General features: G+C 43.0%; 1 protein-coding gene across 1 annotated transcript; it reads right to left on the reverse strand.

Annotated features, from left to right (window-relative positions):
- Positions 1-30,256: 30,256 nt before the first annotated feature.
- Positions 30,257-107,457, reverse strand: SIAH3 (siah E3 ubiquitin protein ligase family member 3). The gene is made up of 2 exons (XM_050951536.1): positions 107,230-107,457; positions 30,257-30,972 (listed from the first exon to the last, which is right to left on the reverse strand). Exons 1-2 carry the CDS (start codon positions 107,362-107,364, stop codon positions 30,379-30,381), a joined length of 729 nt encoding a protein of 242 aa, XP_050807493.1. The 5' UTR covers positions 107,365-107,457; the 3' UTR covers positions 30,257-30,378.
- Between the last annotated feature and the right edge of the window lie 36,722 nt (positions 107,458-144,179).

Consider the following 144,179-nt stretch of genomic DNA (forward strand, 5'->3'; position numbering starts at 1 on the left):
TTTTAGCTTGTGAATTTTCCCTGTGCTAAGAGGGAGGTTTATCCCTGTTTTTGTAACTTTGAAGTTTTGCTTAGAGGGGAACTCTCAGTGTTTTAAATATTATTACCCTGTAAAATTACCTTCCATCCTCATTTTACAGAGGTACTTCTTTTACTTTTTTTTCTTCATAATAAAGTTCTGTGTTTTAAGAATCTGATTGGTTTTTAGTGTCCTAAAAACCCAGGGGTCTGGTCTGTGCTCACCTTGTTTACCTATCTGGTGGGTAGATTATTCTCAAGCCTCCCCAGGAAAAGGAGTGAAGGGGTTGGGGGGATATTTTGGGGGAAAAGGAGCTCCAAATGATCCTTTTCCTGAATCTTTGTCTAACTCACTTGGTAGTGGCAGCAGTACTCATCCAAGGGCAAGGAAGGATTTGTGCCTTGGGGAAGTTTTTTACCTAAGCTGGTAGAAATAAGCTTCGGGGGGCCTTTCATGCAGGTCTCCACATCTGTATTCCAGAGTTCAGAGTGGGAAGGGAACCCTGACAACCAGTCACCTGATACAGAGGCTGATTTAAGCAATAGGTTACATAGACAGTTAGTAGTTCTACAATTTCATATTTGAGTATCTTCAGAACTCTCGGGTGAATATCATGTCGTCCAGGTGACTTCTTATTGTTGAATTTATCAGTTTGTTCCTAACCCTCCTCTATTGACACCTCAGTTGGGGACAGTTCCTCACCTCAGTCACCTAAACAGAATGGCTCCAGTGTGGTACAGTCCCTCACGTCCTCTGCAGTAAAACCAATGCAAAGAATTATTAGTACCATAGCACCTAGAGATCCCAGTTCATGGACCAGGACCACACTCTACTGGGTGCCCTACAAACACAGAACAAAAAGATGGTCCCTGCCAAAAGAACTTACAACTGAAGTATCAGAGGGGTAGCCGTGTTAGTCTGGATCTGTAAAAACAGCAAAGAATCCTGTGGCACCATATAGACTAACAGACGTTTTGGAGCATAAGCTTTCATGGGTGAATACCCACTTCATCAGTTGCATGTAGTGGAAATTTCCAGGGGCAGGTATATATATGCAGGCAAGCTAGAGATAACTTGTCATATTATCATGTACAACTGAAGTACATGGCAAGAGACAACAGATGCATTTAGACAGACTGGCAGTGTCTGTCTCTCTTCAGACTGTTCTCTGCAAACAGCTCCTTGGTGACTGCTTCTCCCCTCTCTCTAGAGAGTAGCTTTTTCACTGATTAGTATCCTTTTGAGCATCTGGCTCACAGCTTTGGTAAAATAAGTTCTGTAACTTAGGCTGGAGCCAGGAAGGATCATCCTCCCAGTTAATAGTTCAGGAACTATGTGGCCCTCTCCCCCGCCATGTTTACCGGGAGGTTGCTTATCTGGAATTGTTATGTTGCCTTCCTACTAGTTTCCTAACGGTCCTGCTAATAACTAAATCAACATGTGTGTTCAGTAAACATTTCAATAATGCAATATAACCATACAAGTAACTAGCCCAATAACCAGGTCACACACAGATTTCATACATTACAGATCAGCCACCTGATGCTTAGGCCACTAACGTATCCCTTCCAAGATCAGCTTATAATGATGATACACATATATTTGATTAAAATCAGGGGTTGTCCCTTTCCTCCCTGCCCTGACAATGAACTTAATGATAACTTCTGTGACATCAAATCACTTACATGGTAACAGATTGTAATTCCACAAACACGGGTTTATGACTTCATTGTTGGATCAGGGTGGAGAAATTGACATGAAAATGTTCTTATTCAAACACAGATAACTGAAGTAATAGGAAGGGGAAGAGGGACAATTAATACTCAAGTTAATTGCTCTTTCTTAACTTTCCCCAAGTTTATTCCAGCGTGAAATTCCTTGTTTAAGGTCTCTTGGAGTGATCAATGTATGCCTTCCTAAAGAGCAATTTTCATGGAGGTTACACAAGACAGAAAAATACCATGACTCATTTATGTGATTGCTTTTAGCCAAAGTGCAGCCATTAGGCTTCTGATGAAGAACAGTCTTTTAAAAATTGTGCTTAATAACACTGACACTGAACTTTTCGTCTGCACAGCATGTTACAAACACTAGTTAATCCTGTGAAATAGCCAAGTTAGTATTATTATCCTCATTTTTTAGGGGAGTAGAGAAGCAATGAGGTTGTGTATAGAGCTGGTCAGAAAATGGTTTGCTTGTTTTTTTAATTTGAGGAAAATTTTTATTTTTAATTTAAAAAAATGAAAACATTTTGGGTTTTGGTTGAAATGTTTGAGGAGAGCAGACACTTCCTGGGCTTTTCTGTTTAGTTGAAAACCCCAATCTTCTGTTAAAAATTGTCAGAAAATGTCTAGTCATCACTATTTCTATGCCTTGCAGAAGCCTGCAGAAAAGAGTAATTGGCTTTACATCAGCAAAATATGCCCTATCTTGAAAATATCTTAGAATCAGTGTTGAAAACTGTTACAGGTAACAGCTGATATAAACATATACGTGTTCCTGGCTTCATGCTTTATGCTCATCCCATACTACTCTACAAATCTACTGCACAAATATTTGAGTGCTTTGCTGAATTGGACCCCAAAGTAAACCAGTCTAAGCACCACAAAGAACTCAGCTAGGGAAATGTAATATAATGTAATGAGGATTTAAATTAGTGCATTTCATCTGTGTTACCTAAGAGAATGATATTATTTGGCTAAAATGAAATCCTATGAGATTTAGTAAAAAACAAAACTCTAACAGGAAAACAACGTGAACATCATTGTGTTTCAAGGATGTGTGTTTAATCAGCTTTTGATTCTGCGTGCACTGAAAATTAGGGGCCTGTGAGGACCCCACAATTTTAATCAACTTTCATGTCTGAGGCTACAGCTGACAAGGAAAATATTTTCTTTGTGATCCATGTCTGCAGTGTTATTTCCTAATATGCTAGAAGTTAGCTGGTGAAATTAAGCTGCAAGCAACCAAGCCTGAAGCAATATTGGAAATGGCACTAGAGGTTACTTACAATACTGCACACCTTTTGGAATAATATAGTCTAGTTTAAAGGGCAGATGCCAAACTATATCCTTGCTATGGGTTTCCCTGCTTCCCCAGCAGCTTGGCTACATTATAGGTTCTCTCCCTTTCCCCTCAAAATGGAACTTTAAGTTTAAATTTCACAGTATGTTGGAAAACAAACAAAAACAAATTACTAAATAAATAGGGGGTGGGGAAATAAAATGACAGATAGCCACTGTCCCAACTTCCACACGTCAGGGGTGTCTACTTGATTTCGTGTGTGTTACAGTTCAACGTGGCCAGACCTATCTTGGTGTATTATAGTCATTGCAGTGCAGGCATGAAGACTGGCTTCCAGTTTTCACATTAACCCTTTGAAATCCAAAACGGAAAAACATAAAAAAGAAAAAGTCAAGTAATCACAGAGATAAAATGTAAGCTTCTTATCTGGGCTCTGGCCTGCCAAGTACACGAGCAAAATATACTTAAACCCGTATCATTTCTCTGAATAAACAGTAGCAATGTGGGAGAATTCTGAGCATGAAATTAACACATTAAAGTTTGACAGAGCTCATGAATGCTAGCAAGAATGACCTATGCCGAAAGCAGATCCCCATAGCAACACCACACCTGAGTACTTCGTCGTCTCGCCGGCAAAACTCTGAGTGATTGGATGTCTTTCTGAAAGATATGCTCCAGCTCAGCAACGAATTTGGGGCTCGATGCAAGAATTACTGGGTGAAATTGCATGGGCCTTTTTCCCCCGCAGGAGCTCAGACTAGATGATTATGCTGGTCCCTTCTGGCCTTAAAATTTACTAATCTATTAATCCGATACAGGGGTGACGGGGTGGCTGATGCAGGAGGCTTTATGTCAGCAGAGAGTTCTCTCGCACAAGGGGAATTCTCTACTGGCTTTCTCCAGCAGTGCAAACTATCATTAGCAGACCAGAGAATCTGGCCCTTACTGACTTCAGTAGAAATTACATTGGTATAAGGGCTGCAGGACTGGGGCCATGTGAGAAGATCTTCTGGGCGTTGTGCTCAAGGAATATCTAGAAATCTGTCTCTTTTCAAGCTGACATAAGATTTCCATTGTTTTCACTACTTTTAACTATTGTCATACAGCTTTTTGACCAATTGATTTAAAAAGTAGTATAGGGGGCTAGAGAGAGGTGTGGTCTGATAGAGGACTGGCAGCAAGACCTTTAGAACTTAAGTTCCACACAGTAACACTGGCTCCCTCTTTCATCTTGGGTCAGTGAAACCTCTCTGCCTCAGTTACCCCCATATAACATGGGGGTAATAATGTGATAGCAAATTATGTAGCTTTTCGTTATGCTGTATGGTTTGGATACTGAGAACTTCACAGCAACTGCAAGGATAAAACTCAGATCGTCCTACTCTAAAACCATCTCCCTTTATCAGTTGAGTTAAAGGAGAGCTTGCCAGCTCTTTCCAGCTGTCCAGTAGAGAGAAGCGATATGTACACACAGAGAGCTCGTTCATTGCAATACTTGCCTGAATTTGTCAGTTAATGTCTGTAAAGCACCTTGAAAAACTCCAGGTAAGTTTTATCATTATAGTTCAGCCCCTTACTTTTTAAAAGCTATGAAAATCCCCCTTGCTTGTGTCACATGCCAGAGATTTAATGGAAAAGCTATAGATCATCTGATAGCAAGCTAGGAACCTTCTGAAATGTGTGTATGGGTATTTGTGTGCCCATGCAGGCGTGTGTATGTAATATCTTAGTCAAAGCAGACATTTAATAACCCATAATTTTTGTTTCTCTTTCAGAAAAATCACCGTCCAGTCTCTAGTGCATTGTTCATCCTATTAATAAACATCTGGCAAACACAAGACATGAGTGACAAAATTATTCAGACTGAATATGGAATAAGACTAATCGTTACTTGTAAAAATCCTGCAAGCTGACTTTCTCATTAAAATTTCATTAACGTCTTTTTTCTGACTCTGTGAAATCTGGTATTTTTAAAAGCATCTCACTCTATTATATTTCCATTAACATCACCCATCATATTAATAGCTCTGAAATATGCACTCGTATGTCTGTGCTCTCAATGAGAAAAAAATCCAGAAACACAGCTATGCTGTGCAAAATAAATAATCATTATTATGCTTTGTATTCTTCCCAGGAACATACAGTAAAGACATCAGCAGGGTTCCGACCTGTTTTCAAAGTTGTCATATATTTAGAAACAAAATGGCACTAAAATATTATTACTGAGCAAAATCAGTATCTGGCGGACAAAAAATGTGTTAAGTGGATGCAGTCAAATGGCCAATTCTTTCTTTCTTCTTTGTTTTCCTTTCTCTTCTTCTCTCAGTTCCACTGGGAGCTGCCCCATTGCAGTACCCTTTCACCGGCTGGTAGGACAAGCGTTCATGTGAATGACTCTCTTTGGAACTTGCTTGTTAGACCTGTCAGCAGAGGTTTCTACAAGGGCAATGCAGCTAAGACCCTCTGCCCCTACACACTGATTACATCAACTCTGTGACACACAATCCTCCGCTTGATGAGCGGGCTCCCTCCCAAATCCCAGTTTACCCCTCTGAAACTCAGTCTCTCTCTTCATAATAACAGCCCCTTCCTCCGATACCACAAAGCAAATGAAACAGTTTGAAATGCTAAACGGTGGAAATGTACCCTCAGTACACATCTTAAAGGGTATGATTCGACTCCTGGAAAAGTCAATGGGAAAACTCATTGACATCAGTGGAAGTTGAGTCAATTTGTTAATTGAATTATGTAATTATGTTGTTGGCTGCCTGAAGAACCCTGACAGGCCCGATTCTGATCTCAGTCCAGTGCAATCCAGGAGTAATTTCAGTAGGGGTTTAATGGAGTTACACCAATGGAAAACCACTGTAAGGCTCCACTCAAGCAAAGAATTTAAGCATGTACTGAACTTGAAGCAAGGCAGCACTCACTCTGCAATCAGTGGGGCTTCTCGCATGCTTAAATGTCTTGCTACATCAGGGCTGGAACAGCATCAGAATCAGGCCCAGAGTGTTTAGCTCATGAAAGAAGCAATTCCATTTTAAAGATGCTCCCAATGATCAAAGATTGGTGGGAGGGTGGAGAAATGTTGCAAAATGCAGGGCGTTATTGAGCCAAACTCCATTTGCACCAACACTGATGTAAATCTGGAGCTAATCTAGTGTGGTCAGTGGAGTTACATGGAGACTTACATTGGTATAAATAAAAGCAGGACTTCACCCTCTGCCTTAACATAATGAAAAATATAGTGACCCTGAGGACTTGAAATACCTTCATTCATCCATCCTTTCAAGATGTGTATGTGCATCCTGTAAACAAATACAGTAATCCAGGAACACAAAGGAAGCCTGCACTATTATTCAAATTATTATGCAATCAGTAATGTTCACTTTCTTATACCTTTCTAAATAGTATGAGAGAAAAAGCAAAATCCACGTGTTCTGTCTCCTGGGAGGAGACGGAAATTTAACATGTAACCTAAGAGGAAGACAGAGTTATCAATGCTGAGACCCCATCTAATCTTCACTTTGCACAGAGGGATTAGGGTTAGAGTTATGGATTTGCAGTTTAATCAGAAGAGCCAAAGGAAATTTCATTATCTATTTTGGATTATTCTGGCCACTCCATGTACCCCTATTCCTCAGAATAATGATGAGCATTTGATTGAATCCCATCCCACTGATACCTCCAGGCTTTTATGACTTTATGAAAATTTGTAGTAATTTCAGCTGGTGTCTCTCAGTTCAGAACATAATAAAGTTTCCCCTCACAATTTTCCAGAAGATTTGGAAATTTAATTAAGGAACATTTTCTATGGACCATTGGGATGGCTGTTCCCATCTAATCTGATCCAAATAATAAAGATTGCACTCCTGTTTCAATTCCTGTTCTGAGTGACCAGAAAATATCATGGAATGAACTTGTCCTAGACACTACGGTATCAAAGCAATTTCAATCCATCTGGTCCAAGGATGAAAGTCTTGTTGGGATTTCCTCTGAGCCCTCTTTTTACTCAGCCGCCCAAGAGCTCAGTGTGACTCCAGCCTTCACACTCAGGTATCTTTATTTGGCATATGGCAGTGCTACGCTGAGTTGATCAGACTCAAATGCAGTGGAGATGGCTGCAGGGTACATCACACCTCCAAAGTTATACTAAACATCTCATTGCTTTTACTATACATTGCATCACACATTTTTGGATTGGCTTGGTTACTTTGCAGGAACCAATCCCATGCAGCAAGTACTGTCCATGCACTGTCCATGATTCGACTTCCTCTTTACCTCATTTCTACATTCCTAACATATTTTGTTCCTTGTTATCTAGTTCATAGCAAATATTTCCCTGCGTGTTCTCCTTCTTGTCTTAGTTGGCTCAGACGTTCTGTCTTCTTAGCCTACTGGCCTATTTACTTATCTTATTTAGCACAAACATTCTGTTTTCAACTTGATTCATTTACATCCCTAATTCTATCTTCCAGAAAATGAGTCCTCTCTCCATGTGTTAATTACTCATGTTGGGCCAGGCCTCAGTTCCAAGCCTGAACAAGTTCCCACTGAAACCAGCTGTCCTCATATAACAGCAGAAACCAGTTTCTAGTTATAAAACCCCCATAAGCCTGGAGCATCACAAAACATGTGCGGCTCCAATCCTGCCCCACTCTGATTAAAGAGGAAAGGGAGGTAGATCATAAGGCAGAAACATATTTCTAGTAATTTCTGTGGCCCCTTTATTTTGCTTTATAACAGAGTACTCCCAGTCACCTCAGTGAGAATTGTGCATGCTCACCACTTCGCAGGATCACACCCCAAAAGGCAGACTTACCATTCATTTCTGAGGCCTGGATCCTACAATTTACAATGTGTGGTCAGTCCCCATGTCGATGAGGCTCTGTGCACATGCAGGCTGCACTCAAATGTTGTACATTTGAGAATCTGGGCCTTTGATTATAAGCTGTTTGGAACATCATCATCATACATGCATGGTCTACTGGAGACTGTTGCACCAGCAAGAGTGACCATGGTTAATGGTGTTGCCACAGGCATCATGCAGTTAAGGTCCCAGATCTAGCTCAATCCCTCAACTCCACGAATCTCTGGGATGACCTTGTGGGAGGTAGGGGTCAAGGCGTGAACCCCTTCACGCATCGATGGAGGTTTGAAAGCACAATGTGCTGGTGTGTCTTGTCCATCCTGGCAACATGGCCGAAGAGCCTGCAATGCTGCTTTTGAATATAGTGTGCAGCTGAAAGAAAGACACATCTCTGCAAGACTGTGACGTATCTTGCAAAGTCAAACCACTTTGTGCTCAGGATTTGGTGCTAACAGTACCTATGGAATGTCTCTAGCTGCTCTAAGCCAGTCTACAAGAGAGTCCAGGTTTCTGATCTTTATAGCAATACAGGTAGTACACAGGTTTGATAGAGCCTGAACTTTGTCCCAGCACAAAGACATTTTTGCATCCATTAGCAAGACATGGACTTCATGCAGGAGGTGGTGAGACCTGTTCATCGAAGAATGTCCAGTTTGCTGTGACCACTTGAGCAGTGCTTGCAGCCTAGGTAGATGAAATGGTCAGTGCTCTTCATGGTACATGACCCCACTTGCAGTGAGCATTCTGGTGCCCCAGCTCTGAGGTGCTGGACCTTGGATTTCTGCCATGAGACATTCCACCTCAGTGTCTTGGAGACCTTGGAGAGCGGGGCTGAATTTTTCTAATTTCTCCACAAACAGGGCAGCATCATCAGTGTAGTCTTGTTTGGAAAACACTTGTTCACCAACCTTGATTCCAATGTGTGGAGTGACAAGTCCTAATATCCAGTTGATAGCTTGACAGAATAGTGCCAAGGCAAGAATGCATCCCTGATACACACCTGAGGTTATGTAGAAATGTATCGAAAGCTGTGACCTAACACAAAGGGACTGTGTTTTCCTATGTGTTTGTACTGCACCTAACACTGTTGGGCACTTAGCCTGAGGATAGCCCCTGGGAGCTACTGTAGTATATGCATTGTTGCCCCTTTGCTGAGCAGTAGCAGATTTTGGAACCAGGCAGGTTCCTATTAGGATGGTGTGACATGATTTGTTCTTGACAAATCCATGCTGACTGTTACTTTTCACAGTATTATCTTCTAGGTTTTTGCAAATTGATTGCCTGATTATTTGCTCCATTGTCTTTCCAGGGACTGAAGTTAAGCTGACTGATCTGTAATTCTCTGGGTTGTCCTTATTCCCCTTTTTATAGATTGGCCCTATATGTGCCATTTTCCAGTCCTCTGGAATCTCTCCCATCTTCCATGACTTTTCAAAGATAATCACTAATGGCTCAGATATCTCCTCAGCCAGTTCCTTGAGTGTTCTAGGATGCATTTCATCAGGCAACTTGACATGCAATACATTAGTACCTTTTGCCTAAAGGATATTAAATAATAATACGTAATGAGATTGCAAAATCAAAAGAGCCGAAGTTATACAGAAAAGCAGGCTCTCAGCCCCCTGGCTCCTGATCAGCAGCCCAGATTTCAGTCTCTCCATACTCCATACACAGAATGGACATAGGAGACTAAACTATTCATTCACCACTAGTGATTCTGTTAGTCTGTCTGTGCAATCCCTACTTCCCATGGAAAAAATCCCTGTGCCAGATCTCTGGAAAGAAGAGGTGGGGTGGGCCAGGAAGAGGCCACAGCATCCACATAGGGGTTTCAAGTAAAGAGGGAGTAAAGACCTCAGGATTTAATTATTTATATTGATTGTACACATTGAATAGTGCATAACCCCGGCCAGTGAGTGTTAGGGACCAGATACATTGGCTGCTTTGCAGCACTAGAACAATTGACAGCAGCCTGAGAGAAGTGGGTGTCTCTGGTCCCTAGCATATTAGCATTATACTTTCTCAAAGAAAACAGAATTCACTAGATAGCCTTGCAACTGTGCAATTGCTTTTGCTTAATCTTACTCATGTTTATGACCCTGGATGAAAGGCAATAAGTCACCTTTTTCCAATTTCTCTGCTATTGTTTGGTATAGGACTGAATCACATTCAGTTAAAGCAGTTTTTATAATAAGTCTTGAATTAAATTGAGTTTAAATTCGGTCTCTTTGCCTGTAATTCAGTTTTCATTGATGCAGTAAGTTGTTAGAATGGACGTATTCTGAACTTTACTGTATTTGTTAATGAGAACAAGGAAATGCCATTGGAGGAGCATTTCTACCATTGTATTTTAAATCCAGAGACATTCTAATTTCTAACTACTTTTCATTAGCCTGACAGCTTCAAAAGTCAGAGACCAAATGGACAGACACAGGAAGAAGGAATTTATCATTCCTTTGAAAAGAAACCCACTCATTTCCTTCTGAATACATTTCGTTTTTGTCTGTAGCTACGGAAAAAAACACTTCTTCCCTCTTTTACAGATGTCTGAAGCCTCCCCTATTACCTTGTCACTACCAGAAAATAGGATTTCTCACCTACAGATGGCTAGGAGGGAGGAGGGTAGCCGTGAACATTAGGTTGAAATTACTTGTCAAGTTTGATCAATTCGTAGAAAGACAAAATCCCTTTTGAAAAGGCATGGTTGATTTTTGAAGATTAGCAGTGTTGTCCTTCCAGCTCCAGTGTCTGGCTAAATTATACAAGGATGCAGTTTATTACATAAATGAAAAATGCATTTGCATGTAGATGGTACATAAATTATTTCATTCTGCTCAGGACAGGGCAATAAACACTTTCCCCCTCCACACATCCACTCCAGTCTGGACTTATGAGATATTTTGGTTTGGTTTTTTTTCTCTTTTTCCTTTTATTGCTTTGTATGTATTATTATTTGACAAGGCACTAGGGAAGGACTACATGAATCTATTAAAGATAACAAAGCTCCATTATGACCTGAAACTCAGGAAAGGAGGCAAATAAATCTTTTGTAATGTGGAACAGTTGGTCTCCAGTTCTTAAGGTAACAAAAAACAAAACAAAAAAAGTTGATCTCAAAGCGAACACAAATCTGACTCCTGCTGCTGTTGCAGTGCTTTCTTTTCACAATTTAGTCATGGCATGATCTGATGCATTAATTACCATTTGTGTGGCTTTGCTTATGGGAGCATTAGGAGACAATACCTGATTCATTACATCCTTGAGCAGCATTTCCAGGGCACAAGTACGTGTGTGAGAACTATGGTTTGTTGTATACTTTAAGGTCCATAGTTAGAGGCTGCTAATAGGCAGGTAGTTGGCTTTCTTTTAAAGGGGAAAAGCTACAAAATGTAGCCCTTTTGTTTAGAGCGGAGAGAAAAATCTTGATTGCAGACACTGACATCTATAATTTATAGCTAAGGTTGTGCCAGTCCTATTCCAGTAGAACCCACCCATTTCATCATTGTCATTGGAAAGGCCCCATCCTGTACCACTGAAGCCAATGGGAGTTTTGCCACCGACTTCAATGTAAATGGGATCCGGTGCAAACTTCTCTCCTGGCTGAAATATGCCTTACAAGACCTCAGCCAAGAAGACCATTTTTATTTTAAATTATTTTTTTATATGTCTGCTAAAACGGTGGACCAGAGCCAGTTGCACAAGCCCCTAACTTTAGTAATCCTAGCTTGCAAATGTCAGCCCATAACATTTCAGAGTTTGTCTACGCTGAAAACTTACCTACAGCCCTCATGGATGTGAAAAAACCCACATCCTTGACAGACATAGCTATGCTAACTTAACCGCTGGTATACACAGTGCTAGGTCAAAGGGTGGATTACCTTATAGAAATGAGAGAACACCCATAATGTACACATAGCCTCAGTATCCACATCTGTAAAATGGAAATAACAAAACCTACCTCACAGGTTTTTGAGGATTAACTGGGTGGGAAAACTGCCTTGGGGATATGGCCATCTCATTCCCATTCATTTTGAATGAGAAATGGCTGTCCAGAGCTCTAGTCTTTGGCAGTGTTGAAATCTTACCCTTAATATTTATAATGTGCTATCCCAGTATCATTAGCAAACAGACTGGGCCCAGATTCTACTAATCACATTAAAGTAGTAATAATAAAAAACCTTCCTGTTTGTAGGTACTTTCCTTCCTCCATTAACATTTTTTTTTCTAAAAAAACTCCATCAAGTTGCTGGACACATTAAACAGTAGAAAAAAGAAAATGAAACAACCTTTTAAACCGTCACATTTTTTTAAAAAGATGGTTCTAAAAGTGGGCCACACAGCGCCTTTGTAGCTACTTTCATTAGCATTCCTGGTTATTTTTAGCCTATGGTCTCACTGTGCGTGTGGAGAGACTGTATTATAGTAAGTGCATGCTGCCTTTTAGTCCCCTGGCAGCATTTCAATCCACAAAGTACATTTTTAGTACTGCCTCAGCGTTCTATGGCACTACATTTTCATTTGCAAACTGACAATTGCTCCACAGCCATCTGTGTATTAATTAGAGGGGGAAGTGGGGAAAACCAGCCAACCAACCAACAAAAATCAATTCATTCCTCCCACTTGCCATTACAGGATTGATCAATCCTTCAAGGTGCAACCTTGCTGGACTGGGCCTAAGATTATGCTAGAAAACCTAAAGCAAGGGCCTTCATGTGAAATCCTCTCCACCCAGTGCTTCATGGGAGGGTTACACTAACTCCCACCAATGCTGCACAGGGAGTTCACATGGTAACTCCTCCATCAGTGTCAGCTGTTACAGGCATGAATCCCCTTGTTCACTGAGCGGTTAGTTCCCTTAGCATGAAACTCACGTGTAGGCACAAGGGGATAGCAACTTCATGGCTAATGTGTCTGGGGTTCAAGTTTTATGCTTTGTTTTTCCTAGAGATTTGCATCCCTATCAGAGAACTGAGGTTCATCACATTTCTTTACGCACCCCACGTTAGCCTCCGTTCCAGTTATGATGCTCCCATTCATCTACCAGGACAGCTCATAAGTTTAACTCTTAACTCCCTGCTTTATGGAACAGAGACCAAAAGGTTACTGGAGTCCAATAATGCAGCCAACAGACACCCTCTGTCATGCTGTATCTTAGACAGTATGGGCAGAAACTGCCTAGTGTGTATGTGCACCACTGCCCTCTATTGGACAGAAGCAGACCTGCTCAACTATGCATAGACTCGTAGACTTTAAGGTCAGAAGGGACCATTACGACCATCTAGTCTGACCCCCTGCACAATGCAGGCCACAGAATCTCACCCACCCACCCCTGTAACAAATCCCTAACCTACGTCTGAGTTATTGAAGTCCTTAAATCGTGGTTTAAAGACTTCAAGGTGCAGAGAATTCTCCAGCAAGTGACCCGACCCATGCTGCAGAGGAAGGCAAAAAACCTCCAGGGCTTCTGCCAATCTGCCCTGGAGGAAAATTCCTTCCCAACTCCAAATATGGTGATCAGTTAAACCCTGAGCACGTGGGCAAGACTCACCAGCCAGCACCCAAGAAAGAATTCTCTGTAGTAACTCAGATCCCACCCCATCTAACATCCCATCACAGACCATTGGGCATATTTACCTGATAATATTCAAAGATGAATTAAATTGCCAAAATTAGGCTATCCTATCATACCATCCCCTCCATAAACTTATCAAGCTTAATCTTAAAGCCAGATATGTCTTTTGCCCCCACTACTCCCCTTGGAAGGCTATTCTAGAACTTCACTCCTCTAATGGTTAGAAACCTTCATCTAATTTCAAGTCTAAACTTCCTAATGTCCAGTTTATATCCATTTGTTCTTGTGTCCACATTGGTACTAAGCTTAAATAATTCCTCTCCTTCCCTGATATTTATCCCTGTGATATATTTATAAAGAGCAATCGTATCTCCCCTCAGCCTTCTTTTGATTAGGCTAAACAAGTCAAGCTCTTTGAGTCTCCTTTCATAAGACAGGTTTTCCATTCCTCTGATCATCCTAGTAGCCCTTCTCTGTATCTGTTCCAGTTTGAATTCATCCTTCTTAAACATGGGATACCAGAACTGCACATAATATTCCAGATGAGGTCTCACCAGTGCCTTGTATAATGGTACTAACACCTCCCTATCTTTATTGGAAATAGCTCACCTGATGCATCCCAAAACTGCACTAGCTTTTTTAACAACCATATCATATTGGCGGCTCATAGTCATCCTGCAATCAACCAATACTCCGAGGTCCTTCTCCTCTGTTACTTCCAACTGATGTGTCCCCAATTTATAACCAAAATTCTTGTTATTAATCCGTAAATGCATGACCTTGCACTTTTCACTATTAAATTTCATCCTATTACTATTACTCCAGTTTACAAGGTCATCTAGATCTTCCTGTATGATACCCCGATCTTTCTCTGTGTTAGCAATATACCCTATACTGTTAATCATAGAACTCACAGAAATGTAGGGCTGGAAGGGGCCTCAGGAGGTCATCAGCTCCAGCCCCCTGCAGTGAGGCAGAGTTGAGGAAACCAAGACCATCCCTAACAGGCGTTTGTTTGACCTGTTCTTAAAAACTTCCAGTGATGTGGGTTCCATAGCTAACAGAGACTCTGAAGTGATAGAAGACTGTGCTATATAAGTGGAAGGATCTCAGTTCCATCCGTTATCACTCTAAAGTCTGGGTAGCGATGCTGTGTAGCATAGTGACACCTGTGACATTCTAGGCAGCCATTAATTTGTTACAGTATAGATAGGACTTTTGTCTTTCAGGGTTTATTAATGTTTTGGGGGCGGGTATTTTTAGCAATTTTTTACTTTTATGTAGATGTCCAAAAATCAGTTTTTTTCAGGTCTGTCTCTTTGTATATATGGTAATGAATTATATCTATAATATATCTATTACTCATTACAGTAGTATATACTGTAATGAGTAATTTCTTTGTAACGTCCCTAGTGCACATTAACATAGTACTGCTTGAAACAGCACTCTGTTAAAGCGCACTAGGTAATCTTTGGTGCATACCAGCAGGATCTGCATGGACAAATTATTCTACAACACATTAGTGAACTTCAGAAATCACACTCACATAGTCTGCATTACTGCTCCAAGTAGACAAGCCCTTAGATATAATTAACCTTTTCTGGTGTTTTGCTGATGTTTATTGGCTAAACAACCAATTTATTTACTGGTTAAAACAAAAATCAGAAGCCCTGCATATAGAGGTATGGCCTATAAGTCTAAGGATTCTAGCCGGCCACAGCCCAAGTCAGCTAATTCTCTGTGATAGCTTTGTTTTATTTGGTTTTGTTTAATTATGGATTAATTGAACCAACAGACAATTGTTATTTGTCTGCCAAAGAAGATATGAGTGCAAAGCAAACATCATGGTTGTGCATGTGTTTATTTTTTATTAAAACCTGTATGTAAATATCTTTGTGTACAAATTAGGTCTGGCCATCAAACTCTCAGCATGTTGCCTAAGCAACCCTCAGTATCATAAAGACTGGCACCTCTGTTTTATTGTGTTCTATGGCAATTGATCAGTTCCATCTGCAGTTACTCACATCAATGGGTGTGCTTCATGTACATGTTCAAGGAAAGAATTTGGCCCGTCGTGCTCTTTTAGTGCCATTTTCATGAGTATGTGTGTGAGCGAATTAAAGGTGTCTCCAGTCCAGAGCAACTACATTTTCTTTCTCTGTTTTGCTGAATTATGTAAAATACCCTCGGTGCATCTCCAAGACAGGTTCTATTAGGATTAAGTAGTAACGACCTGGTAATTCATGTGGTGGCTGGGACTATAGCATGGACCCTGCTTTAAAGAGTGAGCTGAGGCTGCACCACTAAATTATGAATATTCACAGTGCAAATCTGGTCAGTTTTGATCATTCAGGGCTATTCAAGGCAATTTCTATCAGGCATCATGAAAGCAGGAAACAGGTTCTGGGAATAAGAAAGTAAAGAAAAAGATTGAGGTTAAAGTGAATTGACAGGCAATAGGATTAGAACTCCTGCCCAATCCTGATCTTGCAAATAACTAACAGTAGCCTGAAATTAAAGAATTAAACCATGAAGGTTTTCTTGACAATTGATCTGATAGCTTCAGAAGTCTATTCCAGGGGCATTCTCCTGTCCGCCCCAGGGAGACAGAAAGAACACCAAGCAAGCCACGATGACCAGCCTCCTTTTCTTTCTTCATAATCAAATGTGGAAAAGCTCTGTAATGCTAAGGAATTGTATTGCCTTTCTCGTTGTTTCCACACACTCAGCCAAAATTAGCATCTGGCTACCAAAGGGCCCAAGCTGCAAAGCTGAGGTCCCTATCTGGAATTTGAAATCCCCTGCACCAAAAGTGGGGAATGTGGTGTTGGATCAGAGGCTTTGGTTCAGCCTGAGAGAGAGCGACAGGGACGAGCCAAAGTTTGGGGATGTTTGGACCCGGGGTTTGGTTGTATCTATTGTAGTGGTGATGGTGACCCTTTTCTCTTAGTTCCAATTCTGATCGTAAATGAAGGGAAGATTAAAGGTGGGGGACAATGAACCATAAGTCAAGCTCTGCAGCCAGTGCACTGTTGCAATTGTTCTTTCTGTCGCAGTATTTCATTCCCACCATCTCATGATACAGTGCCCTGTTCGTAAAAATAATCCTCCAATGCAAGCTGGTGTTACAAGGAAAGAATACCAAATAGGTTTTAATGCTATTTTTCATGGCAGATATTGTGAAATGTTTTACAGATACAGATAGAAAGGTTTATTACTGCTCTTACATGTAATACATCATCATAAGGATTTCTAGAAAATTATATACCCCAGTTCAGATTAAGCAATTCTCTCTCTGAAATATCATAGCATCCTGAAAAAAGTGTTTTTCACAATACAATACATTAGATTAATACAAAATATTTTAAGATGGTAGTAGAAAATTGAACAAATACAAGCATATTCCAGACATTAGTAGAGAGAAAACAGTATGTAAGAACATAAGACTGGCCATACTGGGTCAGACCAAAGGTCCATCTAGCTCAGAATCCTGTCTTCCAACAATGGCCAATGCCAGGTGCCCCAGAGGGAATGAACAGAACAGGTAATCATCAAGTGATCCATCCCATCACCCATTCCCAGCTTCTGGCAAACAGAGGCTATGGACACCATCCCTGCCCATCCTGGTTAATACCCATTGAGGGACCTACCCTCTATGAATTTATCTAGTTCTTTTTTGAACCCTGTTATAGTTTGGCCTTCACAACATCCTCTGGCAAGGAGTTCCACAGGTTGACTCTGTGTTGTGTGAAGAAATACTTCCTTTTGTTTGTTTTAAACCTAGTGTCTATTAGAACTCATGTAGATATAATAAATCTCTAATATTTTCCTATGTCATTTATTCTCCTCAGGATCTGACCCAGAACTACTAACTCAGGGGTTAATTAAGGCCATACTTAACTGTAAGCATGTGCTTAAGTCTATCTCTATTCAGCAACAGGCTTAATCACCTGCTTAGATCCCATTAAAGTGCCACTGAAATCAATAATTCTTAAGCATATCTTAAGGTGCTTATGTGCTTTGCTATATAAGTGTCTTTGACAACATGCCCGTTTTTAGGCAGTGTAAAGAGAAAAGGATTCAAGTCCTTAGCTATTTTCCTATCCCATAGCAATAAAGACATCACTTGGGTTAAGTTTAGAGGTGAAAGCAACAAGTATAATGTTGTGGCGGGCATCTGCTATAGACCACCAGACCAGGAGGATGAGGTAGATGAGGCTTTCTTCAGACAACTAACAGAAGTTTACAGATCCCAGGCCTTGGTTCTCATGGGGGACTTCAATCACCCTAACATCTGCTGGGAGAGCAATACAGCAGTGCACAGACAACCCAGGAAGTTTTTGGAGAGTGTTGGGGACAACTTCCTGGTGCAAGTGCTGGAGGAACCAAGTAGGGGCCGTGCTCCTCTTGACCTGCTGCTCACAAACAGGGAAGAATGGGTAGGGGAAGTAGAAGTGTCTGGCAATCTGGGCAGCAGTGACCATGAGATGGTCAAGTTCAGGATCCTGACAAAAGGAAGAAAGGAGAGCAGCAGATATGGACCCTGGACTTCAGAAAAGCAGACTTTGACTCCCTCAGGGAACGGATGGGCAGGATCCCCTGGGAGGTTAATATGAGTAGGGGTGATGAGTCCAGGAGAGCTGGCTGTATTTTAAAGAAGCCTTATTGAGGACCAGGAACAAAATCCCAATGTGCAGAAAGAATAGCAGATATGGCAGGCCACCAGCTTGGCTTAACAGAAAAATCTTCAGTGAGCTTAAACACAAAAATGAAGCTTACAAGAAGTGGAAACTTGGACAGATGGCTAGGGAGGAGTATAAAGATATTGCTTGAGCATGCAGGGATGTAATCAGGAAGGCCAAAGCACAAATGGAGTTGCAGCTAGCAAGGGATGTAAAGAGCGACAAGAAGGGTTGTTATAAACAGATAGCTAAAGGTTAATGTCTCTTACACCTGGAAAGAGGTAACCTGAAGCACCTGACCAGAGGACCAATCAGGAAACCAGACTTTTTCAGGTCTTGGTGGAGGGAAGTTTGTGTCTAAGTTCTTTGTCTTCTGCCTGTCTCTCTCTCGGCTATGGGAGGATTTCTGTTTCCTGCTTTCTAATCTTCTGTTTCCAAGTTGTGAGTACAGAGATCATAATACAATAGGGGTTATTGTTTTTTTCTTTTGTATTTACATGGTATAGTTTCTGAAATGCTTTGAATTGTATTCTTTTTGAATAAGGCTGTTTATTCATATTTCTTTTAAGCAATTGACCCTGTATTTGTCACCTTAATACAGAGAGACCATTTTTATGTATTTTTCTTTCTTTTTACATAAAGCTTTCTCTTTAAGACCTGTTGGAGTTTTCTTTAGTGGGGAACTCCAGGAAATTGAGTCTGTGCTAACCAGGGAATTGGTGGAAGGAAGAAGTCAGGGGGAAATCTGTGTGTGTTAAATTTACTAGCCTGACTTTGCATTCCCTCTGGGTGAACAGGGAAGTAATTCTGTTTTCCAGGACTGGGAACGGAGAGGGTGGAGTCCCTTTGTTTAGATTCACGGAGCTTGCTTCTGTGTCTTTCTCCAGGAACCTAGGGAGGGAACACCTGGAAGGGAGAAAGGGGGGGGGAAATGGTTTATTCCCCTTTGTTATAAGACTCAAGGAATTTGGGTCTTGGGGTCGCCAGGGAAGGTTGTTGGGGGGACCAGAGTGCCCAAAACACTCTAATTTTTTGGGTGGTGGCAGCTTTACCAGGTCCAAGCTGGTAACTAAGCTTGGAGGTTTTCATGCTAACCCCCATATTTTGGACGCTAAGGTCCAAATCTGGGACTAGGTTATGACAAGGGTTTCTACAGGTATGTTAGTAACAAGAAGTAAGTCAGGGAAAGCATTGGACCCTTACTGAATGGGGGAGGAAACTTAGTGACAGATGATGTGGAAAAAACTGAAGTATTCAATGCTTTTTTTTGTCTCGGTCTTCCCAGACAAGGTCAGCTCGGACTGCTTCACTGAGCAGTCCTCAGTGGTGAAAGAACAGGTTAAGGACTATTTAGAAAAGCTGGACATGCACAGTTCCATGGGGCTTGATGCAATTCATCCGAGGGTGCTGAGAGAGTTGGCTGATGTGATTGCAGAGCCATTAGCCATTATCTTTGAAAACTCATGGCAATTGGGGGAGGTCTTGGACAATTGGAAAAAGGCAAATATGATGCCTAGCTTTAAAAAAGGGAAGAAGGAGAATCTGGGGAACTACAGCCTCACCTCAGTCCCCAGAAAAAAACATGGAGCAGGTCCTCAAGGAATCCATTTTGAAGCACTTGGAGGAGAGGAAGATGATCAGGAACAGTCAACATGGATTCACCAAGGGCAAGTCATGCCTGACCAACCTGATTGCCTTCTATGATGAGAAAACTGGATCTGTGGATATGGGGAAAGTGATGGATGTGATATACCTTGACTTTAGCAAAGCTTTTGATTTTGTCTCCCAAGTATTCTTGTCAGCAAGTTAAAAAAGTATGGATTGGATGAATGGACTACAAGGTGGATAGAAAGCTGGCTAGATCTTTGGGCTCAATGGGTAGTGATCAATGGCTCAATGTCTAGTTGGCAGCCAGTATTAAGCAGAGTGCCCTAAGGGTCGGTCCTGGGGCTGATTTTGTTCAACATATTCATTAATGATCTAGACGATGGGATGGATTGCACCCTCAGCAAGTTCATGGATGGCACTAAGCTGGAGGGAGAGGTAGATATGCTAAAGGGTAGGAATAGGGTCAGAGTGACATAGATATATTGGAGGACTGGACCAAAAGAAATCCGATAAGGTTCAACAAGGACAAGTGCAGAGTCCTGCACTTAGGATGGAAGAATCGCAAGCACTGCTACAGACTAGGGACCCACTGGCTAACCAGAAGTTCTTCTGAAAAGGACCTGGGGATTACAGTGAACAAGAAGCTGGCTATGAGTCAGCAGCGTGCCCTTGTTGCCAAGAAGGCTAACAACATATTGGGCTGCATTAGAAGGAGCATTGCCAGCAGATTGAGGGAAGTGATTATTTTCCTTTATTTGACACTGATGAGGTCATATCTGGAGTATGGCACCTAGTTTTATGGCCCCCACTTCAGAAAGGATATGAACAAATTGGAGAGATTCCAGCGGAGGGCAACAAAAATTATTAGGGAGTGGAACACATGACTTATGAGGAGAGGCTGAGGGAACTGATCTTATTTAGTCTGCAGAAAAGAAGAGTGAAGGGGGATTTGATAGCAGCCTTCAGCTATCTGAAGGGAGTTTCCAAAGAGGATGGAACTAGGCTGTTCTCCGTGGTGGCAGATGACAGAACAAGAAGCAATGGTCTCAAGTTGCAGTGCGGAAGGTCTAGGTTGGATATTAGGAAAAACTATTTCACTTGGAGGGTGATGAAGCACTGGAATGGGTTACCTAGGGAGGTGGTGGAATCTCCATCCTTAGAGGTTTTTAAGGCCTGGCTTTACAAATCCCTGGCTGGGATGATTTAGTTGGGGTTGGTTCTGCTTTGAGCAGGGGGTTGGACTAGATGACCTCCCGAGGTCTCTTCCAACCCTAATCTTTTATGATTTTATGATTCTTGGAAAGGAAAAAAAATGTAGAGTGCAGAAAATATCTTCATTATGTTTAGTGATGGAGAAACTTCAGAAGATCTGGAGGTCGAACTAAGCATTTGAATTATTATCTGAACCATAAGCAAACTGCAGAATCCTTTGTGCCTGTTTTACACACCATTCCCTTTTGATCCACTACTGCCAACGCCCTTTGCAGATCCAGGCCCAAACGCCCTTTGTTACTGTTATTAAGGCTCTTTTCTTTCTACCTTTGAAGAATTAGGAGAAGGTCCTAGTATGCCTCATGGCCACTTTGTAGGTTTTCAGATTGCCACATGCTTTTGAATTCCCTGCACTGGTATGCCCAGTGGGAATTAAATATATGTTAGCACTCAATGTAGACAAGGGTTGTTTCTACAGCGAAGCCTAGGGCTAACCATGACCAGCTGATTTTAAATCCATCAGTCCTTGTCTACAGCAGATGGTAAAGTGTTTAATATCATGTTAGTTACCCTGTGTTATAACACAATGTCATTTCCCATGGTAGACAAACGAAAGCCCTTTAAGGCTTCCTCATTACTGGTGATCTATTCCCCTGACATGGGAAGCACTTTGGCAGCTGAGAGGACACCAGACTATCCATTTCTTAGAGCAATCGAATCAAGTGGGTTTCAGCCACTGGGAGAAGAAAGGAGGCTGGGAGTGCCTGTCAGGGACGACCAGTGGGGTACTTTTCATAGATAAATTAGAAAAGTTTGGGTTGGCAACTGGGAGAGACTTGGTCTGGGGGCCAGAGTTGCTTGTGATGGAACAATGAGGAGATTGTTTACAGCTGGTAAGAGGTTGTACTAGGGGACCTTGGTATTTTAGGGATGGGGTCCAAAGAGGGTCTTGGGAAGTGGGCCAGGGATTGGATGCAGGTGAAATGGGACTGGACATTGGGTCAGGGAGTGGATGTGGTCACGGAGAGGTGCTGAAGAGGAAACATCTATGCTCAGATTCGAACATGAGACAGATGTTTAGGTTAAGGGAATGGGGAACATTTGGGGCTGGTTCTTCTATAGAGTTAATTCATCTCTAATTATAATATAGAAATGGAAACCTGTTCTGAGCTAGGATTGGGGACCTAATAATTAGAAGATACTTAAAATAAAACTGCTCTGGGATAGGTTAGAATGGCTGAAACACCAAGACGCTTTTCAGATCCCAACCGTCCACAATAAAAATAGAAACAAAATTGATGCCTCAGTGAAGGACTAATAACACTGTCTTTAACTATGAGAAAACAGTAGGGAAACAAGTAATAGACACGTTAGTGGCAATAGAAATGATCGCATGCTTCGTCCACCACAATGAATTCTGTCTTTTCTGAGAGGAGTTTCGGACAAACATTTATGCAGTTGAGGGGTCAGAAGGCCTGTAGTTATCTACAGGCCAACTGTGATGTAAATGGGAGCCTACAAGATGTTTTTAGGAATCATTCCTTCTTCAGAACAATTAAATATCAGAGCTGGCTTAGTCTGTGAATCTTTCATCAGACACTATCATGCTTTATCATTTAAAGTGAAAGGTGACATTGTAAAAATGAAGCTATGGGGTTCCATAGAACACATTGAACACACCACAGAACACATTGAAAGTTGTAAATAGATAACGGTGTGTGTGCATACATCTCCTTGGAATACCACATTCTGGAAATGAGGGTGTAAAATGCCTCTTGCGTCTCAAGTTTCAGAGGGGTAGCCTTGTTAGTCTGGATCTGTAAAAGCAGCATCGAGTCCTGTGGCACCTTATAGACTAACAGACGTATTGGAGCACGAGCTTTCGTGGGTGAATACACACTTCGTCGGATGCATGTCTTACATCTCAGTATCTTCATTTTCTCTCTTTCTGCCAGCCTATGCAGCCACACAACCAAATATCTCCCTGCATCAGTTAAGGTTAGGTGATTTGGTTTTTTAGCCTTTTCTGCTAAAATATGTTGCCTTTTATAATGTGTTGTATAGTCCTTAATTTCATTATTAAGGTGTACAGTGTTTATGTTTTTAGAGTTCATTATGTTAATCTAATCTGACTTTGTGCATAACATAGGCCACAGAATTTCACCAAGTGATTCCAGCATCAAGCCCATAGCATGGTTGAGAGAGAGCATAAATTTAAGAGGTTTAATAGGTGTTCCTCTTATTCCACTATAATGTACATTTCAGACTAACAGCCCCAGTGCTTAAAGTGCTCGGTTAAAGGGCACTTATTCATCTAATGGTTGTGCTTTTATATCCAGGACCAAAGAAAGGCGTCTGAGACTCACACTCATTAATAAAGAAGAGGTTTTGGAGAATCCAAGATGCAAATGGAGCATTCTCCTGGCATATATCCTGGATTCAAGTTACTTAGAACCAGTGCTTAAATTTTTCTGTGACTATGTCTTCACTGTTACATATGCTCGTTACTTCTTTCGAGTTAGCCTAGTTCAATTGAGATTGGCACACCTGAGCTGCTATGTTCACACTGGCACTGCACTCGCTTGTGAGTTGCACTATGACATTTGGGGGCACATTCCAGGGTTTTTTGCACTGCCGTAAGCTGAGCCTCTCAATGAATTCTTCCTCAGTGAATTGTGAGAGAATTTGTCCATCCCTTCTGGACACACAGGGGGAATGGTGAAAAGGCACTGGCTAACTAGTGATACTAGGCTGCATCCATATTGCAGAATGGTCACGTTAGTTGATGAGTTGTGCTAACTCAGGCTGTAGCTTGCATTCTCTAATGAACCAGTCAAATTGAATTAAAAGTACCATCACACTCAATTTAAGGATTTTTATGTGTGAACAGGACTCAAGAGAGGGGTAACACCAAAGTTGTAAGTCAAGTTAACTTGGCAGTGAAGACAAGCCCTTTGTCTGTAAACAAGGAATCTGATCTGTCAGGGAAGAAAGGCTCATGGAGGCATGGGTTTGAGGCTCAGGTTCAAGGGCTCCTAAGTCTGAGGTTCTGAGTTTTTCAGATCTTTCTCCTTTGAGGTAACCTCTAGAATAGAGACCCCCAAACTGTTGTCTATGGAGTCTGGATCACTCATGGTGGGCTGGGTGCTTACTGGTGATGCTTTCAGAACATGATGCTGGCTCCCTCAAGTATGTCTACTCCACAATTAGACACCTGTGGCTGGCCTGAGGCCGCTGACTTTGGCTTGCAGAGCTTGGGTTTGGACTGTTCAATAATGGTGTAGACGTAAACCCCAGCCCAAGCTCCAATGTCTATAACTCACGTATAACATCAAAATTAATACAACAGCACACAGCTTCCACTGTGTGCTTCTGCAGAAGCAAATACATTCAGAGAACAGTTACTGTGATGTAACGATTCTTTCTGAAGGTTAGATCATGCCTTTGGATATATATGTGCATCCCTAATGTCTTCAAATTGTTGCCTTTCTTTCATCTGTGGTACCCCATTGTCTTCAATGATAACTGAAGACAGGCTTTTGCCCTAACAACTCTTTCAACGATGCATGTGTCAGAATATGAGAGCCAGGTCTCTTTCTCCTATCTGAGGTGCGTATGTACTGCTCACTGGATTAAAAAGTAGTAAGAACTTCTGTTTGTGTCTAAATTAAACAGCTCTGTCTCTGAATACACACAGGCAGCAGATCTCTTGTGTAAGGAGATGTCATTTTGACAGTCATTTTTGGGAGTAGAACCCACATTAACACATGCTGTCAGATGCCGATGCATGCTCTTATGGTATGCGTGTTGTAGCATGAATGACATGCACAGAAAGGTAACCAGTGCAGCAATACTGGCTCTCAAGGCTTCACTCCTTAGAAATGACGAGCGAGGCACTCTGCAGTGATATCTATCTTTTTTTTTGAAGCAAATCATTAGAAATTTTATTCCAGAGTTCATATTCTCTCCTGGTTTGTTGGTTTGTTTATTGCTCTCTGTGTGTTTATTTTGGAGGGAATGTAATGTTACGAAGTAATGTTCCAACAGGAAGAAAACTATCCTCCATTTTGCCACCCAGAGCAGGATCCCCCATTATTCTGAAAGCAAGATGAATGGCTGATGAGACTTAATTGACTTATAAAGAGTCATCTATATATATATAGTGTGGGCTTAATTCTGGATGGGGGGGCTGGGATGGGCTAAAAGGACTAGTGTCCTCTTACTGAAGACCCTAAGGTAGCATTCTGTTGGTTAGAGCAGGGAAAGGAAGTCACATTTTCTAATCTGACTGTGGGCAATTCATTTGGCCCAGCCTTACAGGAGTGTCATGAAAATTTACTAGGCTAGGCCAAAATTCTACTCATGTACCTGTGACGCTGTACCCCATAATGCTTTATGGGAATATGACATAACTGGAATATGTTTTGTGCTGCCTGTGCCATGTAACATATCTCTGTAAAAGTTATGGTCTACTGTATCTATTCATCCTATTTGTACACATATATCACTTTGTACTTAAGATTAAGAATATTGGATGTGTACTTGCTTAGAAATCAAGCAAGATTTGCAAGGCATTTGGTCAGCTTCTTTAGGGAGGAATTCACAGGGTTAAGTACCCGATCAGGAAGCACTTGGGGAGCAATGGATCTTGGAATGCTCCAATCCACATAAAAAGTCTTCCTGGAGACATACAGGATACCATGTGGACAATGGCTTCTGTGAGTCATGCATGGACATGTGACTTGCCCAAGTGACTCCAGAATTCCATCTTGGAGCTGGACTTTGCATAAGAGTGAGGAGGGGGTCTTCACCCACAAGGGAAAGTCTATTTAAACCCCTGGGAGACCCCTCCATTTTGTCTTCAACTGGCTAAAGAGGGAGCCTCTTCACCCCCTCAGGATGCAGGGGCGGCTCTAGATATTTCACCGCCCCAAGCAGGGCAGCATGCCATGGGGGGCCCTCTGCTGGTCGCTGGTCCCGTGGCTCCAGTGGACGTCCCGCAGGCCTGTCTGCGGAGGGTTCACTGGTCCCGTGGCTTCGGTGGACCTCCCGCAGGCCTGCCTGCGGAGGGTCCTCTGGTCCTGCGGCTCCACTGAAGCCGCAGGACCAGCGGATCATCCGCAGGCACGCCTGCGGGAGGTCCACCGGATCTGAACTGGTGGACCGGCAACTGGCAGAGCGCCCCCTGTGGCATGCCGCCCCAAGCACGAGCTTGGTGTGCTGGGGCCTGGAGCCGCCCCTGGATACTTGGAAGAAACTGGAACAAAGATGTGTGAGTGATTACTGGACCCAGGCTAAAAGGAGATTAGTCTGTAAAAGGGAGCATTCTGGAACTGGTGAGGATCTTATCTGTATTCAGTTTGATTAGACATAGATTTGCACATTTTATTTTATTTTGCTTGGTAACTTACTTTGTTCTGTCTGTTACTACTTGGAACCACTTAAATCCTACTTTCTGTATTTAATAAAATGACTTTTTACTTATTAATTAACTCAGAGTATGCATTAATACCTGGGGGAACAAACAGCCATGCATCTCTCTCTGTCAGTGTTCTAGAGGGTCAGCAAATTATGAGTTTATTGTGCATAGGCTTTATACAGGGCAAAACGGATTTATTTGGGTTTAGACCCCATTGGGAGTTGGACATCTGAGTATTAAAGACAAGCACACTTCTGTGAGCAGCTTCCAGTGAAGCCTGCAGCTTTGGGGCAAGTAAGTCAGACCCTGGGTCTTTGTTGGAGCAGATGGGAGTGTCTGGCTCACCAAGACAGGGTGTTGGGGTCCTGAGCTGGCAGGGAAAACAGGAGCAGAGGTAGTCCTGGCACATCAGTTGGCAGCTCCCAAGGGAGTTTCTGTGATCCAACCCATCACAATGCCCTTCACCACGAAGGCTGACGATAATGGGGGGGGCACTAAGGCTGTTTTTCTCATTTGTCAAAAAAAGATTCTCACCCTAGGCAAGTGAGGAAATAGAATTTTACAAGGCTGACTTAGCTCAGCCTCAGTTTACTCATTACTAAAACAAGGATAGTTATCTACCTCTCAGATATGTAAGGCTTAATTCATCAAAGCTTCCAAAGGGTTTTGAGATCCTTGGATGGAACGTATGCTAGAAGCACTGAGTGTTCTAGTATAATATTAGTTCCAGAAGTGAAAAATCCAGGTTCTCATTTGTGAAACCAAGCCCTGGTTGCCTTTCAGCCATGACAGGAAAGGTATAAAAACCTATAGTAAGGCCATTTCAAGGATGCATGCAAACCAAATTTCACTGATTCTATTTGCCAACATTGTCTGATTTCTGCAGCATTGTTTTCCCACTGAAATAGTCCACTTCACCTTCACTTTGTGGCACAAAGGGTTGGTCATACATTTTGAACAATGAATCAATTAGAATGCCTTCTATGTCAGGGAATACTATACAAATCTGAAAACATTTGAGTTTTATTTAGCAGGTTACTCCAAAAGAAGCCATGTAAAGGGAGCCACTTAGATTAACCATGATTAATTTGGGGAGCAGCTATACCTCTTGTGTTCTGCGTTCTGTCATCCCCGCCCAGAATAGAAAGCTATTTCATTATCAGGTTCATATGCTTTTACCTTAGCATACAAAGGCCTGGGCTGGTTTAAGCTAGTGGAGCTGTATATCTATCTATCTATTTATCTAAATAGATAGATAGATATATTTAAGTTCAGTAAAAGATCATTTACCTGAGGAGCTAGAGACTCCAGTTTAAATCCACAATATACCAATGATTTATTTATTACTGTTATTTAAGAAAATGTGCAGCAGTTTCCAGTTCTGAATATTTAACTGTGCATAGAAAAAATAAGCTGCTCTGAAATTCCTTTCATTTTAGTGCATTAAAATATAACCAGCACATTCCAACCAGAATTCACTTAAAGCAGAGAACTACGCTACGGTTTACACTGTACCACTGTGACCCCATTACTGAGACTGACACTTCCTTTTTAGAAGTCATACTTCATTTCTATCCACTTATGAATGGCAGGCCCGAGCCTGTTGAGGAAATCTTGACTTCTCTTTGATTTTCAGTGCCACTAGCTGGGATAAAATCCTAGGTAAAGAGTCATTGAATGTCTGTAGCTCAGCATTATCTTCCTGGTATTCACCTCAGAATTAGGAAAAAATTAAAGGCAAGGTTCCACCACTGATTTTTATGGATGAGCAGAGTGGGGCCTGAACCAGACTGTTCAGATCCAGACTTTCCCATTGGTAGAGGGGCACTTGGATCTGGAGATTTTGGCATTGTTTTTACTAGGAAACAAGGCGTGTTCTTAACTTGAGTTAACTGACACATGGTAACTAACATGAGTAAACAGCTAGTGATGACAAGGCAGTTTGTAGTTTTCATGTGACTTAGTAGGTCAAAGTAAACCCTAAGTTCTCCCACTCAACCTAATACATGTGAAAATTACAAACTACCTTGTCTTAACTAACGTGAAGTAAAATCTTAGTGCACTCAAGCTAAGAACACATCTTTTTTCAAAGTGAAGATGTACCTTTAGTTTATCCTTCTATAAACAGTGGTCAGACACAAAGTTCAACTTCACATCTGTATCTGAACTTGCCTTAAATTTGGGGATCCTCAGGTCTAGGGTATTGGAGCTGATTCAGTACCAGAAATGGGTCAGAATCAAGAGCTATCACAGAATAATAGCTCTATGAAAAACCCACAAATTTTCATGACACTACTCTCATTTGGTTTCCTATGAACACTTTTGAGCAGAGGGGATATATAGAAAAAGGGGGGGAATGTAAAGTTGGAGGAAAAAAATATTCATATTGCAGGTAGATATTCCAGCTGTCACTTTAAAATCTGTATTAATGAGTGAAAGCCAAGAGGCTGAGGGCCAGGAACACAACAGCACAGTCACACTGCAACACTTCTCCTGGAAACTTTTGTGGGCTTTAGATTTCTTTTCTGAAAAATGCCCTTTGAATATTTGAGAAAATAAATGTTAAGCAATGAAAGCCCTCATTATAAATTATACATACCTTGATTTTAGAGACAGATTGGTTTTCCTCTAGCAAGCCAGTCACTCTCAAGAGCAATATGAGAATATAACTTAATTTGGTTCAATATGACATCCAGCTGGCTGGTGGTATCTGATTTAAAAGGTTAGATTTCCAGGCCCTGGATCAGTGAGGAGTGAATACTCTGTAGAGGTAGTGAGTTTTTCTTCAGTGGACGGAGTAATCTAAGGGATGAATGGCTCATCAGTGCCTGTTCTATATAATGAGAGGCCAAAGCATGTCTTCTAGAGTGTGTCTACATTGCAGCTGCCTGCATGCCTTCCAATCCAGGTAGATGGTATGTGCTAGCTCTGCTTGAGCGAACACAATAAAAATAGCAGCGTGGAGCTGCCCTAGTACAAGCCCACCCAACTCACTGGGTCTGTACTCAGGTGGCTAACACACACCACCACCTGTGCCACAATGTCCACGCTACTATTTCCAGTGCGCTAGCTTGAGCGACCATAGTTTATCCAGGCTGGGGGGCAAGCTCCCAGCTTCAGTGTCGACATGCCCTTAGACTATAAGCTTTTGGAGTAAAGGACTGCCATTTGTTATATGTTTTTATAGTGCCTAGCACAATGTGGCCCAACTTGTTTGTGGGCTTTAGTCTCCACCTCATTATCAGTGTTAAATGATCATGGCTGTTATTGTTGTTAATAAACAATAACTGTGGGATAAATATGATCTGCCATTTGATATTAGGTCTATGATTCCCCCCTGCCTTTAAACAGTGATAATGACTCCTAGAGGTGGTGAGTCATATGATGAAATGTTCTATACAGACCATCTGCTGAGGTCTGATGGAGTATTGCATGCTGGAGCTTGCCATCTTCTTGTGTAGTGTCTTAAAGCTTTGGACAGCTGCAAGTTGGTCCATTTTAAGCAAACTAACTGCAGTCCCCCACTTCCTATGAACTTGCTAATGAGTGACATCCACAAATGGGCCAAGCAGGAGCCTCTGTCCCAAAGAAAATATTTCACCTTACTATCAGGAACAGAGAGCAACATTAGTATTTTGTTATTAGGCAGACAATAAAGGAAACATATTTGCATAGTGTATCCAAACCAAGAATCCTATAAGTCACCCTGCTGGTTCTTTCCATGCTGGCAGTATCTGCTCAAGAGATTCAGTAGCTTATTTTGATGGAGACAACAACTTGATTATCACCCGTTAAAATGTGTCGTAAAATTGTATTAACAAAACAGCGAATACATTACACAAAGGCCTTAATCACTGGATGTTTACATAATGCCCACTGTGGCCAGATACGAAAGAGCACAAAAGACCTGAGACCCTGAAAAAGTCCATTAGTTCTGGTTTTCTCAAGCTGCTGAAGAACAGAGTTTTCTTCTTTACATTTCTGCTTCAGCAGTGTGAACTTTGCTCGCAGTTATTGCAATGCCTATAGCCAGGCTTCCATTATCAGAGAAGAGCTGGGCCAGCGAGGTGTTAAGGACAAGGCAATCGCCGTCTGATATGACAGAGTCAATGCATTCCAATACCGATCTCGGGGTAGCTTCCCACTTCAGGCGCCTCTGATTCCTGTTGAGCTCGAGCCTGTAGGTGAAGTTATCGGCTTGTGTGGGGGTGCCAATCAACATCATGGTGGCAAAGAACTGGGGGTGGCCTTCATATTTCTCCTGCTTCCTGAGCACAAGCAAAAAATGGTGGCCCAGGCAAGAATGCATTATTATCCAATCTGTTGGTGCAGGGAGGTGCATGTCTGTAGCCAGGAAAACAATCTCTGCCCCATGAAGGATGCTGATTCGATGCGTCTGTCTCAGGTGTGATACCACCACTTCTACATGGCCTTCCCATTGACAAGAAAACAGAGGGCACATGCAAGGAATCAGTTGCGGGTCGTGCACTGTCTCAGGGGGATGGTAGGAATGAAGGCTGCCTTGCTCTGTGGAGGTCTGACCGACTGCATGCCTGTTTGATACATACTGCAAGAAGAAAAGAAAAAAAAACATGATGAAAGCTGGGGATACCATTACAGGCACTGACTTGGAACATACTTACAGGGCCTGGTCCTGAGAGGTGCTGAGCACCTGCAAATCCTATTGACTTCAATGGAAGCAGAAGGAACTCAGCACCTTTAAGATCAGACATACCCACTGTGAGCAAGATGTGGACTTGTATAGACAGCAAAAGGTGCCAGCAGCTGTCTCGTTCTGCAGGGGAAAAGATAAACCAGCAGGACTGCAATAAATCATCTTAAATGAAAGTGATGTATGTGTTTTAAAAAGCAATTGCATTAGTTCAAGGGAAACAAATCTGTATTTTGTAAAAAACAAGGAGACTATGGGGCATTTTATGCAGTTATGGCTCTTAGAGCTCCTAACAGGGAAAGGCAATATTTATAGCTTTATTACCCTTTAATGAGACACTCTGGCAAACTTGGACTTTTTTTAAAATCTGAAATAGCATGTTGTATAACACATAATTTGTGAACCAAAATCAATTTTCATTGTGTATGATGGCCTCAGTATTTTTCTTTATGAAAAAAATACTTTGTGCCTAAATCTTGCTTTTTTTATCTATATATATCTAAAGGTGGACACACCGCAGATTGAGGCAGTGGCACAACAGCCCATGTACAGAGACACCAGCTCTTGGAATCCTGATGATTGTGTCAACATTTCAGCTTTCATTATAAAAAAATACAAGTTTCTATCCTCATGGTTGTGAAGAAACACTCAATTTATGTTTTTGAGTTTAATTGATGAAGTGACATCTACCTCAGTCTGCGGGCATCCTGAAACAATAGCTCTGAGTGATAGGAACTGTCTCATACATCTCAATGGGGAGCTAACTCCAAGATCCACTGCTCTGAGGGGACCTGCCAACACCTCCTCAGCATAGAATTTTGTGAATGACAGAGGAAAAAGAATGCAGTGAGTATTCAACCCTTCAAAGTTCGCTCAACACTCGTAGCAGTTTACTAATTGAAACCCAAGCCTCTTTACCCATTTTCAGACATGGGAGGTGTTCATGCACCAGCAAAAGCAATGAGAGACAATGAGCATGCTGCTACGGAGCAAACCATGTGCTGAAATGAATGTGTTGATATAATATTTTGACACTTTGTCCAGCAATACTGCTCATTTTAACACATTTCACCTGAGATAGGAAAAAACAGTGTGTATCAGAACAGCTATCACCCGCCCCTCTCCTGATTACGTCTCTAGTAGAACTGGGAATTTATCAGGCCATTTGGCGTTCGCTTGTGAATGTCAAGTTGCTGAGGCCTAACTATCCCACCCTATCCCACATTCTGGACTGAAGTCTCCTTCCATTATTATTTCCACTTTACTTGGACTTTGTCACCAGACATCCTGGGGGATATCCACTCATAAATTGCCCCACTATGTAAATGATCAATATTCACTTGAAAGGCATGATTGTATAGTCCAGGCTTTTCAGGCAGTTGAATTTTGATATGTAACCTCTAAAGCTACAGTGGGCAGAGAACAATGTTAAATATGCTGCTGTGTAATAGGTGGTACTCACTGAGACCCTGTACATCTACTTTCTTCGATATTTGATACAAAGAGTAATGGATCATTTAAACATGTACTGAACCGTCTAGTACTTGCTTTGGAGAATTATTACTCCAAATTATTATGTATGTATTTTGTTGTGTTAAAATCCAAGAATTTAAAATTTCCAACAAGATGCTGAACCAAAGACTGATAAATAACCAGCATTGCCTGGAAAATAAAGTAGATCATTATAAACTAATTAAGGAGTCTGCCTTGAGTTGCCTGCTTATCATAGAGGGATGACAAGTTCACACTTTAACCTGCATTTCTTCCTTCTTCTTATTTGGATGAAAGTTATAGTTAATTTAAACCATCTTTTGGCGAAGGAGGTTGTTGCGACAGCAGCTCATAAAAGGCCCTTTTTAAAATCACTGAACTGCTAATTGCTTCATAAAATGAATTCTAATCTTCCCATCTAATACAATGTGTGTGAGCAATTACTTTCACTCAGCAAATTGTTAATGCAACATTAGTGATTATACTAATTAAAACTAATGAACTCTTACTCACATGCGGATAAACCTCTCAACCACTCAACAAATTCCAACCGTCTATCAGTTTTATTTAACTTCCATTTTGGAAGATGGATCTTAAATTAACCTCTGGAATAACATTTAAAATTGGGTTTTTAAATGTAAAGCTTTATTAACTGTGTATAATTTCTCTCCAAAGATTACCAGAGTCAGAGAAACCATTTCCATTGAGGGTGTAATTGAATTTAAAAATGTATTCTCCTAATTTGATAAGTTACACTAGCATGGTGTATAATGGTAGCTCATCCATCTGAATCATAGTCAATGTAAAAAAAAGACATGTCTCTGCAAATATCATGCTATGACAATCATTCTTTAGTGGCTCAGGGGCTGGGTACATAATTTGTAGTGAATAATTTAATTTGCTGAATTTTACCTCTTCCTAGCTTTGTGAATTTTCCACAAACAAACTGTGAATTTCTCAAATGTATTCAGTATTGGAAAGGATTTGTTATATCATTTCAGTGAAGAATGCCAGGTTGGTATCTTGTTTCAGGTCAGATTAGCATGAAATACTGGAACTTCAAGATACGTTGATTACATGAAGGTCACATGGTGAGCTTCTGTTGTCTGACTGGATAACAACAATCCTTGGCATTGAGTTTCTGGTATGAATACTTACACGAATGAATTCAAAATTCACTTCTGCAAATATTTTGCAAGATTTGTTTAAAATCCATAGTCTCAATGAACATTCTTGCCAGAAAACTCATTTGCTAGAATATCGCCTAAAACCCTTGAGATTTAAGTGGTATATAGGCCTTTTGCTGGTTCTCCGCACTGGCATGAGTTGCACACACCCACCCACACACAAAGAGGCATGAATATAACAATAGTGAATTAGTTTAAGCGTTCAGATGAATACTTATGAACTTTTCCCCATCTTTGACCCACACAAATAGTTTCCTTCTGTCATGTTTTTTTTAAGGTAAGGCTTATTGGACTGGTTTCAGAGTAGCAAACGTGTTAGTCTGTATCTGCAAAAAGAACAGGAGTACTTGTGGCACCTTAGAGACTAACAAATTTATTTCAGCATAAGTTTTCGTGGGCTTATTGGACTGTGGTTCTCTTTAAAAACAAATAATCAAGTGCAATCTTAACTGATACTTTTGCCAAAAGGCATACTTATAAATACATGGCAATCTCAGCTGAATTGCAAAATAAGAGAGAGGATGTTTGGGCTTGTTGTTAGGATGAAGACGATCCAGGTTCATTTTCTGTCTCTTCCACACATTTTTTGTTTGAACTTGGGCACATCACTTAATCTCTCCATGACTCCATTCTCCAGCTGTAAAACAGGGATAATGATCTTTCCTGTCTTCCACCATTTGTCTGTCTGGACTAAATAGACTGTCAATTCTTTGAAGCAGACAGTGTCACCACAAGCGCATATACAGCACCTAGCACAATGGGGCCCCGATCTTCATTAGGGCCTGTTAGCACTGCTGGAATACAAATATTCTGAATATTTTAGATTTACACTAATGTATGTGAGAGAAGAATTTGGCCTCTGCTTTAGTAATGACAGAGAACTGTAGGGTTATTCGTTTCTGTTAGCTGACAGGAAAATGAGAACATCACGCTTAGTGAGCAGGGATGACTCTCTCTGTACCTGGCCAATAAGGATTGCTGACAGAAGAGCAACTGCTGTTAGTAGTCAGCTCTTTCTGGATACTTGTATAACTGGGTTTTACCCAGCGATCACAGCGTGCTTTAGAAACATTAATTAATTCTCACAAAATCCTGGCATATTTGCTCAGACAGGTCATGGGCCTGATTTAAAGTCAAAGTCAATGGGAGTCTTTGCACAGGGTCGCCCAGCAAATCAGTGGCAGAGCAGAAGATAAAACTCAAGAGTCCCAACACCCTGCTCTTCCCAGAAGACTGCACTCTCTCTATACTGCCATTTTGGCAGTAGATGTGATTTTTCTTAATTTTTGGTAATGCTTTTGACACAGGCCCATATGACATTCTCATATGCAAACTAGAGAAATGTGGGCTAGATGAAATTACTATAAAGTAGGTGCTCAACTGGTTGAAAAACTGTAGCGTAGTTATCAATGGTTCACTGCCAGACTGGGAGGATGTATCTAGTGGGGTCCCACAAGGGTCTCTCCTAGCTCTGGTACTATTCAACATTTTCATTAATGACTCGTATAATGAAGTGGAAAAAATATGCAAATGACACCAAGCTGGGAGAGATTGCAAGCACTTGGGAGGACAGGACTAGAATTCAAAATGACTTTGACAAATTGGAGAATTGGTCTGAAACCAACAAGATGAAATTCAATAAAGACAAGTGCAATATACTACACTTAGGAAAGAAATATCAAATAGACAAATACAAAATGGGAAATAACTGGCCAGGAGGAAGTACTACGGAAAAGGATCTGGAGTCATAGTTGATCAGAAACTGAACATGAGCCAAAATGTGATGCGGTTGCCAAAAAGGCTAACATCAATCTGGGGCACATTAACAGGAGTGAAGTATGTAAAACACGAGAAGTAATTGTCCCACTCTCCTAAGCATTGGTGAGGCCTCAGCTGGAGTAATGCGTCCAGTTTGGGGCACTGCACTTTAAGACAGATGTGGACAAATTGGAGAGTGTTTAGAGGGCAACAAGAAAAATGATAAGTCGTTTAGAAAACCTGACCTATAAGGAATTGTTAAAAAAAAAACTGAGCATGTTTAGTTTTGAGAAAAGAAGCCTGAGGGAGGACCTTATATCTTTAAATATGTGCAGGGCTGTTATAAAGAGGATGGTGACCAATTGTTCCCCATGTCACTAATGGTAGCACAAGAAATAATAGGCTTAATCTGCAGCAAGGCAAATTTAGGTTAGATATTAGGAAAATCTTTCTAACTACAAGGATAGTTAAGTACTGGAATAGATTACCAAGGAAGGTTGTGGAATCCCTGTCACTAGAGGCTTTTAAGAACAGGATAGACAAACACCTGCCAGGAACACGCAGGTTTATTTGCTCCAACCCCAGTGGAGGAAGCTGGACTTGATGACTTCTTGAAGTCACTTGCTGCCCTACATTTCTGATTTTTTGTGAAAATATAGGTTGAGTGACAGCCAAGTGCACCGTGATAAGCTGGAATTTTACAAATTGTTCAGGTGAGAAGCAGACACTGTTCCTTTTATGGACACAAATGACTTGTTTCCTTGGATGCTTGAACTTTTGTGTTGAATTACAACGGGCTTGGTAGACCCTCGCTCCCATATTTTTACATGTCAGTTAAGGCAGATAAAGTTCTCTTTGAATTAGACTCCCATGCCCTCCCCAGCCCCTGCACACCTCACCTATGACACACTTCACATGTTACTTATATATTTCTTCCCAGTTTATGAAGGATTTCTAGTTCTAAAGTCCACAATGTCTGAATTTTCTCCCTCATGCAGTTCTGATGTTCATTCATATAATCTGGGAGCCACACTATAAATGAAATAACTCAAATAAGGAATTGATTAAATGTAACCAATTTGCTGCTTGTCCTCCACTCTGTTACCTGTGCTGCAGAATCCTATTGATGTACCATTTAAAATCAATGAAAAATCAGGTTGTTCTTGGTACATCCCAGCAGAGCTCAGAATGTACATTCTGCATCAAATATGGAACTTGGGACATTCAGCAGCAGTCACGGAGCAGCAGTCAAGGAGTTAAAAAGTGTTTAATTAAATGCCATTTAATTATTAAAACCATATTTATTGAGGTTCAATAGTTACAATATAAAAATGACAGATCTCTAACAGTTCTTAAACTTCAACAAATATTTATCACCAAGTTATTAAACTTCCATAATAAATACACTTTCCACAAATGTGTTTTAAGTTAATTAGCTCTGGTAAAAGAGATAAGCCTATTCAAATCTCGAGATGGTGGGTGGAGCCCCCTTGAACAACATAATGTCCACCCCCCTTCTTGCTTTGGAGCAAGGACTTGAAATTTGGCAGGGGGGCAGCCTTTGTGTCAGAGATGTGCCTTCTGCTGTTCCTGTGACATTCCTCTCAAGTTTTGCTAAGTTATAAGCATCTGAAAAATCAAATTTGCATATCCTCAGAAGAGACTTGAACAGATAAATTCCCCCAAGATTCCATCACACTGAGCATGCACCAGCCTAAGGCGTAGTAGAACTTTCTCTGCGCTGCTGTGGGCTGGATTGGGACTGGGCACCAGTACTAAGAACAGGGAGCCTGTCCCTCATATGCTCCCATTCCCCTCACCTCCAGATGAGACCAGTCAGTTTGAGGAGCAAGTTGTCTGATATGAGTGCAGAGTGGACAAGATCGACTTAAGGGGGGAGGCGAGGCATGTAGAATGGAAGAAGGAGCCATGGGAGAGGATTGAGATTGGAATCTGGGGGAACTGGGACTGAATAGGTGTCATGACTGGGATGAGTACAATCTGACTTAGTGGTCAGAGTGAGTGTTGAGTGCCAGGCTGAGTCCAATACCAGAAGGTCAGAGTCTGAAAGAGGCCAGAGGGCCTATGAGGAGTCGGTATCACGAGGCAGGCCGGGTCAGGTTACCAGGAGATCAGAGTCAAGCAGCAGGAGCAGGTAGTATAAAGAAAGCAGTTCTAAACAGGAAAAATCCAGTTGCATGGACAAATTCCTGTTCCTCCGCTCAGTTTAAATACAAGCAGGGAGCCAATCGGATCCCAGAGTCCTCGGACAGAGTTCAGCTTCTAGTTCTAGCAACCAAAGGGGGTCACGTAGGTGGCAGGTCAGACCTTACAAGAGCCTAAGAGCCTATTCAAGACTCCCCAACCCCTAATGCTAAGAGGAAATGCTGGGAGTGGAACCTTAGAAAACTGGAGATCCCTGGCATAGGGGTATGGGACAAGAGGGGAAGGAAACAGATTGAGCTGTGGCTTGGTGCATGGTGCGGCACCAGTGTTTTCTGCATTGAATCCTCCCAGTTTGTTGGGTTGATGCCTCCCTTTTTAAGGTTTCAGAGGGGTAGCTGTGTTAGCCTGTATCAGCAAAAACAGCGAGAAGTCCTTGTGGCACCTTAGACACTAACCAATTTATTTGGGCATAAGCTTTCATGGGCTATAACTCACTTCATCAGATGCATGGAGTGAAAAATACAGTAGGCAGATATAAATATACAGCACATGAAAAGATGGGAATTGCCTTACTGAGTGGGAGGTTAGTGTTAATGAGGCCAATTCAGTTAGGGTGGATGTAGCCCATTCCCAACAGTTGACAAGAAGATGTGAATATCAACAGAGGGAAAATTACTGTTTTAGTGACCCAGCCACTCCGTGTCTTTTATTCAGACCTAATTTCATGGTGTCCAGTTTGCAAATTAATTCCAGCACTGCAGTTTCTCATTGAAGTCTGTTTTTTAAGTTTTTTATTGAAGAATGGCCACTTTTAAGTCTGTTATTGAGTGTCCAGGGAGACTGAAGTGCTCTACTACTGGTTTTTGAATGTTACAATTCTTGATGTCTGATTTGTGTCCATTTATTCTTTTGCATAGAGACTGTCCGGTTTGGCCAATGTACATGGCAGAAGGGCATTGCTGGCACATGATGGCATATATCACGTTGGTAGATGTGCAAGTGAACGAGCCAGTAGCGTAGCTAGTGGGGTGCAGGGGAAGTAGCTGCTTCCCCTCAGCACATTTTCAAAAAAGCCACATCTTAGGTGGGGTTATCATGGCGCCAGGGGTGGGGCCCACACTCCGCTCTGAAGCTTGGCCTGCCAGGCTTCCCCCAGCCTGCTGCATACCCGGCCCTCGCTGATCAGCTGTGTCTCCCAGCAGGAGGGAAACAGCTGATCCCTTGGCAGGGAGGGGAGGGGAAGAACTGAGTTCCAGCAAGCTGGGCTCCTGCAGGCAGGTTTTCTGGCTTCCCCTAGTGTGCTGCATAAACCCGCCCCGTCCCTGCCTTGCCGATTAGCTGCCTCCCAGCAGGAGGGAGACAGCTAATCAGTGAGGGGAGGGCGAAAGAATGAGCTCCAGCAAGCTGGGCTCCTGGGGAGGAGGAGAGGCTGGGGCCTTGGGGAAGAATGGGGTTGGTTGGGGCATGCCAACTGTTTATGGGGCCTGTGGGGGCCCACGAGCCATCAGCTGCTCGGCCAGGGTGGGGGCAGTAGGGTAGCTAGCTAGGGGAGTGTGAGTGCTTTCTGTTTAGCTGGTTTTTGGCCACCAGCCAATCATCGAGGGGAACTGCTCCTGGAGCAAGGGGCTGAGCAGCTGAGAGACCCCACCTCCTTCTCCTACCTGCTTCTTGTGGCACTGTGGCAGGTGTGCTTTCTCTGGCTCTGCAGCAGCAGCTCCTAAACTCTCACCCAGCTAAAAGCAGCCAGTAGAAGCAGCTGGTAAGTGTATTTAAAAGGGGTGTTTTCTTATGGTGAGGGTGGCTTGGGGGGGCCTGGAAACCCCCCAGCTGGCTGTGAGAGGCAGCACCTGGCTGCTGGTGGGATGGCTGTCTGCATGGTGGGGGGCAGGGAGCTCAGCCAGAGGCATCTCCAAAAACATCCCCTGCACCCGGGCAGCTGGACCAGGACAGGCATTAGTGGGAGGGAGGTGCATCTCCTGGTCTTCTGTGGGGTGTGGTGTCTCTGCTTGCCCTCCCTGCCCAGGCAGAGATGCTTGCCTCTCAGAGGCAGTGGCCATGTAGTGTGCTTGGTTCCCCATTCTTGGCATCTGGGTGACTGCCTCTTAGGGGATGAGGGGTGGAAGGGAAGAGGCAGTGGGGAAGAGATAGGGGTGGGGGATAGTCTCAGTTTTCCTTTCCTATCAGGGGAAATCTTCATAGCAGTACAATCTCTGCCTTGCGGGTGTGGATGGAATTGTCTCCCAAGGGAAGGCTGAAACGAACTGTCTGCTGTTGTGTTTGCCAGAGCACATGGACTAAACTAAACACATACTACAAGTACAGGCACCACGTTGGGGTGCAGAGAGAGGTAGCCTGATTTTCCCTCTCCTATCAGGGGAAACCTGAATTGTCTCCTAAGGGAAGGGCTTGTGATCATGTTGGGAGGAGGGGGAGGCATTGCTGAGTCCCAGGGTTGAGTAATTCTCTGGTGATGGTGGTCATTAAGTTATTAATTGTCATTCACTTGCTGCACACAATGGCTGGTGATGGTTGTTTAACATCCACCCAGCCAACTGGTCAATGCCTTGTTTCTTGGGGGTTGCCTTCTGTAACTTCTCTAATTTCATCCCACTCTCCTGTGAGTACAAATTCTGGTTCTAAGGACCTGGTGCCTGGATCCCTTTTTGCCTTGCACTGAGCTTGGGAATTAGCACCCTGACATGCAACTCCTCCTATTGTGCCAGTGTAGATCCTGCTGTTAGCACAACTATTTGCAGGTACCCTTGTGTTTAGCTGAAACTTTGGACTTAGTTTAGTGGGGATGGACTCAGAGACTGAGAGCTAAACTGACACTACTATCCTGCTGTGTGGATCCCAGTGCCCTTGTACTGTGAATTTTTGGCATGCACATGTGGCTCGGTATTTATCTCATTGTGCTAAAAGTGCAGCTTCCTTGGTGTGAAGATGACATTATGCTAAGATGAATCATGAAAATAGTGTCCTGGTGTGATGGTGGTCACCAGGGCCGGCTCTAGCCATTTTGCCACCCCAAGCACAGCGACACGCCGCGGGGGGTGCTCTGATGCTGGTCCCGCGGCTCCGGTGGACCTCCTGCAGGCGTGCCTGCTGATGCTCCACCGGAGCCCCGGGACCAGTGGACCCTCCGCAGCCACGCCTGCAGGAGGTCCACCGGAGCCACCTGCTGCCCTCCCCGCAACCGGCTGAGCGCCCCCCGCAGCATGCCGCCCCAAGCACGCGCTTGGCGCGCTGGGGCCTGAGCAGGCCCTGGTGGTCACTCTGCTGTTCATGTGAATCTTGCATTTTGTATGCTGGGTTGGTGTAGCCCTGTTGTTCCCAGGAAATTAGAGCCACAGGGTGGGTGAGGTAATATCTTTTATTGGAGCAACTTTTGTTGGTGAGAGAGAGACAGACGGACAAGCTTTCATGGAGTTCTTTCTTCTTCCTAGAGAAGAGTTCTGTGATAGCTCAAAAGCTTGTCTCTCTCACCAACAGAAGCTGGGCCAATAAAAGCTATTACCTGGGAGGAGGGGTAGCTCAGTGGTTTGAGCATTGGCCTGCTAAACCCAGGGTTGTGAGTTCAATCCTTGAGGGGGCGACTTAGGGATCTGTGGCAAAAATCAGTACTTAGTCCTGCTAGTGAAGGCAGGGGGGCTGGACTGGACTCAATGACCTTTCAAGGTCCCTTCCAGTTCTAGGAGATTGGTATATATCTAATTAATTAACCCACCTTGATATATACTAATCACCCAGCTTTCCAGGAGTGAATTTTCATGATGACATGGGAAGTGCTCTGACTGGTCCTGACTTCTCTATATCAGCCTTTCCAGCTTGCACTGCAGCCCAGTACCTGGGGGCTGGGTGCCTGCAGTGCTGAGACTCTGTGAGATCAGGGACTCATAGACTCAGCTGGGAGGGGAAGGGCACTCCTCCTTGGCCTCTCTCTCTTGCTGCCTCCTTTTCCTGAGTGCCTCATGATGCACAGAGCCAGCGTGGCTAGGTGCTGCACTGAAGAGTCTCCCAGTGCAGCCCTACACTCCCTCTCCTCCATGCGAACCCCCAACAGACCCTGCCCACCTCTGTCTGATTGTTTCTCTTATGCAGGGGACTGTGCTCTCCCCCCCCCGCAGTCCTTTCTGTTGCCTGCTTCCAGGGGCCACAGATTGCACAGCAACCCCCTTAGGAGAGATGAGAGGGGTTGTCCCACTGGGAGCGTGCGCAACCCCCCGCAGCACTGCTTTGTCCCATTATATCTGAATTCATGTTATATTGGGTTGCGTTATATCAAGGTAGAGGTGTAATTTGATATGTCGGGTGGTGTCTTTTTTTTTTTTTTTTTGTGTTTGCTCCCCCTGATGTTAGAACCTGGCTACGCCACTGGAACAAGCCTCTGATGACTGATGTGGTTAGGTCGTACGATGGTGTCCCTTGAATAGATTTGTGGACAGAGTTGGCAATGGGGTTTGTTGCAGGAATTGGTTCCTGGGTTAGTATTTCTGTTGTGTGGTGTGTAGTTGCTGGTGAGTATTTGTTTCAGGTTGAGGGGCTGTCTGTAAGTGAGGACTGACCTGTCTCCCAAGGTCTGTGAGAGTGAGGGATCTTCCTCCAGGATAGGTTGTAGATCCTTGATGATGCGCTGGAGAGGTTTTAGTTGGGGGCTGAAGGTGATGGCTAGTGGCGTTCTGTTACTTTCTTTGTTGGGTCTGTCCTGTAGTTGGTGACTTCTGGGTACCCTTCTGGTTCTGTCAATCTGTTTCTTCACTTCCCCAGGTGGGTATTGTAGTTTTAAGAACACTTGATAGAGATCCTGTAGGGATATATCTCTGTCTGAGGGACTGGAACAAATTTGGTTGTGTTTTAGGGCTTGGCTGCAGACAATGGATCATGTGATGTGGTCTGGATGAAAGCTGGAGGCATGTAGGTAAGTATATCGTAGGTTTCCAGTATAGGGTGGTGTTCATGTGATCATAGCTTATTTGCACTGTAGTGTCCAGGAAGTGGATCTCTTATGTGGACTGGTCCAGGCTGAGGTTGATGGTGGGGTGGAAATTGTTGAAATCCTGGTAGAATTCCTCAAGGGCCTCCTTCCCATGGGTCCAGATGATGTCATCATCAATCTAGCACAAGTAGAGGAGGGGTGTTAGGGGACGAGAGTTGAGGAAGTGTTGTTCTAAGTCAGCCATAAAAATGTTGGCATACTGTGGGGCCATGCGAGTACCCATAGTAGTGCTGTTGAGTTGAAGGTATAAATCATCCCCAAATATGAACTATTTCATATTTGGGGATGATTTATACCTTCAAGTCAGCGGCACTGCTATAGGTACTCACATGGCCCCACAGTATGCCATCATTCTTCCCTGACTTAACTGAGAGAAGAGTGTCAGGCCTATGTACACAGTGGCCAGCCCAGGGGCGTTGGTGTTTCATGACCTGCCCTTCTATACTGCTGATGTGGACTGCAGAGAGAACACTAATGTTATGGTGTCTGTCTTTCCAGCTGATCCTAAGAATCCACCCGAGGCAGCACTGGAACCACTCCAGCCACTTGAGATGTCATCTATAGTTTACTCAGGTCTCGCACAGAGAGGGGATGACAACTGAATTGTAAACCAAAATTTTGGTGCCTGTTTGCAAATCCCTATCACTGAAGACTCGTTTCGGTAGTTTTCCAAAGGATGTGCTGGCACAGAGGATCCTGTCTTCAATTTCTGTGTCAATGCTGGCTGTTTGGGAGAGGTGGCTATCAAGGTATGGAAAATGGTCCACATTTTGCAGAGGTTCCCCACTGATGCTGATTTGTGGAGTACAAAGAATAGTTTGTGCAGGTGAAGGCTGGTAGAGTACCTTGGTTTTCATGATGTTGAGAGAGACAGACCCAGGCTGTGATAGGCACCTGCAAAAAGGTTTAGTGTACTTAGTAGGTTGGCCTCTGTGTGTGCAAGAATGATGCAGTCATCCGCATACTGAATCAGTGATACCAATTCTTGTGATCTTAGATTTTGTTTGGAGATGTCGGCGATTGAGGAGTTGACCATCCATATGATACTCAATCCTGAGTCCATAAGGAAAGTAGTCACAGATGAGAATCAGGATCACAGCAAGGTAAATGGAGAGGGCTGGCGCAATGACACAGCCCTTCTTGGCACCAGTGTGAATGATGAATGGTTCGGTCTCTGAGCTGTTGCACAAAATGGTGGCAGTCATCCCATCATGGAATAGTCTGATGATAGAAATGAATTTCTGGGGACAGCCAAACCTACACAGCACTTTCCATAGGGCATCACGATTGATATAGCCAAAGGCCTTGGTTAGATCAATGAATGCCATGAACAGTTCCTGGTGTTGCTCTCTGAACTTCTCCTGAATCTGTCGTGTCATGAAGATAATTTCAATTGTGCCTCAGTACGGCCTGAAGCCACACTGTGGCTCAGGGAGGAGTTCCTCAGCCAATCATTCCCCATGCAACCTTTATTTGAACTCCATGTGTATATGCAATATGAGATAACAGCCTTCAGTTACATGTTCACATTTTTCCAGAGGAGCCCCACTTCATTCACTGCACAGATTGGATGGTGCTTACTTAATTCTTTTTTCTTGTTGTTGTTCAATGTGTGGCCCTTCCATGAGCCGCCTGAGGTAAGTGCTGCCTGGAGCCTGCACTTCAGCCCCAAGCCCCCTCTCACACCTAAACTTCCCAGACCCTGCACCCCAACCCCTGGCTCCAGCCCTGAGCCCCCTCCTGCACCCCAGCCCCTCATCCCCAGCCCCACACCAGAGCCCGCACCCCCAGACAGAGTCCTCACCTCCTCCTACACCTCAACCCCTGCTGCAACCTGAAGCCCATCTGTACCCTGAACCTGTCATTTCTGGCCCCACCCCAGAGCCTTCACCCACAGCCCACACTGCCTCCCACACCCTATCACCCTGCCCCAGCCAAGAGCCCCCTCTCACACTCCGAACCCCTCATTTCTTGCCCCACTCCGGAGCCCTCACCCCCTCCCACACCCAACCCCTTGCTCAACTTGGTAAAAATGAGCGAGGGTGGGGGAGAGTGAGCAAGGGAGGGAGGGGGGATGGAGTGAGCAGGGGTGGGGCCTTGGGGAAGGGATGGGTGGAGGCGGGGCCTCCATAAAGGGGCATGGCAGAGGGTGGGGCAGGGATGTTTGGTTTTCTGCAATCAGAAAGTTGACAGCCCTAAGCGAAGGAACAAAGCCTGGTGCCCAGGAAGCCCCTGGTGTGGAGTGTGTAGGGGCGGGGAGGGGGCTAGAAGGCCCCAAATGAACCTTCTTTCCTTAGCTGAGGCAGGCTGCTTAAGGGACAGAGCTCCACATCTTCTATAGAGAGGTTGTGATTTTTCTAAATGTTCCTTATCTATTATCTAATATACCTGATCTATTATCTAATATACCTGGTGCCATAGGATAAGTAGCACATTTCACAGACTATGTTCTTCCTGACATCCTCCTTTTCTCTGTTTATATGGGCCCCACCCTATCTCCCCAGCTACATAGAAACTATCTCCACTAATTCTCAGCTCCCATTTGACTCATAAAAGCTTTGCCACCCACTGTTTCACATCCACATGTTATTTACACCTACCAGGTAGGGAGTAAAGCTCTAAAGTTAACATGAAGAAACTAGTGATCCTTTTAATTCTGGGCTTCATTTAATTTCTTTTCTGTTCTTTTTAGCATGCTAATGAGATTTTATAAATCTGACGGATGAAAGAAAAGAGAGAGGAAAAACCCACGATGTCAAAAGCCAAATTTCCATAGCTGAAATTAAGAAATCCAAAACCAGAGCCAATGTTAGAGATTTATTTAAAATTTTAATTACATGAAATCCTATTAATTTATGAATGCATCAGCAGACTATCTTAAGTACTGTATATTAGTCAGGGGGTTGGTAGTGGAAGGAGTTATTTTCTCCACTATCAAATGGTGCTGAGAGGACAATTTCAAGCTCATTTTGCTCATCTCAGTTTGCAATATAATCAGGCATGAGACGGTGATACTGTGCTGCTGGAATGTGTTAAGGTTTCTAATGAGGCACCACTGTATATGGAGAGAAATCGCTGTTTTAAGCCTTGTTGGTGCTAGAGTTTTGCACCATTAGTAACTGAACCAGTAGGATCACACAAGAGGTATGCCCCAACAGTACTGTGTGCCCAAACTACTCATGCTGTTTTTGATGCAGGTTGACAGCAGTTTTGTTCTGTGTCCATGCTAACACTGTACCATATTCCCTTCCGGGTATCTATCCCTCAGTTCTTGTCCCATTTTGCTGAAGTGGGGACTTCTGGGAAATTTCAGCATGTTTTCTGGGAGCTGTGGTGGAAGACTTATATGATTTTCACTGAGGAACAATGGGAGTTTAAGTCCCCTGATTACTTTTACGATTTCATCATCCTTTTCTCAAAATGGACGCCAGGGTGAATGTTCTGCTCTGTCCCTCCTCAGCAAGAAAGATGTCTGCTGGAGCTTTTGAAAAGCATTTGTGAGGCAGCGGGAATGCAGATGAAGGATTTTCTGTCAGCACCCGTCTGATTCATGATGGAGCAATGTTCATGCACCTACCACTGCCTGAGTAGACAGCTCTGTGCTGTACTGGCAGTTGATCTTCAGTGGGCAAAGTGTGGCTTTTGGGTGTGCACTACAACCACAGGCAGGTGTGACTGAGTCATTCTTAAGACCTCGGATGAGCTGCAGTGACTGTCTGACATCAGGATATGGAAAGAGACTATTCTGTGCCTCTGTGGTGAGCTAGCCCTGATACTGCAGTGCCAGACCATGAGGAGGAGCTCCCCTAAATGTAGACAACTAATGAAAATTAAGAGAGATGAACACCCCTGTAGAGTGTGGTTGCCCCAGATAGCAATCGATCATCTGGGTACCAATTTGTGGCTGTGGCCAAAACAGTACCCACTGTGGAAAAATTGCATTTTGTTTTGCAGGGACATGTGATCAAGGTGGCCATTGTGTCAGATATCAAAGGGATGTAAATAGCTGAGGTTCCTGACCTGAAGGAGGCACTGATGGAACCTATGCACTCACACTAACAGAAAGGGGCACCATTCAGTGATCAGGCATGCCTTCACAGTATCACAGGGTTGGAAGGGACCTCAGGAGGTCATCTAGTCCAACTCCCTGCTCAAAGCAAGACCAATCTGCAGACAGATTTTTACCCCAGTTCCCTAAATGGCCCCCCTCAAGGATTAAACTCACAACCCTGGGTTTAGCAGGCCAATGCACAAATCACACAGATCACGGTGGAAGGTTCATGGGTATGCACATAGGGCTGCAGTATTGCCAACTCCAAAAATTCATGAGAGGGGGTTTTTTTATGTAAAAGATGGTGATCAACAGAGGGCTCAGGCAATGGAGCTATAGGGAGGTCTTTGGGATGTTTCCCGTAAATGCCTCCCAGTGGCTAGAGCACTGTTCTCATGAGGCACACTCCATCTGAGAGAGGAGGGAAAGAGATTTCTGGGATACAAGTTGGCACAAAGATTAAAAGAGCTTTAAACTAGGAATTGGGGGGAGACTGTTAGGAGATTCTGATGTAATCTCCACGCCTGTTTCCAATATTGAGCCAGAGGAAAATCCAGTGAAAGAGGATACAGCAATGGAGACAGGAACAACACAGAGTAGGAGAACAGACAACAAAAAGAAAGATAGTGCCAAGACCAATAACAGTAACAGTCAGCGAGATGATACTGATAGAAAATGACTATCCCTAGAGGGCAATTGGAAACAACTAAGATGTCTGTACACCAGTGCAAGGAGCCTGTGTAACAAAATGGAGGAACTAGAACTACTGATCCTGGAAATGAAACCAGATGATATAGGGATAATTGAAACATGGTGGAATAGTAATCATGGCTGGAATTGAAGGATATGTGCTGGTCAGGCAAGACAAAGTAAAGGTGATGGAGTAGCATTGTATCTTAATGACCAGACTGTAAAGAAATGAAAAGAGATGGGACAGATAAACCAAAACAGATTCTGCTTTATCTGTTCCATCTTTTTTCATTTCTTCTTTGGGGAAGAATGGTAACAGAGGCTACACTGGCATAGTGCTTGGGGTCTGCTACAGACCCCCAAGATCCAATTTGGATGTGAATAGAATCTTCATCAATATTTCTAATGAAATAAATACTACTGAAAATTGTGTGATTATGGGAGATTTTAATTCTCATATATAGATTAGAGGACAAATGCTACTAGTAACGATACAGCCCAAATCGTCTTCAGTGTGATAGCTGATAGATTTCTTCACCAAATAGCCACTGAACCAACAAGAGGTGATGGCATTTTAATTTGTATTGTAAGTAGTGAGGACCTCATAGAAGACCTAGGTGTACAGGACAACCTTCATTTGAGTGATCATGAGTTAAATCAGTTTAAACTAAATGCAAGGATAAATAAAAAATAGGTTTGCAACTAGGATCCTTGATTTCAAAAGGGCAAACTTAATTTTTTAAAGGGAGGCTGGGAAATTTGTTAGGGAAATTGACTGGAGTGAAGAATTCAAGGATCTGAAAGTGGAGAGGCTTGGAATTACATTTAAGTCAAAGTTGCAGAAACTATCCAAAGCTGGGTTCCACAATGATCCCTTCTGGCCTTATAGTCTTTGAGTCTATCAATCTACAGACCATATATGCTGCTTTATTTCCATGAATATATTATATTGTGGGGGTTTGGGCCAGTCTTTTTTGATTTTTTGAATTCTCCCTTCCCCTTGCCCATCGTGTGTGGCCAATCTTCCCAAATTTATTAATGTGACTTTTTTTGGCCCCCACTGCAGGTGTTCTTACCCTCACATCTGCCCATCCCCTTCATGATAATTAATTCTGCTCCCCAAACCTTAAATCAGTCTTGTCCCCCAGCTCTCCATCCATTCTGTCCTCACATCACCTCTTCCAGCCCCACCTCTGCCCCTCTTGCAGCTCCTGGGACTCTTCACCCATCCCCCTCCCTGGCCCAAGATGAAGGAGTGGAGTTGCAGAGGGTTCCCCTTCTTTTCCTTCTAGGCTGGAGGGGGCGTCAATGTTGTTTCCATCCCCACTGTAATTCTGGGGGACTATGCATACCTTCCTTTCCCTCAGCCAATGACACCTTTTCATAACTGACTAAATAAATATTGTAGAGATGCAGGTTCAGCTATGCACTCAGTAGGTGCAGGATGGGGATGGAATGTGCATTCAGAAGCTTGAAAGCAAGAAGTGAAGGCAACAGACATCACTGACTGCATAACATGCATGAAAGCAAAGGAGAAATGTTCCATGGAGTGCCAAGGCAGCCTGGTTGACATCAGCCTAGGCACAGCTGGACAGTGGTTTCACCTGAAACAGTTAGTGCAATCTGCTGCCAATGTACTGCACAAATTAGGAGTATTCTGTGCACGTTTTCATACTGATGATGGATTGGGCATAGGACAGTGGTGTGAATATAACCTTTAGTATAGGTTAATTTATGCTGTCATGCTGCTATTTATGCGTTAAGATATTCTTTATTTATCTTCTTCCCTTTGGACTCGACTGAGATTTTATATCTTGTCCCGGGTAAGGGGTGATGTATAGCCAGTTTGTCCCAGCAGCAGTGCAAGGAAAGAATTGTGCAGGGAAATAATCTACTGGTGTCCTTAACTAGCAGCTGATAACTCCAGAGTCACAATATTGCCTCTGCTCTGCTTCTTGGTGGTGCAGCCACGTGCTGCTTCTGACTTGGGCTGCACTGCAAAGAATGCCAAGTACAAAAATTAGGATGTAGCAGACAATTTGTTTCACTCTTTATTTGGTCTGTATTTCATACAGACCTTGTTACAAAGTGCAAAGCTATTAGGGCTTTAATTGAAAGCAAAGAGATAAAGTAGTTATGGGCTGTATATGCTCAGTTTGAAAGGGACATGAAGGGTTCAGGGGGGCCCTGGATCTGACCTGATGGTTTTCTGGTTTAGTCACACAGGAAAGACATTAATATGAAAGGAAAAGAAAAGGAGGAACTTGTTTCCTGCTGTGCTTTTAAACTTACCAGTTCAGACTGGCTCTAATAACTCATCCTCCAATATTCATTTACAAGTTACTACAGTAACAGCATGTCTGAGAGGAGAGCAGATTTATTGGTGTCAGCTGAGATAATTAGATCAAATCCACTCAGACAATAGAAATTCTTTCCTTAAATCAGACAATTTCCAGCTTTCCCAATAAGGTAATCTAAATGTAATATAAAACTCTTTCAATAACATGTCCTGAAAGTGCAGGGCAGTGACATAAAACTTTCATTTTTACTAGGATAAAAGAAATCCCAAACCAGGGTTTCCAAACCCCCTCATTGATAGAGATTTTATCGAAGGTCAGGCTTCTCTAACTGGTGTCCTAGGTTCCCCTTCTGAATCACCTAAACATGCTGGATTTGAATGTGCCACAGCACAGCATGCGCTGCTCCAAATTCCAGTTTTGCAACTGTCTTGCAGTCATAAGTAGCTGGGCCCACGCCATGAAGTGCACAGCTGAAATGGGATTTAATTCCTAATTCGCTAGTGTCTGGAGCAGTCTAGATTCAGTGTTAGTATTGTTTCAGTCCATTATAATGAGGGGCCTGAGCTGTGAATTTCATATTGAAAACTGCACTTCTCCAACATTCAGGGAGGAGGGTATGTGTTTGGGGTTTTTTCAAAATAGAGTTCAGGTCCATCTCCAGTCACAATTTGAAGTCATAAGGCCAAAACCTGGTCTCCGCTCCAGCCCCTTTGTTCTGTTCTACCAGTGCAAAGGGGGTCGTTAAGGATGCCTCCATCAAGAGGGAATCCCTGAGGGAGCAGAGGTGGTGCCACTAGCTCCCTACCTAGTCATCCATGGTGAAGGGAACTTGGCTAGCTGTCAGTGTCCCCTAGTTGGAGCACACTGCTCTCTAGTGATCCCTGGACAGTGTAACCAGCTTTGAGGTTGCTCTGTCTATGCCAGGGGCTGTAGCCTAGGGATCTGCGAGTGAAGAGTGGATTAAAACCATCTCTGCTCACTATCTTCTCAACTGCAGCAAGCAAAGCTCTAGCACAGCTGTGAATCTGGCCCATGGTTTGGAGAAACATAGTTAGAGTGCACACAACCAGTTGGTAAAGCTGAGGTATTAGTCTGCTAATCTGGTCCAACTGTCCCACAAGGGCAGAAACCATGGAGTTAAAGATTGTTAAAAAGAGAACAGAGGAAAAACCGTCAGGGTCCTAAATAATTGCACATAATCTTACATGTCGACTCCCTGAACTGCCTATCCCACCAGTGATGCCAACCTGAACTTCCTGTTTGTTTGTTCACAGGTCCAACAAGCAGCACTTTTTTTTCCCCTGTCCAACCTCTTGTACACGGAAAGAACACCCCAATTCTGGTCTCTTCATTCAAATCCCATGTTAAGACTCACCTTTTTCAGAATGTCCATAAGAAGTGAATCAAACATAGTTTATCTTTAAAAAAAAAAATCTTAACTGAGTTATCAAGATAACTAAACCGAGTAAGTATGTGTGAGATATCTTATTGCTGGAAGCCTTTCTTTGCTTGACCCAGTGCCCTCCCTCTTTGCTGCCCTCACTCGTTGCCTCCTGCTTGAAGTGTAAAATGTCAGCTCTTAGGGGGAGAACATTTTCTAGAAGAGCCTGATCAAAATCCCACTGGTGACAGTAGAAAAACTTTCACGATGTCCATGGGAACTGGGGTAAGCCCTAAGCCCCAGATCCTCAAAGGTATTTAAGCACCCAACTCCCATTCAAGATCTGGGCCTAAGTGCCTAGTATGCTAACATGATTTTGAGCACTGTAAAAATAAATATCAATTGTGAAAGAAAAGCTGGTCTTATGGTTAAACCCATCATCCGGGACTCAGGAGAGCTGAAGTCAATTCCTACATTTGCCAGGGACCTTCTGTGAGTTAGTCTTTCTCAATTCCCCATCTGTAAATTGAGGGATAATATTTCTTCCCTTCACCCTTTGTCTAGGTTCTCTATTTAGATGTTTTTCAGGGGCCAGACTGTCCCTAGCTCTGTGTATGTACACAACACCTTGCACAATATGGCCTCATGCTCAGTTGAGAGCTGTAGAAGCACAAATAATAATGAAATCGCCTTCGATTCAGCAGTGTTGGGGTGTTTTTTTCCTTTGTGATATTTACATTTTTTAGCAAGGGGTCAGTTTTGAGTCTATAGTACAAAATTGACCATAGTCAGTCTTTATAGTACAAGATTGATCATAATTTATCATTAATTCATTGGCTTCTGTAAGCGTGACTTGAGTTTAAGTATTCAGGGTTTTAAGAGGAAAAAACACTCCTCCCTATAAATATCTTTAGGTTCTAGAAACAAAAAACCAGAGTTCATGGAAATTTCACTCACACCATGTAAATTATGTTGCTGCATCATTAGTAAAACCTTTGTAGTGGAGAAGAGGGAATTTCCATGGGAACAGGAGTGATTTAAGCCACAAATATTTTTATTAGATTCAGAATATTAATCTACTCTTCTTCCCACCTCTCCTTTGAATTCTGTGTATAAAGCTTCCAGAAGTCAACTTGTTCCCAGGTAGAGGAGTGCAAGTAGAGGGGAATAAAGGAGGCTGAATTTAGTCAGAGAAGACAATGCTCCGCCTACACCAAGCAAATTATGGTTATTAATAGAGGGAAGGTTTAAGAGGTTTTATGTGTTTAAAAAAATTTTTTTTTACGTTAAGCAATACAATTGTGAAAGGTACCAGATTGACGGCTCTGGAGACTGAGGAGCTCTGTCTGCAGAAGTACAGCACAGACAGCCATGATTGTTTTTTCCACACTGCCCAGCCAAGTTGCCTCAAGCCTAAACTGGGGGAACCTGGGCCACCTTGTCAGCAAATGTGCCAACTGACAAGGGCATTTTTGTGATGAGGATTTTCCACCAGGAACTGGAAATTGGCATTTCATGTTGGAACATGAGGTGTGTCCTCATGGTTCAGTTTACTGCTCTCCCATTTCTAGTGACTTACATCTGGCAGTGGGCAATCTTTCATGTATCAAAGGAAAAATAAATAGGTCCTCAAATGGTGGTAATGTTTGATCATTGCCAGCCCAGGCTGGATTTTAGCTGGGAACCCGAAGGCGAAAGACTCCGTCCATATCCCACCCCGATCCTGAGAGCCTTTCACATCACTAGGTTTCTATGGTGTTATTTTTTTTTATATTCGGATATATAAACTTAACTTGCTGAAAGCAAAGTGCAAGTAACCAAAGTACAGGATCCGCTGCTTCAGTCTTATGAGAATAATGGAGTTTTGGAACCTCTCTGTTTAAATGAATTTTTCCTACTACTGTGCTTAATTTTTTCTGAAGAGCCGACAGTATGTCAGACACACAAAGGAAGCATGCATCTGACGAAGTGGGTATTCACCCACTAAAGCTCATGCTCCAAAATGTCTGTTAGTCTATAAGATGCCACAGGATTCTTTGCTGCTTTTACAAAGGAAGCACAGCTTCTATCCAGAGGAGTTTACCATCTAAACAGATGGACAACATAGGATGCTCTGGGAGATGCAGAGGAAAGGTCTATAAAGGAGCATTTATATTTGAAGGGTGAGATTTTTCCAAAGAGCCTAAGGGAATTGGGCTCCTAACTCCCACTGCCTTTCACTGGGAGTTAGGCACTCAGCCCACTGAGCTATTTTGGAAAATCTGACACACGTTATCCATCTCTGTCTCTAATGGGTGGGTGACCACATTTTGCTGGGGATTAGCATTTGTGGAAAAAGGCAGAACTCTTCCTGTTTCCTATTAAGCAGATTCTGTCTCTTATAAAAGCCTGCCAAGGATCTCCTGTTTCTCATGTGCAAGATTGTCTTAGCCCGCAGCTTCTAAAGTCACAGGAATGGAACATGGCCTCATCCAGACACACCGAGCTTCAGCCACAAGAGTCCTGATGTCCAAGCAACAGCTCTACTAAAAGAGGAGAAGAACTGGCCAACAAACAATTAGGTACATTACAGGAAGAGTTTTGATACCCCTACTGAGGCTGAGAAGTACCTTACTCCTTGAACAGTCCCACTGAATACAGTGGAGCTGCTTGTGGAATAAGGCACAACTCAGTATAACTATATGGAGCAGAATCTAGCCCTTAACTGTTTTGTGTGAGACTATGGGTTGGAAAGGGCAGCTATTGCCAATTTGCCTACAGCACAAAATTCCATGAGCTGGCACTGGGGTAGGACACTGTGTAACCAGCTGAGGCATTGGGCCGGTCATACCAATTCTAAAGCCTCCAGATTTAATTATGGAATAAAACTAATTTGCCGCTGTTGTCATTATCAGGACAAATTTTCATCTCAGACCTTCATGTGAAAAGCACTAGAACAAATGAATGATTACTGACCCATGCTACCTATTAGAGATTACACTTGGGTCATCTCATTTGTTGGTTTAACACAAGACATTAAGGGCCCTAGCATGGCTGTCACAAGACTTGAATTGATAATGAGAGAACCTGGTCTTTCTGAAAGACTTATTCTAGCACAACACACAGGAAGACTAAGAACAAGACCTTGAACCTTAGGCCTTAGTCACATGAACCTGGCAGGACTTACCTCTCACTCTGATGTCCTTGCATTACTACCTGGAAGTGTAATATAGCAGTGATGCAGTTCAGGACTAAAATTAGTCTTCATATATACAGATAAGTGCTCTTGTCTTTTGCTTCACCCTTCGCCTACATCACTGCACGCAGCTAAATTGCACACTGAGGTGTTTTTTAATCAAAAGAAGTTAAACTGATAGGCCAATTCATTTCCAGCAACGGCAGTCTAGTTGGACTCCTGTGCGCATTGCCTGAGTCTGATTGCAAACCAGGTCTCTGCTGCCAAGTGACAAAATTGCACTTTAAAAAGCATCCTTGGTGCTGAAAAAGAAACATTCCTTACAACTTTAAAATGATTGAAGCACTCCATGGCTAATCCATCCCTGAACCACAAATCACTAAAGGCTAAATTCTGCTGCCCTCTACTTAGCTTGAGTAGTACTTTACTCTGCCAGCAGCTTTGAGACCACTCACAAACTAAGGTACAACACAGATCTTAGGGTGGCAGAATCTGGCCCTTATATTTTAAGACAGGATTGACTGTTAAAAGTTAGTTTCTTTCTTTCAAGTGATAGAGAAGGGTCCAGAAGCCCACCAGCAGTTCTTGGAGACATACAGCTTGCCTGTGTAACACACATGTGGGATGAATGCCCTAGCTACACTCAGGTGGCTTCACCACCACCTTCTTGGAGCTGTATTGTATCCCCCTCCACTACCCTTATGGTGTGGAAGGATGGCAGAGTCATGGCTGTCTGTTCTGCAATGTGTTCCACCACTAGCAGTATTACCTCTCCTTTGTGCTCGGAGAAGCCCAAAGACCAGCATGATGCCCGCTTCCCAAGTAGGGTTATGCAAGGTGGGAATTTACATCCATACAAGGCTAGCTACAGTATGGGCACCAGTATGTAATCTGCTTTGGATTTAGAGCCTTCAGGCCAAGAGGTATCTATGAACACAGGGACCTACGTCTGCCTTGCTCCTTGTTTGGCCTTTTACACCTATGCAAAGGAAGGGCAACGTGAGTATAAAATGGTACCAAATCAGAATGGTAGGGCCAGATCCTTAGCCAGTGTAAATTGGTGTATCTCTATTGACACTAATTTACTCCAGTTTAGCATCTGGCCCAGGAGAGTTTTATACCTGCTTTGCACCCCTTTTGCAAGGGTGTAAAGACTACACAGAGGGAAGGGAAGGACACAGTCAGGTCCTGCTGCTTTTTTAACTGTTGTTGTTAAAGCAGTTGCGGAGATGACACCTCTCCCCTCCCCCCATTTCCCATCTTATCCCTTCACCACACAGGCTATCTTTCAGTTCTTTAAAGGTTTCCTCTCTTTTTTTGCTTCTTTTATGGGATTTGACCTCTCCTGACCTGAGGCTGTGAAAGCAGCTTTGCAAAGCTGGACATGCAGGTCACAAAAGACTTGTATTTCCATTTTGCATCTTTTGTGAGCCTACTTGTCATTTGTTTCAGGTTCCTAGTTACATGGAGGCCTGCAAAGTGGAGTCATGCTACAGCCTTCAGTCTTACTCCAATTGGCTGAGATTTTCCTGGTATTGATCAACAATAACAGATAGTACATAGGCATCGATACTGAGGATACATTAAGTAATTGGAAAAACTAGGCTCACATCTCCCCCTTCCTTTCACTCCAGGGCCATTTATCATAACAACATTCTTCAGCAGCAGAAAAAAATGTGCAGGAGCTGAATCAGCCATGGTTTAAAGTGGCCAAAGATAATTCAAAGTAATAGCTTGCAGTGGAGCTCTGGTGTTATGTTAAATACTTATGGGTGTGACAACGATTTCAGTTACACTGGGGCAACTCAGGAGTAACAGGCATCAGTGAAATTTGGAGTCTCTGCATTTTGAAGATACAGGTCATAGCACACTGCATCTTTCTCCATGTATTGCTTTCTTCTATACTCACAGTGATGCAATGTCAAGCACCAAGCAGGAGAAATATGTTTCTATCTCTAATATAAACACCCATTACTGTCATAGCTGGGTGCTGGGCAAAATAATAATAATTAATAATGTAACTAGGATGATAAAATAGAAAGGCCAGTAAAGAGGTACGGGGAGGAGGGAGAAATCACTGTTTTAGAATCCTCCCATTCCTGGATCCTGAAAGGGCATTGGCAGAAGACTAAGGGAGAGTGAATGCTTCAGGTTGAGAAATCAAAGCCCCAAAGGCATGATGGGCCTACAAGAAACAATGTTACAGTACTATATAAGACGGAGTATTGGGTAGAGGGCTGTACATCAGAATATTACGGTAGAACAACATCCGGGGCAACTTAAACGGTCTAGAGCTAAAGATAAAGCCAGAGCAACTTCCTTCATAAATCTTTTTTGTCATTCTCATGCTTCTGGCATTATTGTTGTGTCTCTCAACAGCAGATGGTTGTTACATATTACACACATTAGGGTACTGAAACACCAGGGGGTGAAATACAAATAAGCATTGTGCGGGAGACCTGGAGGTCTCAGTGGTTGGTAACAACAGACATGCAGCCTTTCACCTCTAGGATACCAGTGCAAATCCACCCTGGGCCAGTCGTGGCCACAGGTTGTTCGCATCTGACTGGCCTATGTGTTATGAATCTGGTAGTCCCACATTCATTGCCAGTGCATGGGAGTTCACATGACAAAAACAACCACCCCAATTCACACTCTTTCTGATAGTCCTGAGAGGACCAAGTCTGCATGGACACTACACTACTTTCTCATGCTTTGTGGGGTTCCATGCAGGTCAGGACTGAGACACATAGGTGGAGCAGTGTAGCTTGACTTCGACTGTCCATATCGTACATGTTCAGCGGGTAAATAAATCCCTTCAGACTCTAGGGCTGCCATTCTGGCACTTTTCCTAAACATTAACTTAATGTGGGAGGAAAAACTAATAAGCCTTACCTATGCAAGTCTTTTCTCCTGGTGAGTTACGTTCAAATATATTGTTATATTTGTCTTCTTTATTAAAAAAACCGCTTTCTTCTGTCTATTGTGCATTGTGTTGGCAGCTTTTCTGGAACCATTTCAATTCACAAATTGTATTGTAGCCCTTTTGTTGACATAAAAGACCATTGGGGCTTTGACTTCACTATCAATGGAATAGTTATAATACTGTGCAAAGCACCCTTGAAACCAATGTGATTCTCCTATTAGAAATACTATGCACATAAATTGTAGAAAGAAGAGTCAATGTGTATCATAAAGCATGTTAAGTAGATGCTAAACCTGCAGTGCAACCACATTTCAAACCTCAGCATGAACCTCTCATAGATAGTTCAGGATTTTTAATAATTGTAGTATTTATGAGAGCTCTCCGTTGACAATCCTAGGGACTGAAATCCAAACCAGGGCCTAGTGCTGCACTACATTGTATGGTTTAATGCTGATGTACTTCCAGCTGAGATCCAGTGGCAGAGTTCGTGTTCAAAAGCAGGCTCACAGCCCACCTCACAGAACTATATGATGTTGGCTCCCACATACGGACACCTTCGTGCTGCTCTCAAGCCTCTTTCTGTACATGCCTCCATTTGAAATTGGCAAGGAGAATCTACACTAATGTGTCACAGAAACTGAGGGGAGTCCTACCTCTGCATACTTTGAAATAGTGATGCAATTTCCTGCATTTGGGGAGATAAAGAAATGAAACTCAGCTTAGCCTGGCACCTGTCTGCAAGAGAGAATTCCTGATATATTACAGCTACTGGCACCAAAATTTAAGGGGAAAAAAAAAAAAAGGGCAGAGATATGATTGGCTAGGTCAAAAGTTTAAAAAAAAAAAAAGCTCATTTACTAAAACCAAAAAATTTCATTATGAAAAACCTAGAGGATCCTTATATGTGCCAAATTGCTTTCTTTGTCTTCAAGCACGAAATATCAATTACGCTGAGGTTATGTCCTAGTTTAAAAGCAGGATGAGATTTATGTGAACAATCAGGTTTAGTTACAGGGAATTAATCTGGTGTTGGACTGAATTACTTTTCTTTTATGTCATTTGTCCCCTGGTACCAAGTGGCACTCTTGAGCAGGAGTATCTCTAGTAAATGTGCCTTCTAGTTATATGTCCAAATCTGAGCAACACAAATACCGATACATGAAGGTTCAGATTCAGCGGAAGTAAATACACCCAGCTGGGCTTATGTGACATAATATTTTACTAGAGTCTTATCTCCAATTTCTTATACAAAAACAAAACAAAAAAACCCCCCAACCTGTTTCTATGAAAAAGATCCGAAGCTAAAAGGCCAGAACCACAATTATTTGCTGGAGCTGTATATTCCCTCTGTAACCATGTCACTGTGAAAAAAAAATCCAATTATAGACATAGTTTGAAAAATGGACAGAATATGAATGATGAACGAATGCAGAGCCAGAGTCCCAGCTGATGAAAGTCAGCGTAACTCCACTGAAGTGAACACAACCAGTTTACAGCAGGTAAGGCTCTAGCCTGTAACCTTTTTTTTTCATATGAATCCTACCACCTTCAAAGTTCTCAGCCTGACCACAGTCAGCACGGTCACAGCATTTCTTATGGAAGAGATCCTTTTGCGTCTCACTGTTGACATGGTGCAATAGGGCATTCACCCGATACTTGCCCTAAAAGGGTTAATGAAGACTAAGAAGGGGGCTAATTAAACCAACAAGCCACAGCTGAGAGGAACCAGGTGGCTAAGCAAAGCAATCCCCTAATTGAATGAGGAAGTCCAGCTGTGGCAGAAGGAGCTGGGTAGGGACTATAAAGGCAGGAAATTGGCAACAGAAGAGGCTTTAGGGAAAGTCTGTAGTCACTCCTTGAAAGAAGGGTGGTGTGCTCTGAGTGGCAAACTCAGAGGTGGGGAAGCCAGGAAGGTAGGACAGGGCTCAGAGAAAGGTAGCAAGGTCTAGAAGGGAACAGACCTTGACTGCTGGTTAGAGGGTCCGTGAACCAGAACCTGGAGTAGAGGATGGTCCTGGGTTCCCTTGCCAGCCACTGAAGGAGTGGCACTGCAAGGCAGTGAATGGGAAGACTGCTGAAGGAAAATTTGGGTCCCCTAGAAGGGGAAAACATGTAGCATGACCTGGCTGGAGGTCCAAGTCACAAGGAAGTGGTGGCAGTAGCAGCTTGTGTTGCCAGAGAGGCGCTGCAAACCTACTGAGAGAGGTGGAGAGACAGTGTGCTATTATAGGAAGGGATGTTGACCATGTGAGCTGTTCCCTCAGAATGACCTGGAGGAGGTGCCATACCTGTGACGTTTAAGATTTTTACCTCCCAGCCTCTTCTACGGTGCCCAAGAGTGAAAAGCCACAAACACAACAGTCAATAACTCCAAATTTGGGGCCTCTTAAATAAAAGCAAACTCATTAGGGAAAACAATAGAAAAATCATTAAACAAGAGATTAAAATGTCATTTAGTGGGCCACAGCCACATACTGTGAAGTGCTGCAATCTGAGTCCTTTGTTCACCTCCATATGAGGGGTGGATGTCCCCTATATCTGTCTATTACACTGTATTTGCACATAACCCAAGACTAGTATCTGTTTATCCAGCAAGATGTGGGGTGTTAGTCCTCCCACCCTTTCCTATAGGCTGGTTTACCATTCCTGTTTCCAATTAGCCTTTGTGGGGCTCACTGAATCAGTCCAACTCAAACCACAAGGTATTGGAACTAGCTGAATTCAGCTCATAAGGCCGAAGTTTCTTGTCTGGTGTCCTTTATATCAGTGGATGTCAGCCAGGGGATGCAGAGGTCTTTCAGGGGGTACATCAACTCATCTAGATACTTACCTAGTTTTACAGCAGGCTACGTAAAAAATGAGTACAAACTAAAATTTCATTCAACTTGGTTACACTGCTCTATATACTATACACTGAAATGTAAGCACAATATTTATATTCCAGTTGATTTATTTTATAATTATATGGTAAAAATGAAAGGTAAGTAATTTGTCAGTAATAGTCTGCTGTGACACTTCTTTGTGTTTTTGTCTGATTTGTAAGCAAGAACTTTCCAAGTGAGGTGAAACTTGAGGGTATGCAAGACAAATCAGACTCCTGAAAGGGGTACAGTAATCTGGAAAGGTTGAGAGATGCTGTTTTATATCATCTGGTACCACAAGGGCACTAACTCAGCAATCTTTTGATAGCAACTGGCACTGGGCATAAAGGGTTCAGAAGGGTTACAGGAATCCTCGGGGTCTGATATATGCATACAAAGTCTCTAATAAAAGCCTGTGTCAGACCGGTTATTTTAGCTCCATCTCTAAAAAGCCTGCTATGGTCTATATATAACCACTTATTTCCAATATTTTATTCATTATCATTTGAATCTGTTCTTTGTTAATTTTATTTTTTTGTTTTCACTATAACTACATTGAAGTGCTGAGTTTTCGGCAGAGATGTTTTCTAAAGGAGTAGTAAGCTGTGGTATACTGTTCCTGGTAATTGAGTGTTCAGTGGATAAGGGGCTAGACACTACAGGGAACACTCAGGAATTGGGGGATTGGTGTGTGCCTATTGATGATGTTCACTGAGAGAGAGTGAGTCCTACAGAGGCTTAGACAACAGTGATTGTGTTTACACAGGCTGGTGGTTTCAGGGAAATGATCCACAGCAGATGCACACGAGATTTCCCCATGCTCAGACAGGTGCAGTGGTGCCCCATAAAGCTGGGTGCCCTTGGCAAGTGTCAGACACCATGAGAATGGATAGTGTTGTAATAAGATAAACAGGTAGAAAGCCAGGTTTGCTTTCTGCTGCATTCTCCACTAAGCAATGCCTTAGTGAATGTTCCTTCTGAGCTTACCTAACCCTTCTGGTCTAGTTTTAAGGGATGTACTGACTTTAGAGTAATAACAAAAGCTTCATTTCTGAAGTATCTGATTTTGGATGTCCTCTTCCACACTAGGGCAAATGGAAACTGTGGATTTGATAGACACTTTGGACCAGATTTTAAAAGGACCTCAGGCATCTGAAGATGCAGATAGATGCTTTTGACAATCTCATTTAGGCATCTAAGTGCCTGATTCACATTGACATCAATAGAAGCTAGGTACCCAGTCACTTTTGAAAATACCACTAGGCACCTATTGGCATCCTCAGGTGCCCATATACCTTTAAAAATCTGTCCCTCGCTCCCCGCTAGGTCAGATACCTAGAAATGTAAAGGAGTTCACACTATCACCCCATAAACTGAGCACAGCACCATCTGCCACATTTTGGGATGCAGCTATCTGTCTCCTACAAAGTCTGAGACCAGAACATTCTTATACAATCCTTTCCCTCTATAAATCATAGAACAGGTACTGTCCTCTGACACTGAACTGAAGTGTGAAATGATTAACTCTTGGCCGGACAAATGGGAAATCATGCACAGGTCAAGTAAAGAGACTAGAAACATTGATTCAAAAGGTGGGATGGAATCCACAGCCTGCTGTAATTAGTGTGCAGCCAGGCTATGGCTGTTCTTACAGATCATGAGCAGTGTGGGAGTGGAGAATTAGACATGGCCTCTTTCTTCTCCTGTCTTTTAGTTTAAGGCATCATACCCACTCCCCCTGCTCCCTGCATTATGGAAGGCCAGCATAGCCCACAAGTGTGCAGGCCCCTTGTTCCAGGTATCCATTGCCTGTCTGTCCCATGCAGTGAAGATGAGACACTTCCACTATGTTTTGGCCATGCATGGCCATAGATCATTTGCCACGAAACAAAAAATAAGACAAATATGGCTTTGGGAACACCAGACTGAACTGGTAACACTTCATTCTACCAATACAGAGCTAGTTTCTGCTACCCTTACTCAGGCTGTGCAGCGCCTTACTCCATGATAGTCCCACTGAAATTAACTGAGTTCACTAGGATTACTGACTGAGAAAGGTACTACTCCATGTGAGTTGTGGAATCTGGCCCACTGTTAGGTTGTTACTCAAATATTGCTGTAATAGCTCACTTCTAAAACGTGTATTTGAAGTAAAACTCCAAGTGATCCTTGGAATTTTCTGTAGCGTTCCAGCTGTTCTGGTTGGGAAACAAAGTTAATAACCCAATTAAGTGTTGAGGGGGAAATGCCTCTAGCGTGTACTTTACCAAACTCCAAGTATCTTAGCCCAGAGTCTAATCTCAGTGATGCAGGTGCAAAAGTACAGAGATGGCATTAGTCAGTGGGGTCCAATTCATCAGACTTTTGCATTCATTTTGCACAGGGGTAAGTGGCTGCATAGCAAGTGCAACAAGCAGCCAGACCAAAACAGCTGTGTTTTATACCAATTTTTCACAGGTGCAAATGCCCACAACAGACACAGGCCAATGGGTTTCCATCAGAGCAAGCTTGTTGAGAGTTCAGATTCAGGTGAGCTGATTTTTATTCTTTACACTTAGAGAACACCCTTTAGCTAAGGATCTCAAAGCTCTTTACAACCATTAGGTGGGCTCAGCTTTTGCTGCCCTTACTCATGCTGAGTAGTGCCCTAACCATGCAAGAAGTGCCTTGAAACCAACAAATACTTCTGGAGTAAGGTATTACTCGGTGTAGGGTGGCAGAATCTAGCCCTTAAGCATTATTCCTTTTTCCTCCTTCCACTCTCCCTTCCTCTCCTACCACTCATTTTTTACATTTGTCTCACCATGCCCCTAACCAGAGTGGTTTCCAGCCACCTTAAATCCACCTCAGGCGTGACCACACCAAATGTATGTTTAATTACACAAGCATTCTGCCAATGTCATCTCTCCTCTGGCTCCAAAACACAAGGCAGCTTCATGTTTCTCCCTCATGATTTTTCCTCCTCCTTCAGTAAGAGATGGCGTAGAAAAACAATCTTTCCATGCACGGCATACTGTGATCAGTTCAATCTGCCACTCGCCACAGTTGCAGTTCCCTGTTGGTGGTGTCAGTAATTAAATCACAGCCCTTTAGCTAAACCTTCTTCGAGCATTCTTTTTTGTCTAAATTATTATTTTACAGCAGCTCCCTGGAACTCTGCAAAGTCTTAGAGCTTGTTAGTTTTAAGACTGTGAAACTGAAGTGTCAGGCTCTTTATTAATCACCTTAAGCACTTAACTATAGTGTGTCTGTGTGGTGGGGGGAAAGGAGCTGTAATCATGGGGCACTTCAATTTGAGTGACATGCTGGAGATCTCATGCAGCCAGTACTAAAGCATCAGAATTTCCTATTATAGATGACAATTTCCTAAGTCAGTGTGTTGCTTCCAACCTGGGGGAATTCTATATTAGAACCCATCTTGACAGGTAAAAAGGAATTGATCACTATTGTCAAAACTGTGCCTACAAATCTAGCTTATGAATTTACAATTAGGGCCTTACAGTAACCTAAAACTACAAACATTGATGAGAAAAGGTAAAAAAGGAAGACAGATTGAATTAGTCCAAACAAAAATTCCTCTTGCTATAACTCCAGGACTGTTAAAATCATGCTTGGTAAGCATGGAACAAGAAATCGGTGTACCAAAATTGGTGTGTTGGAAACCAGACCTAGTTGGTGAACAAAATGATGAGGGATGGGCTATTCTACTGTGAGAGTCTGTATCCCTATGTTCACCCTTTTTACAAAACTATAACTGATTTTGTACAAAATCCATGCTTTGTGAGGGATCATTTAAAAACTCATAATGTGCTGATCATTATTGTCCTGGTAAAATGTGTGGCAACAGTGCAGGTAGTAGACTTTTACATTGCAGAGATATATTCCAAATTTAAAAAAGCAGGCACAAACCAGTTCCTCAGACAAAAGGCAAACTGATGCCTCAGCCAAGTGTCAACAAAAATCAAATGGACTAGCATCTAGTTGAGCTCCCATTCTTTGGCAGGAAAAAGGGCATAAGAGATGTACATGTTGGCAAAAACAGCTGGAAGTTCCCATCCCATAGATTTTCCAGCCTGATCCCCAGGTGGAGAGGATTCTCAAAGAGAATTGCTATAAGAAACTGAGCAAACTCCCCAGATTATCTCTCCCTTCATCTCTATTCATGTCATCAACAACACTTGAAAGACAAAGGAAGCATTGCTGGACTGGGGAGGGATCGTGGCTAGAATTTGAGGTGAGAGCGAACCTTTTGTTTTGAGTTCACTACGCTTGTTAAGTTAAGAATTTGCATTTTATCTTTTATTTCTTTGTAACAAATTTTGAATTTATGCCTCATTACTTGTAATTTCTTACAATCTTTCTTTAGTTAATAAACTTGTTTTATTGCTTAAGCTGGGCAGTACAGTGTGTTTGGATTCAAGTGTTTGGGAAACTCCATTTGAGATAACAGGGTTTGTACATATCATTTTCTATGAATGAAATGACAGACTTTCTGTGAGCTTGTATTGTCTTCATAAATGTGCATCTGCTGCACAAGTCTGGGACTGGGAATTGTAGCCCAGTGGGCTAGCTTACCTCTAGTGTATTCTCTGCTTTGCATTATATTCTGCTTTATTATATTCAGCAGTAAGGCAAGGAACCTATAGGTTTGTATCCTTTAAAACATTGGCTTCAGAAGTTAGCATGAGGCTTGAGGCCTACGAACTTTGTCATATAAACATAGGTAACCCATAAGTTTTGAGGAACTGGAAGTTGAATGTAAGGGGGAATTTTGTCCATAATGACATCACCTAACCATAGAAACATGAACTAACACCAGCTTCTGGAAGATTTCGAATGGAACATCTAACTGCAAGAGGGCCATGGCAACGAATTGACATATGCGATAATGGGGTGAAATCATAAATATACTAACCTATAGAAAGACACCTTAATATTGGTAAGAGAAGGAAATACAAATAAGGAAGAAGGAGAAACCCCTACTGAGTATACATTAGACATGGTAACATAAGAGTAACACTTTATAAAAGTGGTATCCTAGGGCAGTAGGGTAGAGAAATGTAGTCCTAGGGAGGGCTGGAACGATGGCCACTGGTGAAGATGAAGAAGTGGTTGGCTAACATTTTCAGGTTGTTTTGCAAGTGATGGTGTGAGTATGGATGTTCAGATGTACTTTCTGTATTATCTCTTTCTACCTTACTGAGTTAGTGTGTGTGACTGCACAATGTATTAATCCATTATTTGTAAATAAGAGTTCCTATTGTGAGTTTTGCACCTGTGCACATTGGGGTTCCCAGCTGTGTAATTTTAATAATACTGGACCTGATCTTGGGATAAGAACCTGTCTACCCTTAAAGTGATCAGTGGGAATTCTTATTCATAATCTATAGATCAGGCTACAGAATTTGTTGGTGTTACTCTTATCTGAATTATATAGCAGAACAATTTATATGCTAGAGGCTGTGTGTGAGCAGGCCAGGAGCGGCAGCTCTCACAGTGAAGCAGTGTAAAAGACACCCCAGGTTAGAGAACTGAGGGGCACAGTGGTCAACAGTCCAGATTGTACCTTGGGTAATGTCACATCTGCCCATCACTCCTTTTTCAGGTCCTTAAAGAAAGACTTGGGGAGAAAAACTGGCTACATGGAGTGATCTTCATAATAATGGCTGCCATCCCCAACATCTACTGGGACCCTGGGCCTTCGTGATCGAGATGTCCTGAGTGGGCCAGGGAGAAGGACTCAAATAGCATCCCCACCTGTACTGCCTTCACCTGAACCCCAAACACCACCTAGAATGAAACAGGATCAGATTTTAACAGCTCCAGATTATTTCAACTTTTTCTCTTTCCCCAAACATCTTTTTTTGCCATGTTAGACTGTCAAGCAAGGGGTCCTTCTAAAACCTCTCTTCAGCAGCAGGGAGCAAGGGCTGATGAATTGAAGCCTTATTTAGTACTTTATATTTCAAATGCTTTGTTTTTTCATTTCTTTATCTTTAATAAAAGATTAAAAGGATTTTTAACAGTGTGTTTGCTATGGTACTAAGAAAACTGGGGTCTCTGTATATCAAACACTAAATCTTGTTTAGCAGTGTTGAATGTTGGACAGTGACTGGGTTATGTTCACACCTTTAGCCCATTTACTCTATCTAAATTAATACCTCAGAGAACTAAAAATCAATGGCAGATTAGGCACTTGTGATCATGTTTTAATATATACATCCACACTACCTTAAAAGGACCAAAATTCACAAACCTGTAAATAGTTACAAGCCAAATCAGCAGGGAAAAAAAATGTGAACTAGATGCCCCAAAAGCCACACTCGAGAGGGTTGTACTGGTTAAACTGACCTGGTTTACAGGGGAAGTATAAGCAGCTATAAAGAAATGTAAGAAAGAGGAAGTTGCTAGTAATGAATATTAATCAAAGCTAGGATGTATAGAAAATTAATAAGAATCAAAGGAACACAAACAGAAACCTATGGCCATCAGAGGGAGGGACCATAAAGCGTTCAAGTATATTAAGAATAAAATCCCAATAATGCTATTGGTCTATTACTAGATGAAAATATTAGAATTATCAGTAATATTTCTGTTCTGTTTTTAGGAGAAATTATGTGATCCTATCACATGATTAATGGCAACACTCTTTCCATTCTATTAGTATCTCAGGAGGATGTTAAACATGGGCAACTAAAGATAGACATTTTTCTAAATCAGCAGGTCCAGATAACTTTAGTCCAAGAGTTTTGAGAGCTGGCTGAGGAGCTTGCTGGACCATTAATATTGATTTTTTTTCCCTCCAATGCCTTGAAACACTAGGGCAGCTCTAGAAGACTGGAAGAAAGCTTATCTTATATCCGTATTTTAAAAAGAGCAAACAGGATGACCCTGGTAATTATAGGCCGGTCAATCTGACATCAACCCCAGGCAAGATAATGGAACGGCTGATACCGGACTTGATCGAGAATTACAGGAGGGTAATAAGTAATACCAATCAGCTTAGGTTTATGGAAAATAGATCCTGTCTAACTTGATATTTTTTTGAGATTACAAGTTTGAAAAAGGCAATAGTGTTGATGAAATACTTAGATTTCTGTAAGTCACTTGACTTGGTACCTCACAAAATTTTGATTAAACAAAAATTAGAATGCGATAAAGCTAACATGGTACACTTTAAATAGACTAAAAGTTGCCTAACTGATAAAATTCCAAATATGACTGTAAATGGGGAAATCATGATTGAACAGGTATGTTTCTAGGAGTGTCCTGCAGGGATTTGTTTGCTGCCCTATGCTAGTCAACATTGTTTTCTTCCAGGTTATTGATCAAAATCAAGACTGAAAGTTTACAGATGACCCAAAAATTGGGGGAGTGGTAAATAATGAAGAGGATTGATCACAATACAGAGCAATCTGGATCACTTGCTACGATGGGCACTAGCAAACAATACGCATTTTAATATAGCTAAATATATACATGGAGGAACAAAGAATGCAGCCCATATATACAGGATAGGGGACTCTGTCCTGGGAATCTGTGACTCTGAAAAAGATTTGGGGGTTATGGTGGATAATTAGCTGAACATGTCTACACTACAAAATTAGGTCGATTTAATAGAAGTTGATTTTTTAGAAATTGATTTGATACAGTCAATTGTGTGTAAGCACACTAAGTGCAATAAGTTGATGGTGTGGGTCCACAGTACTGAGGCTAGCTTCAACTTTCAGAGCATTGCGTGTGGTAGCTATCCTGCAGTCTCTGCTGCTCATTGGAATTCTAAGTTGAGCTCCCAATCCCTGATGGGGCAAAAACATTGTCGTGGGTGATTCTGGGTACATGTCCTCAGGTCCACCTCCCTCCGTGAAAGGAATGGCAAAAAATCATTTCCTGGGTTACCCATGCAGATGACATACCACAGCAAGCATGGAGCCCGCTCAGCTCACTGATGTCTCCTGAGTGCTGCTGGCAAACACAGTACTGCAGTGCTATACAGCAGCATTCCCTTGCCTTGCCTTGCCTTGTGGACGGCAGACAATGCAATATGACTACTAACCATTATCATCATCCTGTGGATGCTCCTGGCCAACTTCAGTTAGGTTGGTTGGGGGCGCCTGAGCAGACATGGGTGCTCCTCACCAGCCTTGGTGAGGTCAGTCAGGGGTGCTTGGACAAAAATGGGAATGACTGCAGGTAATTCTCTTCTTTAAGTTTCGTCTAATGGAGATTCAGGCCTGCCTGGAATATCACACCAGCTGGAGGCTTCTGCCTCAGGCTGCTCTCCCACTCGGCTGCACTGCATGGTCGCACCTACCCCAGGCTACCCCTTGCTCCCATGGCTCATGAAGCCTGGACAGTAGTAAGGAGCAGTTCAACTATAGGCTGAGCAAGTGCATAATGATGGTAGAATGTGCCTTTGGAGGTTTAAAAGCTCACTCGTGCAGTTTACTGACTCGGTTAGACCTCAGAAAAAAACAATATTCCCATCATTATTACTGTTTGCTGTGTGCTCCACAATATCTGTGAGAGTAAGGGGGAGACATTTATGGTGGGGGGGGAGGTTGAGGTAAATTGCCTGGCTGCTGATTACATATAGCCAAACACCAGGGCAGTTAGAAGAGCACAGCAGGGTGCACTGTGCATCAGAGAAGCTTTGAAAACCAATTTCATGACTGGCCAGGCTATGATGTGAAAGTTCTGCTTGCTTCTCCTTGATGAAATCCCGCCCCCTTGGTTCACTCTACTTCCCTGTAAGCCAATTGCCCTCCCGTCCCCTCTTTGATCTCCACTTGCAAAGGCAATAAAGTTGTTGTTTCAAATTCATGCACTCTTTATTAATTCGTCACACAAATGGGATATCTGCCAAGGTAGCCCGTGAGGGGTGGGGGAGGAGGGAAGCACAGGGGTGAGGTAGTTGAAGGGGCACCCCCTAGAATGGCATGCAGCTCATCATAGAACCGGCATGTCTGGGGCTCTGACCCAGAGCTGCCGTTTGCCTCTCTGGTTCTTTGGTAGGCTTGCCTGAGCTCCTTAAATTTCACACGGCACTGCTGCGGGTCTCTGTTATAACATCTGTCCTTCATGCCCTTGGAGATTTTTTCAAATATTCTGGCATTTCATCTTTTGGAATGGAGTTCGGCTAGCATGGATTTGTCTCCCCATACAGCGATCAGATGCAGAGCCTCCCATTTGGTCCATGCTGGAGCTCATTCAGAAGTTCATGGGGCTTTCCCTGTCTACCTGGCCAGTGCATCTGAGTTGAGAGTGCTGTCCAGAACGGTCACAATGGAGCACTCTGGGATAGCTCCCGGAGGCCAATACCATTGAATTACATCCATACTACCCCAAATTCGACCTGGCAGGGTCGATTTCAGTGTTAATCCCTTCATTGAGAAGGAGCACAGAAATAGATTTGAAGAACCCTTTAAGTCAACAAAAATTGTTCATCGTGTGGACAGGTGCAGGGTTAAATTGATCTAATGCTGCTAAATTTGACCTAAACTAGCAGTGTAGACCAGGGCCAAGTGCACTGTGGCCAAAAGGGCTAATGCAATCCTACGATGCATAAATGGGAATGTCAAGTAGGAACAGAGGTTATTTTACCTTTGTTTTTGGCATGGTGCAATCACTTCTGGAATAAACAATTCAAGAAGGATGATGACAAATTGAAAAGGGTCCAGAGAAAAGCCACAAGAATGATTAAAGAATCAGTAAACATGCCTTGCAGTGATAGACTTGCGAAGCTCCATCTATAACTTAACAGACCAGGTTAAAGGGTGATTACTTGGGGAACAAATATTTAATAATAGGATCTTCAATTTAGCAGAGGAAAGGAAATAGAATCCAATGGCTGGAAGTTGAAGCAAAATATATTCCAGCTGGCAATGTGTAATTTTTTTAACAGTGAAGTAATTGACCATTGGAACAATTCAGGGTAGATTCTCCTTTGAAGGCAATTTTTAAATCAAGACTGGATGTTTTCTAAAAGATATTTTCTAGGAAGTATTTTGTGGAAGTTTACTCCTGGGAGATTTCTACTCCACAGCACAATGCAGAATTTGTGCACAATTAATGTTCTGTGCAGAATTTCTTTTCTCGCCTAGCAGAAATGGGCTGCAGAGCTGCTGGCCTCCACTAGGGGCCACTGGACCCAGCACAGCCAAGTTTCCTAGCTTGCAAATAGACACTGCTGGAGGGAGGGAAAGGGCACTGAAGGGTTCCAGGCAGCTACAGTTCCTAGAATGACATGAAGAAAGGAGTCAGCATGCGGAAAACTCCATGCAAGCCCAGGACCCACATCAGGCTTTCTCCCTCTGGATCTCTGGCGGGGGGAGGGGGAGGAGCTGTGGCTGTCTGAGCTGTGCAGGGCAGGAGGAGTGACATGCTGCAGCTGGGCTCCAAGGGAGGGGGCAGAGAAACAGGAACTGGGATGTCATAGAGGTTTCTGTAACTCTCCATTCCTGGGGGAATCTTTTTGTCTGTATTATTACAGACACAGTTGCTGACAGGTATTTTGAAATTACCAAAATTTGAAACTGGGCATGATTATATAGTGTTCTGTTGACAAAATAACATATACAGAGTTTTAAAATATTGTGCATAGGATTTTTAACTTTTGGTGTCAAATTCCCCCAGGAGTAGAAGTGCTATGGCTTGTGTAGCACAGGATGTTAGACTAGATCTCAATGGTCCTTCTGGCCTGGAATCTATGAAACAACATAAGCATCTCATCACTTAGTTGTATAGGGACTTGGTGTTGTGTGGTTCTGCTATCCCCTGACAGAGAAGTGCACCATGTTACCATGTAACTGCTAAATGTTCTTGGTTTAGTGCTGCTCCCCACAGCATCAATATTAGGGTGCTTGATAAATCAGGGCCATATCTTCCCCATAATCCTATCCAGTCTGGTGCAATCTCAATTTCAATCTCCAGACATGGGAGTGTCCTTTTATATGCGGCACATTGTAAAGGATCTTGCCAGTCCAGTTCATGATAAATATAAAGAAGGCAGGAATGAATAAGATAAGTAGTTGTACCACAGATTTATGACATAGTGAGGAGCACTGCATTAACAGGTCTCTACTGTAAGTGCTAAACAATGAGGCCAATGCTTCCTACCACTCCCTTTCCCCAAGATAAATTGACCCTGTCTAAGTAAGAAAATCTTTCCCAAATCACATTACAATCAGCTTAGATCACAGAGAGGCTTCAGGCCATAACAAAATTAGAGCTTTTAAATCATTATCTTTTCTCCACAAACATCTGCATGATACAAGGGAAGCTAGACTGCAAAGGAGAGAGAAGGGTTTCTCCTGATCTCATTACAGCTTTAAGTAACAAAATAAATAAAGGAAAGTTGACCCAAGGCTGAGGGAAAGCCATCAGGGGTTACACAGAGGCAAAGAATTACTCCAGGATTTTTTTTATTTTTATTTTTTGGTCATGAAATGATTTTCTATCCCTTGTATCTTTTCCTGGACTCCATAAACTAGGTAACACACGTACATATAGTTACTCAGGTAGACATGTCTGTAATTTCACATTGTGTGTGTAATGCCAGTGTTTTTTAATTCCAACATCTGAATCTTAATTGTTGTAAGAGTTTATTCTAATATATTACAACACGACAGCTAAAAGGTTGTATACAGGAGCCAGGGAGCATGTCTGATCCCCTTACTATGCCAGGCAATAACTGAACTGATATGGTCATTGTACTCAGAGAGAAGTGCGAACACTGTATTAAAGCTGAAATGAAGCCAGTGGAACACAGGAGTATATTCAGGCTATTGCAAAAGAGGCTTATACATAGCATTATGCTGGGAATTGGGCAAAAACTCACTGAAGCTGGTGGGCATAGCAGCGACCCTTCATTCAGGAGAAATCTAAAAACCAAGTCAAATGTGGAATAGATAGCTGAATCAATTGAAGCCACCACCCAAAACACAGGTCACATATAAGGCTGGTCAGAAATCTGAACTATGTAGGTGGAAGGATTTGACTGGGGACTGAATGCAAATACATGAAGGGAGATATTGGTTGAGGGAACTGTGTGTGTGTGTGTGTGTGTGTACACGTGCACGCACACGCTCTCATGGGTGGCTTGTCTACACTTGAAACACTACAGTGGTACAACTTCAGCTGCGCTGCTGTTAGCACTTCAAGTTTACATAGGGTAACCAGGTGTCCCTATTTTATAGGGACAGTCCTTATATTTGGGACTTTTTCTTATACAGACGCCTATTAGTCCCTACCCCTGTCTCAATTTTTCACACTTTCTGTCTGGTCACCCTAAGTGTAGATGCTAACTACACTGACAGGAGGGGTTCTCCTGTTGACACAGTTAATCCACCTCTCCCTGAAGCAGTAGCTAGACTGATGGGAAAAGTCTTCCACTGACTTCTCATTGTCTACATGAAGACTTAGGTTGGCTTAACTATGCTGCTTGGGGGTGTGGATTTTTCACATCCCTGAGTGACATGGCTGGGGTGATCTAATTTGCTAGTGTAGACCAGCTCTGTGTGTGTGTGTGTGTGTAAGTGAGAGAAGAAGAAGCAGCAGCAGAAACATTAAGGAAGCAGACAGAGAAAGCAGCAGGGAAGTACCAGAGACAGGAACATGCTACAATTGTTTTTCTGGCTAGCTTTGGGGCAGAGTGTTGACTGGAAAGATGCTTAGAACTGAGAGCAAAGAAATGGTCTCTTGCTGTTTGAGTCATACTGTGTTCAGGGAAACAGGACTTTGTGTACATTTTTTGTAAATAAACAGGATTGCAACAAAGAAATATAAGACTCATAAAATTAATTTCTCCTAATGGAAAGAACCTGGCAAGACCCCAAATATTGGCTAACCATTTGGGACAAAAGGAGTAACAATAGCAAGGTCCATGACCATGATAGTTTTCCTCAAATGAAATCTCCTGAACTCTGCCCATATCAAAATCAAGATTTTCTTCAACAACCTATTTTTACTCTGTGTTCCAAACACTTCATTTAGGTTTGGACCCAAACAGTATTTTTATTTTTCTTCTCTTCTCAACTGAGAACAAAGAAGAAATGAAGAAGAATGAAACACCCAAGTCTGTAAAGCTGAGCTAGAAATTTTGCATTTCCAACAGGCTCCTTCAAGAAATTTCCTGCATTAGTTTCTTCCAGTCATACAGTGAATCTAACATGGCCCCAAAAGCACAGTGTCTGAGCACCTCAGCATTGATGGATGTATCCTCACAGCACCCCTGTGAGGTAGGGAAATCTTATCCCCTGTTAGATATGCACTAGATCTCTCTCAAATTCTGTGGCCAAGCCAGGAACTGATTTCATATCTCCCAAATCCCCTTGCAGTGGCTTCACCACAAGCTCTTCTTTATTCTTTTAATGCAGAAAATGCCACAAGAATGGTCTTTCTCGTGGTTTTTGGCACTTTTGCTTCTGGCTGGATTTCACAAGTGCTGTGGCAGGCAGAGGTGAAAAAATTATGGACATTGGAGGGGGAGGAGTTGAATTGAACATTTCAGAATCTTCACAAAGGTTTGGTCAGCTGCAGTAATGGGCAATAGGTCTGGAGGAATATCAGCAGGGCCGATGCAAGCAAGGCCCTAGGCGAAACTTCCAACTTGCACCCCCTACCCAGCTCACCCCCTCCCCCGGCGGCTAACTCAGCCCTCGACCCGGGGAGCCCCCCTGCAGCAGCTACCCCATCCCACTGCAATAGCTAACCCCTCTCCCCCCTGTCCCCTCACGGCAGCTAACCCCGCCTGGGGAGACTTCCCCCCTCTCCCCCCACCCCACCACGGCACTTAACCCTGCTCAGGGAGACTTCCCCCCTCTCCCCCCCCCCGCCACGGCAGCTAACCCTGCCTGGGTAGCCCGCCCCAGCTCACCTCAGCTCCACCTCCTCCACTGAGCATGCCGGCGCTGCTCTAATTCTCCTTCCCGCCCAGGCTTGCGGCATTGATTGGAGGAGACTTAGAGCTGGGCTGCGTGCTCAGCGGAGGATGCAGAGTGGAGGTAAACTGGGGCGGGAAGCTGTTACCCTGTGCGCCCCACTCCCCATTACTGCAGGCAGCCCTCCCGGCGCGCCCCCCCACCCAGCTCACCTCCACTCCACCTCCTCGCCTGAGGGAACTTTTAGGCACTCCCAACCACTAGGCGCCCTAGGAAGCCGCCTAGTTTGCCTAAATGGTTGCACCGGCCTTGAATAGCGGGCAAGTGGGATTGGGCAGGAAAAGAAGATTTCTGTTTTCCAAACCAATTTGCCCACCTTGGGTTTTAAGTAGAGGTGGTCCCCAAATGCAAAGTTTAGATCCAGAAGTAGATGTTTTCCAACATCCAGGAATGTTTGAGCCTGAAGTTTCCTTTCTGGTCCATGTCTGTTTTAAGCTGTATCACAGTTATACAAATATCTCTTTCTTGCACAATGACTGATTTCCTGAAGAGAAAAAATAAGTAACCTCCACTCCTTACACACCCAACTCAAGTGCCAATTTGTCACTTTGCCTGGGGATACTACAACAGGTTTCCTTTCTGATTTTTTTACTAAATGAGCTCTGCCAGGCAGCTTGTGGTGTGTTCATTAGCAATCAGAACACTGTCTACACTGGCACTTTACAGCGCTGAAACTTGCAGCACTCAGGGGGTGTTTTTTCATACCCCTGAGCGAGAAAGTTGCAGTGCTATAAAGTGCCAGGGTAGACAAGGCTTTACTGTATGAACTTCAACAAGCCATTTGATTTCTCTGGGCTCAGCTTCTTGATCTCTAAAGTGGAGATAAGAGTATTTGCAAGTAGCCTGGGGGATTTCCTTTCTAGGAACATTCTTCTAAAAACCTGGCTATTTGGCAAAGGTAAAAATTTAAGTTCTTCAGAGCAATTCTTCTGAATCATGGATACAATATCAAAGGGAAGAGTAAGATCATCAGAGAAGAAAGGTAAGAGATTACTTGATCACAGTCTTTTAGGCCCAGATCTTCAAAGGTATTAATGCTCTTAACTCCCAATGATTTCAAAGGACATTAGGTATCTAAACTGATCATACAAGACGCTGTAATCTAGCAGAATAAAGCATAGCAGATCCAGTCATTGGACATTGAAACTAGATATTAAATTAAACATCTGTGCCTTTATTTCCAGTTTTAACCATGGGGATAATAAATCGTTGAAAAAATACCAAAGGCTGTGGTGGATTTGCTGTCATTTGAGGTCTTTAAATCAAGGTCATCTGTCTTTTTAAAAGAGATGCTATAACTGAAGCAGAAGCTATGGTGCAGGAGTTACTAGGTGAGAATCTCTGACGTGTGTGATGCAGGAGGTCAGACAAGATGATCAAAAAGTTCCCTTCTGGCCTTAAAATCTATGTAGCCATTTTTGCATTCATGGCTGGGATGGTTTCAACCATACTCAGGGAGGCAAGTAAATCATCCCACATTCCTGCCCAGGCTCCACACTGCTGTTACCTCTTCAAAGCTTCTAGTCTGTGCTGAGCAAGGAAGCAGGACCCGCTGCCCACCTCGTACCACCACCAGCAGCTTTGTTCATTCTTTAAGATGTATATTTTCAGCAATGTACATGATGAATTGACTGGACAAACTTAATGGAAAACAATGCAGTGTGTGTCCCATCACCCCTAAGTCTCTGAAATGTGCATTTGATTTAGGCTTAAGAAGACAGTTATTGCACAGCCATGAAGTATCAAATAGTTGTTAATCCTTCATAAATGTAACAACTAGGTAACAGACACATATCTCCCATTTTCAGCAGCATGACAATTGGCACATCAGACACTCTTCTGAAGGAGCAGTTCTTTCTAATTTTCCAGTACGGGTTGAGTCTTGAGCATACTGCAGAAATGAAGAAATCATTTCATTCTTGGAATTCCTGGCTGCTGAAGTCACAACAGGTGGAATCTTTGAGGGACTGATTATTTATTTTTTGCATTATTATTATTATTAGACTTTGGCAGACCCTAATTAGCATATATACCTTACTAAATCATATTAGGCATCATCAAGGTTTGTGAGAGACAGCAGTTTGTTCTTCCTTGACGGTTATAGGCTAGTAACATTATAGAACTCTTTGGATGCTTACTGTATCTAAAGATTGATTTAGGGTTAAATTAGTGCACTTTGTTCTATTATATATTCATATGGTTAATAGTCTAACTTAAAGTATATGAAGGCAGTAGCCTGTGATAACTGTAAAAATAGGCAGTAATAAAGCAAGAGATTGTTGCTGATCTGCAGCGGATTTGTCTTTATTTGAGGAACTACTTCAGTGTCAGACTTTAGCCAGTTCTTCTGAACAGCTTTTTTTCAGCAGCAAACCCATACGCAAGCTGATTAAATGCCAGTTGGTTTTTGTAGACATATTTACTGAGCACAAAGAAGAGATCCATCTCTGTGACTTTTCCTCTGTAAATATTTTAAAATAAGCAACTGGTATTTAATTACCACACTGTAAAATAATGGCAAATAGATCTATTTCTAGATACAACAGGGCAGTTGCTTTATGGTAATTAAATAACATCAATTGATTATATTTAGACTCAAACCTTGGAAGATCAGGAGCCTCACTTCTCAGGATGGAATTTATTGGCTCTAAAGACCTTGCTTCTTGGCTGGCTCAAGCTCATACAGTTATTAAGACTTCTCAGGGTTGACAGTATTGAGAAATAGCAGGCAAGGGAAAGGTGGAAGCAAAGTCTTTCCTACTGTTTTGTAGGGTTTTCTTTTCACTGGAGAGAGGTGTCTCTTCAAATTTCTATTCTTGCTTGCAATCTTGAAAGGGCAGAGAGTGATTACACCATGAATCTCATGCTGAATAACAATTATTTTTAATCATAGCTGTGTTTTGCAAATGCAAAAATAAAATTGTGCATTTCACTTTTCACTGGCATAAATAGGAAATGTACCATGTTATTAAGAACAGGATCAGGCCAATAATGGGTTTTTTAATTAAAGCATTTTTATTTTTTGCTTTTCAGTGCAAACATCACAATACAAAAAGATAATTATAAATTTATAGTGTTTTTTTATTCATTGGTAATATATTGCAAAGTGCTACGATTCCTATGCAAAAACCATTTCATTAAACTCTAAAATCAACTTAATCAGTACTTTACAACCAATAGGGGGATGATGCTGACAAGGTAGGGGAGGAAAGTATGATGGCAAGGAAAAAGAAGGAGGGGAGAAAGGAAGGAGTTTATGGACCAGTCAATGGGCCCTGGGGCATTCCCTAGTTGAATGCACAAAGATACACACATCCTCATCATAACTGATAATAGATAGATCCTCCCCAACTAATTGCAAGCCAGCCTGGTCCAGATGAGCACCAAAAGCCATGATTAAAGATGTAAGATTATCAGGACTGGCTTTAGGCACCAGCAAAGCAAGCAAGTGCTTGGGGCAGCACATTTCCAGGGCAGATCCCAGTTGTCAGCAGGGCTAGGTTGCGTGTCGTGCAGCAGCAGGGTGGGCAGGGCCAGTAGGCTGGCCAGCAGCCAGAACATGGCCAGCAAGAGCAGCGCAGAGGCAAGAGGGTGCACGGGCCAGGAGTGTGGCAGCAAGCGCATGATGGCCAGGTAGTGCTTGAAGCTGAGGCAGCCCAGGCAGAAGACAGAGGTGAGCAGAACCAGGTAGCTGCTGAGCTTGCACAGCGCTGAACCGAAAAGCCAGTGGAAGTGTAGTGCCGTGTAGTGGGGCCACAGTGGCAGGGTCACCAAGAAGGCCAGGTCGGCCAGCGCCAGGTTGCCAATGTAGGTGTCGGCAGAGCAGCGCTTGGCTCGTGGGCCCAGCCACGTGGTGAAGATCACCAACCCATTGCCCAACAGCCCCAGCATGAAGACCAGCATGTGGAGCACGGGCAGCAGTGAGAAGGACACCTCCCAGTCCACTGGCCACTCACAGTGCATGCCTGGCCTGCTCTCGTTCACCTCCCCATAGTAATAGTAGGACTCGCCACCCAGAGGGTCTGTGGCTGCATCCTCCATGGCCCTGCACTGTGCCCTGCCATCACCACCGTCCACTGTCTATAAAGGGGACTCCCATCACTGCCCCCTGTGGCGCGTCCAGAGACCCATATCTGACTGCTGCTCTGCCAGCCCGGCCCACGGGGGACCAGGCTGTCCCGGGCCAGGGTCCTGCCCTCCGCCCCAGGAACAGCACGGTCCAGAATCCCAGGCAAACTGAGGCAAATCACTTCTCCCCTCACTTCCAGAGTATGCCCACCCCCTGCCTCCCAGCCCAGAGCAAAGCTTGAAGGCAGACAGAAAGAGAACAAGAGGGGCTCCTGTTTGCTTGGGTTGGAGGGTGAGTGGAATCGCTCCAGACCCCAAACTGAGTGAGCCAAAACAAAAACATTGCAAAGTTTAAACGTGTAAAAGCCAAAAAAAAGGGGCGGAGGGGGGATGATGAACATTTTTTTTGCTTGGGGTGCCAAAAAATCTAGAGCCAGCCCTGAATATTATGTATAGGATCATGCACCCAATGGAAAGAGATTACATATTTTTCTCCCCCGTCCATTATATATATTAATGAATGAATTTTTTCTTAATTTCAAGGCAGCTAGCCCCAGCCATATCCAATTCCTCAGTTGGTACAATGGTGATCTCTGACTTTGCCCCATTATCCTTGTCATAAACAGATAGTTAAGGGTTAATGCCTCTTTTACCTGTAATGGGTTAAGAAGTTCACCTAGCCTAGCTGACACCTGACCAGAGGAACCAATGGGGGAACAAGATGTTTCAAGAGGAAGGAGGGAAGTTTCCTTTGTTTAGTCAGTTTCAGTTTCAGCCAGAGTGAAAAAGATCAAGGAACGAGCCTCTTATCAGAGTAGTAAGTTTTAGAAAGGAATAAATAGGTTTATGTTTATTTCTTTGTAACCTGTCTTGTGCAATTAGAAGAAGAATCAAATTGGGTATTTGGGTAATTTTGTGTAACTAAGTTTTGCCCAGGGGAACATCCTCTGTGTTTTGTAACTGTTGCCTGTGAGAGTAGCTGGTATGCTAATCTCTCCCAGAGGGTTTTCTTTTACCTTTCTTTTCTTTAATTAAAAGCCTTTTTCTTAATACCTGATTGATTTTTTCCTTGTTTTTAGATCCAAGGGAGTTGGATCTGGATCCACCAGGAGTTGGTGGGAGAAAGGAGGGGGAATGGTTAATTTCTCCTTGTTTTAAGATCAAAGGGGTTTGGATCTGTGTTCACCAGGAAATTGGTGAAGTCTCTCAAGGCTACCCAGGGAGGGGAAGGTTTTGGGGGGAAAGAGAGTGTTCCAGACACTGAGAAATCTGGATGGTGGCAGCAAGACCAGATGTAAGCTGGTAGTTAAGCTTAGAGCTTCTCATGCAGGTCCCCCACATCTGTACCCTAAAGTTCAGAGTGGGGAAGGAACCTTGACAATCCTACAATTTACTCCTGACACAGGTGGCAAGAAACAAAAATAGACAGAGGTTTAATACCTCACTGGTTTTTGGCTCCGATTTTGAAATGCTTATAAAGAAAGAAATTGACCTATTCCTGGGTACCTGTGAGCCATCAACTCCCTCTGACAAGCTTCTTTGAGAAACTTTAAAAGCCTACCTTAGAGGCAGAATTATTAGCTTTGCTGCAGCTAACAGAAAAACAGGGGGAAGAAAAAGGAAAGCATAGTGTTTCTTGAAAGGAAAGTCAGAGCTGGACTGAAAATACACTAAACATCCTTCTCCAGGATAGCTAGGCACTCTGCCAAAAATAGGTACAAACTCAATAAGCTGTATGCAGTTCAAGCTGAGTTTGTACATTTTCTGGTAAGACAAAACTTCTCCCCCTTCACACAAGATCTTGGAAATTTTCCGTGGTAAAATACCAATACTCCAACTCATTGTGGGCCAGTAGCAGAACTATCAACATGCATGCTTATCCCCTGAAATCCATGAAATTGGGTAAGGCTCCTGGCCCAGACAGCTTGCCTGTTTTTTGTAAACATTTTTTCCAGATCCTTTGCAGGTAAACCGACTACCTTGTTCAACACATCTCTGTAAGAAGGTAGTTTCCCCCGATCCCCTCCAATCTGGCCAGAAGCCTTGATTTCAGTTGTTCCCAAGGTAGGGCAGGAGCTCATGTTATGCTCAGACTATAGACCAATTTCCTTCATTAATGGTGATGTGAATATATTGGCCAAAATTTTGACAGCCAGTCTGGAGGGATTTGTGCCCAGCATCATATATTGAAACCAAGTGGGATTTATTAAAGACCAGCATGGCTTAGATCAGAGACCAGCAACCTTTGGCATGCAGCTTGCCAGGGTAATCACCCTGGTGGGCCGGGCTGGTTTGTTTACCTGTCGCATCCGCAGGTTCGGCCGATCGCAGCTCCCACTGGCTGCGGTTTGCCACTCCAGGCCAACGGAGGCTCTGGGAAGCGGCATGGGCTGAGGGATGTGCTGGCTGCTGCTTCCCCCAATGGCCTGGAGCAGTGAACCGCAGTCAGTGGGAGCCGCAATCAGCTGAATCTGCAAACATGGCAGGTAAACAAACCAGCCCAGCCTGCCAGGGTGCTTACCCTGGCGGGCCGCTGGCCAAAGGTTGCCAATCCCTGCTATATGTCAACGATAACTTTTTATTTATAACTAATCCTGAAACCGCAATCCCCTCCCTTCTAACATTAATCCAGGATTTTGGCTAACTTCTGGGGCTATAGAATTAATTGGGAAAAGTCAGAACTGCTTGAGTACTCAGCTGCCTTCTAGCAGTCTTTTCTCCCAGTGGCCATTTCATAAGCAGAGGTACCTAAATACTTGGGGATAAATACACCAAGGGATCTAGAAAATCTTGTAAAAATGAATTTAGAACCCACCCTTCTACAGCTAGTGGAGGATACTAGTTGGTGGGAGGCACTGTCTCTCGGGGGGGGGGAGGGGATTAAATTAACACAGTTAAACTGTATATCTTACCTAGATTTTTTGTACATTTTGAGTAAGCTACCTGTCATCATGTCTCCATCTTATTTTAAAAGATTGTTAAGACCTTTTATATGGAGTCCAACACAACGCCCTGGGCTATCTTAGAGGAAGTTTCCACTCCACATTGATAAGAGTGGTTTCAGGCTCACAGATCTTCAGAACTATTATGTTGCCTCTGTCATGCCTCAGGCCTCTCATTGGTTCCAGCCCATGAGTAACAACATCTGCATATAGGTGAGGATTGAAACAGAACTAACGAAACCAATCCCCTGTTAGGAGTCTTTGATTCCTCATTGTACTTTACAGAGAAAACAGGGTACCCTCCACAGTGGCCACCAGGAAAGCAAGTGCCATTTGGGCAAGTAGGTCACCCCAAGACCATACAGAAGTCACTGTCTGGGCTAATTCTGACTTACAGATTGGCAGCCAACCAAACATACAGTGAGACTTTCTTGGTTGACGGTGAGAAGAAAATCCCTTTGAAGCTCCAACAACATCAGTATAACCTCACTACCACAGTGATATAGCAGTATATACAGCAGGAACATTTTTTGACTTATCTCTTTGGTCCAGGAGCCAGAGGACTGGCCAACACCTGTGAAGTACTAGTGAATAAGGCTAATATTTTGTGATGGTTATTTTTAGTAAAAGTTAGAGACAGGTCACAGGCAATAAACAAATATTCACAGAAGCCGTGACCTGCCCTGACTTTTACTAAAAATAACTGTGACAAAATGGCGAGATGGAGAGGGTCCAGCACTCACCGATGCTGCGGCTCCAGATTCCCCCCCATTGCCCACAGCGACTGGGAGCTGCAGGGTCCCTCCTCCACCCGCGGCAGCTGGGAGCTGCAGGGCCCTTTCACCCCACCCCATCAGCTGGGAGCTGCAGTGGCTGAAGTGGAAAATGTCATGGAGGTCTCTGGAAGTCACGAATTCCATGACCTCTATGACATAATCTTAGCCTTGCTCATGAACATTAGGTGCCACCCTCAGGCAGACTGTTACAAACCAAGGCACAACCCCCCAATTGGTTATGTTTTCTATAATTAGCTTCACCAATCAAGTATCAAGTGTGAACTCCTCTAGCACTATAATAGCCTTAACATGGCATCACAGACAGTCCCCTTGGGCACTCCTGTCCATCTTGCCATCCAGGCAAGTCTGCCTTTGTGATGGATGGTCCTTTACACCACAAGTTACAAAAACATTCAGATTATTCCCTCAGAGGGCCAGTCACTTACTCCAGGCCAAGTGCACCTCAGATCACACACCAAGGACAGCACTTCTAGTCAGTCCAATAATAAACTAACTAAAGATTTATTAACCAAGAAAAGGAAACAAGAGTTATTTACAAGGTTAAAGCAGGTAAACACACACACACAAACACACACGTGACAGTCTTACGTTCCAAAAAGAAGTTGCTGTAATAGGCAAGCCCCATATGTCCTTTAGGCCTATCCCAATCCAAGCAGCTTGAGGATCCCCTGTTTAAGCTGAGAAATATTCCCCTCCCCAAGCAGCACAGTAATATCTATTTCTTCTTGACAGGGATTTTTATTCTCTTGCCCAAGAGCTCAAGCTCATGGGAAGAGCTTTTGTGCATGTCCCCTCTTCATGGGTGTGGGAGAAGCAATGAACAAAGTCTTATATCCTCTGATGTTCAATAATGGCTTGTCTGGTGTCTATAGCCTCTCTTTTGTTGGAGAGGAGATAACACCTCTTGTGGTGAACTGGTATTTCACAGCTGGTAATGCTTCTCTCCTGGCTGTGGGAGTTTACAGTTTCAGAGCAAACACTTAACTATTACCTTACAACATGGAATACAGACTTTATAAGTAAGATTAATACATCCAGCATCCTGTAAGCATGTCCTAAAGAGTAAACACATTCATATACCTCTGATACCTATTTTAACAATGCTAACACACAGGTGAGCCAGATTGGTTTCCAGCTATGACTTAGATGGCATTGTGGGAGGCCTGGGGCCTTGACATGAGCTGGCACACAGTTCCGCCAGCATCACAACAGGGTGTAATAAAGATTCTCACAAACTCTTCAGTTTCATGCCATCCATATATGATGAAAAAGAACTCTTTGCATCTCAAAGTTATTACTAAATACTGGGATAAAGAGCTGGAGCATCCCTCACAGGCGTCACAGTGGTCATGTGTGTTATACAATGCAAAATATGCTTCCATAGGGTTAGGCCCATAATGTCTGACTTTTTTTCAGTGTTTGGAGGACAGACTGACCTAGCAGTGTTGAGGAGTCCAGATGCAGTGGAATAGTTCCAATGTACAGGGAAGACTTTGATGACCCTATGCAAGGGATACACACCCCTGATTGCTATGTAGGAACTCCCTGCCTGCTGTCATCAGGCAGTATGAGATATGACTGGAGGAGAGACAGGACAAGGACAAGAGATCTGCTGCTAAATGAATCTGCCAGCCATTGCTGTCAGTGGAGCAGGAGATCCTCTTCTGTGGCTTAGCAACCAGGGGAGATTTCCTTCTGTCTCACCCCTATGGAATGCTCCAACCCACAGCCCAGTGGTTTAGGCCACTGCCTGGGGAAGGATTTATCTCATTATGCACACACATTTCTTTTTCTTAGCAATTTTGAGTTTAAGAAATATGTCTCTTTCCTGGGCTATATTAACAGGAATGTCATACATAGGATATGGGAGGTAACTGTTCTGCTCTACTTGGCACTGGTGCCATCTCAGCTAGAGTATTGTGTCCATTGTTGGGTACTGCATTTTAAGAAAGATGTAGACAAATTGGAGAGAGTCCGAAGGAGAGAAAAAAAAAAGAGGTCTAGCAAACGTGACCAGTGAGGAAATGTTGAAAGATTTGGTCTTGTTTAGTCTAGAGAAGATAAGGCTGAGGAGACAACATGATAACTGTCTTCCAATATCTAGGAAGTTATTATAAAAAGGATGGTGATTGATAGTTCTTTTTTGTCCACTGAGGATAGAGGTGACCCTAAGAGCCCCTTAATACCCACTGACAAAGGGTTCATTGCCATGTAACAACTACCCATATTACACTTGACAAACTCACGACAGTATTTATCTACAAAGAGTATTGTATGAAGAGTCAAATGAAAGCTGGTGACACAGCAGTCACTATTATCATTGTGTGATGTATGTACAGATGGTGTGTAAAGAATTATGCATGTGTGCTGGAAATATGTTCCTAAAATACATCTTGGTTAAACAAGTTTGTCCTAAACAAAGGAATATGGATTTACCTGTCAGCCTTGGAATCTATTGTGAATCAAGTATTCTGAAACCAGCACAAAGGATGCTTCATTTGCATTCTAAGTCAACAGAAGAGCAGGTTATCAGGAGCATGAGGAAATAACATGCTGTAAGCTTCCGAAAGCACCAACAGTAGGGGAGAAAAACTTTATCTGAGGATACACTTCAAAATTACACATTTCAAAGGTTGACTGGACTATAAATAGAAGGGGAGTAAACCCCTAGTTATCCATTACTTAGGAAACAAAGAGGAAGCACTTGTATGAATTGTGGATCTCCTGCCACATGTGGGGGTGATGCTGGAAAGTTGCTTTAGGTAAGAAACATATCTGAGCCAAGGAATGCAATCCACTAAGTTTTAGTCACTGGAAAGTATAATCATACTTTTGTTACCATTTTCTGTCTCTATTATCTCTGCTTAGTATCACTTAAATCTCTGTTCTTTGTTAATAAAACTTGCTGTTTTATTATAGATCCATCTCAGTGCTGCTATATTAAGTGAAGCATGCATCCTCTACTGAACCAGTGTGTACTCTGTCTCTTTGGAGACAGTGCACCAGGTAATTTTTGTGAGTGTCCAGTGATAGGGGCTGGATGTTGCAGAGGAACTGGCAACCATAGTTCCCTGCCAGGAAAGGAAAGTACTGGCAGAGTCCTGAGGAGTTTACTAGGCTAGCTAACAAGCCAGAGTGTCAGGGAGCTGAAGTACAGTTTAGCAACAGCAAATCTCACTTTCACTGAGGCAGAGGGTAACAAGGTGTCTTACAGTTCTGGACACCCTAAGATAGCATCATAGTAGGACAGGAGGTAATTGGCTTAGACTGTAGCAAGAGAGCTTTAGGTTAAATATTAGGGAAAACTTCCTAACAACTAGGGTAGTTAAATACTGGAATAGGATACCTAGAGAGGTTGTGGAATCCCTGTCACTGGAGGTTTTAAGAACAGATTGAACAAACATCTGTCAGGGAAGACCTATGTTTACTTAATACTGCCTCAGGGTAGAGGGAAGGACTAGAAGACCTCCAGAGGTCCCTTCCAGCTTTACATTTCTAGAATTCTCACAAGACAGTGGAAAGGCTCAATTTCCACTTGAATGTCTGCTCCCAGTAATGTTTTTGTTTTACAGAAAAGCAAGACAGTGGTTTCATTTGGATGGAATTTGCTGCATGACTTGTACCTCTCTCACTAATGGAGATGTGTGTCTCTTTGGGTAATTGAGACCTTTATCTTTTTTCAAAATCTCCCCCCTTTTATTTTATTTTTTTTTAAAAAGCCACAATGAGAAAACAGTTGATTGTGGTGATATAATATGAATACAAACAATACAAATTTCATTCATAATTTCAAACACCATGTAAGATGTTTGCTGATAAAACTGAAAACAAAACACATTGACAGGATAAAGTAAAAGGTCTCCTTGAACCACATTGCACCTGTATAGAGACCATTCCCTGAGATAAGCACTAAGGCCTTGGCTACACTCACACTTTACAGCGCTGCAACTGGGGTGTGAAAAAACACCCCCCTGAGCGCTGCAAGATACAGCGCTGTAAAGCGTCAGTGTAATCAGGGCAGCAGCGCTGGGAGCGTGGCTCCCAGCGCTGCACGCTACACCCGTAAGGGATGTGGTTTACATGCAGCGCTGGGAGAGCTCTCTCCCAGCGCTGCCGCTCTGACTACACTCACACTTCAAAGCGCTGCCGCGGCAGCACTTTGAAATTCCAAATGTAGCCATACTCTAAAGAATGGCCAGACCAATGGTCCATCCAGCCCAGTATCATGTCTTCTGACAGTGGCCAATGCCAGGTGCTTCAGAAGGAATGATCAGAACAGGAAATCATTGAGTAATTCATCCTCTGTTGTCCCCTCCCAGCTTCTGGCAGTCTGAGGCTGGGGACATCCAGAGTATGGAGTTGCACCCCAATCATCTTGGCTAATAGCCATTGATGGACCTATCTTCCTCCATGAATTTATCTCATTCTTATTTGAACCTTGTCATAGTGTTGGCCTTAACAGCATCCCCTGGCAATGAGTTCCCCAGGCTGACTGCGTGAAAGTTGTATTTCAAACCTGCTGCCTAGTCATTTCATTGGGTGACTCCTGGTTCTTCTGACATGCACTTCTGTTCCTGTTCTACCCTAACCCGCAAGGGTTTGGGGTTATCCTCTTGTGTTATCTGCCCGTCAAGACCCCCTTAAGGGCATTGAATTGATTTTGAGTTTACTATGTAAAATTAGGATATTAGGTGGGTGTAAATGAGATTTATGTGTCCCAGACTTAAAGGTCAGAGGCTAAATTGTGTTGAGAATATCTCACTTTATTCAGAATTCTGCCTGCAACTAGAGCACCTCAGGCTGTGAGCTTGTCATGTCTCAAACTCAGCAGGGCCTGGTCAGTATGTGGATGAGAGACCTCCAAGGAAAACTAAGGTTGGTACAGCAGAGTTCTGATTCAGTAGGCTCCACTCTGCCCACTTAAGTTAGTACAATGCTGACAAATGCCCCAGCATGCTTTGCTGTGGTGGGTCTTTCTTATAGATGAGACATGACTAATCATTAAAGGATTTGCCTTCACTTGGAAAAATATATTGAGGTTAGCAACTTTCATGATCCCTCAACCTTTTTTCTAGTGAAGACCCAAGTTAGCACCTTCTACCTCAATGTAGCATATTGAAGTCTACTCCAGGTGGAAGTCTACACTGAGGTAGAAGGTGTTAAATTGTGTCTTTACTGGGGAAAAAGTAAAGGTGTAATCCAAAGTGAGCTATACTGAGTGTGAATACTCCCAAAGAGACACGGGCACTTTTCAGAAGAGGAAGGTTGTTTGTACCCTTATCCTGGCCAGCCAGCTAACTTCTACCTCAGATCATAATTTTCTGTTACCTAAACAGCCACCCAACTCCATATAGTTTCAGGTGGGGAAAGCTTTCTCCACTTTCCCTCCTAAAAACAAACAGATAAACTGTGCTGTGTAATGCTGGTGCAGAATGATTGCTTCGTTCTTTTCCATTGGTGGCTGCGTATGAACAGTGGAGGAATGATCCCTACATGCATTATTTAACACTTTTTAAAATGTTTTATATTTTCAAAGTACAGATTAATCATCATGAAGTAATTAGGGCCACAAATATGAAATGCGGGTACCTACAATTAACTTCCAAATTTCATATTTCAGCTCCTAAGTACATGTAGCCAGATTGTGAGCTGAGCTGAGTACCCACAAATCTCATTGATGCCAGTGGGATCAGCAGGTTTCTCAGCACTTCTGAAAAGTCATATGGACCTTATCTCAGGTCCTTCATACAGATTTAGGAGCTTAACTTTAGGCACTCACATCTAAAAATTTTGACTCAAGTGTCAAAACATCCACGTGAGGTCAGAAAATATTATTAACCCAATTTTACAGAGTGCAAGCAAGACCCAGAGAGGTTAAGGGACTTCCCAAGACCAGACAGTGAGGTACTAGCAAAACTGGCTCCCAGCATAAGACTCAATCCATTATATCATGTTGCTTCTTCTATTTTATGCTTTCAGTTATAGGCAAGCACCAAAGTGCTCAGAAATTATATAGTGATGCATGAATTATAAACAAGTACATCAGTTAGGCTTTACGTGAGCTGTAGCTGAGAGCAGAATTTGGCCCACAGTATACAAAGTGCATTGGTATCTTTCTGAATGAAAAGAACTACATGCATTATGTTATTTCATCTGCAACTTTCATGTAAATTGTAAAAGGCAAGAACAAAAAGGGTTATTTTTATAAAGAGCTGAGAGGCTGGTTTCAGTATCAATTATTTTTCCCTGCTAGTGAGTCAAGAAAAGGTCTTTCCTTCCCTACTTAACATCTGCGTCTTTAGTCTGAGGGTATGTCTACACTACGGGATTATTCTGATTTTACATAAACCGGTTTTGTAAAACAGATTGTATAAAGTCGAGTGCACGCGGCCACACTAAGCACATTAATTCGATGGTGTGCGTCCATGGTCCGAGCCTAGCATCAATTTCTGGAGCATTGCACTGTGGGTAGCTATCCCGTAGCTATCCCATAGTTCCCACAGTCTCCTCCACCCATTGGAATTCTGGGTTGAGACCTCAATGCATGATGGTGCAAAAAAGTGTCATGGGGGATTCTGGTTAAATGTTGTCACTCATTCCTTCCTCCATGAAAGCAATGGCAGACAATCATTTCGCACCCTTTTTCCCTGGATTGCCCTGGGAGACGCCATAGCATGGCAACCGTGGAGCCCGTTCAGCTTTTTTTTACTGTCACCGTATGTCTACTGGATGTTGCTAACAGACGCGGTACTGCAGCACTACACAGCAGCATTCATTTGCCTCTGCAAGAAAGCAGAGACGGTTATCAGTTGTTCTGTACTGTCTGCCATGCCATTGTAAATTGGCAATGAGATGACGGTTATCAGTCATTCTGTACTGTCTGCTGCTGTCATGGGTGCCCCTGGCTGAGGTCAGCCGGGGGTGCAAAGACAAAAATGGGAATGACTCCCTGAGTCAATCCCTCCTTTATGGTATCTAAAAATAGAGTCAGTCCTGCCTAGAATATGGGGCAAGTGTACTAGAGAACCAGAGAGCCCAGCTGCTCCGTGTCAGATCCTGCAGAAACGATGAGCTACATGCCATTCTAGGGGATGCCCCTGCAACAACCCCACCCGTTGCTTCCCTGCTCTCCCAATCCTCCTGGGCTACAGTTGCAGTGTCCCCCCCATTTGTGCGACCAGGGAGCTTAGCGAACAGGAGCTGCTAACAGGGAGTTTCGCAAGGGAGCTCTCCAGGTGAAGGAGGAGCACATACAGCATCTGTGGGGTAAGTGACTGTCTGCAGTGTGTGTGTTTGTGTTTGGGGGTTACTTGCTGTGTGCTGAGCTTGTGTTTGTCAGTCTGTTTGGTTGTTGCGGTGGTTTGTTTGTTTGTTTGAAGGACCGTGTGCTGTAGCTGGCAGTTGGAGGCGGAGCTACCAAGGAAGGTTTGAAAGCTAGAAGCCTCTGGTAATTGGCTGAGCCTTCACCAGTGGGCGGGGCATTCACTCAGGCCAGGGCTTCATAAAACTGTGCACAAGCGACCAGGAGCTGCTAACAGGGAGTTTCGCAAGGGAGTTTGGAAGGGGAGTAGGAAGGGAGTGGGGGTCCCTTGTCGGTCTCATCTGTGACCCATTGGTCTCCTGAACCTATAAACCAAGCCACATCCAAAACCTTTCTGTTTAAAGCAGAGCAGAGTGGACAGGGAGCTGCAGACGGGAATTTGAGAGTTTGACAGAGGGAGGCTTACGATGGTGAGGAGGACCCGCAACACCTGTGGCAGCACTGCTTCTGTCTCCTCCACTTGCGCCTGTAGCCAGACAGAGCACCAAAGCATGGATGCTTTTACCCAGATTCTGGTGTGGGCTTGCAAAGACTGTAACTTGCAATTTCCACTTACTGATATCCAGGCTGGGGGTGGCATCCAATGTGAAAGGTGCCTACTGGTGGAATCTCTCAGGCAGCAGGTGGGAGAGCTACAGGAGGAGGTGGCTAGGCTGAGGAACATCCGTATCCATGAGCAATTCCTGGACAGTATCCATGTGGAGACAGCTGACTTAGCTGTCCCAGTTCACAGGACTACTGACACACCAGTGGAGGAGGAGATGGCTCAGGGTGTATCAGACACACTAGTGGAGGAGGAGATGGCTCAGGGTGGACACTGGCAGCTGGTTACTTCTGGCAGCGGGCAGTGCTCCACCCCTGCTGCAAACCCTCCTGCTGTGGTAATAGATAACCGTTATGCTCTTCTTGATACAGGAGAGAAGGTATCACCCCCAACAGTTAGGGAGGGGAAGCCTCATACCCCTAAGGCTGGGAGGTCTGCTGCCACCACTGAAAATAAGAAACGTAGGGTAGTGGTGGTTGGAGACTCTCTGCTGAAGGGGACGGAGACACCCATCTGTCGCCCTGACCGTTCATCCCAGGAGGTATGCTGCCTGCCAGGGGCCCGTATCTGAGATGTTATAGAGGCATTGTCGAGGATTATCCGGCCTTCTGACTACTACCCCATGCTACTCATCCATGTGGGCACAAATGATACTGTGAGGTATGACACTGAGCAGATCAAGAGTGACTACAGGGCTCTGGGAGTATGGGTTAAGGAGTTTGGAGCGCAGGTGATATTCTCTTCGATTCTTCCTGTCAAAGGTAGGGGCCCAGGCAGAGACAGATGCATCGTGGAAGTCAATGCCTGGCTGCGAAGATGGTGTCACCAGGAGGGCTTTGGCTTCCTGGACCATGGGATGCTATTCGAGGAAGGACTGCTAGGCACAGATGGCGTTCACCTTTCGAGAAGGGAAAGGCCTTATTTGCGCACAGACTGGCTAACCTAGTAAGGAGGGCTTTAAACTAGGTTCGACAGGGACAGGTGAGCAAACCCCACAGGTAAGTGGGGAACAAGACCTGGGAGATGGGTTGGAAACAGGAGGGAGCACGGGCTATAATGGCAGAGAGAAAGGAGGGTCAGGGCAAAGCTGGGAGGCAAGATCAAACCAGTATCTTAGATGCCTATATACAAAAGCAAGAAGTATGGGTAATAAGCAGGAAGAACTGGAAATGCTAATAAATAAATACAATTATGACATTGTTGGCATTACTGAAACTTGGTGGGATAATACACACGACTGGAATGTTGATGTGGATGGGTATAGTTTGCTCAGGAAGGACAGACAGGGGAAAAAGGGAGGAGGTGTTGCCTTGTATATTAAAAATGTACACACTTGGACTGAGGTGGAGATGGACATAGGAGATGGAAGTGTTGAGAGTCTCTGGGTTAGGCTAAAAGGGGTAAAAAACACGAGTGATGTCGTGCTGGGAGTCTACTACGGGCCACCTAATCAGGTGGAAGAGGTGGATGAGGCTTTTTTCAAACAACTAACAAAATCATCCAAAGCCCAAGATTTGGTGGTGATGGGGGACTTCAACTATCCAGATATATGTTGGGAAAATAACACCGCGGGGCACAGACTATCCAATAAATTCCTGGACTGCATTGCAGATAACTTTTTATTTCAGAAAGTTGAAAAAGCTACTAGGGGAGAAGCTGTTCTAGACTTGATTTTAACAAATAGGGAGGAACTTGTTGAGAATTTGAAAGTAGAAGGAAGCTTGGGTGAAAGTGATCATGAAATCATAGAGTTTGCAATTCTAAGGAAGGGTAGAAGGGAGTACAGCAAAATAGAGACAATGGATTTCAGGAAGGCGGATTTTGGTAAGCTCAGAGAGCTGATAGGTAAGGTCCCATGGGAATCAAGACTGAGGGGAAAAACAACTGAGGAGAGTTGGCAATTTTTCAAAGGGATGCTATTAAGGGCCCAAAAGCAAGCTATTCCGATGGTTAGGAAAGATAGAAAATGTGGCAAAAGACCATCTTGGCTTAACCACGAGATCTTGTGTGACCTACAAAACAAAAAAGGCGTCATATAAAAAATGGAAACTAGGTCAGATCACAAAGGACGAATATAGGCAAATAACACAGGAATGCAGAGGCAAGATTAGAAAGGCAAAGGCACAAAATGAGCTCAAACTAGCTATGGGAATAAAGGGAAACAAGAAGACTTTTTATCAATACATTAGAAGCAAGAGGAAGACCAAGGACAGGGTAGGCCCACTGCTCAGTGAGGAGGGGGAAACAGTAACGGGAGACTTGGAAATGGCAGAGATGCTTAATGACTTCTTTGTTTCGGTCTTCACTGAGAAGTCTGAGGGAATGTCTAGTATAGTGAATGCTTACGAGAAGAGGGTAGGTTTAGAAGATAAAATAAAAAAAGAGCAAGTAAAAAATCACTTAGAAAAGTTAGATGCCTGCAAGTCACCAGGGCCTGATGAAATGCATCCTAGAATACTCAAGGAGTTAATAGAGGAGGTATCTGAGCCTCTAGCTATTATCTTTGGGAAATCATGGGAGACGGGGGAGATTCCAGAAGACTGGAAGGGGGCAAATATAGTGCCCATCCATAAAAAGGAACTAAAAATAACCCAGGAAACTACAGACCAGTTAGTTTAACTTCTGTGCCAGGGAAGATAATGGAGCAGGTAATTAAAGAAATCATCTGCAAACACTTGGAAGGTGGTAAGGTGATAGGGAATAGCCAGCATGGATTTGTAAAGAACAAATCATGTCAAACTAATCTGATAACATTCTTTGATAGGATAACAAGCCTTGTGGATAAGGGAGAAGAGGTGGATGTGATATACCTAGACTTTAGTAAGGCATTTGATACGGTCTCGCATGATATTCTTATAGATAAACTAGGAAAGTACAATTTAGATGGGGCTACTATAAGGTGGGTGCATAACTGGCTGGATAACCATACTCAGAGAGTAGTTATTAATGGCTCCCAATCCTGCTGGAAAGGTATAACAAGTGGGGTTCCTCAGGGGTCTGTTTTGGGACCGGCTCTGTTCAATATCTTCATCAACGATTTAGATGTTGGCATAGAAAGTACGCTTATTAAGTTTGCGGACGATACCAAACTGGGAGGAATTGCAACTGCTTTGGAGGACAGGGTCAAAATTCAAAATGATCTGGACAAATTGGAGAAATGGTCTAAGGTAAACAGGATGAAGTTCAATAAAGATAAATGCAAAGTGCTCCACTTAGGAAGGAACAATCAGTTTCACACGTACAGAATGGGAAGAGACTGTCTAGGAAGGAGTATGGCAGAAAGAGATCTAGGGGTCATAGTGGACCACAAGCTTAATATGAGTCAACAGTGTGATACTGTTGTAAAAAAAGCAAACGTGATTCTGGGATGCATTAACAGGTGTGTTATAAACAAGACACGAGAAGTCATTCTTCCGCTTTACTCTGCGCTGGTTAGGCCTCAACTGGAGTATTGTGTCCAGTTCTGGGCACTGCATTTCAAGAAAGATGTGGAGAAATTGGAGAGGGTCCAGAGAAGAGCAACAAGAATGATTAAAGGTCTTGAGAACATGACCTATGAAGGAAGGCTGAAGGAATTGGGTTTGTTTAGTTTGGAAAAGAGAAGACTGAGAGGGGACATGATAGCAGTTTTCAGGTATCTAAAAGAGTGTCATCAGGAGGAGGGAGAAAACTTGTTCACCTTAGCCTCCAATGATAGAACAAGAAGCAATGGGCTTAAACTGCAGCAAGGGAGATTTAGGTTGGACATTAGGAAAAAGTTCCTAACTGTCAGGGTAGTTAAACACTGGAATAGATTGCCTAGGGAAGTTGTGGAATCTCCATCTCTGGAGATATTTAAGAGTAGGTTAGATAAATGTCTATTAGGGATGGTCTAGACAGTATTTGGTCCTGCCATGAGGGCAGGGGACTGGACTCGATGACCTCTCGAGGTCTCTTCCAGTCCTAGAGTCTATGAGTCTATGAGTCTATGAAGTAATAAAGAATGCAGGAATAAGAAACACTGACTTGTTAGTGAGATAAAATGAGGGGGAGGCAGCCTCCAGCTGCTATGATAGTCCAGGCAGGACATTAAACGGTGCAGGGGAGAGGAGCCCAGCATCCCGCTGCTATGATAGTCCAGGCAATAGAGAATCTTTTCTTTACACGTGAAAGGGAGGGGGCTGATGGAACTCAGCCCCCAGTTGCTATGATGAAGATGGTTACCAGCCATTCTGTACCATCTACTGGGAATGACCAGGAGTCATTCCTATTTTTACCCAGGCGCCCCCGGTTGATCTCACCTGAGGCCAGCCAGGAACACTCACAGGATGATGATGAGGATGGCTACTAGTCCTACTGCACTGTACCGTCTGCCACCGGGAAGGGGAGGGGAGAGGATACTGCTGTTCACTGCCGCAGCATCGCGTCTACCAGCAGCATGCAGTAGACATAGGGTGATATTGAAAAGAGTCAAGAAACGATTTTTCCCTTTTTCTTTCACGGGGGGGAGGGCGGTAAATTAACGAGCTATACCCTGAACCACCCCGGACATTGTGTTTTACCCTACAGGCATTGGGAGCTCAGCCAAGAATGCAAATACTTTTCAGAGACTGCTGGGGACTGTGGGATAACTGGAGTCCTCAGTCCCTCCTCCCTCCCTCCATGAGCATCCATTTGATTCTTTGGCTTTCCGTTACGCTTGTCATGCAGCACTGTGCTGTGGACTCTGTATCATAGCCTGGAGATTTTTTTCAAATGCTTTGGCATTTCGTCTTCTGTAACGGAGCTCTGATAGAACAGATTTGTCTCCCCATACAGCGGTCAGATACAGTATCTCCCACATGGTCCACGCTGGAGCTCTTTTTGGATTTGGGACTGCATCGCCACCCGTGCTGATCAGAGCTCCACGCTGGGCAAACAGGAAATGAAATTCAAAAGTTCGCGGGGCTTTTTCTGTCTACCTGGCCACTGCATCCGAGTTCAGCTTGCTGTCCAGAGCGGTCACAATGGTGCACTGTGGGATACCACCCAGAGGCCAATACCGTTGATTTGCAGCCACACTAACCCTAATCTGATATGGTAATACCGATTTCAGCACTACTCCTCTCGTCAGGGAGGAGTACAGAAACTGGTTTAAAGAGCCCTTTATATAGATATAAAGGGCCTCGTTGTGTGGACAAGTGCAGTGTTAAATTGGTTTAACGCTGCTAAAATCGGTTTAAACGCGTAGTGTAGACCAGGCCTCAGTTCTCTTGCTAAAGGAGGTTGGTTGGCTTCTGGCAAATCAAAGTGACTTTAGCTTAAACAATAATCAGGCTTAGTGCCTTGACACCGCCAAGGGTAACATATTATTGCTGCTGGATTTATCTGTGAATCAAGGAAGATTCTTTCTAATCATTGACTCACTATTAAAAATACATTAAAGGGTGGAAAAATTATTGAGAGATACTTTGCAAGTTAAGCTAACGTTTCCAGTTTAACTGAAATGTAAAATTATCCACAATTGCCCCGCCAGGCCGCTGGAGAGATTCAGCTAGTTTCAGATCTGTTTTCTGATAGTGTCTTCATCTTGCACCAACAGCCTGAAAGAAAAATTCAGGCTTGGTAATCAGGACTTTGTTATTTACAAGCCTGTGGCTGTGTTTATACCACCTCTCATAACCTTAGCTTTGAGTCTCCTTCTGAAATATTTTCTGTTACACTAAGAAATCCAGTAAAAGTTTCATTTATTTTAAAGCTATATTATTTCCTGGCTGATTTACACTCTTCTGAGATTCCAGGCAAAAGTTACAATTGGAAGGAAGATTCCAGTAAGGCTGCAAGGGGGAATTGGGTGAAATGATTTAGAACTACCACAAGTGCTTATATCTGTTTTCACAAGATACCTTAAATCCTGAGCTGGTTGAAACTATATAAAAACTGCCTGCAAGTTTAAAATGAATTTGATTCAGCCACCTGGCTGCCTTTTTTGTGTTCACAGTCTACAAACACTGAAAAGTGTGTGAGGAGAGTTCATTGTCAAGAGTTCACTATCAAGCATTCATGCACAAGTGGGGTATTTTACAGGGGATGGGACCCTGACAGCAGTTCCTCAAGCCCCTCACTAGAGCCCTGGCACAGAGAAAATTAAAGTCAAACATGGATCTGACCCCTGCCCCCCTATTTGCAAGTAGGACCATGACCCACCAACTAGACAGAATTACTTTGTGGGAATGAGAGGACAGAAAATTAAATTTAAACTCTGCATCCTGGCCAATAAGTATTATAAACAGCTTATTTATTTTTAGGAATGACACCTCAGACAAGTCTGTGTGGCCCAGAGGAGGGAAAGGTATTTTCTAAAATTCCCTTAACGTGATTGCTAGAGAACTGCTTGTGAGCAAGTCATAGAGTTAAAAAAATAATCATAACATTTATTTAAGCAAGGAAACCTTGATCCAGTTGCAGACATTCCACAAGGAGAAAGAAGCTAAATTCATTGAGCAAATTATTCTCTCAGCTCTACTTAAAACATGGCTTGCTGTAGGCAACTGGATATGGAGCACTCTGTCTTCTCCATTTAGTAATGTATTTCACATTGCCTGTACATATCAATGAGTGACTGACATACCCCTAAGCATATTTTGGAGTAATTCTTCTCATCTCTGGTCTCCCCTACACCCACAACACCCTCCTTTACAATAACTATTAAACATAGTTGCTAAAATCAGAGGGGTAGCTGTGTTAGACTGGATCTGTAAACAGTGACAGAATCTTGTGGCACATTATAGACTAACAGGCGTATTGGAGCATGAGCTTTCGTGGGTGAATACTCACTTTGTCAGACGCAAGTGGATATTCACCCACAAAAACTTATGCTCCAATACGTCTGTTAGTCTATAAGGTGCCAAAGGACTCTTTGTCACTAGTTGCTAAAATGATATTCCTAGCTCGGTGATCTGCCCACATCACCCCAACTGCCTTCAAAATACTCCACTGGCTCCCCTTCTCCACTGCAGGTTTAAACTTCCTGTACTTGGACTTCAGGGCCTGCACAGCTCTGCCCTTGCCTGCTTATCCAGCCTAGCCACCCACACTGTCCCTTTCCTAATCCAATCGTGACAGCATCAATGCCCTGTTTATCGGCTTCAACTGCCCTCCCTACATATTTCCTGAGCTAGTGTGAAAAACCATTCTCCACTTCTCCTGAAGAGCTCCATCTTCCATGACTCCTACAAGAAAGGAGTCAAGGACATGTATTTATTTGTGTATAGACCCTTTTTTAAAATTAAATGGCTGTTTCACATGGCTAAGTATCTTCCACATCTTCGCTGGGTATCCACACAATCTTAGTGATGCAGTCCATGCCTTTCTCCTCTGCCCTCACGCTATTGTTTTGTGGCAACCCTCTTTTTGATGTTATCTGAAATTAGACTGTATGCCTTTTGGGACAGGAAGCATGGTGCCTTGTCTGTGCCATGAGGCAACTTGCACACTCTTGTAAAATCATATTGCATATCATGTTTGGATGCTGTGATCATATCCATATCACCTGTGTTTATCTTAAAGAGGTCTGGCAATCTTGGCTAGATTTTCTTTTGGACAAACCAAAGGAACCATTTTTTGTTAGCTGTGGTCTCAGACCTGGAAGTGGCCTGGCTGGATTTACTACTTGTTAGGTGATAGCTAACTATAATCAGAGACATCTTCTCTCGAGCTCTTAGTACCTCTTGGAAGAAGAAACTTACATGCAGCCCACAAGCCAAACCTGGATCCCATAACTGTAAAACTGGGGTCAGCAACCTTTCAGAAGTGGTGTGCCAAGTCTTCATTTATTCACTCTGATTTAAGGTTTCACGTGCCAGTAATACATTTTAAGGTTTTTAGAAGGTCTCTCTCTATAAGTCTATAATATATAACTAAACTATTGTTGTATATAAAGTAAATAAGGTTTTTAAAATGTTTTAGAAGCTTCATTTAAATTAAAATTAAAATGCAGAGCCCCCCGGACCAGTGGCCAGGACCTGGGCAGTGTGAGTGCCACTGAAAATCAGCTCGAGTGCTGCCTTCGGCACCTGTGCCATAGGTTGCCTACCCCTGCTCTAAAATGTAGTTTACAGTTGTCCTTATTATCAGAGGGATGCAGATAGTAGAGACTACAGGTCCCAATATGCAACCCTGCATCTTGATTGGAGCGGATGATGCATTGCAGCACTGAGACCAGTAATTTTTCTAGCATGTACCTCCCTATTAAAAGGAGAAGGTGGCTGAATTCTATTCTGTTTTATACATATTAAGTGTGGCTCTCAGGTTCCTGGCAAGTTCCTACTACAGGCTCCAGCTGAATGAAATTTGGATACCTCTAACTTGAAGACAGATGACTAAGGCCCCAACCCTACACACACGCTAAATTCTAAGCATTCTAAGCAATCCCTTTAAGTTCATGGTACTACTCCTGTGCTTAAAGTCCAGTACAAATATGTTTACAGGATGTGGGTCTGCAGTGCTAAATATTCTGACACTATCAATAGCATCATCCTGCAGTTACCGTCTCAAACTCTCATTTAGCAAAGCCTGAAGGTGACCGTAACCTTCTGCCTACCCCAGCCAGGACACAGAACCCCCTTTGTGTTTCTTTACTAGGTTTTCACACTTATTACGTTGCTTATTTTCCACATGGCAGTCTCTAACATTGTAAGCATGTTTTCATTTTCTGATGGGGTGATGCTCTTCTCTGCTCTGTTGAAGCCCACCTTATTGTTTATCTGTAGCCTCTATTTGTTTTCTACACAATGAGAGGTTACTGATTTGATCCAATTTTTTTCTTTCTTGTTTGTGCTCCATTTTTCTGTGCTTTGCCTTTCATTTCAATGGACAGATAGTGCCAGAGAAAGGATAGTGTTGGTAAGCTCCAGGCCTGGGAGTCAGGGGATTTGGATTCTATTCCAATCTGTGCCACAGATTTCCTGTGGGATTTTGGCAAGTCACCTAACTTCTCTGGAGCTCATAGACTCATAGACTCTAGGACTGGAAGGGACCTGGAGAGGTCATCGAGTCCAGTCCCCTACCCTCATGGCAGGACCAAATACTGTCTAGACCATCCCTAATAGACATTTATCTAACCTACTCTTAAATATCTCCAGAGATGGAGATTCCACAACTTCCCTAGGCAATCTATTCCAGTGTTTAACTACCCTGACAGTTAGGAACTTTTTCCTAATGTCCAACCTAAATCTCCCTTGCTGCAGTTTAAGCCCATTGCTTCTTGTTCTATCATTGGAGGCTAAGGTGAACAAGTTTTCTCCCTCCTCCTGATGACACCCTTTTAGATACCTGAAAACTGCTATCATGTCCCCTCTCAGTCTTCTCTTTTCCAAACTAAACAAACCCAATTCCTTCAGCCTTCCTTCATAGGTCATGTTCTCAAGACCTTTAATCATTCTTGTTACTCTTCTCAATTTCACCATCAGTAAAATAAGGATAACAACACATTCCTTCCGCACAGGGATGATGTGAGGATAAATCCATTAATGTTTGCCAGACATTCAGAAATGCCTCTAAATACGTTGACTGTTTTTTGATTCAGGTAGTACACTGAGTATATGCAAGGCAGCTCATCTGAAATGCCAGGATATTTCTCCCTCCCCTCCTCTTAATATAGAACACTTGAGTAGAACATGTTTCATGCATCAAGCAGAAATCTTGTATGTGGTGTCAGACTCTCAGGCCATCAAGCCTTTGCGGTTGTGTAGGAACAGGTCAAATGGCGAACGATCGCTATGGCTGACTGTCTGGCTAAGTGTTAAAGAAGAAGATGACGCTCACACTGAGGTTACTAGAAAACCTCCATGAACCACTGAAAATTTATCCCTGGTGCAGCTATACTCATTCCTGCCACTGAACCCATCTATCCTTAGAAACTAATTCCAATAAACAGAGATATTGACAAATGTCTGAAGGTACATGATGCATTCGGATTTAGCCACATGTTTCCATTCACATCAATGAGGTGAAAGGGGCTAAATCTCTCTGCTTTTACAGTTCCTGAATATCTTCTGACTGGTGATTGTTTTGCTGGTGTAGTCTATCAATAGCTGAATTTATTGCATGGAAAAATGATTGTAATTTTGTTTCAATTAGTAAAATTGCAAATCAGGAACCCACTCCTGCTCTGAAGTCCCTGGAGTTTCACTTCAGTGGGGACAGGAGCAGGCCAAAATCAGGTTACTAAAAAGCAAGCAGGAAAATCTTTTGCTTCAGGTTTTCTAACAGCAGACAAGTGGCAGTGTGAGGAACAACAGAAAGGAGAGGAAGGTACTTTACAGAAAGAGGCAGGCTATGAAAAGAAATAAAAATGAAGCAATCCAATAAGGTGTTGAATGCCTTGACAGTCAGACTTTCAGTTTCCAAATATAACACCTATCAGGACAAAAAGGCATGCTAGGAAATTCCTCACATTTACAGCTGTGTCCAGACAAAAACCTCAGCTCCAAACACACACAAACTGGCAAAGTTTGGACTGGATCCTGATCAACTGAATTTGGCAGCTCATCTCTACTTGCATTACAGCAACTATTATAAAAATTGAGCATAATGGGAGCAAAATATTTCCTAGATCACTTTTGATTTTCTAAAGAAAGCTTCATCCTATCAAACTGAAACTGCATTCTTTCCCTTCCCACCTCCCAGGCACAGGCCTGAGGGCAACATCTCTCAAGGCAAATGAAGGGGCCTTTTATATTCTTTTGTGTGTGTAAATGTGCACGGGAGAGGTGCCAGATTGACAGCTCTGGAATCCTCTGTGTAAACTGACTCCCCAGGTTATTGACCCCTCTCATATGGCAGGAGTATGAACCTTTGTCACCCTGACCCAGGTCAGATGAGTAGAACCTGGAAATAAAGTCCAGTCTCTTATCAGTATGCCTGTGTGTCAGACATTTATTATAGCTTCTGTTTATTCCCAGAACTGGGTCAGAATAGGCAGTGTCAGTGTAAAGCTTCCCCACCCTGTACTGGGAAGATGTCTTACCCTGACTTATAAGGACGGTGAGAAGGTAATTCAGTCTCTATGAACATAGCAGTGTTGCCAAGTTGGACAATTTTATTGCAAGTCTAGCAATTTTGAAGGTCTGCTATGAGCCCCCACCCCACATGCTGGAACCTGAGCAGCTCAGCTTTCATTTAAGGAAGAAAAGCACGTTTTTAGCCCTCATGGGTGCAGAGAAAAGCTTGAAAACAGACCATAAAGTCTCCAACACCAAAAGACAAAAAAAGCCCAATATTTATTCTTATTTTAAATCTCATTATTTTTGAGCCAAACTCATAATTTGGGAGTGCCTAAACCCATGATTTTTGAATGCATGGGGCTCACCATATTGCATTTAATCTGTGGCTTCTTTGCTGAGTAACCTACAAAGCGTGTCAATTAGTGCCAACTGTGATTATTTTTTGTTCAACACATGTCCACTGGGAACTGGATCAAGACCTATCAACTCATTTCACATTGTCAGGCCTTTCATTCACGCATCGCTTTCATTTGCACCCATTGTGTTAGCAATAGTCACCCTATGGGTCTACATTTCTCCAGAGATGTATTGGCCCATTATGTGCAATAGAATTAAGAACAACATTGAAAGATGATGCCTATAGTGTGTTGTGGGTGGTGCTGATGGATCAGCATGTGGGACCGTATTAGATAGCTAGTTATAAACACCTGCTGTCAAATCCCCTGCTGAGAAGATGGGTATTTCTCTAATATTATAATAACTGCACTGTCTTCTGTTGAAAATGCCTGACTTGAAACTTCTTGTGAGGAACTTTTTCTTTTTAATAAAAACTTCTTTAAAATCACATTCCTCTCAACACCAAATATCATATTTACCTATCCTCCCCCTGCCCCCAGTGCTGTATCACAACAGACAACAGCAATAGTTAATCTCCCACAAGAGGGGGGTCAGTTTAAGACTATTAAGTCAGAAATTATTTTCCCCGCCATTTCTTTTGTTTTATTTTCTCTTAGGAGAGATCACAATTGCTGTTCTATCTGATTACATTTAAACTCTGAGCTGTCCTAATTTTACACTGTAATGTCTGTGTTAGACATTGAAAATGAAGCCCTTGTTGCCCCGTCCTAAGCCTCTGTGGGGTGTGTGTATAAACTCAGGGTTAATGGGTTACAACAGAGAAGAACTCCAGGGATTAGATAGATAGTGGCATTAATAGATGGTCTCCCCCAAGGGAGAGTCAGTGAAGCATGCTCCCACATGCCTTTGATGCAGGAAAAGGGTTGTGCGTGAATCACGATGGTTGCGTTTGCACAGAGATGTAGCAAACTGTGGAGGTTTCTTGGCTGTTTGTCATTAAGCTGATTTCCAGGTTTACATTTTGAAGCCTGTTCAGCTGAGGCAGTGGTTAAGAGATGCAGAGAGTCAGCTATGGTTGGCGCCTTCTCTGGGGACACTATGCTCACATTTAAGGCTTTAGCTGAAGCTTTTACCTCTTCTTCAAATTACACTGTGTCAAATACTAATTGAGAAATAACCTAAAGCTAATAAGGACTCATTTGCACTATCAGACTAACCATGTTTATAATGTAGTATGTGTGTATACATTGTATTCTGAATGCCCTCTAGTGGTGATTGTTACTGTAGTACTACTTAATATGGGAAATTGCCTGATGAACTAAACTAGTCAGAATCCTGAACCAGAAAGGAAGAGCTTCTGGGTGGGGAGAGTGGGACAATATAGCAGAGTGGGTTGTTAGCAGCACGTTTCAAGCTGCCTCTCTCTCTTTCCTTACACTAAATAAATAATGAAATCCCACATGTGTACAATATACCACGGCACTTAATCCTGGTTCAAAGTCTGTTGGGGATAAAGCGGATTACAATGCTGTCTGGCTGACCAGTGTGCATGGAGACAAAGTATTATAACAGGATTAAAAACCCTTCTCTCCTTCAGTTAAAGCAGATTTGTTTGGGTTTTTTTAAGATCTGGTTATAACAGTTTAGCCTTGTGAGCCATGCAATACTCTGAATGGCTACAAGATTAAACTGTGTTTAGGCACCTCTTTATCATAAGGAACCATATTTAATGTCATGAGAGCCTAAAGGTCCTGTAGAAGGGAGAAAAGATGGTCTCATAAGAACAACACACTTATTTACACCAAGAATATGAAATAGACAAAGGAAGGTGGTGTTAATCACAAGTTAGAGTTACATAAGGTCACCAGGGCATAAATTGTAAGTTTTAGGGGCTGTCTTTTTATTATGTGTGTGTACAGTGTCTAGCGCAATACAGCCTTTATCTTGATTAGGGTCTATAGGCACAACCGTAATAAAAATATTATATTATTGTTGCTGTTACTGTTATCATCATCATTAATAATAATAATAATAATTAATAATTAAGGAGGAAATACTCCATTGTAAGGCTGAATTGCTGCAGCAAAAGGAAAGAAGCAGAGACTTTTGAGTTCACTGGTCTTCTGCCATCCCTGTAATTTCCTGCATTCTTATGTTCTGTTTGGGAATTGAAATATAAGACATGAAAGGGCTGATGGAAGGAAGGTGTCAGAGGGGCTGAGGAACCTGTACAGTGGAGTTATCATTAATGGAAGAAAAGAAAATGAAAGGAAAGAAAAGAAAGAAAACACATTGACCCTTCTTTGCACATGAGCCAGGATACATTCCTGTTCTCTCCACGCAGAGAAAATAATTAAAACTTTCACAGTAAGCTAAATGGCCTTTATCCAGGCCCAATGAGACTCATAGACTCTAGGACTGGAAGGGACTTCGAGAGGTCATCAGGTCCAGTCCCCTGCCCTCATGGCAGGACCAAATACTGTCTAGACCATCCCTAATAGAAGCATTGCTTCTTTAAGCAACCCCCTTTAATTATCATGGTCTTAAAGAATGTAATCATTCAGCTAGTGGCTAGCTACATAATAATGCTTTTGCCTTTTATTTCAAAAGGGAGGCATCACATTGTCTGTATGCTTGAAGGAATCTCAGGTTGCTAAGTAATGGATATAATATGATTGGGAATGAAGGTGACCTATAGAAGCATGGTAAATACATGATTTTCTCTGCTCAGCAAGTGAATTTTGATTACAGCTCAGCACATGCCTCTGGTTTTAAGATGCTTGTGGCATTCTTGTGAAAGCTCATGAAAGGAGAAAGTACAAAAAGCTGCAAGAAAGAGAAATAGGCTTCAAAAAACCTATTTATACCCACATCAAACAAAGAAAATTGAGGGCGATGGTTGTAATCTTGTCTGTCCTTGTTTACAGCTGCCTGTGTTAGTCTGTTATATGAAGAGAAAATAACAGCGGATCAATACAGCTATCTGCATTGATATTTTAGCATTTTTTTAAAAATACACTAAATGGAGCATAAGCCTCCCTAGTTAAGTCTTTTCTGCCTGAGGATGAATATATGTTTGTAAGTGTGTATTTTACTGCCAACATAGAGACCAGCACTAAAGGAATTGGTAAAGTAGCACATTCTTTACAGTCTTAGGGCTGAATTCTGATCTCAGTTACAGTACACTGGAATGAATCTGGAGTAATTCCATTGACTTCACTGAAATTCCCCTGGATTTACCATCGTGTTAGGAAGACTGGAACTTCACATATCTCTTTCTGCAGAATATTAGCATTTCCTGGCACTGCATTGGCAAGTAAACATCTTGATAAATACAGGATCACTGAATCATGTCAAATGTACATGATGTGTAACCACAGAGCCTCAGATTGGGCTTGATCTTACATCCACTGAAAGCCGCCATTGACTTTAATGGTGCAGGACCAGGGCCCTGGCGCAAACTGACTTCAGTGGAGCTATGCCAGTGTACACCAATGGAGGATCTGTCAAGATAATTGATCATGTAAAGAAATGTGATAAGACTTATTTGTTATTCATATTACAGTAGCAATCACATCAGTGCTCCATTGTGCTAGGCGCTGCACAGATCTGGTTGCTACTGTAAGAGCAACCCCTGCCCAAAGAGATCACAATTTTAGAGTGAGCACAAATGTTCGTCATTTTGGGTGAGGAAAGTGCCTGTGGTCATGGCCCTTGTTCTCAGTCAGATTTGTACTCCCATTGTTACATCCTGTTTTATATTTTAGGATTGTCCAAAAAAAATTATAGTTAAAATGACCAAAACATGGATCATCAAATATGAGACATCAAACTTTGTCATAATACTGTAAGTCACCTAAGGAGTATATTTGGCTTTTTATTTTAAAGTACTGTAATACATAACTTGTATTTTAATATCTTGGGACACTTTATTTCTAAAGTTCATAATTTATGTAATTTATTATATATTTGTACAGTGCCCAGCACTATGAGGCCCAATCTGCTTGTAGTCTTTAGATGCTAGCCCTGTGACAGTTATTATTCTTATTACCAAATATGGAAATCTTTGAAAATATTTCACCAGTATCATGTTCTGTGTCAAGTTCCAAGTAATAGTTAGAGCACTTATATATTAATAAGTTTGCAGCACACTTCACTGTACAAGTCATTGGTTTTTTTCATATTGAAATGGTTTCTTGATCACACTCATATCCCCCTAGCGTTATAAAGTATGCAGTGAAACAGGCTCACTGGGCCTGATCCTGCAAACCTGCCATATGAGCCACTCCCATTGAAGGAAAGGGGAGTTTTTGTTATGGGTTCAATCCTGCTGTTCCACCAAATCTGAAACTCCCATTTGCTTCAGTGAGGCTTCTGCATGTAATGCCTGATGCAAAGCCCAGTGAGATCAATGGAAAGACTCTTGACCGCAGTGGGCTCTGAATCAGGGCCCTGAAGGGCTCAGCCACTATGAGCTCAGAAAGTGAGACATTATTTATTTCTGGGGATAAAGCAGAGAAACACCAAATTATTTCAAAGCATTGGAATGTACAGACTGCAGCTCCAACCTGAGAGAAATTGCTCTGATTAACTGCAAGCCCAATCTGCTGAGAGGCTGAGCACCCTAAACTTCCACTGCCTTCCATGGGCACTCTACATCCTACTGGATTGGCACCTGTCTAGGCTCCACTGTACCTCAACTGGCCATAACCTAGGACACTCATTTGCTGCTTCTTGTTGTTGTTTTAAGCAGAATGATTTGATGGTCTCCTGCTACTGTGATACATCAAACGGGTTAGGGTAGAATTCTCCATTTTGTTAAAATATCTTCCATCCACTTACAGAGTCTGCATATTTCTTTCTACATAGTCCCTACCTATTCTGAACAGTCACACCAAACCTTAAGATAATGGTTTTTTAAATAGGTTGTATTGATGGGGGAGGGGGAGAATCACTTTGCAAGAGATGAGATGAGAAGTGAGCTAGTCGCTAAAAGTTCCCTTTGCAGCCCTGCCCTACCTCATCCATACTGCTGGGGGTTCCCAACATGCTCTCAGCATGCTTAGAAACATACCCTCCAGAAGTGGCTGTACTTCTAGAAATAACCTCTTCTCATCAGTGGGACTCTCCAAGATAGTGTTGTCCGACACTGTAAATAGCATTCCTAGCAGTCTGCATTTTGTGAGTGCTACTTTCTGGAATAATGAAAAACAAGATTGTGGTGGTAATAACCAATGGCATTTTAAAGGCATTTAGGTGCCTACCTCCCTTTGACCCTGAGTTCTGAGGCGAGACCAGTTCTCTCAAAGGATCCCCTAACGCCCTATGCTGGAAAGAGGTTCCCTTTGAGTTCCTGACAAGGACTTTGGAATGGCCAAGAAGAGTCTGCCTAAAGAATCCATCTGTGGTTTTAGATGGCAGGACAGGACATTCTGTTCAAGAGAGGTCGGTGAGGACCTCCAGCAACCAAGATGAGCATTGATAAAACTGCTAATTTGTTATCATAATAAACCAATTAAAGACTCCCAATAGTCTGTTTGCCTCACTAGTTGCTTAGCTCCTCTCTAGATGAGATCACAATCATTGGGGTTTGGCATAGGCTCAGCTACTGCCACGTTGTCAATGGAAATCTAGAAACTTACTAAGAGAATATAGCAAGAGGGTTATTTTTATGGTGACTATAAATGGTTTTGCTTTATTAAGGCTAATTTAAACTCATGACTAAAATATGTTCACCTTGCAAATGACATGGATCACTTTATATGTCAGATGAAATTATTCAAATTCCCTATAGAAGAAATAGACAAACTCTCAAAGAAAACCTCCCTCTCTCCCTCTTCAGCTTGCTAGTCAGCAGCACGTTACCCTTTGGTATCAGACAGTTAGGAAAGATTTCCAGGATCTGTGTTTGCACTGTTTCACAAAAGGAAACAGATTTTCATTAAACTAACTTTTCCAATAATTTTTTCAAACCTTTGCCTCTTGAATATTTGATACACAGATGAAGGGGGGGGGCACTAGAGGGAGAAGCAACAACTTCACAGCATTCCCTGTAGCCACTGATTGCTTGCCTTTAGCTCTAAAGTAAACCAAACAGAAAGACCATATGAAACAGTCTCTTTGCAAGTAATGTGTTCACAACAATCTGTCTTATTGTGCTAAAACATCATTTCACTCCCTATGGAGAAACAAATGAGTAGCATAAAACACTGGAATAGAAACATATTTTTAACTCACCTTTAGGCTGTGTGTTGGGTTTACAACACAGACAAGTTGCCCAGCAGCTGAAAAAACCCTCTTAGCCTTGTAATGTTGAAACCTAAGGTGAATAAGATCTAATACAGCCCCAAAGCACTGGGTGAAGAAAAGCATCACAACTTTTGTAGTTGTTGTTTGATGAGGAAAGCAACGAAGGAGACTTGTTAGCCTTTGAGACTGGGGAAGGAGCGCAGCCTGTGAGAACTACGCTCCTGCACAGCTTAGCATGCCTTCATATTCATCATCAAAATAAGATGGTTAGAATCTTGCAGCAGTGGGTCAGCCAATCAAAAGGACCGGAATGTTATCCTTGAGGTCCAGAGTCAGCCAATAACAAATGCTTCCCCCCCCCACCCCCCGCCAACAAAAACTCCCTGATGAATTGAGCCTGGTGGAGAATGCATTATTGAACATTACCATACATCAGCACATTGCATTTATCTTGTGATTACAGCCAGCCATACATAATGCTGTGGAGATATGCAGACAAAATTGATTGTTTAATGTCTCCATTTATTAATTGACTTAATTTAACACAAGAGCTCTCTAATACCGAGGCTAAATGTAAAACATTAAAAAAACCCACCAGTAAAAACTGTGAGAAAGTAGCCAAATGGATTAAGTATACTCTGTGTTTTACTTATAAAAGCAGTTCAGGAGAAAAATCACATGTTAGGAGAGTATTACAATTTCTTCTAGGGATTAAGCAGAAGCAGATCTGTACATATAAATAAATGTACATGTGTGTGTGTTTGCAAGCTGCAATTAGGATTTATGGTACTCTGACTTTTTCTGAATCTTATTCTCAACTACTTTTCAGCAAAGAAATCCCAAGTGTCCTAAAACATCTTTCTTAAAAATATAAGACCAGCTCCTCAGCTGGCGTAAATTGGCGTAGTTCCATTAAAGTCAGTGGAGCTATTCCGATTTACACTAGCAGAGGATCAGGTCCATGGTATCCAAAAAGTAGTAATTACTGGATGCTGGAACTAGGAGAGCACAAAAAGGCACAGAGCATGCTTCTAAAAATAATGGAACACATGATGCATGAATGCACCCACACAGAGAAATGAACACTGAAGGAAAAGTGGCTTGTAAATCAATGGAATAATTACAGATGCAGAAGGCTTTTACTTGTCATTCATTTGCATAGTGGTGGGCAGCAAATTGCTAATTAACCACTAGATTGTCCTAGACATTAAAAATGGGATTAAGATCATGCATGCAAAATAATATGCTTTGCTGTATTATTACCAATATGGCTCTGCTTCGGTGAGTAAGGGACATTGACCTAAACCATCAGGACTTGTTAAACTTGAGTCCCATGACAGGGTTTTGCAGGTGTGGAAGTTCCATAGCAAATGTGTGGCTCAAAATGCTTATTCATTTTGTGGGACAATTCTGTGTGATCTGTTGCTCTGCTTGTCAATAAATCAAAGAAGGCTAATTTAATTAGCTCTCTGCCTGTACTTCCTATCAGGGTGCTATTTAGGATTGCTGGCTAAGTACTCAGATGGCTTATTTAGCCTTTGTAATCCTTTTCCCTTCAGAGCATAACAGATAAAAGTAGCTCTTTGTTGTTGTTTTTTTAAACATGAGACCAGCTTGGATCAGAATTCTGCTCATGACAGACAAGCCCACATACCGAGCCAGCTCCAGTCTGTGACTGAATTGTCACAACTGCTAGTTCCTAAATCAATACTGTCTCTGCCAGACTGTGCAGAGGGTCGTTGCAAAAACCTTGATTAGATAAATGTGTGGGATATCGTGAAATTCTGGTACAGTAGGTTATGGAAAGAGAAAAAAATGGGGAACAAAAAGTTTGCTTGAGAATTAGAACAAAAGATATTCCTTGCAGTTCTGAGAATATGTATGGAGAATATTTTTCAAGTAAGCTTGAAGAAGAACTGAGCAAACCTTATAATGAATTTGATTAAATTTAGCCTTTTTCTCTTCATGAATTATCTACAGACTATCCATTTTTTAAAATTTATTTGTTATTTGAAATTGTTCACATACTTTATATGAACGTATTTCAACCTAGGAGTTGTCAAAGCACATATTTTGCAAATAATGTTTTGTACTAATGAATGTTGTGCATTACTTGTGGTGTGTGATTTATCATTTAAGTAACATGGAATTATTTCTGTTTCCGTGACTGAATGGCTGAAATGTTTATAAACAGTAAGGACCAGATTTTTAAATGTATTTAGGTGCCTAAAGTTGCAGATAGGTGCATAGTGTGATTTTCAAAAGTGCCCTATTGACTAACTCTGGCTCTAAATGGACTATCAAAGATACTGTATTTCAAGAGGGCAATATACTGACATTTTCATGAGTCTTTCACATTCCACAAATAATCTTCCAAATAACTATTCACTGCTATGATCTGTTTGCAGAAAATGACTTGCAAGAGTGTGAATACAACTGAATGTATCTTGTGGTTATTATTTATGTTCATGTTCATCAATAGTCTTTTGCAGAATTGGACCTAGCTATAAATTATAAGGCATAAGTACTTAATAATTTCCATACCCTTTATTTCTCTTGTAAGTATATAGGGTCTAATTCTCCTTTCACTGACATGAGTTTTACTGTGATGAATTGAATGCAAGGGAGTTACACACCAGTGTGAATGAGAGGAAAATCCAGCCCAGACACTGGATTTACTTGATCAATACAAGTAATTTAATTTAATTACAAATCCCTCATTTCTATAGCTCACTACTACTAAATCCAAAGGTAATTTAATTCCACATCATCTGACCATGGGCTAGATTCTCAGTAGAATCTGGATCTGGTAAATGAACACAGCTCCAGTGACATCAGTGCAGTAAGGGTGTGTTTATCATTGCATAATACTTCACATGATGCTGTTACTGCATGGTCCTAATGTGATTATAGGGTCAACTGTACAAAAAGAGCACAGCAGATCTGTAATGTAACGGTTAAAATGTTTCTGGTGTGTTCATTGGACCTTTATTTCCCACTCCCACCATGATTTGCTCCTTCTAAAATTCACATGCAAGCTGAAAACACTTGTTAATTTGTCAACATTCCCTACTCATTGTCTGAAGAAGAAAAGAAGTGGCTACATTGTAGAACTTGACAGGGATGGTTCAGATGCTGCAGCTTCAAGAGTCCCCCAAGTCTGGAAGTCTGATGTCATCAGAGACAGACGGAAATGCTATTGTGAGGTTTTGCTGCTCGTGTTACAGTATTGAGTAGTGTAGGGTACATGCTGACCGAGACCTCTGTGGAGAGTTTGAGTCTCCTGGGGAGTTAGGAGACTTGTTTCTCCACTGCTGCAGTCCACTGTGTAGTCACTTACACTTATGCACAGTGAATGCAGGTGGTGCCAAATGCTATCACTGTGCACGTTTAACTGTGCAAGCTGCAAGGCAGAGGTGAGTCAAACTGAAGACTTGTTTCCCCAAGGAATTCCACACCATCCCCAATTTGTATGGCTAGAAGTTTCAGGATATTTGTGAGGTCACACTCTGAATGTTGGACCTTTCAGCCAGGAACCACAGTCATATGATTTCCTAGACTAGCTTGCGTCAGCATGAGACCTAAGTTCCTAAAGAGACTATTGCAGTGTTAATATTTTTAAACTCTCCCGCAGGTACCACATTTTTGCAGAGGCAAAATGTCCATATAAATTATGCATAACCAAGGCAAAGAACAAAGTGCATGAGAAGTCAGAGCTTTTGCCAGCCATGAGGTGAGGCTGCAAGGAGGCTAGGACCCTGGAGCTATCTAGTTACTACTAACACACTCATTACTGTGGTGGCTAAGCTCCTGAGGCTAGATATCCATTTTGCCTACTTTGTTTTTAGCGGGAGTTGCTATGGTGAAATTGAGAAGCTAGTTAGGAACTGCAGGTATCCAGGCATGAGGAAAAAAGAATGCAAAATGCTAAATTGAAAGATTTCGGTTTGATTTTTTTTTTTACTAGACACCTTTTGGGCTGACCTTTTAAAATTCTGCCTTCTCTTCCTCCTTTCAACATCCTTGCTCTCTCTGGGTCACTTTTCACAAGTGACAGGCTCTCAGTGTATTGGTCCAAATTCTGTTCTCACTTACACCTGTGTAAATCTGCATTAACTCCATTGAAATCAAATCAACTACTCTAGATTTATTCCTGTATAACTGATATTGGAATCTGTTCCATTATGCTCCAGTGGAAGGAAATTAAATGTTTTTCAGACAGCATTTGTGAGAGCCTGGATCCTGAGGAAGGATGAGGCAAACACTGCCTGCAGGATGCAGTGCTTTATGAGTATCTGCTCAGGCAGGTTATTAGCCTGTTTGCATGACCCTATTACTGACTCCCTGTAAGTCTTCAGGCAAGGCTGCTTGACTTAGGACATCCCCGTATGCATATGGCCCAGGTACTATAGATTTATAGTCAAGGTCAACCAGCTATGATGCTGCCCTCTTGCAGGTACAGCCTGGATTAGAGTATACTACCTTTTGCTTTGGGGAATAACCCCTTGTACATAGTCTATATTGACCTTTATAGCTACTAATTTGTTCTCGAACATGATACTAGTTCTAATGCATTGCAACTTCACTACCTGTGCCAAGCTGCACATCCATTTTCTACCTGGCAAGAAACTTCATGTGTCCATTCACCAGGTCATTTGGAAGATACCTGCTACAGGAATGGTCACCTTTCAAGCAGTACAGCCTGCAAAAATAGCAATAAACTAGAAAGGAAGTAGATGGCAGGTTTCAAATGCCTAAACCTGGCAGATTTTACTCAGCCCTAGCTCTTTCCAAGGATGGATTTCATTCCTGTGCCTTTGGAATGCAAATTTAAAAACTGTAGTCCTGTCTGCTGTACTTGGGGTTTAAAAGTTTCCTGGAAGTTTTTATAAGTAGGTGGGTTTGTACCTCTAACCTTAGTTAAAAATCTCACTCTCCTCATTTATGGTGCACCAGACTGTACACTTGGAACCTGATTCTGTTCTCACTTATGTTGGGGAAAAGCATCACGATGACTGATCTTTCCGCTCACTCTCAACAGTAAATCAGAAGTAATGCCACTGAAGTCAACCAAGCGTAAAAGTAGCATAAGGGAAAGGAGAATCAGGCCCATAGATATAAAATCCAGATGGACTCTTATGACCATATATTCTGATCTCCTGTATAACATAGTAATTTATTAGCACTCAGTAATTACTGCATCAATCCCAATAATTTATGGCTGAATTAGAGCAGTGCACCTTTCCAGATGGCTGTACCCCTTGCAGGAGTCTGATTCCTCTTGCGTACCCCCAAGTTTCACCTCACTTAAAAACTACTTGCTTATAAAATCAGACATAAAAATACAGAAGTGTCACAGCACACTATTACTGAAAATTGCTGACTTTTTCATTTTTACCACATAATTATAAAATACATCAATTGGAATATGAATAGTGTACTTACATTTCGGTGTCTAGTGTATATAGCACTATAAACAAGTCATTGTCTTATGAAATGTAGTTTATACTGACTTTGCTAGTGCTTTTTATGTAGCCTATTGTAAAACTAGACAATACTTAGGTAAATTGATGTACTCCCTGAAAGACCTCTGTGTACCTCTAGGGGTACACATACTACTGGTTGAGAACCACCGAATTAGAGCATATATTTTTAGAAATTCTTGTCTTAAAAGACTTTTTTGGGGGGAAGGGGGAGAATATTTAGCAAAGAACACTAACATATTCTTTACAACAGCTGGGATAGCAGTATTACTGGCTTTGGCCATAGATCAGACAGCCTCCAAAGATAAAGAATACAAGAAAAGACCATTTTTACTTGAGCAATAACAAATGCAGGAATCAGTTCATGAGGACTGGCCCTCTGGGAGGAGTTTTTAGTCTGAGGCAGTTTGGTCATCTGTCTAAAGAAAATGTCCTGAGGTGTGGCAATTACTACTATGAGAAGAAAACAAAGAAAAAAGTATTTCATAGAGATATTTTTAATGAACGATCATTTCAGTTGAATGCTTTCTCCCATGCTGCCTCTCTTGTCTGTAGAAAGCTCCCTGCAAAACTAGCTCATTCTCCTGTGTGCTGGGAGGGGGCGGGGTAAGAAACCCTACACTGGGCAACCAGGGGTTAAGGAACAGCTCTGGGCTCAACCAGCCCTGCCTCGCCACCACCTGTAGGAAATGCACCAACTGGAGGAGGAGTTAAAAGTCAGGGGAGTCGCTCACTTGCTGGCAGACCAGGGAAGAGAGCAGACCTGCATTCTGCAGCTGCAGCCAAGAAGAGCTGAAGGAAAGTTAGAATCTTTCCCTAAAACAACTGCACAAAGGTCCCTCCCTGGGGGAAGGGAGGACCTGCCACAGAGATAGCCTGAGGGGGAAGCATTCTTCTCCTGCGCTTATATAAACTTCAAGTTTTGTTAAATCCTTTTTGTTTTGTTTTGACTACCCCAGCAGGGGAAAGTCTTAACACCACAGGTGCTGACTCCATGGGTCCTCCAGGGCTGGAGCACCCATAGAAAAAATAGTGAGTGGTCAGCTCCCACCAGCCACCTGCCAATCAGTTGCTCGCTGAGCCCCGCCAATCAGCTTTTTAGCAGCCTGCTGGAGGAGCTGCGTGGAGGGAGTGGAGCGGGGTTGGGAAGAGGTGGAGCGAAGGTGGGGCCTCAGAAAAAGATGTGGAGTGAGGACATAGCCTACGGGCAGAGAGGGGGTGAAGCACCCACCCGAAAAGAAGAAAGTTGGCTCCTGTGGTTAGCACTGACCTGGTATGGGGACAGGGCCATGCCACAGCAGGGGGCAGTTGCTGCCCCGAGAGAAAGGAAGCTACCACACTATACGCAGCCACCAGGAGGTGTCTTGTGGTGAGTGGACACCCTTCACGCTGCCTTAACCTGGATAGTAACTTTGGGACAATTGCAGGGAGGTGGCAGGAAGTGGCCCAGGGAGGACAGCCTTAAGCACCCCGGTTGTCAGCTCACTGATAGCCCTCAACGGGCCCTGAGTTGGAGCCCCGTAGAATGAGAGGGCTCAGGCTCCCCTACCAACAGTCTACCTGCCATTCACGGAGCCAAAGCCCCTGATCACTAGGCAATGCTCCTCTACCAACCATCCCCCCCTACCAACCACCTACTCCTTCGAAACCCTCCTTAGAACTTTCCTTTGCTCTGACACTTACACAAACATTGACAATGGATAGGATGCCAATGTACTAAGACCACAGCCTCCCATGCTGACCATACTGTACAGTTGTTTCCTTGTACTCCTCAGTCGGTCTATCTATATCCGTTGTGTCTTGTCTTGCACTTAGATTGTGAGTTCTTTGGGGTGAGGGTGATGGGTTTGGTCTGTATTTGGACAGCATTTAGCACAATGGGGTCCTGGTCCATGCCTGGGTTCCTAGGTACTATGGTCATACAAATAATAAAGAATGCCTCTTCCCCTGTTTGGCTATTTAAGTCTGTTTAGTTTATTGTAGGCAGTTTGTGCCACTGCAGGCTTCCAACACCGTCCTCTAAACCCTTCAGGGATAAGGGCCTTCTTATCAACTTGTAACTAACCCCTCTTTATGTACCATCCATTAACTTGGCCCGCGGCTCTCTCCTCAGGCACATGGTGAAAGTCAAAGGGGCTGCCTGCACAACTTACTCAGTACAGACCTGCTGAGCAGGACTTTTCTTGTTAACCTTCATTCAGCAGAAACTTACATCTCCCTCCGGCACAGAAGGACATTAATGCTATAAGGGATTTAAAAAGATACCTTTCCAATGTGATTATTATTAGTAAGGAGCATTCTAGCCACTGGGTCAAGAGGGGAATTCTGCATTTCTCCTTGAGGGATGTCTGGTGCCAAGGGAAAGAAGTTGCCTCCATCTTCTTAATTTGTTCCCATCAAACTGCTACATTTTTTATGACCCTCTGCTGGTTTATTAACAGGACAGTTTATGGCAATGTCTCATGCCACTTCTATCTGTGAATGTTACACCAGAGAGAGCGAGTCTCCTTTAATGCACAGGAGCAACACGACAGCTTGATAAAGACACATCACACTTTCATGCTGTTATTAGGTAAGGTAACCGCCATGATTTCCTCTTTGTGGTAACTGCCTGGTTAAATTGTCAGTGTAATATAGTGCCCACATGCGAGTCATGCTGCATTGGGCTACATCAGCTCAGAAAGCTAATGTAACCTAATAGCACATATCACCTTATGTCAGAGGAAAAGAAAGTGCCCAGAAACAGGTTGTTTCTGCATGAGCTGTAGCTCGCGCAATGAGGCGTCCCTCTAATTTTTAACAGGCTTTGGGGGCCGAGTTATTTCAGTTGACAGCATGCCTCATTTTGAAAGGCTGCCTCTCCTTTTGTTCATGCTCTGGCAATTGGTACTGAGTGCTATACTTAACCTGAGCAAACAGCGGCCAGCATCGCAGATTGGAGACAGCACTGGTGTCACCATATAATTTTGTTACTGTGCTCTTATCCCCAGAGCTGACTTGCAGTCAGAATTTTGGTTCTCTCACTGAGCAAGAATTAAGAGCATCTCAAATTGACTGTAGGCTTTTTGTCACCAAGTTTACGCAGGGGGCAGGGGAACCATAACCCCTTGAGGGTCAGTGCATGATGTTCAGAAGCAAGAGAGTCCTAGAAAGAGAAAATGTTCTGCTATGATAGCAAATAATAAGCAGCTTCAGAAAGCACAAGCAATCAGCACTATTCCCAGGGCTTAATTTGTGCCAAGGCCATGCCCCGGCCCCTCCTGGCTTGGCAGTTCATAGCCCCAGCACCTCTGGGCTTGGCAATTCATAGCCCCAGTACCTTCGGGCTTGGCATTTCATAGCCCCGGCACCTCCGGGCTTGGCAGTTCATAGCCCCGGCCCCTCCGGGCTTGGCAGTTCATAGCCCCGGCACCTGTGGGTTTGCTGCATCATTTATGAATGTAAAAAAATTGCCCCAACACCTCTTTCATTACAAATAAAGCACAGACTATTCCCAGTCATGTCATTCCTTTCTCCAAGGACAAGACGCCCAGTTAGGGCTTGTCTACAGGGAGTCGTAATGCACTTTCCAGGGGTGTGACTTCTAAAGCACACTGAGGTGCTATACATTACTTGGTCTATGTCAACCCCACTGGTGCAAACTATATGTTCCCTAGCGCATGAGGAACCGAACCTCTTTGAGAAAAACTAAAGTGAACATGAGGACAGTATTTAGCAAGGCCATTAAATGTCCCCCATCGCTGTAGGAAGTGCGTACCCATTGGATATGAATACCTCCCAGGAGTTTTATGCTGTATAGGGTGCACACAATGACATTGCTGAGCAAAGACTGCACTGTTCTGCAGCTGCGTTCCTCCTTGTTCTTACCTTATTTGGGTGAAAACCCTGAACCACCCTAAACCCTGAGTTACACCTGCTTCTTTGGGTGAATCCCAATGGATGGCAGAAATTCCAGGTAGTTGGGGGATTCCAGCACTGCGAAGTGCCTGCAACCCCTGTTCTGCCAATGACCCCACAACCAGCTAGCACAGCTGCTGAATGGGCCTCTGTGGCCATGGATAGCTAGAGTGGTCCTTGCACTGATTCAGCACATACCCCAGGGAACCTCTGCCAGAAAGGCTCCTTGGGAACTATTCTCCCCTGGCTGAATCCCCAGGAAAGGGCACTGATGCAAACACTACCTGACCTGTCCTGGTGGTGAATCCCTGATGTAGCTTCAGCTGCCCCACTAGTGCTGGAGGGTGAAAATTGCACCCCTCTGCATTTATTCTGCACATGAAGAGCTCTCCAGGTTATATTACAATCAGGACTCCAAGTTTCTAATCTCTGCCACCGACCTTGAGTAAATCATTTATCCTTGCTGTGTCTCAATCCAGGTGACTGCTTGCTAGCATTGTGCTCCTTCCCATCCACATGCACCAAATGCAGCTTGGCTGCCAATGGTATTTTTCAGATAATAAATCCTCCAGCAAGTTCAAGTTAAACACAGCTTTGCTGGAGACAACACAAAAGGGGTTCTTGTCCGGAAAGAAAGACCACTTGTAATCAAACTACACTTTACTATCTAATCCTCTTTCTCCTCCAAGAAATTCACACTTCTCTGACTCAGCTTCTGTTCCCACGGCACTTTGAACACACAGAGCCTGATTCTGATCTCAGTTATACAGTGTGAATCAGAACTAAGTCCACTGAAGTCAATTGGCATAAACATGGTGTAGATTAAATCAGACTGGGGCTAATTAAGCATATTATTATTTACTCTAAATTTCTCAATTACTTTTTCCTCATCTCTTCTCATTTGTAATGATGTTAGCTGCATTTCTGCTTTACCCATGTGGCATGGCCCCTTTTTCCACACAGAAAATGGAATAGACCCCATTGATCTAAGTGCTCTCAGACACACATGTGCCGTGCGCCTTTAAGTCGGTGGGATTTGAACATGGGTTTCTGATGCCTGAGTTTGACGCCAATGCACTTATTTCACCTGTTCAGGGTCTTGAAAGGAGAAGAGAGATGACTAGTACGGTATGAAATCAATTCATGGGCTATGTTTTAGTCTAATCTACCTTTTCAATTATGTTGATGTTAGTGGAGGAAACTGATTGATACTGTGCTCATAGGCCAGCCAATTTTAGTGAAGGATATCTAGCTTATCCAGGGTTATGCCCTGCAGCTACTCTGCTTTCTTAACTACATGTAAAAACAAGTCTCTCGACAGCAGGTTCCTCATGTCCTACAAATAGGTCATGATGTCTACAATGCACTTTTAGATATTTTGCCACTACCAGCTTACTGCACAAATGCCAAGGTCGGACAATCTACAGAAGGTTATCTTAGTCATATCGCTGCTCCAATCTGTTTATGATGTCTTTGCATTTTAAGTGGAAAAATAATGCTTCGAATAGGGTCAAAGCAGCAGCTGATCTTAGCAGCTGAGTGTTGTATGGACTTGAATGGTGAGAATGATGTAGTATTAGGGACACCAGAGAGGAGAAGGAGGATGTAGCAATCAACACAGGAGACAAGGAGCGGCTGACTGAGAGTGTTAACTGTGTGGGCAGAAGGAAAAGGTTAGCTTTCAGATATGCTATAGAGGAGAACGCATGAGGATATGGTGTGGATGTATGAGGTAACAGAGAGAGAGAAATCAAAGATTTCCTCAAAGGTCATTTCATCAGCTCTCTGCAGCATCCATAAGTTCTGTTGTAATAACTGGGCCTACAAATTTACCCTCGCTGTGAACTCAACTGTAAAATGTGTATAAAAGTTCGTAAAATGTCACAATAACCTATAATAACAAATTATTGATGGGAAAAGATAGGAAAGGGAGACAGAAAAAACTGAATGAGTCTGAACAAAAAAGCTTCCTGACATAACTCAAGGACAATGTTAAAATCATGGTTGGTAAAAACAGGAGTTGTGGAACTGGAAATTAATGAACCAAAATTGATAAGTTGGATGTTTGGCCTAATTGGTGAACAAAATCACGAGGGGATGGGCTATGCTACCCATCATTCCTTTTGTGGGTCCTTAAAGAAAGAAACTTTGGGGGGAAAAGCAGATGGAGGCTACTGAAGTGACCTTCACAGTCATGGCTGCCATCCCCACCATCTCCTAGGACAATAGGCCTTTGTCCTAATACTGACAGATGTCCTGAAAGAGGGACCCAGATGATGACTCCACCGCTACCAGCTTCAGCTGAATCCCAGACACCACCTGAGATGAAATGGGATTGGACCTTTAATAGCAGCAACAACAACAACTCCACTTTTCCCCAAAAGGATGGTTATCGCCATCACTGATGCCATCTAAGAGACTGTCAAACAAGAGGGTTTTTCCTTCTAAAACTCTTTCCAGCTACAGGGAAAGGGAACAAGGGATGTTGTTGAAACAAACGTTTTACTTAATACTTCACATTTCAAATGCATTAGCCCAGTTTTGTTTTGTTTTCTTTTCTGAATCTTTAATAAAAGGTTTAAAGGATTTTTAACAGTGTGTTTGCAATGGTAAGCAGGCTGAGGTCTCTGTATACCAACCCCAGATCTTGTTTAACTGTTTAATGTTGGACAGTGACTGGGTTAGGTTAGCACCTTCAACCCATTTATTCCATCTGTATTAATACAACAGATCTCATCCTGCCCTGTCTGCAAATACACCTCTACTTCAATATAACGCTGTCCTCAGGAGCCAAATAATCTTATCACGTTATAGGTGAAACCGCGTTATATTGAACTTGCTTTGATCCACCACAGTGCACAGCCCTGCCCCCCTAGAGCGCTGCTTTACCGCATTATATCTAAATTTGTGTTATATCGGGTCGCATTATATCGGGGTAGAGGTGTACATTCCGTTCTTTGATTGGTAGCAACAAATATATTTGATGTTGCAAGCTTGAGTTACAAACCTGGGTTTGCATTTTCACTCACACATCACTTCCTAATGGCTAGACTGTACAATCTTTACTCATCTTGCTGAGCACATACCTCAGCAGAACTATTCAGCCAGGTATCTGCTCATCAACGTAAGGCTTGCTCAAGCTAGCCCTAATGCATTAAAAATATAGTGTGTTCCAGGTGATATCATAATAATAATCACTGAAAGCCATATTATGGTCTGGATTTCAATGAGGAGGTCAGTTTAATGTGGATGACATGATGCGGCCTTTATTTGGAGCAGGGCTGTTGGAAAGACCCTATTGCTTTTCTTTCTCTCTTTTGAAATACAACTCATTTATTCTTATATACACCACCAATAAGAAGGAGCTTCTGTCTCTAGCTCTCGACAATTTTTTAAATACAAAAATGAACCACTCCTGCAATCATCCCTTATCCAACAACAGTTGGAGTAGTTTAAAATACTCATTCAAAGGGAAGATAGTTCTAATTTGCTGTGAATCTCTTAATCAAAGGTCTGTGTCCCAGAAACTGACTGATTACTCTTGAAAATATGACCTATTTTGTCTCTGTGATATGATCATGTTGGTCCTGGAATATTCAGACCTTTATTTAATGCTCTGGCATTACACTGCTACAGGCAATGTCTTCACTGCTAAAAGAGGTGTATTTTTACATCAAGATAGCTATCTTGAGTTGAAATCCTAATGGAGATAAGGTACAGTAGTTTTTGCCTTGATGTAGCCAGTTGAGGTCAACGCTATGGTGGTTGTAGCTATGGTTTATCTCCACTAGCTACAATGAGGTAAAAACTACCTTGTCTTCACTCGGACTTTCAATCATGATAGTTAACTTGAGATAGCTATCTTGGTGTACAAATCCCCTAATCGTCACTTTTAAAAGGGGTGTATGTCTATACTGCACACACAGAGAGTGACTGCATCTTCAGATGACAAACCCAAGCTAGCTTTAATCTCACTAGTTTGGGTCCCAGAGCAGTGAAGCCATGGCAGTTCATGTTTCAATACAGGATCATCCTGCGAGTAGCTACCCAGGGTTCCAGGTGGACCTGCATTGAAGCTCACACTGCCATGGCTTCACTGTTCTGGGACAACGAGCTAGCTAGATTAAAGCTAGCTTGAGTATGTCAGCTTGAACTGCTGTCACACCCTCTAATTGTAGTGTACACATGCCCTTAGTCACAGTCTACAACATACTTTGTAAGAGATAGCTCTAGGTTTAACACTGCATAGATACTAACATAACCACATCAAGTAGTCCTTCAGTAATTCATATAGCATTGTTTGTTTTTTCCTGGTTATCTCTCTAAGTTTTTATTTGACTATTTGAGCTCCCTGTAGCTAGTAAATTATAATTTATAGACAGTTTTATAAAATACTTTAATAATTTATATCAAGCCCATTGTGATAATATCTGGGCCCATCTTAAAAAATTAAACCCATCAGTATCTATTGGCAACAACCGGCTACAGAACAAACAGCTCACCACTGTTACCCACTGGATGATATCCTCATCCAGCTATTGACCTCAATTCACAAAAACCAGATCAAACAGATGAGGTTTGACCTGCATTCTGTAGGCCGTCACACTTGGGCTCTGTGGACAACAGGAAAGTCAATCTGAGAATTTATACTATTTTACATTTTAAATGGAAATTTTTAAAATCACGATACAGTTAACACTGAAATACTGAGTTATTTGAAATCCAGTGCACACCATGTAGAATAACAATGACATGCCTTGCAGGGATTGCAATTTTTTTTTTAAATGCAAGGATGTTGGATTATCAGCCGAATAACCTGGTGTTATTTCACCCTCTCCATGAAGCAAGACCATTAGAGACACTTTCTTCTTAATTACTCAGCAATCCCACTGAGATTAATTTACCTCCAGGGTTGAAATATGCCAGGCATTTAAAGTGCAACCCAAATGATTGTATTAAAAGTTTGCCAGAAGGACTATCAGTATTTTATGTTCATAACATCCCAGTTCAAGTGGTTTGAAAAATGGCTGTGAAGTATTTAGTTTAATTATTCCTTTCATTGCTTTTATAAACGTAGTATACATACTTCACACTGTACACCTAGGCCCGTTCGTTTTTAACGAAAAACAAACCAATAAATAGATTCTGTTTTTCATGTAATATATTCATTGCATTACTGTTGGTAACAAAAAAATATGAAGTAGATTATAGGAACAATAAAAAACTTAATGGGCTAGTTAGTAAAGCATAAAAATAAAGGCCCTCTTTGATTTAAAGAGCGGAACAAATTTAAACAACACGTGCATATCTGAAATGTAAGACAGCAGGCTTTAGAGGAAAAAGCACAGGGTCTGGAGTTAGGAGTTTTTCAGTTCTAATCCTAGTTTTGCCAGTGACTTGTTATGCAGCACCTCTCTGTGCTTTAGTTTAGCCAAATGAAAAATACAGATAGGAATAGTTTAGTACCCAGCTGAGGTGAGATGAAGATTAATTAATATTGGTACAGAGCGTGAATAAGTAAAGCACTCAGAATTATTAGAGTCATGGTCACATGGTGATACTATTTGGCAACATGGTTAGTATTGTGTGTAAATTAAAACATCCAGCTGGCATTTCTTTGCTGATTAGTTACATAATGTATAGTCTTGTGGGAAGCAAATCCACACACAACACCTACACAAAAGCACAAGTGAAAGAATGTTTTATTAGCAGAGCTCCAGCAGCCTGCTTCATACTCTGTAAAAGCCCTACTGATTGATCCTGCCAGCAGTGCTTGGGTCTGCAGTTTAAGAGCCAGCCTTAAAAAGACACACCACTGCATGGAACAAAAACAAAATTAAATGAAAATAGTCTCTAGACGTACCCCTGAGGGTGCAATGGCCAGTACGGGGTAATGCTGTTCTTGAGTTTTTAAACATAGCCAGGCCTTTTGATTTTGTGTGATTATAATATGGGCATAAATCCCAAGTCACACAACAGTGAGAGCCAAGTTTTTATAACCAGTTGGGAATGTGACCAGTTTTACAGCCACAAGTTACAGCAGGGGTTGGCAACCTCTGGCACGCGGCTCGCCTGGGTAAGCACCCTGGAGGACAAGGCCAGTTTGTTTACCTGCCGCGTTGGCAGGTTTGGCGGACTGCGGCTCCCACTGGCCGCGGTTCACTATCCCAGGCCAATGGGGGTGGCAGGAAGCAGAGAGGGCTAGGGATGTGCTGGCCATGGCTACCTGCCACTCCTATTGGCCTGGGACGGCGAACCGTGGCCAGCGGGAGCCGCCATCGGCCAAACTTGCTGATGCGGCAAGTAAACAAACTGGCCTGCCTGCCAGGGTGTTTATCCTGGCAAGCTGCGTGCCAGAGGTTGCCGACCCCTGAGTTACAGGGTTCCATTTGTATCAACACACCAGCTTCTATGCCATCATAAACGTGCTTTCGCAGCCACACCTGGCTCTTTGGCTGGTCACATTTTTAACAATACATTCTGGGCAGATATCCCATAGTGGCCCAGCAGCAGCTGCCAATGCAAGTGAAACCTACATACCTCCTGGGTGTAGTACTCTGTTCTCCCTAGTGTCAGTGAGACCACTTAGGCCACGTCCAGACTAGGAATTAAAATCGATTTTAGATACGCAACTTCAGCTACGAGAATAACGTAGCTGAAGTCGAATTTCTAAAATCGAGGTACTCACCAGTCTGGACGGCGCGGCATCGATGTCCGCGGCTCTCCGCGTCGATTCCGGAACTCCGTTCGGATTGATGGAGTTCCGGAATCGATGTAAGCGCGCTCAGGGATCGATACACCGCGTCCAGACTAGACGCGATATATCGATCCCCGAGCAATCGATTTTAACCCGCCGATGCCGCGGGTTAGTCTGGACGAGGGCTTAGAGAGAGATTAATGAGTCTGCTACAGTCTGAGCTAAGGGCCATGTGACTTTTAGCTCATACAGTAGAGGCTCATGCATTTAGCTCCAGAAATCCCAGGTTCGATCCCATCTGCTGACAATGGGGGTCTGTCGGTGTTACACAAGAACTATGGGTATTTTTTGCAGCTCCCTCCTCAAGTGGGAGTTCTTGGGCAAAATTTGTAATCTTCTGACTCCAAAATCTGTCATTTACTGTGTACAACCCCTCCTACCCCACCCCACCCCTGGATGAGATCTCTAGGTGTTACCACAATATGAATGTCAAATAAATAATAATAATGATCAAGGGCCATAGTGGCCATTTTGCATCACTGAGACTTTACTGGCCCTTCAGGTGGCTGCATCTTCCATTTTCTGGATGTGATGCCTAAGGACAGACAGGAGATTGTAGAAGCATCCAAAGATGTATTGGGTGTGGGCATAACATGAAGCAAGTGCTGCTGAGCCATGTGAGTCATGTTCCTGAAACAATGGAGGGCTCTGAACAATACTGGGGTTTCCCAAATTGTGCAGGGGCTATTGACAGAATACCCTTCCCAATTCTTTGCCCTCACGATCAGGCCATGGAGCTCTACAACCAAAATTCTTACTCTGCTCTGGTGGATCGCAGATGATGTTCTACGGATGCAAATGTTAGCTGACCTGGCAAGGTTAATAATGCTAGGACATTAAAGAATTCCATCCTGGGAAGGAAGAGACAACCAGGGATTCTGTTCCCCCAACACAGCTGAGAAATATGTGGTGTATCTGCGCCAGCAGTGATTCTTGGCTGCCCAGCCTACTCTGGCTAATGCAGCCATAGCCACATCAGGAGGATGTCAACAAAGGGTAATTTTAGTACCACTTTGGTGATGTGACACAGACAGTTTGGGAGACTGAAGGGGAAATGGCAATTCCTACTGAAGCGAAATGGCACAGAACTGGAGTATATCCCTACAGTCATGGCTGCTTGTGTTGTGCTCCCTCTTGTTTGGGAAAGCTGCAAAAACACATGGGATGCTGAGGCTGGGCATTTTCCTCAACTCATTGTGAGTCCCGAGGCTACTAGTGATGGTCCTGCTGTTGTAGTGAACAAGGTAAGTGCAGTATTTCACTCAGACGTATCCTTGAAGTCAGTAAGAGGAAGAGGAAGTGAAATCCACATAGTGTGATGCTTCTGTTAAATGTTCTTCATTATTTGGCCTTATTCTAATCTGATTAAATTGATGTCTGGCATTCATGGCTGTATGTAATAAAATGTAGCATGTATTGAACTCTGTTCCCGGGCTTTTTATGCAGGCACATGTAATCACAGAACAGGATCTTTATTAGGAAAACAATCATGCAAAACATTTTGGGGCTGTGCAAACCGGAACACAAATGGCATTTAAATGTCAGCTCTGCTGCTTGCTTGAACCTGGTGGGTCACGGGGCGGTGACAGTTCTCATCTCTTTCCACACTGTACTGGTGGGAAGCAGTTCTGAGATTCCAGGATGGGGAGGAGACATCAAGTGTGGAAGGTTGAAGAAGTGTAATTGCACTTATTATGAGGCTGGAGTTCATGAGTAGTTCCATTGGCGGCCTGGGAGCTGCTGCTGATGGTGTCACTGAGCATGTCTACACTTACCTCCGGAGCGATCAATCCAGCAGGGGTCGATTTATCGCGTCTAGTGAAGAAGAGATAAATCAAGCACCGAGGGCTCTCCTGTCAACTCTGGTACTCCACTGGAGCAAGAGGCACAGGTGGAGTCAACAGGGGAGTGTCAGCATTTGAATTACCGCGGTGAAGACACTATGGTAAGTAAATCTAAGTACGTCGACTTAGCTACATTATTCAAGTTATTCACATAGCTGAAGCTGAGTAACTTAGATCAACCCACCCCCATCCCCAGTGTAGACCAGGCCTCTGTCACCATTTCCATCATGTGACTGTATGCTTCCAAAGACTATCTCCTCTCTTCTCCTGCTGCCTCTCCACCATCCTCCTCCTTCCTTTGGTGGGTTCCCACTATCCCCAAAACACCAGAACACCAACATGCGGTCATCTCAAAAGGATCCGAGCACTTGCTCTCCTGTGGAAGACACTAGATCCAACACAGGCGCTATGTGTTTTGATAAAAAACCTTTTTTCTGGGTCCTGCCATGATGGTGTAATAGTGTGCTTCAAGATGGCACCCTCTGGAAGCTATGCAGGTCAGGAAAATCAGGATTTTGAATTTGCTGCAGTAAAGAAGGAGAGCTGGGATGGAGCAAACCTTCTTTCCACACAAATTGATTACTAATTAGCAAACAAGACTTTTATCGTTTTCATCTTCTGTACATGAAAGTTTCCCTCAGTCTGCAGGTTCCTCTTTAAATTTACACCATGGATAAGAAAGCATCCTTTATTCTTGCATTTCCACATCATTTCCCAGTGCTCTGTCATTAATGTAAGTGCAGCCCTGAGGGTATCTCCATTTGTGTTAGAGGGTGTCAGTCTCATTTACAGTTAATTTGTGAGAGATCAACTCCACTTTGCTTCGCAGGACTATAGCACAGAGCCAGATCTGTTTATGAAACACACTTTATTACAAATAGTGGTGCCCTCAGGGTACCACATCAATTTATAAATACTTAGTCACCCTTATTCTCGTAACCCATTAATTGCCAGCATTTTCCATTTTGTTAGCTAAATAACGAGATGATTCATGGTTATAGTCTGTTTCCACCTGGAAAGTGACATCCTAACTAATGAAACTGGGGTAAGTGTCATTTATTTGCAATCTAATAATACTAATGGGATATTTACATAGCAGCTTTTTGTCCAAGGATCTCAATGAACTTTACACACACTTAGAGAGCAGTTAGGAGGAGTGTAGATGTGCGAACTCACTCCTGCGGTGCCTCCTGCTGGTTACTCCTGGAAATTAGCTCTTTCCAGCTCTGGAGCGCCCTCTGCAGGCCAGTGATCGCCTTATCTTCTTGGCCCCCCATGTCCCTCCCTGGACCCCGCTGCCCTTTTAGCTGGGGTGCTGCCCCCTGGCAGCAACATCTCAGTCTTAGGGCCTTCCCTCCCTCAGGAACCCCCAACCCACTATCCCCACCTTCCCTCAGTTTTGGCTACTGCCAAGTCTCCATCTAGCCCCCATTCCCGGGGGCCGACTGCAGTATCAGCCACTCATCATAGGCAAAGGGGTTTGGACCTGCTGCGTTGGCCTACCCCTGGGCTGCCCTCTGCAACCCCCAGTACCTTTTAGCCCAATCCTAGGCCGCAGCCTGGGGCTTTCCATACTGGAGGTCCCCAGCCCTGCTCCACTCAGGTACCCAGTCTCTAGCTCCCTGCAGCCAGGCCCATCTCCCTCTACAGGCAGAGGAAAACTGTTTGTTCCTGGCTTCTCTGGCCTTCTTATGAGACCCTGTTGCTCAGTTTGGGGCATGGCCCCAGCTGCAGCCACTTCCCCCGATCAGCCAGGGTTTTACCTTGCCCTCTGTAGCCTTTTCCAACCCCTTCCAGGCTGGAGAGGTTTCCTCCCTCTACAAGGAGGAAGAAGGGATTAAGGACAAAATCCTTGTGTGACACCTTGTCGGGGTGTGGAAGTGCAATCCAGACCAGTGAGGTGTTGTGTCACCACCTGTCTTGTAACCTTGGGTGCCTCACAACGCTTTGCTGTTATAGCTCCCAACCTGGAATGCTCACTGCCAGCCTGCCAGCATGCAGTCACACCCTGAGTTTCTGTGTGCTATACAGCCCAGCCTCTTCTATAGCCCCACTCTGGCTTCCACCAGCCTTAGTTATTACTTGCAGGGTGACCCCAACTCACTCCCAGTTCCAGATTTTCCCCAAACCATGTGATCTGCATGTCCAGCCTTTCCCTGGACAGTTCACAGAAATAATGTGGTTCATTTGTTCCTTTAAAGACACAAAAACACATTGTGTAAACTTAACTGGTGGGTAAAGACACCCTTCCCTTTAAACACAGCACTGAGTTGCTTTATGGTAAAAATGAAATAAATGTATTAACAAAATAGACATAGGATTAAGTGAGGTCAAGTAGAAGGTAAAACAAAACAGGGCATGCTTCTAAAAGTCTAAAACCCAGTCTAGCAAGATACAAGCTTTGTTCAAGATGTTTTCTCTCACCAATCATTTTCTTTCCGGTATGTCTGACTTTCCCTGTCAGTACCTTCCATAAAAGCACAAGGGTGCTGGAGTTCCTTGTCTTCCTAGGTGAAAGATCTTTGCCTAAGCAGGTTTTTCACCTATATTCAGGTCCAGAGCCTTCAACCCCCACTTGGTTGAAGGACCCATCTTTCTCAGCTTGCACGAGCTCTGGCTTCTTGCCTCTGTCTAGTGATGGATGCCAAAGATGGCTTCTGTCCTTGCTTATATCTTCCAAAGTTCTATGAACTTGTTTCAAGAGACAGGTGACCTCATGCTGTTCTTCCCTTCCTGTGGGCTTCCCCTCCCTCTGTATGATTTCTATGTGAACAGAGCTTCCATTGTTTCTGATTCCACCATGCTTAATTTACATAGGAGACAGGTAGATAGCTGTAAAAGCAGCAAAGAATCCTGTGGCACCTTATAGACTAACAGATGTTTTGGAGCATGAGCTTTCGTGGGTGAATACCCACTTCGTCAGATGCAGTAGTGGAAATTTCCAGGGGCAGGTATATATATGCAAGCAAGCTAGAGATAATGAGGTAGTTCAATCAGGGAGGATGAGGCTCTGTTCTAGCAGTTGAGGTGTGAAAACAAGGGAGGAGAAACTGGTTTTGTAATTGGCAAGCCATTCACAGTCTTTGTTTAATCCTGAGCTGATGGTGTCAAATTTGCAGATGAATTGAAGCTCAGCAGTTTCTCTTTGAAGTCTGGTCCTGAAGTTTTTTTGCTGCAGGATGGCCACCTTAAGGTCTGCTATAGTGTGGCCAGGGAGGCTGAAGTGTTCTCCTACAGGTTTTTGTATATTGCCATTCCTAATATATGATTTGTGTCCGTTTATTCTTTTCCGTAGCGACTGTCCAGTTTGGCCGATGTACATAGCAGAAGGGCATTGCTGGCATATGATGGCATATATTACATTGGTGGATGTGCAGGTGAATGAACCAGTGATGGTGTGGCTGATCTGGTTAGGTCCTATGATGGTGTCGCTGGTGTAGATATGTGGGCAGAGTTGGCATCGAGGTTTGTTGCATGGATTGGTTCCTGAGCTGGGGACTGTATGTGATGGCCAGTGGAGTCCTGTTGGTTTCTTTCTTGGGTTTGTCTTGCAGTAGGAGGCTTCTGGGTACACGTCTGGCTCTGTTGATCTGTTTCCTTATTTCCTCGTGCGGGTATTGTAGTTTTGAGAATGCTTGGTGGAGATTTTGTAGGTGTTGCTCTCTGTCTGAGGGGTTAGAGCAGATGCGGTTGTACCTCAGTGCTTGGCTGTAGACAATGGATCGTGTGATGTGCCCGGGATGGAAGCTGGAGGCATGAAGGTAGGCATAGCGGTTGGTAGGTTTTCGGTATAGGGTGGTGGTAATGTGACCATCACTTATTTGCACTGTGGTGTCTAGGAAGTGGACCTCCCATGTAGATTGGTCCAGGCTGAGGTTGATGGTGGGGTGGAAGCTGTTGAAATCGTGGTGGAATTTTTCCAGAGTCTCCTTCCCATGGGTCCAGATGATGAAGATGTCATCAATGTAGCGTAAGTAGAGAAGGGGCGTGAGTGGACGAGAGCCGAGGAAGCGTTGTTCCAGGTCGGCCATAAAAATATTGGCATATTGTGGGGCCATGCGGGTGCCCATAGTGGTGCCACTGATCTGGAGATATATATTGTCATCAAATTTGAAATAGTTGTGTGTGAGGATAAAGGCACAGAGCTCAGCAGCCAGTTGTGCTGTGGCATCATCAGGGATACTGTTCCTGACAGCTTGTATTCCATCTGTGTGTGGGATGTTTGTGTAGAGAGCCTCTACATCTATGGTGGCTAGGATGGTGTTTTCTGGAAGGTCACCAATGCATTGTAGTTTCCTCAGGAAATCAGTGGTGTCATGGAGATAGTTGGGAGTGCTGGTGGCATAGGGTCTGAGTAGAGAGACCTTCCAGAAAACACCATCCTAGCCACGGAGATAGCTGGGAGTGCTCGTGACATAGGGTCTGAGTAGAGAGACCTTCCAGAAAACACCATCCTAGCCACCATGGATGTAGAGGCTCTCTACACGAACATCCCACACACAGATGGAATACAAGCTGTCAGGAACAGTATCCCTGATGATGCCACAGGACAACTGGCTGCTGAGCTCTGTGCCTTTATCCTCACACACAACTATTTCAAATTTGATGACACCCGCATGGCCCCACTTTATGCACTCTTATAATACTCTAATATGGTATAAAATCAGTCTATTTAATTTCTTTTCACTTGGATGTTCAGAACTACCACCACTTCTGTCTTTATAGACCAATAAATCTTTGAAGTGGGTTCTTCTGAGGGTTACCCCTCAAAGTAAAGTTTATTTAAGCTATTAGGAAGGCAACATGGAGTCTGGTGGTGAAGGAAGCTCTGTGCCTTTTCTTCCCCCACTTGTGTTTGCTGAAATGCAAATTATTCTGTTTCTTGCCACTTCCTCTCCTTGCTGTCTTGATGGTCCTGTTTCCGCTTTCATGCAAATATGGACCTCTGTTGTCATTGCTAGAAGATCGGACTGGTCAGAGAATCAAATATGCATACCTTTGTCTAAAGCAACCTGTTGATCAACTCCCCCGATGCACCTCTCTAGAACGCATTTTTGTTTTCAGTCCAGCATATGTCCATAACTCTTAATATTCACCATGTACATACATCATGGAAGATTATTAATGATCAATGAGTTATTTATTTTCAAATGATACCACACAAGGTGTATTTCATACAAAGATTATTACAGTAGTGTGCAGGGTGTGAATACAGGGATGCTTAGCATCACAACTCGCTCTACTGAAGTCAATGGAAAACTCCAAATAACTTCTATAGGGCAGGATTTCATGCCAAGTCTTCCACCTCCCAGAAGGTAGGTAAACATTGTTATCCCCATTTTATAAATGGGTAGAGAGATGAAGTGACTAATCCAAGCTTACACAGCAAGCCTGTGGCAGAGATAGGAATAGGAGCCGCATCTCCTGACTTCCCAAGCCATCCCTTGCTCACTAGACTACGCTGTCTTTCATTTCTGACAGCTGTTTGTGTTTGGAAGATGAATGGGAAGCCAGGGAAATTCTATCCACCCAAAACTACTCCCTGTCTCTAAACATTGAATTACCCTCCACCCAGGGCTTGCACTTTCATATGCTAAGTAGATTACAGCACCTCATTCCATTTACTGATTTGCTGTGTCAGAGCTACAAAATTAGCTGACCCAGCATGCTTTCCCTGCTCTGTTCTTTTCCACCTAATTCTCATCAGCCATTCTGAGTGACTATCCTTTGTAGTAAGCCTGTGTGAACATGCTGATTGGGCAGTTCCTCCCAGATGCCAGTTGGTTATGGGGAGAGAGCCCAAGGACTCCTCCTCCTCCTGTACCATACTGTCCACCAATCTTTGACCAGTGGTATTTGTCCGGACAGTAAATGGTCTGACTAATTACCAGCTCAGAATGCTTTCAATCAGTGTCAGACCCGAGTACCTCCTATTGCAAAGACATTTCCCCCTACCTTATGGATAAGTTCACCCTATCTAAAACAATCTCTCCAGCACTGCAGTGAAGGACTGCATGCAGAGGTTAGTGAACATGATTTCTGTCCAGTCTCACAACCAAATGTCCTGAGAGCACTGAGAGAAGCAAGCATCACCATACATGGAGGGGGATCCATGTCCCTATTAGCTGAAGGCTGGATCTGCCACTGTCCAAGAACTTCAGAGACAAGAGCTACCAGCAAACATGAAATACACAATAATCCAGCCTGTGCTTGGGAAATCATCACTCAGTCCGACCAACTATTCCAGCTAATACCCTGACTCCAACCTTTCCTTTTTTGGCAAGCTTATCATGAAGTTGTTAGTGACTCAAATCCAGGAGCAAAAGATCTTTCCCGATATCCTTTGCCTTCTAAATCAAGCTTCAGATTAGGGTATTATAGAACTAGTGCTAGGAGCATTCATTGAGGATCTCCTTTGCCATGTCTCCATGGCTGATATTTTTAGGTCTATTACCAGCCTTTCACAACAATCATGAGGTGCTGCTCCTCTGTGATCCCACAGGAGCCGAGACCAGCTGATGCTCCTCAGCTCCTGTCCCTTTGTTTTAATCATGAGGGGGCTGGTGACAGGGCATTCTCAGTGAGGACTTCTTATTTGCCCCATCAGTTCAATGGAGCCTGGATTTGTTGACCTCTGTTCCCCCAGGACTTTCCCAGGGCAACTGAATGCTGGCTGGGTGAGGGTAGCATGAGATCTTGGTTTTTCTTCTAAAGAGCTGTAGATTTTGAATGGTGGAACTAGGCCCAGCCCTTGTTTTCATAACACTGGGTCTAATGTGTGACTGATAAACTGAGCTGTATTGTGAATAAGGGATGGGGCACTGTCAGGAGTCAAAAGAAATTAAATAACTCTAAAAGAAAAAGGTGTTCATTTTGAAAAGAGAACTTCTGCTCTATTAAAAATTACTAGTAGAACTGGTCAAAAACTGGTCATCAGCATTTTTTTCAGTGAAAAATGGCTTTTTGAGTAAGTGGACATCTTCAAAAAAAGAAATACTGTTCTCAAAGATTTTTCAGTTCTCAAAATCCTAAAATTTGAATTTCTCAATGAAAACCAGAAGAAGTTCAATGAAAACAAAAAATTTCCATTTTTGTCAACATTTCTGCAGGGAAAGGGGGGAATCTTATCCTGGGTAGTTCTAGTTACTATCGTAAAATAGCCTCCTTTTACTCTACACATTGGCCAATGAATGATTTCAAATCATATCTGCTTGCTTCACTGAGAAAAAAATAATGCTTTCAGTCCTGTTTGCCACTGCAGAACCTTTGTAGCTATCACGGAGCAGTCTGCCTTATTTAGGGTTGCCAACTCTCACTGAAGCCATTCCAGATTTCCCCTTCCCCCACCCCCACCCCCGCCAACATGATGTAATGTCATTTTCTTAAAATATCCTATTAAAATATCCCAGATTGTTTTCAATAGTCACCGGGAGATCAATGCCGATTCCGGGAGACTCCAGGCCAACCCTGGAGGGTTGGCAGCCCTAGCCTCATTGCATCATCAGGAGAATGATTAAGCTTCTAACTGGAGAATCTTTATTCTGCTGAGTATGAGGCAGAAAGAACCACAGCTTGATTTTCAGATGTCAGGGCAGTTTGTAGCTCTGGATAGATTTGCTATGGAAATCACTGCAAGAGAATAAAGATGGAGCCCCTGCAATGACAGTTTTACTCTCATTTATTGACTACAATCACGTTTTAAGCAGCTTTTGTGCAGGAAAGACCTGGGTGAAAAGGAGGACAAATCAGGGAACTGCAGGAAATGGCAATAGGAAGAACGTGTCAAAAGAGTGTAATGGTCATCTTGGTTATGATGATAGACTGAATATTTTAGCATCCAGCGTTTTAAAGCCCTGAGATGATCCTGGCTATATGCCATTGAAATTCATTATTAAATCATATTTAAATAATCTGGTATTAACTGTGATTGTGACAAGTATTTCTCTATGATTTCCACTGTAATGCAGGTATACTGAATGCATCATTAGTTTAAAGCATTGGCCTTGAATGGATAAGTTTCATGCCCGTTCCAGCTGGGAATATGGAATCAGCCTCTGTCTACAGAGGTTAAAAAAGGATGGATACATCCTTGCTACTATCTTCAATCCTGCACTTTTGACTCTCACATTAAAAATAATCCGTTTGCAAAAGCAGAGTCTTAATTGTGCTATCTTGGCCAAATCCCAGCAGGGATAATTTTGCCAGCCTAGACAGAGAAGTTATCCTTCATATCCCCTCAAAAAACTGCTGCAAACGGTTGCTGCCACAGAAAATTGCAGCACTCCACCCGGGCGGTGGCTGCATTTCAGTAGTCCCTGTAGATACATTCTACTCGGCACTTTAGACTCCTGCAGGGGTAAGGGTCATGCTAGTGAAAGGCATTGATTCTCAAACACGTGCAAGACCATTCATCAGACACACGTAATAAGGTCATTTTTTAAAATTATAATACAGCTCCAGGATGGACCAAAAAGCTGCCAGTAAGTGGAAAGCTGGGGGTTCCCTTTAAGGTTTCATCTTTGCTATCCCAGGCTTTATGGAACACTAAATCATTGTCACACTTGCCCCCATCTTCCTCTGTAATTATTTCCCTCTCCCCCTCTTTGTGAAAGCTGACAGATAAAAATTGTAAAAACAACATCAACAATTCCTGGGAGTTCTCCTGAGCTTTACGGAATGTTCCTAGTAACATGCATCCAGATTCAGTGACTGTGGCATCGGTTGTCTATATAGCTTGATGATGGCTGGACTTTTTTATTTTTCCCTAATCTTTCCATTACCTATAATATTTTTACACATGAAGGTTTCGTTGTTTAGAAAACAGTTACTGTCAGCCTTTGAACAGCTGAAAAGCTTCAGCATCTTAATAGAAAGTAAATTATTGGTGCTTTCACAATCAAAGAGGTTTTGTAACCTGATGGGAATCTTAACCGTTTTGTGTCTTTTTTTTAATTTGTCCTCTCTTCTCAAAGTGAACGAGAATTTTGCAGAACAGTTACAGCATGTGTGGTAGCGGTGCAAATTTCCCCACCAAGGTGTTTCGACCCTGAGCAAGATGGGCTTTCTTCTAGGGCGAGAGGATATTTCAGCTGGCCTGCACATCAATGCATTACTACCTTCTGACTGCAAAAGGAGGATACCTAGTGAACACTTGTCCTGTGGGACTTGAACTGACTTCAACTCTTTCATTTCACAGAGGCTACAAGACTACAGTCAGATGGTGACAACTATTGGTTGAGTTGCATTCAACCTGATTTCTTAGAGGCTACATATCCCATTGCCATTACCCTGATTCACTCACTCTTGCAATCCGCTGGCAGTTGCAACAGGATTCTGTATTCATCACTCTGTCTCCACTGGTGAGTAGTGTAGTTACTGCTAAAAAGTTGCTGTGTTTCAGTCTGAAAGGGCCTGCCTTTTAGCTGTGGATGAAGTGCCTGGGGTGCACGGAGAGTTTGTAAAGTATTTTGGGATTATTTGTGGACCAAATATTGGCCGCGTTTACACCCCATAGAATCTCATTTATTAACCCGAGACTCCATAAAGGGTATGTCAGAGTACAGATCGGTTCATATAAATAATTTCACATGTGCGCACACACAGACACTGACTATCACACACAACTCTGAAAAGATAAAAGATCTTTCTACCTTTTTTTAAAAAGGTAAGGCAGAAGCCAAGCTACCCACATCAGAAAACGAAATAGTATCCAGGCTTGAAACATTCAATAGCTTCTCAGCAAACGTGTGTAGAGGCAGAGAGACACAGAGAGGGTCTGGCTAGGAAGCCAGTAGATAAAGGACAAAATTATCTCCAATCTCTATGGTAGGACTCGACTCTGATATTTTGCTCTCCCTCCCTGTGACATAAATGGGAGGTCTGCATATGTATGGAGAATTTCCTCCCACCTGTAGGTCTGGTTTGGCGACCTGTCGCCTCCTGACTGACAGCTAGCCTGTAAGCTCTCTCTAAGGAAGGGAGTGTCTTGGTCACATGTCTGTACAGCACCTCGCACAACAGGGTGCCCTGCATGACTTGAATCCTAGATGATACCATAGCACAAATAATAAATAATATTGTGAATATCATTTGTGCTTTAATCTGCAGAGAACTATCTCATTTCTTTTCTTAATTAATAAATCCTTAGTTAGGTTACTATAAGTCTTCACTGAGAAGTCTGAAGGAATGTCCAATATAGTGAATGCTTACGGGAAGAGGGTAGGTTTAGAAGATAAAATAAAAAAAGAGCAAGTAAAAAATCACTTAGCAAAGTTAGATGCCTGCAAGTCACCAGGGCCTGATGAAATGCATCCTAGAATACTCAAGGAGTTAATGGAGGAGGTATCTGAGCCTCTAGCTATTATCTTTGGGAAATCATGGGAGACGGGGGAGATTCCAGAAGACTGGAAAAGGGCAAATATAGTGCCCATCTATAAAAAGGGAAATAAAAACAACCCAGGAAACTACAGACCAGTTAGTTTAACTTCTGTGCCAGGGAAGATAATGGAGCAAGTAATTAAAGAAATCATCTGCAAACCCTTGGAAGGTGGTAAGGTGATAAGGTGCAATCAGGGCGGGGCCAGGGCTGAGTTGTGCGCACAAGCCCCCTCCGCCAGTGCGCCGGAGTGCAAAATATTGGGACAATTTGCATTCCGACCGACGTTTGGTCAGGACACGGGACAAACAAGTAAATATCGGGACAGTCCCGATAAAATTGGGACATCTGGTCACCCTAGCCGGGGTGGCATGATAGACTGGAGAGCCCAAGTGGACTGTCTGTGATGCCATGGTAAGACTGTTATAGTACTTCAGGAGTTCACACTTGTTATTGGGTTGGTGAACTCTAATTATTGAACATGCCACTAGTTTGGGGCATCTGCCCTGCTTTTTGACAGTCTGCCCTGAAGTTGACACTCACAGTCTTGAACCACTCCAGGCAGCATGACAAATACTAGTATGTGGCTGTGAGAGGAGCCCTGCACACCACTGAGATATGAATGTAGGGAGGGCAGTTCCCCTGATTTTTGTTCCTTATCACTAAACCTACAAATCATTGCTGGAAATGTATTTTACTCCCAGCTATATAGATGAGTTAATAAGCATATAATGTGTGATCTACAGTATAAACATCAATAGGACTGTACACAGTGTACAGCAGGTCAGAATATAGTCCACATGATATGAAGCTCATATTATATATAAAAAACCTGGCTTTCTTTCACTGTAACTTTCTTAACCCTGTTCAAGGGAAGGATTGAATTTAGCTCCTGACAGGTGAAAGATTTATGGCTAGAAATGTGAAGGATAGTGACCCCTTTCATCAGCAGCCCACATGCCTAGTGGGTGAGAAGCTGTGATTCGACAAGGTCATATTCATTACCTACACCCTCGCCAAGAGACACAGACGCCAACTGCACCTCATCCTTCAGCCAGGAAGGCTGTAGTCCAGGTCGCTAAGGCAGCAGGGGTAATCCACACAACTCATTTTATTTCCCCTCCCCCCGGCAAAGAAAATTAACAATTTCACTTGTGATCCTAAATCCGATTCTAACCTAGGTGTCTAGATGGCAAAGGCAATTGCGTTAATCCATTAAGCTACTTTAGCACCCTGTCTTTATCTGAAACTTGCAGACAGAAAGTGTCACTGGGAATTCGATGGACTTAAATACTTAGTGTAATCAAAGTTCGTGGTGTGTAAATTACATTTTCTTGGGTAGCTTGTTTAAAAGGGAAAAAGCAAAAAAACCAATCCTTATCACAAGCCTGGACTCTTCGGATACAGCTGTGACCATGTTAAACAAATCATGGCAGTGAAGGATTTGAGAAGTTTGGGAACCAAGGTGGTTTGTTTGTTGCTATTAATTTGGAAGTGGCTGCAGCCTGACAGACAAGCCATTTTTAAGGGTGAAGCTAACTCAACAAGAAAAAACAACAGAGCCTGTTAAAACAGTGACGCTGCGAGTAGACATTTGTCTGACATGTTGATTTCTTAGTCTCTCCCTATTATTTGCTAAACTGCGTAAGGTTTCCAACATCTTTATGCTGAATCTAGCTGTCACAGAACTGTAATTTAGCGTATACACAGGAATCGGTGTTTGATGATTGGGAGCAGAGAGATCCCTAATGACAGCCTTTTTGCCCTCTGGCATTTTAAATCCCCTGAAGCTGTTGTTATGTTTAGATTTGACTGTGGAGAAGCTAAAACCTGTATCCAGAACTGTCTATCTGAAGGGGGGAGGAGACTGTCATGCTCAGAAGCATCATGTGCTATCTCAGCTCAAGATTTTAGAAACTCCAGGGATTGATTTTACTGACTCCCTAGGAAAATCATTCAGGGACTACATGTTTTGAAAAGGAGCTGGACCTGGGATTGGAAATGTGGTCAGCTCTTCAGGCTCATGCCTAACGGCTGGAAATGAGAGAGGCTGGAAGCAGAGATACCATTGCATTGAACGATCTGCTGGTGGCAACATGCATTTTGACCCCATCTTGAAAAATTGGCCTCTTAATACCTTCAGGGAGTGTTACTTCCTGGTCCATGCTCATTAGTAGGGTGGATATAAATTGATTTTAAAAAACCCACCGATTTTTAAAAAATGTAAGTTTTTAAATTTAAATTAAAAACAGGTTTATTTACCAAAAAAAAATCAATTTAAAATTAAATTTGAAATTGACAACCTCTATTAAAACCTAAACTTATTTAAAAAGTTATCAAAATGATTTAAATTATATACAGAATATATGACCCTACCTGAATCATGGGATGATCTTCAAATAATTGCAGCTGAGTTGTGAGGAAGACATGGAAAATTACGGAAAAGTAATAATGGATGTTTATTAATTGTGGTAATTTGGAAAAGCCACAGCAAACCTATTTGTTTCAAAAAAAATTGCTGGAACAATACAGACACTATTATGTTATGCCTGTGAATTTTTTTAGATAACCAGACAATCTGGTGCAATGGCAGGGCCCTAACTTGAGCAGGGCAAGCACGGCAGCCATCCTGGGCACAAAGCTGTGGCTGGTGGGCATAGGAAATGAGACAGAAAAATGAGGGGAAAAAATGGCACGAGGCAGAGCCCTGCAGTGAGCGTGGTATTGCCACCCTTACTTCTCCACTGCTGCTGGTGGCGGCGCTGCCTTCAGAGCTCGGCCCCATGTCCTGAAGGCAGCACCACTGCCAGCAATAGTGGCAATACTATGCCCACTGCAGGGCTCTATCCCCTACTGTTGTTTCCCCTCATCTCTCTACACCTGCTTTGCGCCCTCGTTAAAACTCTCCCCAAAACTCTCCAAGATCATTTAATGTACTAATGATGAACAAAGTGTGTGTTGCAAACCTCAAAATGTATGTACAATTCTGGACGGTGCCAAATAAGCTAATTTAAAACAAAATTATGGTAGAAGCCTAATATTGTGAAATCCACAAATCCTGCAATATTGCAAATGAAGGTAGGTCTTAAAAATATAATATTAAGCAGTATGTGTTTGCTGCCAAGTTTTGAAGAAAGTCAGACCACCGAACTGGTGGAAGTCGCTTGGCATTTGGAAGCAACGTTTGTTGAAGTGCTAACCCAGCTTATGAAACAGTAGTCTCTTTTGCAGGTTCTGAGAGAATATTTTCTTCATTTCAGTTTATTCAGCTAGTTCAGTTCAATGACTAGTTTGTTCAAAGTTAAGAAACAAATTGGAAGTTGAAAAAGTTTTCTTCTTTCAAGCTATGAATAAAAGCTAGGTGTGAGAGGATGAGATCTACTGGGTCTAAAATCTTGAAGGACGTGGTGACCAGAAACAATCAGTTCAATTAACTAACTAGAGATAATATTTCCTTTGCTTAATAAATCAGTTAGTTTTAAATGTAAAACATGTTTTGATATACACATTTGATATCCAGCACATTTAAGGTTTCCAGTACATTTATTGTACTTAATAAAAAAAAAATGCTGGTTTTGTGCATTTTAATTGTATTTGAATTTCCATCCAGATAGAGCTTGATATAAGTCACAAGTAAAAAAATTAATACATTAGGAAAAAGTTAAACTCTATAATTGCTTAAATAAATGTGTATAGCTATAATGTATGCTCCCAGTTAGCCAAAAAGAAGCCCAAAATTTAGTGTTTTTAGTTGCAAATCGATATGTTTTAACAATTGCTAACCACTGCAAATTCTTTAGGGAATTATTACAAAATATATATGCAAAACACGATAAAAATCGATTATGTAAATCAAGGTTTCCTGCTTGCTGATTTAAATCATTATTAAAATTGGAGACTTAAATCGATTTGATTTAAATCCCATCACCCTGGTGACTAGTAAGAAAGCAGTTAAATTGAACACAGTCAGGGACCTAGAAGGAAAAGAGTGTTTTCAATTTGAACCACAACTGCTTCTAAATGTCTACACTGATTTGCTGCAACAGTAGTTTAATCTTGGAAAAGTTGGCTGAGATTTTCTTAAATCCTTGCATCATAACCACCCTATGCATGCTATGTAACCCAGCTTGACAGGAAACCTAAAATGCTTCAATACCCTTCATGAGATTATTAAAGCCAGTGAACTAATGGATTTTCAGAGAAAGAAGCCATTGCAGGAGGCTCTAAATCAGCAGTGGGTGTTGAATCTGAATAAACGACTCTCTTACCAGGCTTTTAAAGTCTCAAAGAGAAGCACAGAAAGCTTTGTTCTTGTGCTGGCTTAAATAACCCACATAGTCGTAAGTCCATCTATTCCCTGGACACATCACTCCCCAAAGGCCAGATTCTGCTGTCTGGCTGCAATAATAGAATCGTGCTGCAGCCGCTTGGTACACGGTTCTTGACTAGACTCTTCCAAAATCTTCCCTGCACGAGAGTTAAAATCAGGGGAGTCATTATGGACAATTAACTTTTATAGTTGGCACAGCAAGGACCTGGAAATTTACAGATGAAGCTAAAATTTTGTCCTTTGTTCATTCCATTCTAATGAGGTTTTCCAGCTCATACACTCTCTCCTTGATGCAGGTTGTAACTATTATTAAAACAAAGGAGTTTCACATGCTACAGATGAGGAACAATAGTATTTAGGATTGCCTCGTGTTCAGTTGTCCATACTAAGGAAAGTTGAAGAATATTTCAGGTTTAGCTTCATTTATATGGAGTTAAACTGGTCCCTTCATATAGCCTTTTTTTAAACAGTGACTTAACAACCATCACATTTTTACAGTAGTGCTTATAGCTCTAAAGGTAGGGTGACCAGACATCCTGTTTTTAAAGGGACAGTTCTGTATTTAAGCCCTCTTGCGGGTATCCTGACTTTTTATTAAAAATGGACAAATTGTCCCATATTTTCTGTCTCTCACACGTAAGTACTGGCACGTCCTGCTCTTGCTGGATCCCTGCTCACCAGCTGCCCGCCCACCAGTGACTGATGATGGGGGAGGGTGTGAAAGGCTGGCGGTTGGGTGAAGATGTAGTGTGTGGGGCCTGCCACTCCTCCTGCCAGTCCATCAGCGCAGCCCTCGCTGCGTGTTGGCTCTTGGCCAGTAGGTCCCCACCCACTGTCCTGTTTCCAGCCGCACTGGCAGCGCAGTGCAAGCTGCAGTGGCTAGTAAGTGTGGACAGGCACCAGCAGCAATGAGTTACGTGTCGCCTCAATTGCCCACTCAGGGCAGGCTCCAACTTTTCCGACGCCCCAAGCGGGGGGAAAAAAAAGAAAATGAAACAAAGAGTGGCGGGAATTTGGTGGAAGCTCAACCGCGCCGCTTCTTCTGCGGCAGTTTGGCAACGGGTCCTCCCTCTCTTCCTCTTCAGTGGCAATTTGGTGGCAGCTCAAAGAGGAAGAGAGGAAATGAGGGACCCACCACCGAACTCCTGAAGACCTTGGTGTGCTGCCCCGATACCAGACGGCGTGCCGCCCCTTTGAATTGGCCGCCCCAAGCACCTGGAGCCGGCCCTTTGCCCACTCATCAGCCCTTTACATGTTCCCCTCTTGCTGTCCTCTTCCTGCTTTGTCCCTTCACCTCACCAACCCCACTGCTCCTCCATCCCCTCCCCCCACCCCAACGGGGCATGTGCCACTACCAGCACAGCGTGGCGAACCAGTCCCTGGTCAGAGTGCTATGCTCACCAGCAGCCTGGCCAGCAGGCTTATTCCTTCTCCCACTGCCTCTAGTTGGGCTGGCAGGAAAGCCCAAGACCCTCCAGCCCCAACCCCTCACAGCGCTGGCATAGGGAAGCTTCTCTGCCTGTCAGTTAAGCTCTGGAGCTGGGCGGGGAGGTGAAGCGATTTCCAGCCTGTTCATGCCCTGAACTTGCAGGATCCACAGCAGCACCCAGGGCAGGGGCCTAGCACCCTCTTCACGTGCGCTTCCACACTGCATCCTGCCCTCAGGGAGCATGGGGCTGCTTCATCCCCTAGGCACCCTCCCCTGCTGAGCCACCTCTCTGTCCAGGTTTGCTGAAGCCCCTGCAGTCAAGTTTCCTGGGCCCTGGTGCACAATGCAGCCTTAGGGCTTAACCCCTTCTTGTCCGTGCTGTAGCTGGGGAACAGGTGGTAGCTGGTGGTCGTGGCCAGCAGTAGCCTGGAGGTATTAGCTGCCTTTCAACACTGCCAACAGGAAGGGATGAGCTGCTTCCAGCCATACAGGAGGGGAGGGGAAGAGCTGAACTCTGCAAAGACAAGGGCCAGGTCATCCCTTCCCACTCCTCTACAGCTGGAAGCAGCTCCCTTCCCTTCCCTCCCATACAGTGCTGAAAGGCTGCTGCTGGCCACATTCTGGTGTGACCTCTGACAGAAATATGGGGAGGGGAGCATGTGACCCCACGTGGCCTCCAATGCGTTGCCTCGAGAGGACACGGTGCCAGATACCAGGAGAGGTGGGTCTGTGCCGGAGGCTCAGCCAGGTATGGAGGGCGGAGAGCTCTGGGCAAGGAGGGTCGGGGATGGGTCGGTTGGTCACCCTCCATCTGTGAAAGGGGTGTATGGGCGTGTGTGTGTGGTGTGGGGGGTAGAGGTGTGTGTCACCCTACCCTGTGTGAACCCTAAAGCCTTCAAGATAAGAAGGTAAATAAGAAGACTCCAACTATACTATATTTCTTTTCAAGAGGTGCTCAGTAAACTTGATGTTAATTTGAACATTTGTACAATTGATTGCCGTTGAACTCACTAGAATACTAGTAATTTTATCAGGTGTCCCATATTTGGTATAGGGAAATATGGTCACTCTATCTAAAGGAGACCTACAAAGGGTTATTAAGAAACTGGGTTGTGCCCTTTTTTCACTCCTTTGTAGTGCAGAAAGAGAACCTGATTTTGTTTAATGTTTTTTAAAAAATGTCCTGCTTGTTTTTTCCCTTAGGAATATCAGGAATATTAAGTCTATTCTTCTTTGGTTTTGCTGGAGGATATGTGGGAGGTCTTGGGGATACCATCCTAATGGAAGACGATAGGTTGTCAAAGCCTTAACCAAAGTTCCCTTTATTCTGTGTGTTGGTCAATCTCTGAAGTCAAGTAAGTGTTAGCAAAAACAGTTTTAAAATAAAACTAAAATTACACACATTTTAGGTAGTTTAACAAAAAAATCCCATCTCTGCCAAATTGCTCAACTTTCACTCTCTTGGGTCTTGTGATGTCACCTTTCACTAGTCTCCAGACCTAGACAGGACTTGCATTCCTAATTTAAATCAGCCTTTTTTATAAGCTGTAACAGAACAATAGCAAGGGACCAACCCCATTTCCTCCCCCACCCTCCCTTTGCAAGTCCCCTCTAAGGCTGGACTGTAGTCACCTCTGTCATGGATTCTATGATTTGCCATTTAAAAACATCCTGTGATATATTTTGGACTCTTTGCATGTGAGTGCCTAGATGGGTGGGTCTGATGTACTCATTGAATAATTTTTTCTACAAGCTAGGTTGCATGGGAGGCTAATAGAGAAAAGAAACTCAGGGATAACAGTGCAAGGACATAAAAGGCCAGAGCAGCAGACTCTCAATGAGAGCGTTAATTACTCAGGGACTATTACATTGGAGAGGAAGGTTGAGTTCGTAAATGTAGCTTGGTTACGAGAAAACACACCAGTTCATTTCACAGCAGACAGGGAAACAATCATAGTTTAGCACCCATTGGCAGTCTGGGCAGAGACACAGAAGAACTGGACTACCTTCTCACCGCTAGATGTTGTTCCATCACCACAGGGTTGAGGTGTGTCAGGAGGACAAGTTGTAGAACCTGCATTGCCTCTACCCTTGCTCTCCCTATCCTGTCGATTGAGGATTCAGTCTTCAGGACAGTTGATCTCCTTCCTTTCACTGGCCAAAGTGGCCAGAAGGAAGAAACTCAACAGGAAAGTGGGGCTCCTTTGACTGAGACCTATTTCCTTTCACTCATTAGGTTACGTATCTAGGCACAGTTCCTTTGGGTGAAGTCCACTGAGTCCCTAGACTCTCTGTGAAGCCGTGGGTATTGTGTGGGTTTCTATGCTCAGTGTCCCCTTCTGGTTCCCTGGTTTTAACAGTCTGGCCTTGTCATAAACAGATAGCTAAGGGTTAATGTCTCTTTCACCTGAAGCACCTGACCAGAGGACCAATCAGGAAACCGGATTTTTTCAACTTTGGGTGGAGGGAATTGAGTGTCTAAGTCTTTGTTTTTCTGCCTGCCTGTTTTCTCTGAGCTTTGGAGAAGTACTTTTCTACTTTCTAGTCTTCTGTTTCTAAGTGTAAGGACAAAGAGATCAGATAGTAAGTTATATGGTTTCTTTTCTTTGGTATTTGCATGAATATAAGTGCTGGAGTGCTTTGATTTGTATTCTTTTTGAATAAGGCTGTTTATTCAATATTCTTTTAAGCAATTGACCCTGTGTTGTATCATCTTAATAGAGAGAGAACATTTGTATGTATTCTTCTTTCTTTTTATATAAAGTTTTCTTTTAAGACCTGTTGGAGTTTTTCTTTACTTCAGGGAAATTGAGTCTGTACTCA

Source organism: Gopherus flavomarginatus, chromosome 1 (genome assembly GCF_025201925.1).
Source record: "Gopherus flavomarginatus isolate rGopFla2 chromosome 1, rGopFla2.mat.asm, whole genome shotgun sequence".
Taxonomy (NCBI): domain Eukaryota; kingdom Metazoa; phylum Chordata; order Testudines; family Testudinidae; genus Gopherus; species Gopherus flavomarginatus.

Coding starts and splice junctions, on each gene's coding strand:
- SIAH3 (XM_050951536.1), bottom strand. CDS start 107,364: ATGCTTTTCTTCACCCAGTGCTTTGGGGCTGTATTAGATCTTATTCAC. Junction 30,973..107,229: donor ACCCAACACACAGCCTAAAG/GTGAGTTAAAAA, acceptor TTCTTCTTGCAG/TATGTATCAAACAGGCATGC.